Below are 144,179 nucleotides of genomic sequence, written 5' to 3' on the forward strand. Positions count from 1 at the left end.
TCCTCCCCTCCATGTATAGTGGCACAGCTCATTCCTCCCCTCCATGTACACAGGCACAGCCCGTTCTTCCCCTCCATATACAGTGGCACAGCCCGTTCTTCCCCTCCATGTACACTTTCACAGCCCGTTCCTCCCCTCCATGTACAGTGGCACAGCCCGTTCCTCCCCTCCATATACAGTGGCACAGCCCATTCCCCCCCTCCATGTACAGTGGCACAGCCCGTTCGTCCCCTCCATGTACACTGGCACAGCCTGTTCCTCCCCCCCATGTACACTAGCACAGCCCGTTCTTCCCTCCATATACACTGGCACAGCCCGTTCCTCCCCTCCATGTACACTGGCACAGCCCGTTCCTCCCCTCCATGTACACTGGCACAGCCCGTTCCTCCCCTCCATGTACACTGGCACAGCCCGTTCTTCCCCTCCATGTACAGTGGCACAGCCCGTTCTTCCCCTCCATGTACAGTGGCACAGCCCGTTCTTCCCCTCCATGTAAACTGGCAGAGCCCATTCTTCCCCTCTATGTACAGTGGCACAGCCCGTTCTTCCCCTCCATGTACACTGGCACAGCCCGTTCTTCCCCTCCATGTACATTGGCACAGCCCGTTCTTCCCCTCCATGTACACTGGCACAGCCTGTTCCTCCCCCCCATGTACACTAGCACAGCCCGTTCTTCCCTCCATATACACTGGCACAGCCCGTTCCTCCCCTCCATGTACACTGGCACAGCCCGTTCCTCCCCTCCATGTACACTGGCACAGCCCGTTCCTCCCCTCCATGTACACTGGCACAGCACGTTCTTCCCTCCATGTACACTGGCACAGCACGTTCTTCCCTCCATGTACACTGGCACAGCCCGTTCTTCCCCTCCATGTACAGTGGCACCGCCCGTTCTTCCCCTCCATGTACATTGGCACAGCCTGTTCTTCCCCTCCATGTAAACTGGCAGAGCCCGTTCTTCCCCTCCATGTACATTGGCACAGCCCGTTCTTCCCCTCCATGTACATTGGCACAGCCCGTTCTTCCCCTCCATGTACATTGGCACCGCCCGTTCTTCCCCTCCATGTAAACTGGCAGAGCCTGTTCCTCCCCTCCATGTACACTGGCACAGCCCGTTCTTCCCCTCCATGTACACTGGCACAGCCCGTTCTTCCCCTCCATGTACATTGGCACAGCCCGTTCTTCCCCTCCATGTAAACTGGCAGAGCCTGTTCCTCCCCTCCATGTACACTGGCACAGCCCGTTCTTCCCCTCCATGTACAGTGGCACAGCCCGTTCTTCCCCTCCATGTACAGTGGCACAGCCCGTTCTTCCCCTCCATGTACATTGGCACAGCCCGTTATTCCCCCTCCATGTAAACTGGCAGAGCCCATTCTTCCCCTCTATGTACAGTGGCACAGCCCGTTCTTCCCCTCCATGTACAGTGGCACAGCCCGTTCTTCCCCTCCATGTACATTGGCACAGCCTGTTCTTCCCCCTCCATGTAAACTGGCAGAGCCCATTCTTCCCCTCTATGTACAGTGGCACAGCCCGTTCTTCCCCTCCATGTACATTGGCACCGCCCGTTATTCCCCTCCATGTACACTGGCACAGCCCGTTCTTCCCCTCCATGTACATTGGCACAGCCCGTTCTTCCCCTCCATGTACATTGGCACAGCCCGTTCTTCCCCTCCATGTACATTGGCACAGCCTGTTCTTCCCCCTCCATGTAAACTGGCAGAGCCCATTCTTCCCCTCTATGTACAGTGGCACAGCCCGTTCTTCCCCTCCATGTACATTGGCACCGCCCGTTATTCCCCTCCATGTACACTGGCACAGCCCGTTCTTCCCCTCCATGTACATTGGCACAGCCCGTTCTTCCCCTCCATGTACACTGGCACAGCCTGTTCCTCCCCCCCATGTACACTAGCACAGCCCGTTCTTCCCTCCATATACACTGGCACAGCCCGTTCCTCCCCTCCATGTACACTGGCACAGCCCGTTCCTCCCCTCCATGTACACTGGCACAGCCCGTTCTTCCCTCCATGTACACTGGCACAGCACGTTCTTCCCTCCATGTACACTGGCACAGCCCGTTCTTCCCCTCCATGTACAGTGGCACCGCCCGTTCTTCCCCTCCATGTACATTGGCACAGCCTGTTCTTCCCCTCCATGTAAACTGGCAGAGCCCGTTCTTCCCCTCCATGTACACTGGCACAGCCCGTTCTTCCCCTCCATGTACACTGGCACAGCCCGTTCTTCCCCTCCATGTACAGTGGCACAGCCCGTTCTTCCCCTCCATGTACAGTGGCACAGCCCGTTCTTCCCCTCCATGTACATTGGCACAGCCCGTTATTCCCCCTCCATGTAAACTGGCAGAGCCCATTCTTCCCCTCTATGTACAGTGGCACAGCCCGTTCTTCCCCTCCATGTACAGTGGCACAGCCCGTTCTTCCCCTCCATGTACATTGGCACAGCCTGTTCTTCCCCCTCCATGTAAACTGGCAGAGCCCATTCTTCCCCTCTATGTACAGTGGCACAGCCCGTTCTTCCCCTCCATGTACATTGGCACCGCCCGTTATTCCCCTCCATGTACACTGGCACAGCCCGTTCTTCCCCTCCATGTACATTGGCACAGCCCGTTCTTCCCCTCCATGTACATTGACACAGCCCGTTCTTCCCCTCCATGTACATTGGCACAGCCTGTTCTTCCCCCTCCATGTAAACTGGCAGAGCCCATTCTTCCCCTCTATGTACAGTGGCACAGCCCGTTCTTCCCCTCCATGTACATTGGCACCGCCCGTTATTCCCCTCCATGTACACTGGCACAGCCCGTTCTTCCCCTCCATGTACATTGGCACAGCCCGTTCTTCCCCTCCATGTACACTGGCACAGCCTGTTCCTCCCCCCCATGTACACTAGCACAGCCCGTTCTTCCCTCCATATACACTGGCACAGCCCGTTCCTCCCCTCCATGTACACTGGCACAGCCCGTTCCTCCCCTCCATGTACACTGGCACAGCACGTTCTTCCCTCCATGTACACTGGCACAGCACGTTCTTCCCTCCATGTACACTGGCACAGCCCGTTCTTCCCCTCCATGTACAGTGGCACCGCCCGTTCTTCCCCTCCATGTACATTGGCACAGCCTGTTCTTCCCCTCCATGTAAACTGGCAGAGCCCGTTCTTCCCCTCCATGTACATTGGCACAGCCCGTTCTTCCCCTCCATGTACATTGGCACAGCCCGTTCTTCCCCTCCATGTACATTGGCACAGCCCGTTCTTCCCCTCCATGTACATTGGCACCGCCCGTTCTTCCCCTCCATGTAAACTGGCAGAGCCTGTTCCTCCCCTCCATGTACACTGGCACAGCCCGTTCTTCCCCTCCATGTACACTGGCACAGCCCGTTCTTCCCCTCCATGTACAGTGGCACAGCCCGTTCTTCCCCTCCATGTACAGTGGCACAGCCCGTTCTTCCCCTCCATGTACATTGGCACAGCCTGTTATTCCCCCTCCATGTAAACTGGCAGAGCCCATTCTTCCCCTCTATGTACAGTAGCACAGCCCGTTCTTCCCCTCCATGTACAGTGGCACAGCCCGTTCTTCCCCTCCATGTACATTGGCACAGCCTGTTCTTCCCCCTCCATGTAAACTGGCAGAGCCCATTCTTCCCCTCTATGTACAGTGGCACAGCCCGTTCTTCCCCTCCATGTACATTGGCACCGCCCGTTATTCCCCTCCATGTACACTGGCACAGCCCGTTCTTCCCCTCCATGTACATTGGCACAGCCCGTTCTTCCCCTCCATGTACATTGGCACAGCCCGTTCTTCCCCTCCATGTACATTGGCACAGCCCGTTCTTCCCCTCCATGTAAACTGGCAGAGCCTGTTCCTCCCCTCCATGTACACTGGCACAGCCCGTTCTTCCCCTCCATGTACACTGGCACCGCCCGTTCTTCCCCTCCATGTACATTGGCACAGCCCGTTCTTCCCCTCCATGTACACTAGCACAGCCCGTTCTTCCCCGCCATGTACAGTGGCACAGCCCGTTAGTCCCCTCCATGTACACTGGCACAGCCCGTTCCTCCCCTCCATGTACAGTGGCACAGCCCGTTCCTCCCCTCCATGTACAGTGGCACAGCCCGTTCTTTCCCTCCATGTACAGTGGCACAGCCCGTTCTTCCCCTCCATGTACAGTGGCACAGCCTGTTCTTCCCCCTCCATGTAAACTGGCAGAGCCCATTCTTCCCCTCTATGTACAGTGGCAGAGCCCGTTCTTCCCCTCCCTGTACTGTGGCACAGCCCGTTCCTCCCCTCCATGTACACGGGCACAGTTCTTCCTTTCCCAGGGTTTCGCTTTATGCTCCGGACTTTCTCCTGCAGGAATGATGGCGAATGCTTCATCTACAACACGGACCATGGATTCGTACAGATGGATTGTCTCACTCCTCGCTGGTTCATCTGTCTGCAGACCTAAACCTCTGCGGACCCTCCGCTCCTCACGTACGTGTCCTAGCTCCTGTACGCAGAATATTACCATCCAAGATGTCCAATGATGTGGAGCCTTAGTGGGCCATCATATGGATGTTCTGCCTCCCTACATTGTGGTCTCCTATGCTGGAGGCTGTGTGGGCCGTCATGTGGATGTTCTGCCTCCCTACATTGGGGTCTCTTATGATGGAGGCTGTGTGGGCCGTCATGTGGATGTTCTGCCTGCCTACATTGGGGTCTCCTATGATGGAGGCTGTGTGGGCCGTCATGTGGATGTTCTGCCTCCCTACATTGGGGTCTCCTATGCTGGAGGCTTTGTGGGCCGTCATGTGGATATTCTGCCTCACTACATTGCGGTCTTCTATGTTGAAGGCTGTGTGGGCCGCCATGTGGATGTTCTGACTCCCTACATTGGGGTCTTCTATTTTGGAGGCTGTGTGGGCCGTCATGTGGATGTTCTGCCACCCCGAATTGGGGTCTTCTATTTTGGATGCTGTGTGGGCCCTCATGTGGATGTTCTGCCTCACTACATTGGGGTCTTCTATGTTGGAGGCTGTGTGGGCCCTCATGTGGATGTTCTGCCACCCCGAATTGGGGTCTTCTATGTTGGAGGCTGTGTGGGCCCTCATGTGGATGTTCTCCATGTAGCAGTATTTCCCCTTTATGTAAATAGTATATATGGGTTGTATTTCTGTATAGTGATAGAATCTCTGTATCTGCTGTACTCTTCAGTACTTTGCCGGGGTTCTGGTGTCCCCTGTGCCGGGGTTCTGGCGTCTCCAGTGCCGGGGTTCTGGCGTCTCCAGTGCCGGGGTTCTGGCGTCTCCAGTGCCGGGGTTCTGGCGTCTCCAGTGCCGGGGTTCTGGCGTCTCCAGTGCCGGGGTTCTGGCGTCTCCAGTGCCGGGGTTCTGGCGTCTCCAGTGCCGGGGTTCTGGCGTCTCCTGTGCCGGGGTTCTGGCGTCTCCTGTGCCGGGGGTCTGGCGTCTCCAGTGCCGGGGTTCTGGCTGGCGTCTCCAGTGCCGGGGGTCTGGCGTCTCCAGTGCCGGGGGTCTGGCGTCTCCAGTGCCGGGGGTCTGGCGTCTCCAGTGCCGGGGGTCTGGCGTCTCCAGTGCCGGGTGTCTGGCGGCCCCTGTGCCGGGGGTCTGGCGTCTCCAGTGCCGGGGGTCTGGCGTCTCCAGTGCCGGGGGTCTGGCGTCTCCAGTGCCGGGGGTCTGGCGTCTCCAGTGCCGGGGGTCTGGCGGCCCCTGTGCCGGGGTTGTGGGCTGTCTGCCAGTGTTCTCTCTCCTCTAATGCTCCTGTCCCTGCTCTTCTTCTCTCCAGGAGATGCCCGATCCTCACATTTCTCCACGCGTCCCGTGGACGGTTCTGGAAGACGTCGCCTGGATGACTTGTGTGTAAATGCTGCTGTTCTGTAGTTATCGAAGACTCAGGGAATTTTTTAATCAGATTTATATTTCATTAGAGCTGTGAACGCAAAACGGGTTATGTTTAACCAAAGCTAATATATTTTTGTGTATTTGCACAGATGTGATTACATGACGCTCTGTAATATATTATTGCGGTCTCCTCTGTGGACGGCGCCTCTTCTTCTCCATCCTCCAGCTCTGTATAAAAGAAGCTTCTCCATCAGTGCAGAGCGGAGGAGAGGAGGGAGATGAAGCTGCAGTCTCTGTGTGCAGGGGCAGCTGATTGGCTAAGGACACACAGGACAGTGGTGACATCAGAAGTGCTGCTTTTCATTATGGTGGCATCCTCGGACGCATCTACATTTGAAAATTATCGCGCTCTGTGGCTGCGGCCGCCGATTGGCTTGTGGCTGTAAACAAAGCATGGGGCAGGGAGGAAGGAAAGAAGACGGCGCCGCTGGGAGCGGGGACAGGCGAGAAATTGGGTAGGTTTTTTAAATAGTAATTTTTGGAGCACCGCAGAGGAAGACTGGTGCAGCACAATGGGGGCATTACTTTGTGGGGGCCACAAAGAAGGACATTATCAATGTCTGGGGGCCACATGCGAAGGTCATCCTTAATTTATAGAGAGACGTTATTTATCTTTGGAGGCTACATAGCTGTTTCTTCTTTTTTTAATCCATACATAAAGTATAGTGTTTAGTAACGGAGGACCTGGCAGACATCTCTCCAATTTACTATCGTGGAGGTTGGTGTCAGAAAGCTTTTTTTTTTTTTTTGTCCCCCCACAAGATAGACAATTTCTTTACCCTCACTATTGCCCCAGTATTCAATGCACCCAGTGCACTCGGAAGGGCCAGGGTGCTATAAACATTGGCTGTGCAGTATGATGGATGGTCTTTTCAGCACTTTTCAGTGTTGTCATAGTGGGTATGAGTACTAGTCTGACAGTAATCTGGACCTTCCCAGTCCCGTTGTTTTGTTGCATACCACAGTATTGTCAGTAGTCACAAGGGAGTGTTGTCATAGTGGGTATGAGTACTAGTCTGACAGTAATCTGGACCTTCCCAGTCCCCCCGTTGTGTTGGATATAAGGGTAATAGTGAGGGGAGGGTTAGTATTAGCCTTGGGGTGACCTAAAACGAGACTGGCTGACCCCAAATCCCAGTGATAGTCATGGAAAGTCGTCTGTGGGATCCAACATTACTAAGTAAGTGTTAAAGAAATAAAAATAATTTATAAAAAAAAATTCCCCAATACCGACCCTTTCTGATGATGTTATTAAAGAAATGGAGCCCATGTTGCTCCGATGTAGCACACCAAGTACGATATAACAAATAGTGAAAATTGCAGAAAACAGAAAAAACAAAAATCTGAATGAGAAAATCTTCCAGGAGGGTGTCCTGACATCACTGGTTTCTTGTCAGTTGCGACTGTCTTGTCCTGTATAATTTCTATATGATCTTCTCTACTTACCCTCAGTACTCAAGAGTGACACCACTCCTCAACAATTACAGTACCAAGAAGGGAAAGTGGTGAATGATGGAAATCATAGGATGGAGACATTAATGATTTGCAAGTCATGAAAAAAAATCTTCATACATGGTGGTGGCAGCATCCTTCTGTGGGGAGGCTTTTCTTCAGCAGGGGCAGAGAAGTTGGTCAGAGGTGATGGGAAGATGGATGGAGCTAAATACAGGGCAATCCTGGAGGAAAACCCGTGAGAGGCTGTAGAAGACATGAGACTGGGGTGTGGGACAAAGACCCTAAACATCCTTTAGATCTACAATGGAAGGTTTAGATCAGGGCATATTTCTGTGTGTGAGCGGCCGAGTCACAGTCCAGACCCAAATCCCATTGAGAATCTGTGACAAGACGGGAAAATCACTGATCACAGACTTCTCCATCCAAACTCACTGAGTGAGAGCTCATGTGCAAAGAAGAAAAGGAAAATGTCACCTGTAGATGAGCGAAGCTGGAGAGACCGACCCTAAAAGACAGAGAAAGGTGGTCCTACAAAGTACTGACTCATACACAGTCCATAAGGTGCAAATAGTCCTGCTGTATGGAGACAAATAGATACAGTCCTTTCTGGGATGCAGTTGAGTTCATACTGAGGGTGTAGGACCCTCCACCCTTAAGCAGAAAAGGGTGCAACAAAAGTAGAAAAAGAAATAAAAGTCCAGCCTATCTGGCTACTTCAGGCCTACTTGGCCACAAGAGTTTAAACAAAACTTGAACAGTCCCTCTGATCTGACCAAGCCAACATAGTATCTCCAGGTGAGGATGGCATGGACAAGTACTACTTGGGCCCCCAGGACCTTTTACTTTGGAGCCTGATCCTGATGATTTCTGACACCACTCAAGGTACCTTCTGGTGGGAAATGCTACAGAGCCCTGTGGTGGCCCTTCCAGGTACACCAATGTTCCCAAACTCTTGGACACATGAGTGTTAAAGATGGTGTTGGGTCCTGGGGCCGGTGTGGCTGCTACAACTCCTAGGCTTCTAGTCATGTACTCCTCTCCAGAGGCTTTATCCCAGGAAAGAGTGCAACAGCGTTCATAACCTTCCCTTACTCATCCGGAGGGCCACTCCTCTGTTCTTTTCTCCCTGGTGGCTCTGTTAGTCTATTCAGCTGTACTTTCCTTTTCCCAATACTCCACATCTTTTCCTTGTCATATTGGGTTGTCACATGCGGACTGCACGGGGCGCACTGTGTCTCCTTCACCTCCCGGCAGTGCAATAGCATCAGGTGTCTCTCTACCACTCTCTTTCTGCTTCAGCTTCACCCCTCCACTGGAGAGACCTTCCCGCATCTTCTCCTGTGTTCTCACGTCACCTCCCGTTGGCCTTTTCCTTCCTTCGCACCTTCCTCTTGTCCACACCTCCCACAGTGGGCCGGCATTTCTTCACAGGGTATCGTCTTCTCTTGGATACTTTCCCATTGAGTTGGGTAAATTCGGTGCCCTCCAGTCCCATGATGGGCCAGTCTTCCTCTCCGCACTATGACTCAGTAGGCCATATTTGTGCTCATTTTATATTGCCCCATCTTCCTTGTACCTTGTGACACAATCTCATATTTAATCAGATAACAGGGGGTCTTGATCCTGCCGAATATGCCAAGCTTTGGTGTAAGGTTCTATTTGGCTGAGTGTGATTTAGAAACCATTAACACCAGTGAAACACGTGGTGTAGTGACTCCTGCATATTACGTTCAGCATTCCGTACAGCAGACAGTTTACTCAAATAAAAAAGATATATATCAAGATTTTGGGGGAAGGAGTAGCTGTTGTACCTAGACGAGGAAGATCGCTTGGTAATATGGTGTCACCAAGCTTATACTGTACATAGAGAAAAAGTGTGATACAAAGTATGTCATTTATTGCATTGTGTGCACATTATGCAATTTCCAGTACGTGGGATGCACAATCCACAAAGCTAAAAAAAAGAATAGCAGAGCATATATCCAAGATTAACAGCAATAATGCTAAATATTCCCAGAGACGCTTTTTGGATTGCCACTTTGAATACAAAATATCCGAACGGTATGAATTATAAAGATGATACTTTGTTCATATATTGATTTTTTTTTGGGGGGGGGGATTGTATTTATTTTAACATTTAATATAGGTAAAACAATATGGATTATAATGGACTGTATAAATAGTTGCTATGTATATGGAATGTATTGTTTTTATTTCTGGATGGTATTATATGATGGAGTAATTATCCCGTAGTACATATTATTGAGCTCTTATATAAAGAATATATTTTATATATGAGACATTGAGCTTGATTAATTTTATTACCATCTTCAGTGTGGCTCCGGGGTTTTTCCCGGAGTTATATCATAGAATCCAAAATTTCTGGATATATATTTCCCAATTTTTCCGTTTTTACGTCAGTTGATTATTTGATTTGTATTGGTTGTTTTTCTTATATATTTATTTTTTTTTATATATGCAAGTATACAATTGTTTTGCTCTTTTCTTTTGTATTTTTTTCTTTTGTATTTTGTTATTTGACAAACATTTCTCATTGCAGTGAATTTTCTTTGTAGATAATCATGTGTAATCAATTTGTTATTAAATGGCTTCCTATGTGGCAGTCTCATGTGTCTTTAAATGTTTGTCGTACCATGTTGAGGTAGATTAAGTGAACAAGGGCATTTGCCTGAAACGCGTTTGCATTTTACCCTGTCCAGTATGGATTTTAATATAGCTTAAATAAACATTTATATTTTATTTGGAGAATACAGGTTTTCCTTTTCTTTCCAGGTGTAGTGACTATATCTACCCTCACACCACCAGTACTGTGCCCTCGGGGGCCAATGATGTTGTGCGGTTTAGGGGACAAACAAGGTGTTTCTATTTTGTACAATAGCCCCCTTTTTCTTTTTTACCTGTAACACCCAGCAATATTATTTTATATTATATTGTATAGGTGGTGAAACACTAGAAGGTTCCCAGGGAAAGAACAAGCATACCCCTGATAAAGCTCTATGCTGTGAGGGGAAACGCGTCGGGTTGTTTGCTATATATAGAACATCTCGGTAATTTACTATTATTTCCATGAGATCGAAGAGAAGATCACTTGTTATCTAGTGGCCTTCTAGAATTCTTCCCTTGATGAGTTAGATTCCAGACCTATGTGTGATGGTCTATCAATAGGTGTCAGTAGGTACCACTAGTAGAGGAGTAGTCAAACTAGCCGGCGTCAGAAAACGGGAGGACATGACAGTAAACTGGAAGCTGACAGAGACTTGGTCGGGGAACAAGCTGGAGGTCAGGAGCCAGGAGGTCACAAATGAAACACAGGGAGAAAGCAGAGCTGAGGTGAAGGTACAAGCCGGAGGTCAGAAGCCAGGAAGTCATGTATGGCACATAGGGAGGAAATGGAGCCGAGGTCAGGGTACGAGCCAGAGGTCAGAAGCCAGGAAGTCATGTATGGAACATAGGGAGGAAAATGGAGCCGAGGTCAGGGTACGAGCCAGAGGTCAGAAGCCAGAAAGTCATGTATCAACATGGACAATTGTAGGAGCACACTAACTTTCCAAGATAACTGTAGAATAATATAAAAGAGGTGCTATCTGGTGCAGATGAAGGTATATGAGCAAAAGAGGGGAAAGCTACCGCACTTGGATCAGATGCACACCAAAGATAGAAGGTAAAAAACGCCTTTATTATTTACCAATATTAAAAACATTTAAAAGAAGGTGCAAGACATACAAACAACCAGGAGGTGGGGTCAGCTAGCCCTGGGCAAAAAATAATAATAGTGACAGCATTACATGAAAGATAATGGGAGAATGCAAAAAATATCACAATGCTGTACAAAAAGATAAGGTGCCAGTATACAATGCTGAATGACAATCAATAATAGGTCTGGAAAACCAAAAGCAGCAGAGATCACATTGAGTAATAATGTATACAGGTGATCAAAATAAAAGATGGTAAATATGGAAACAGGAGGAACCACAGGTGCATTAATTGCAACAGTATAATACAGAAAAGCACAATAAATAACCTGTATATGCGCAAGAATGAACCTGAAGTAAGAGTTGCAGGATGGAAATGCTGTGGTGAATACGCTGAGCACTCTCCTGAACCAGTGGAAAAAGACACAGTATAAGTGACCAACATGAAGAATCCCAAAGGGATTAACAAAGTATGTATGCTGCAGATAAATCGTGGTGTAGGGGTGAAATACCAGCACAACCAGTGGTTAGGTGGGGGAGGATGGTCAGGAGAACCAGACCGGCAATAGAAAGTCAGGCACAGGTATCCAGTGGCAAGAAGCCCAGGGTAGGCAGGCCGACGCGTGTCGCCGCCTAAGCGGCTTCCTCAAGTCATGTATGGAACATAAGGAGGAAATGGAGCCGAGGTTGGGGTACAAGCCGGAGGTCAGAAGCCAGGAAGTCATGTATGGAATATAGGGAGGAACTGGAGCCGAGGTCATGGTACGAGCCGGAGGTCAGAAGCCAGGAAGTCATGTATGGAACATAAGGAGGAAATGGAGCCGAGGTCAGGGTACAAGCCGGATGTCAGAAGCCAGGAAGTCATGTATGGAACATAGGGAGCAAATGGAGCCATGGTCAGGGTACGAACCAGAGGGTCAGAAGCCAGGAAGTCACGTAAGAGTCAGGCAAACGGGTAGAGAAGTGTAACTTGGGAATAGGGCGCAGGCCAAAATCAGAACAGTTCATTTACAGGAGCCAGAAGCACTAGCGGCAGAACAGGATCTACAACTGGCAGCATTCTGGGTGAGGTTGCTCCCTAATGAAGCAGAGCAATCACCCAGAATGAGGCGCCTGAGAACAGGCCCCTACCAGCACCAACACAAGATCCGAGGCCGGGAAACAACCCGTCCACAAAAGCACAAAACAACAACAAAGGATCAGCTTTGCAAGAGAGCCGAACACAGTAAATCAGAACCATGACACTATGGATACTGATTCATCATATACCCATTTCCATAATTTTTTGTGACATGACCCTCTGTGATCATTTGGACTGGATATGACAAATGACTGGTACATTTAGGGATAGCGTCCAGTATTCTGACCTATTCTGACTGGGACAGTTACACGTGTATTACTGCTGAGGGGCATAGAATCCCCTCTGTTCTGTAAGGTCTTCAGTGGGCGCTGTTCATGGTTCATTTCTTGCTTTTTGTCCACATTTATTATTTATCTTACACATTGGTTTGTATTATGTTATGTCCTTTGAATATGTCTTTTTAATATATACCAATAAACTTACATTTTAGGACTGTTCTATTCCCTGTGATTAGTTATAGAAGATACAATAATTAAAGCAAAAAGACCCCCCTGCTCGTAAGAGCTTACACTCTACAATGGGGAGAGGATGAGGTGACACAAGGTGCAGGGGCTTATTTACAATGATGGTCCAGCCATCTCGAAGAAATGGGGGCTAGATAAAGGCTGCATAAGCCGGTCTTTGTGATGCTATTGGGTACAGTGGAATTTGAGGGAGAATTATGTTCTGAGAAATAGTGGAGGGGATATATATGAATTGACATTGGTTAGGGAGGATGATCGACCATCTTAAAAATATGTGTATTTACGGAGCGTCTGAAGCTGAGTAAAGTTATGGATCGTACTAGTTTCTTGGGGTAGAGCATTCCAGAGGATTGTTGCAGCTCGGAAGAAGTCTTTTAGGCGGGAGTGGGAGGTTTGGATTAGTGTGGATGTTAGTCAAAAGTCGCTTGTGAAACGTAGAGAATGGGTAGGGTGATGGACAGAGAGGAGGGTGGAAATGTAAGGGGGTGACGGAGTGTGGAAAAGACGGGTAGACAGAGATCAGGGTGGAGATATAGGGGGTGAAGCACTGTTGAGAGGACGGGTAGCTGATAGACAGTGATAAGGGATAAGATGTAGGAGGTGCCGCACTGTGGAGAGGACGCGTAGGTGATAGACAGTGATAAGGGATGAGATATAGGGGGTGCCGCACTGTGGAGAGCTTTGTGGGTGAGAACAAGCAATGTGAATCGGATCCTATAATGTATGGGCAGTCAGTGCAATGACTGGCACAGAGCGGAAGTGGAAGAATAATGTTTAGCCAGATAGATGACCCTGGCTGCTGCATTAAGGATGGACTGTAGAGGGGAGAGTCTAGTTAGGGGGAGACCAATTAATAGAGAGTTACAGTAGTCAAGGCGAGAGTGGATCAGGGCCACGGTGAGGGGTTTTTGTTTCCATGGTGAGAAAGGGGCGGATTCTAGAGATGTTCTTGAGGTGCAAGCGGCAGGAGCGGGCAAGAGATTGTATGTGGGAGGTGATGGAGAGATCAGTGTCAAGTATAACACCCAGACAGCGGCCTGCGGCCTAGGAGTTATCATGGTGCCGCACACAGAGAGGGAGATGTCAGGTTTAGGGAGGTTAGAAGATGGAGGGAGAAGAAGAAGTTCAGGTTTGCAAAGGTTAAGTTTCAGATAGCGAACGTATATTGTATAAGAACGTTTGTGATTACAGAGAGGTCCACAAAGAAAATTAGACTGACGCGTTTTCAGCGACTGCATTGCCCTCAGTCATAGCCTGAATGTAAGATACACAAACCCTCATCTGTAAAAGAACAGGAAACTCATTCAAACTGGACTCATAATGGATTGTAAATGGAGGCGTCATATGGCCGTGTTCACACATGTCAGTAAGTCAAAATTGAATTGTTTAAAATGTATGCCATTTGGTCATTTAACAGGGATTAGCGATTTCAGTTTTCGGCCATATTAGTTACATCTTTGTTATAACCTCTGGCCGCCAACCGTTGTTTGATGTTTGATTTTTCTTCCAAAAAGTGACTAATGTTCGAGCAGATTGGATGTCATCTTCATGGTGTCAGGTTCCCTTTAACTCTCCTACCCTATCACAATAAATGACACCACACTCTGGCCTGTACCTAAAGTCCACTGCCTCGGAGTATCTCTGGACTGCGCCTCGTCCTTCACACCAGACATCCAATCTCTCACCACCTCCTGCCGCCTCCAACATAAAAATATTTCCAGAATCCGTCCTTCCCTCAACCCTGAATCTACTAAAATGCTTGTACATGCCCTCCTCCTCTCCCACCTTGACTACTGCAACATCCTCCTCTCTGACCTCCTGCTAATACTCTCCAGTCTGTCCTTATCTCTGCTGCTCGACTAATCGACCTTTCTCCTCGCTACCCCTCCACTTCTCCCCTGTGTAGATCTCCCAATTCCCCAATGGATGTGTACCGCCCCGCGCTCAGCTGCAGCCGAGCCGGTCGGATCCGGGCTCGTTGGTGGGTGGCTCGAGCGCCTCCGGACCCGGGGTCACGTCGCTCTGAAAGGGTGCTGGCACTACTTAGGTGGGTGGTAGGTAGGTGTATGGCCGGAGCCGTGCTTGAGTTTGTGACGCCACCCACGGGATGTGGTGAAGGTGTAGACACCACCGCTGCAGTTACGGGGCACCCGGGGAAGACGGTAGTGCAGCAAGATGTTAACCCCTCCGTGGGCAGGAATGATGGCCCCGGGACCCGTTAGGGAGAGCTGGGCAGTGCGCGGCCAGATGGCACTGTTGTACTCACTGTTATTGACACACACAAGTCTCTGGTAAACAAAGTTGATGGTGGTCGGTGCCCGCAGCCAGCTGCGTCTGGTCCCCCACCCGGTTTGGTGGTCTTTGCCTTTCTCCTGCACCGTGTAATGTATGTGTAGACTGCCTGCGCTTCAGCGACGGGAGTCCGCTCCCCGGCTGTGTATATGTCGGAGGAGCCCGTTTGCTCGCAGACGCTGGCCCGTGGGATCTCTCTGCCTGTGCGGTGGCTTTCTATCCCCCTCGTTGGGCTGTTGTCGTCAGTCGTGACTTGGGTGGGAAAGGACCTATAGTCCAGACCACAATCAGTCAATTAACTCAGTCCAGTGGATTCTGGACCTCGTTTCAGGGTCTGAGTACCCCCCTGTGTGCTCCGGTTTCCAGTCAGTTCCCCGGGTCGGTACCAGTGGGCCACTACCCTGTCCCGGTCCACCACGGTTCCACCGAGCCGTCTTCCCCGCTCCTGGATGCTAGGCCACTGTATGCCGCCTAGCCAAGGTGTGCGGGCTACGACCCTCACACCTGTCAGTCTGTTACAGGCCTGTCACACAGGCCTGTTCTCCTCCACTGCACACTCAAACTGAACTCTCTGGACTGAACTGACTGGAGTTTCTTGCCTCAGGTCCTCTGAACTCCTCGGTGGGCGTGGCCAACCACCTGGCTCCGCCCCCCTGGTGTATCCATCAAGCTCTGAGGGAGGTGACTAGGGTTTATGGTTTGGCTGGTGCGACCTTGTGTGGGACTGGTGTTGTGCGGGGCGCTATCTGTGACTACCTGCTAGTCCAGGGCGTCACATATCCAGTACAAACTACTAACAGTGACCTACAAAGCAGTCCATAATCTGTCTCCTCCATATATCTCTGACATAACCCCCCTATATTTTTCCACACGTATTCTCCAGTCCTCCCAAGACCTCCTTCTCTCCTCCACATTTCTACGTTACTCACTTAATGGCCTCCAAGACTTATCCCAAGTATTCTCCATCCTCTGGAATTCTGTGCACCAAAACACATACGATTATTGGCCACATTTGAAATTTTCAGGCGCGACTTGAAAACCCACCCCTCCTAGAAAGCTACAGCCTGCAATTACCCAGCTGATATTTCACCATCACCAGAGCTGTCACCTCACCGCAGAGCTGCCGCCTCATTCTCACCAGGACTGTTGCCTCACCCATGCCGGAGCTGCCGCCTGAAGCCACTGGAGCTGCCATCTCATTACCCAGAGAGCTACTGCCTCAACATCACCAGAGCTGTCACTCCACCACCACCAGAGCTGCCACCTAACCACCACAAGAACTGTCCCCTCATTACCACTGGAGCTGTCACCTCAACACCACCAGAGCTGCTGCCTCACCCCCACAGGACCTGCCACCTCACCACCACAATAACTGTTCCCTCATTACCACTGGAGCTGTTACCTCAACACCACCAGAGCTGTGTCCTCATCACCATCAGAGCTGTCCCCTCATCACCACCGCAGGTGCCACCTCACCACCACCAGAGCTATCCCCTCATCACCACTTGAGCTGGTGTGATGCCCTGGCGTGGCCAGGTGGTCACAAAAGAACAATTCACCCGACATAACACGATCACACACTAGGTACCCTCTGCCACAAAATCCTAGCCACCCCCCTCAGGGTAGGAAGGACACATCAGTGGGCAGGACCAGGTGGATTGGGAGCGCCCACCTATGGATCTTGAGGATCCGGGGCAGGAACAAGTTAGTCCAAGTTTCTAGTTGGGAGTTGAAGGTGAAGGTCAAGTAGAGAGGAGTCTGTGACAGTGACAGACTGTGGAGGTCAAGGCTGAGCCTAGTGGAGGGTAGCCTGGGTAGTGGCCCTGGTCTACTGGCCAGGTGGCAAGCAGTGGACCGTGTCCAAAGGTGACGGGAGTCCAGTCGGAGGAAATCCAAAGTGGACCAGGACAGGGTTGGAGCCCGCCGTACCGACAGTGGAGATCCGGTCCGAAAACCGTGCATAGGCGGGGTACCTGGACCCTAGTTAGAAGACGGTTGCAAGCCCCTTCTCTAATTCACCAGGCTGGAAGCAAGGTTCCAGACATTGCTCCAGAAGTGTTAGCCCAGATAGAGCGAAACAGCAGCCCACCGCAGGGAATAGGGTATCCGCAAACACCCACTGAGATCTTAAGGGTCAGTTTTCGCAGTCACGTCTCCCAACCAGAACATACCGGGAGCGGACTTCCCCGTTCCATACGGAGTTGTCCAGAAGTGAGGAAAATTACAGAGTGCCAGAGGAAGGGAAATTGGTACACCAGCCGGGTGTGGGACCCGAGTACACCCGGACGCGGCAGCCGGCCACTGACACCTTGGTTTACCAACAGACTCGTGTGCAATTATTCCACAGTGAGTACACCAACATTCCCCGTTCCGGCCCGGCGCGCCGCCTCCGGCCTACATCACTCCCGGTGTCCTGGACATTGAGCCCCGGGACATCCACCCCTACCCACGGATGGGTTAAACAACCAGCTGCCACTCCATCGCCCCCGGGTGCTTCCCAACAGCAGCGGTGGTACTCCATATTACCACACACCGTGGGTGGCGTCACGAAGTATCTACAGCAATCCCCATACATATACGTCCCCTTTTATGAGTGTCCACATGACCCCCGGGTCCGGAAACCCCTTGAGCCACTGCGGATCCGGATCCAAGCAGCCCGTCTGCTACTGACGTGGGGGCGGCACACTGCCACCTCACCACCACAAGAGCTATGCCCTCATCACCACCGGAGCTGTCACCTTACCAGTACCAGAGCTACCAAGTCACCACGACCAGACCTGAGCTGCAGCCTCACCACCACCAGAGCTGTCCCCTCATCACCACTGGAACTCTCACTTCACCACCACCAGAGCTGTCCCCTCACCACCACAAGAGCTATCCCCTCACCACCACCAGGGCTGCCAACTCACCACCACAAGTGTTGTCCACTCATCAGCACCAGAGCTGTCCTCTCACCACCACAAGTGCTGTCCCCTCATCACCACCAGAGTTGTCACCTCACCACAAGAGCTGTCCCCTCATCACTACCAGAGCTGCCCCCTCACTACCACAAGAGCTGTCCCCTCATCACCACCAGAGCTGTCCCCTCACCACCACCAGAGCTGTCCCCTCCCCACCACCAGAGCTGTCCCCTAACCACCACAAGAGCTGTCCCCTCATCACCACCAGAGCTGTCTCCTCACCACCACCAGAGCTGTCCCCTCATCACCACAAGCGCTGTCCCCTCATCATCACAAGAGCTGTCCCCTCATCACCACAAGAGCTGTCCCCTCATCACCTCGAGAGCTGTCCCCTCACCACCACCAGAGCTGTCCCCTCCCCACCACCAGAGCTGTCCCCTAACCACCACAAGAGCTATCCCCTCATCACCACCAGAGCTGTCCCCTCACCACCACCAGAGCTGTCCCCTCATCACCACAAGAGCTGTCCCCTCATCATCACAAGAGCTGTCCCCTCATCACCACAAAAGCTGTCCCCTCATCACCTCGAGAGCTGTCCCCTCATCACCACAAGAGTTGTCCCCTCATCACCACAAGAGCTGTCCCCTCATCACCTCAAGAGCTGTCCCCTCATCACCTTAAGAGCTGTACCCTCATCACCACAAGAGCTGTCCCCTCATCACCACAAGAGCTGTCCCCCTCATCACCACGAGAGCTGTCCCCTCATCACCTCGAGAGCTGTCCCCTCATCACCTTAAGAGCTGTCCCCTCATCACCACAAGAGCTGTCCCCTCATCACCACAAAAGCTGTCCCCTCATCACCACCAGAGCTGCCCCCTCATCACCTCCAGAGCTGTCCCCTCACCACCACCAGAGCTGTCCCCTCATCACCTCCAGAACTGTCCCCTCACCACCACCAGAGCTGTCGCCTCATCACCACAAGAGCTGTCCCCTCATCACCACAAGAGCTGTACCCTCATCACCACAAGAGCTGTCCCCTCATCACCACAAGAGCTGTCCCCCTCATCACCACGAGAGCTGTCCCCTCATCACCTCGAGAACTGTCCCCTCATCACCTTAAGAGCTGTCCCCTCATCACCACAAGAGCTGTCCCCTCATCACTGTGAAGCCCCACCAGTGCTGCAGTGTCGGTGCATTACCTTCAGGGACTCCACTCGGCTGTATCTTGTCACAGGTAGGAGATCTTCTTTTAGGATTGTCGTGACGCCACTCTCAGAATTGCGGTCAGTGGGGACCGCCACTGCAGATTAAGGGATGCCTGGGGCTGATGGTGGGTGCAGTCGGTTGTAATAGCCTCCTGAGAGTGAGTCAAGCCCCAGGGCACTGTGTAGGTGTGTAGAACCACAAGGCGCAGAATAACTCCACACAAGCAGAATGTCTTTCAGGGGTTTTACTCACTGTTGATGGCAGGGTGAGTAACCCGGGCGTAGCTGGGATGAACCAGGCTGGAACCAGGTATCCTTCAGGCTGACTGATGAGGGTGGCTACCGACTCGCCTTCCTTAGCCCTTCTGTGGTTTGTGGTAACCCCGACTTTTAGTCCCTATGGGGTCACCCAGGGAAGTAACTGCTCCCCTCGTTTGTTTGCCGTTTGCTTGTCGCCTGGACCAGATCACTCCAGCTGCTTGCCTCCTGTGAACTATGGGCCCTAACTGTGGCTACGTGGCTGCGGCTTTTGTGGTGTTGTGGCGTGGGCTTTGAGGGCCCCACACCGGCAGGTTTAGCAAGGAAAGGTGGATCTATCCCCGCACCGGGATCTGCCGCCCGTTTGGGCCTGGTACTCCCTGACAGTCTCCTTACTTTCCACTACACTGCTCTCTCTCCAGCTGTGTGTGGTGTTCGGGCAGCACTACCAGGTGACCGTTCTCCCCCGTCGGTAGTCACTGCGCGGACGCTGTTAGACTGCAACAGCTCCAGGGTCTGCTTCTGCTCTTCCTGAGCTGCACGCTAAACTGGCTCACTCGTGGGACCTGCACTGCTGCTCCTGTCTGAGCTCCACTTCCATGCTCCTCACTCCTCCACACTCTGCTTCAGACTGTTTACTCCTCCTTCTCTTTTCCCCTTGTGCCTGCCTACGCCACCTAGCAACCAGGCTCTCTACCACACCCCTTGAGTGGAGATGGAGGCTTCGCCCCCTCCACTCCTCAAGTGGAGGTGAAGGCTTTGCCCCCTCCTGGGATCCCCAGGGGTCCTCCCAAAGGTACATGTATGAGACCTGATCACTATGCGCCTGTGTAGTCACACCTCGGTCAGCCTTCTGGATTACCTGTATTGTACTGTCCCCAGCATGGGTGCAGTACTCAGTGGTGCCTGACCAGGTCAGGGGCGCCACATTCCCCCTTAGTTATCACCAGCACGTCCTCGGGCTGCAAGACAACATTTTAAAATGCATAAAACAGTAAAACATGGTAAAACTTTTAAAACCACCAGGTACCATACATCACCACCCTCCACCCACAAGTCCGTTAACCCACCCAAACCCTTTCAGGAGGCAGGTCACCGGTCCTTTTGGTAACCAGATCTGGGCCATCTACTTCCCCAGACCTTTCCTCCAATCTGCCTCTCCCGTTGGCCGCGCCTTCAGCCACTTCTGGCAGGATGTAGAGGCGGCTTTCATGGTCTGGTGGTTTCAGGGTATACCTGGCCTGGTGGATCCGCGCCTTCAGCCTCTTCTGGCAGGATGTAGAGGCGGCCTCCACAGTTGGTGCTGACCAGGTACCCTCTTTGTGGTGGAGAGCCAGGCCCCATAAACAGGCATGCTCTCTGGTTGCAGGTAAGCCAAGGCCCCATAACGGACGTGCTCCCTGGTTGCAGGCGAGCCAGGCCCCTAAACAGGCTGGCTCTGGTGGTGGTACCTCTGGGGTAACTATGTACACTGCGAGAGTTTGTGGCTATAGCCAGTTCATAGCCTTAAGGTTCATGGGTTTCTCACACTAGTTCATGTGGGCACATTTCTTAAACATTAACATTGCAAACTTTTCAAAACTGTAACTTGCTGTAATTCTTTCTTTACTTTATGCAGATTCCTCCTTACCAGGGCTTGGGCCTGTAGGGCTGCGGCACCTGTTGTTTTCTTCATTTCTCTCATCATCGGAGGTAGTCTCATCAGTGGGTCCTTTATCTTTCCTTTCTTCTTCTGTATCTGTTTCTTTTTCTTGTGGTATGGAAACAACTGGGTTTCTATAGGAATCTCTGGTACATGGCGTAACGTCAAGTGCATACCATCCTCTTTCTCCTTGGTGCATGGTGAATTCCACTGTATCTCCTGTCCGTAGATTCCTTCCTGGATGTCCTCTGGGCAAATGGGCTCTAACGTCTCTTCTATTAACAAAGATGCCTTCCTTCATACCAGGAGCTACTATGAAGCCATATCCACTCTTCAAACTGAAATCCTCTACTACACCACGACAAAGTGGACCTCTAACCTGGGATTTGGCCCTTCTCAGGAACCGTTTCTCTTCCAAGTCTCTGGCCATGACTTCGTCTTTCTGCTCTGGAGACTGCGGTGCAGGGGAAAGCTTGGTTCTGCTACGGCGCCGTGTCCTACGGGCTGGATTCTGCTGGGCTGTTACTTCACTGCCTGCAGGCCCCCAGGTGAGGTTTCTAGGCAACTCTTCCTCTTCATCCCAGCGGGAATACGGCAGCATCTCTGGCTCTGGGCATGGATCCACTGCTGATGGCTCCGGGGTCAGCTCCTCAGCTTCCTGGCCTCCTCTCCCCCTTAGTTCTTCGGAGCACTCCTGTTGTGGCAGCGCCGGGGATGGGTGGTCATCAGCAGGCCCGGGCGGGGGACTCTTTGGCGTGGTTGCTGCAGAAGTCGCCTTGGGGGTGTGCGGAGGGAGCAGATACCGATCCACCATCTCTTGTGGGAACTGGGCCTCTAAGTCAGCCTTCAGCTTCCAGTATGCGGGGTCCTCTCCTATCAGGGACCTCCTAGCAGGGACTTCCTTAGACTGGGGAGCGGTGTCTGCTCTGGCCTTGCAGGCCGGGGTAAACAGAGGTACATTCTTGTCTTGGCGGGCCGCGCCTGACATGGCAGCGGCCTGGTCTTGGCGGGCCGCGCCTGACATGGCGGCGGCCTGGTCTTGGCGGGCCGCGCCTGACATGGCGGCGGCCTGGATCAGCGTCGCTGTCGCAGCTGGAGTCTTAGCGGGCATCGCTACTGTGGCCGGTTCTTGGCGGGCCGGGCAGGGCATCGCTGCGGCGGCCTGAATTGGCGTCGCAGCTGCGATGGGATCTGTGCAGGCTGGGCTGGGCGTCGCTGCAGCGATCGGAGCTTGGCGGGCCGCACCTGGCGTGGCTGCGGCCTGGTTCAGCACCTCGCCTGCGATGTGGATGAGCGTCGCTGCTGCGGTGGGGTCTTGGCGGGCCGGACCTAGCATGGCGGCGGCCTGGGTCAGCGTCACACCTGCGGCGTGGAGAAGGGTCGCTGTGGCAACCGGATCTTTGCGGGCCGAGCAGGGCATCTCTGCGGCGGCCTGGGCTTGGCGGGCCGCACCTGGCGTGGCTGCGGCCTGGTTCAGCGTCGCCGCGCCGGGCGCCTCTTCAGGGACCACGGGCGTGGCAGCAGGGGTCGGGGCACTCGCGCTGACAGGGGCAACACTGGACTCACCCATCGGTGGCACCATCGGGGTCTGAGTCGTCACCGTCCGGTCTGGCACTCGTCGTGCGGTTCCCCTCTCATAGGCCTGAACCGCTGCAGCCATCTCCAGAAGCTCCGTGCGTTCCTCTCTGATCTGCTCCACGACCCGGGTCTCCAGTCGGTCGCAGAACTGGGCAAGCTCCCGATACCACCAGGCAGCGGAGCCTGGTTCTGGGTTTCTGCGTTCAGACGCCATTTCCTCTGCGCCTTCTTCTGCACGATTTCCCAGCAGTGGACTCGTCGCTGCCTCCAGTTGCAGGCTCTTCAGTTTCTGCTCTGCCTCTTCCAACAGCAGGCTTCTGGCTCCCTTTCTGTCCCGACGTCTCTGAACGCCTCCGCTCTCTTCACTGGCGAGGTCAGAACACTGCAGGGGATCTCTGGGTAGCCACACCTCTTCGTGGGCGGTAACTTCTCCCAGCGCGGGCTGCTGTTGTTTTTCAGCGCGCTTTTCATGGTGGCAATATGGCGGCGCTTCCAATTTTCCAAGCGGACCGCCCAGGCACATGGTCACCTGTCTGAACAGGTCTAGTCCTTATCCTGTTCGTGACGCCAGATGTGAAGCCCCACCAGTGCTGCAGTGTCGGTGCATTACCTTCAGGGACTCCACTCGGCTGTATCTTGTCACAGGTAGGAGATCTTCTTTTAGGATTGTCGTGACGCCACTCTCAGAATTGCGGTCAGTGGGGACCGCCACTGCAGATTAAGGGATGCCTGGGGCTGATGGTGGGTGCAGTCGGTTGTAATAGCCTCCTGAGAGTGAGGCAAGCCCCAGGGCCCTGTGTAGGTGTGTAGAACCACAAGGCGCAGAATAACTCCACACAAGCAGAATGTCTTTCAGGGGTTTTACTCACTGTTGATGGCAGGGTGAGTAACCCGGGCGTAGCTGGGATGAACCAGGCTGGAACCAGGTATCCTTCAGGCTGACTGATGAGGGTGGCTACCGACTCGCCTTCCTTAGCCCTTCTGTGGTTTGTGGTAACCCCGACTTTTAGTCCCTATGGGGTCACCCAGGGAAGTAACTGCTCCCCTCGTTTGTTTGCCGTTTGCTTGTCGCCTGGGCCAGATCACTCCAGCTGCTTGCCTCCTGTGAACTATGGGCCCTAACTGTGGCTACGTGGCTGCGGCTTTTGTGGTGTTGTGGCGTGGGCTTTGAGGGCCCCACACCGGCAGGTTTAGCAAGGAAAGGTGGATCTATCCCCGCACCGGGATCTGCCGCCCGTTTGGGCCTGGTACTCCCTGACAGTCTCCTTACTTTCCACTACACTGCTCTCTCTCCAGCTGTGTGTGGTGTTCGGGCAGCACTACCAGGTGACCGTTCTCCCCCGTCGGTAGTCACTGCGCGGACGCTGTTAGACTGCAACAGCTCCAGGGTCTGCTTCTGCTCTTCCTGAGCTGCACGCTAAACTGGCTCACTCGTGGGACCTGCACTGCTGCTCCTGTCTGAGCTCCACTTCCATGCTCCTCACTCCTCCACACTCTGCTTCAGACTGTTTACTCCTCCTTCTCTTTTCCCCTTGTGCCTGCCTACGCCACCTAGCAACCAGGCTCTCTACCACACCCCTTGAGTGGAGATGGAGGCTTCGCCCCCTCCACTCCTCAAGTGGAGGTGAAGGCTTTGCCCCCTCCTGGGATCCCCAGGGGTCCTCCCAAAGGTACATGTGTGAGACCTGATCACTATGCGCCTGTGTAGTCACACCTCGGTCAGCCTTCTGGATTACCTGTATTGTACTGTCCCCAGCATGTGTGCAGTACTCAGTGGTGCCTGACCAGGTCAGGGGCGCCACATCACCACCAGAGCTGTCCCCTCATCACCTCCAGAGCTGTCCCCTCACCACCACCAGAGCTGTCCCCTCATACCCTCCAGAACTGTCCCCTCACCACCACAAGAGCTGTCCCCTCATCACCACAAGAGCTGTCCCCTCATCACCACAAGAGCTGTCCCCTCATCACCACAAGAGCTGTCCCCTCATCACCTCGAGAGCTGTCCCCTCATCACCACAAGAGCTGTCCCCTCATCACCACAAGAGCTGTCCCCTCATCACCTCGAGAGCTGTCTCCTCACCACCACCAGAGCTGTCCCCTCACCACCAGAGCTGTCGCCTCATCACCACAAGAGCTGTCACCTCATCACCTCCGAGCAGCCCGTCTGCTACTGACGTGGGGGCGGCACACTGCCACCTCACCACCACAAGAGCTATGCCCTCATCACCACCGGAGCTGTCACCTTACCAGTACCAGAGCTACCAAGTCACCACGACCAGACCTGAGCTGCAGCCTCACCACCACCAGAGCTGTCCCCTCATCACCACTGGAACTCTCACTTCACCACCACCAGAGCTGTCCCCTCACCACCACAAGAGCTATCCCCTCATCACCACCAGGGCTGCCAACTCACCACCACAAGTGTTGTCCACTCATCAGCACCAGAGCTGTCCTCTCACCACCACAAGTGCTGTCCCCTCATCACCACCAGAGTTGTCACCTCACCACAAGAGCTGTCCCCTTATCACTACCAGAGCTGCCCCCTCACTACCACAAGAGCTGTCCCCTCATCACCACCAGAGCTGTCCCCTCACCACCACCAGAGCTGTCCCCTCCCCACCACCAGAGCTGTCCCCTAACCACCACAAGAGCTGTCCCCTCATCACCACCAGAGCTGTCTCCTCACCACCACCAGAGCTGTCCCCTCATCACCACAAGCGCTGTCCCCTCATCATCACAAGAGCTGTCCCCTCATCACCACAAGAGCTGTCCCCTCATCACCTCGAGAGCTGTCCCCTCACCACCACCAGAGCTGTCCCCTCCCCACCACCAGAGCTGTCCCCTAACCACCACAAGAGCTATCCCCTCATCACCACCAGAGCTGTCCCCTCACCACCACAAGAGCTATCCCCTCATCACCACCAGGGCTGCCAACTCACCACCACAAGTGTTGTCCACTCATCAGCACCAGAGCTGTCCTCTCACCACCACAAGTGCTGTCCCCTCATCACCACCAGAGTTGTCACCTCACCACAAGAGCTGTCCCCTTATCACTACCAGAGCTGCCCCCTCACTACCACAAGAGCTGTCCCCTCATCACCACCAGAGCTGTCCCCTCACCACCACCAGAGCTGTCCCCTCCCCACCACCAGAGCTGTCCCCTAACCACCACAAGAGCTGTCCCCTCATCACCACCAGAGCTGTCTCCTCACCACCACCAGAGCTGTCCCCTCATCACCACAAGCGCTGTCCCCTCATCATCACAAGAGCTGTCCCCTCATCACCACAGAGCTGTCCCCTCATCACCTCGAGAGCTGTCCCCTCACCACCACCAGAGCTGTCCCCTCCCCACCACCAGAGCTGTCCCCTAACCACCACAAGAGCTATCCCCTCATCACCACCAGAGCTATCCCCTCATCACCACCAGAGCTGTCCCCTCACCACCACCAGAGCTGTCCCCTCATCACCACAAGAGCTGTCCCCTCATCATCACAAGAGCTGTCCCCTCATCACCACAAGAGCTGTCCCCTCATCACCTCGAGAGCTGTCCCCTCATCACCACAAGAGTTGTCCCCTCATCACCACAAGAGCTGTCCCCTCATCACCTCAAGAGCTGTCCCCTCATCACCTTAAGAGCTGTACCCTCATCACCACAAGAGCTGTCCCCTCATCACCACAAGAGCTGTCCCCCTCATCACCACGAGAGCTGTCCCCTCATCACCTCGAGAGCTGTCCCCTCATCACCTTAAGAGCTGTCCCCTCATCACCACAAGAGCTGTCCCCTCATCACCACAAAAGCTGTCCCCTCATCACCACCAGAGCTGCCCCCTCATCACCTCCAGAGCTGTCCCCTCACCACCACCAGAGCTGTCCCCTCATCACCTCCAGAACTGCCCCCTCACCACCACCAGAGCTGTCGCCTCATCACCACAAGAGCTGTCCCCTCATCACCACAAGAGCTGTACCCTCATCACCACAAGAGCTGTCCCCTCATCACCACAAGAGCTGTCCCCTCATCACCACAAGAGCTGTCCCCTCATCACCACAAGAGCTGTCCCCTCATCACCTCCAGAGCTGTCCCCTCATCACCACAAGAGCTGTCCCCTCATCACCACCAGAGCTGTCCCCTCATACCCTCCAGAACTGTCCCCTCACCACCACCAGAGCTGTCGCCTCATCACCACAAGAGCTGTCCCCTCATCACCACCAGAGCTGTCGCCTCATCACCACCAGAGCTGTCCCCTCATCACCTCCAGAGCTGTCCCCTCATCACCACAAGAACTGTCCCCTCATCACCACCAGAGCTGTCCCCTCATCACCACAAGAGCTGTCCCCTCATCACCTCCAGAGCTGTCCCCTCATCACCTCCAGAGCTGTCCCCTCATCACCTCCAGAGCTGTCCCTTCATCACCACCAGAGCTGTCCCTTCATCACCTCCAGAGCTGTCCCCTCATCACCTCCAGAGCTGTCCCCTCATCACCTCCAGAGCTGTCCCCTCATCACCTCCAGAGCTGTCCCTTCATCACCTCCAGAGCTGTCCCCTCATCACCTCCAGAGCTGTCCCCTCATCACCTCCAGAGCTGTCCCCTCATCACCACAAGAGCTGTCCCCTCATCACCTCCAGAGCTGTCCCCTCATCACCACAAGAGCTGTCCCCTCATCACCTCCAGAGCTGTCCCCTCATCACCACAAGAGCTGTCCCCACATCATCACTAGAGCTGTCCCCTCATCACCTCCAGAGCTGTCCCCTCATCACCTCCAGAGCTGTCCCCACATCATCACTAGAGCTGTCCCCTCATCACCACAAGAGCTGTCCCCTCATCACCTCCAGAGCTGTCCCCTCATCACCACAAGAGCTGTCCCCACATCATCACTAGAGCTGTCCCCTCATCACCTCCAGAGCTGTCCCCACATCATCACTAGAGCTGTCCCCTCACCACCACCAGAGCTGTCCCCTCTTGAGTCCCTTGAGTACCCCATAAGGACTGATGGAACTCAAAGAAATATAAGTGCAGTTAAAGCTGTCAAAATATTGGCAACCCCGCGCAATTTTTTAAAATGAATTATTTAAATAATTTACGAAACCCTCCCCTCTAATAATGATAGCCCATGCTGGTACAGCAGCGAGACCACGCCATTTTATTTTATTTTTTTAAAATATTTATTTCCTATTCACGTTTGCAGATTAATTGTCCTGCTCTTACCCCCATTGCCATTTTACAGGAACAAAGTTTGGGTCCCCATTGACTTATTTGTGGTTCGGGGTCCAAGATCAAGTTTGGGAGAAGTCGGGAACCGAACCAAACTTTATACTAACGTCCGTCTGAACCTGGAGAACCCAAACTCCTCATCCCTAGGGAAGACGTAAAGAACAGGTGGGAGGAGGTGTGCTGTATCTTACTTATTGGAGCTGGAGGAGGACTGAACCCTCCTGAAATATTATGGTGAACACTGGCATCTAGTGGTGGAATATGTGTACTGCAGCCAGTCCCATTATTTGTAGCCTGTGCTTTATGGACATCTGTTGGACGTTTCGTGGTATTACAGCCTGAATTATCTAAATTCTTCATTGTTTTTCCACCAATGCCAGGCTACATGAGAAAAAATATTCAATATCAGATTTCAGATCAGTGCTGGCTATAAATATAGAAGCGTCAAGAGAAGACGCCGAACCCCAGAGCATAACATTGTCCAGTGGACATCTATAATACTTGTGTCCTTGTATGAGACTGGAAATAGAATAGAGAAGAAGACAGAGGAGAGGAGAAGACAGAGGAGAGGAGAAGACAGAGGAGAGAAGAGAAGAGAAGACAGAGGAGAGAAGAGAAGACAGAGGAGAGAAGAGAAGACAGAGGAGAGGAGAGAAAAGAAGACAGAGGAGAGAAGAAGACAGAGGAGAGGAGAGAAGAGAAGACAGAGGAGAGAAGAAGACAGAGGAGAGAAGAAGACAGAGGAGAGGAGAAGAGAAGACAGAGGAGAGAAGAGAAGACAAGAAGACAGAGGAGAGGAGAAGAGAAGACAGAGGAGAGAAGAGAAGACAGAGGAGAGGAGAAGACAGAGGAGAGGAGAAGAGAAGACAGAGGAGAGGAGAAGAAAAGAGAAGACAGAGGAGAGAAAGAGAAGAGAAGACAGAGGAGAGAAGAAGACAGAGGAGAGGAGAAGACAGAGGAGAGGAGAAGAGAAGACAGAGGAGAGGAGAAGACAGAGGAGAGGAGAGAAGACAGAGGAGAGGAGAGAAGACAGAGGAGAGGAGAGGAGAAGAGAAGACAGAGGAGAGAAGACGACAGAGGAGAGGAGAAGAGAAGACAGAGGAGAGGAGAGAAGAGAAGACAGAGGAGAGAAGAAGACAGAGGAGAGGAGAAGACAGAGGAGAGGAGAAGACAGAGGAGAGGAGAAGAGAAGACAGAGGAGAGAAGAAGACAGAGGAGAGGAGAAGAGAAGACAGAGGAGAGAAGAGAAGACAGAGGAGAAGAGAAGACAGAGGAGAGGAGAAGAGAAGAGAAGACAGAGGAGAGGAGAAGACAGAGGAGACGAGAAGAGAAGACAGAGGAGAGAAGAAGACAGAGGAGAGGAGAAGAGAAGACGCCAAACCCCGGAGCATAATACTGTCCAGTGGCCATCTATAAAACTTGTGTCCTTGTATGAGACTGGAAATACAACAGAGGAGAAGAAGGAGGAGAAGACAGAGGAGAGAAGACAAGTCAGAGGAGAGACGAAAAGACAGAGGAGAAGAAAAGAGAAGACAGAGGAGAGGAGCGTAGAAGACAGAGGAGAGGAGCGTAGAAGACAGAGGAGAGGAGAAGATAGAGGAAAAGACAGAGGAGAAGAGAGGAGAATACAGATGAGAAGACAGAGGAGAGGAGAAGAGAGAGGAGAAGACAGAGGAGAGGAGAAGATAGAGGAAAAGACAGAGGAGAAGAGAGGAGAATCCAGATGAGAAGACAGAGGAGAAGAGAAGACAGAGGAGAGGAGAAGAAAGAGGAACGTAGAAGACAGAGGAGAAGACAGGAGAGCAGAGGAGAGGAGAAGACAGAGGAGAAGACAGAAGAGAGGAGAAGACAGGAGAGGAGAAGACAGAGGAGAGAAGAGAAGACAAAGGAGAAGAGAGGAGAGGAGAAGACAGAGGAGAGGAGAAGAGAGGAGAGGTGAAGACAGAGGATCATAGAAGACAGAGGAGAAGACAGAGGAGGGGAGAGAAGACAGAGGAAAGGACAGAGAAGAGGAAAAGACAGAGGAGAGGAGAAGACAGAGGAGAAGACAGAGAAGAGGAAAAGACAGAGGAGAGGAGAAGACAGAGGAGAGGAGAAGAGAAGACAAAGGAGAGAAGACAGGAGAGGAGAAGACAGAGGAAAAGACAGGTGTCTCGCCTCAGATTTGCCCTCTTGCTCCTGTGCTGCACTCTGCTTCACTCTCCTCTGGACCAGTCAGGTACAGTTGCTGTCCGGGTTCTGAACAATTTGTCTCTTTTTTTACACATTGTGTGTTCATTGCCTTTCTGTCAACAGGTGTTTGCTATTATGTAATTTAGTCTACACTGCACTTTCCCCCAGTTTCTTAACAAGTTACGTGGAACCTTCGATGGCCACTTAGGCTGGAAACACACTTATGCGTGTAAAATCGGTCCGACTTGCCTGAAAAAAACTCGGCTGATTTTAGTTCACGTTAGGTCAGTGTGCAATGCAAGTGCGATGCTTTTTTTTAATTATTTAATGACTAGCAGAGCGTGTGTAATGCGTGTTTGATGCATATGGGATCCCTTTTTTCTATGTCATCTGCCATTCAGCAGAGCTGAATAGTCGCTGACAGCAGATAGAGCCGCACGATCAGAATGAAGTCGGATGAACTTCACCCAACTTCATTGTCATCCCCCGGCTCTGTCTGTGTCGCGTACTGATTAGCGGTCACCCGTGAAGGACTCACCGGTGACCGCTAATCCCCTGAGTGACAGAATTGAGCAGTGCGATTAGCGCTGCCATCACTCAGGTTACCCGTGGCTAGCTGGATCCTCCACCCGTGACCTCAACTCACCTGTGACTTCATCGCTGTCACTCGGGCAACTTACTGTCAAAGTTGGAGGATCCAGCGGTGGCCGCGAGTAACCTCAGTGACAGCTCAGCTGATCGCGATACTCACCTCAGTTGCTGTGTGGATCTGGCAGGAGCAGCTGTGTTCTTCTGCTGCTCCTGTCACCTTCATGTAGCAGAGCTGGAAGCGACGCGGGACCTCTGTGGATTACGCCGGACATGGATGGGTTTTTGGGGCTTAATAAAGTGGTGAAGGAGGGTATTTGTTAGTGTTTATTATTGCAAATAAAGTATTTTTTCACTGTGTGTGTTTATTAACTTTAAATTACAGGTTAATCATTGGGGGTGTCTCATAGACGCCTGCCATGATTAATCTAGGACTTATTGGCAGCTATGGGCTGCTGCCATTAACTCCTTATTACCCCGATTGCCAACGCACCAGGGCAAAACGGGAAGAGCCAGGTAGAGTCCCAGAACTGTCGCATCTATTGTATGCGGCAATTCTGGACGGCTGCTGACTGTTATTGTTAGGGTGGGGGGCTCCCCATAACGTGGGGCTCCCCATCCTGAGAATACCAACCTGCAGCCTTGTGGCTTTACCCTGGCTGATATCAAAATTGGGGGGAACCGCACGCTGGTTTTTTTTTATTATTTTATTTTTTTTTTAACTGTACAGTATAGACCCGCCCACCGGCGGCTGTGATTGGTTGCAGGCAGACAGCTGTCACTCATCGTGGGGGCGTGTCTGACTGCAACCAATCATAGGCACTGGTGGGCGGGGAAAGCAGGGAATACAAGATTGAATAATGAGCGGCCGGCTTTTTCAAAAGAGGAGAAGCCGCCGGAGCAGTGTGAACGCCGTGCAGCACCGCGCCGGTGATCGGGGATCGGTGAGTATGAGAGAGGGGGGGAGAGGGATAGACCGACATGGACAGAGAGAGAGTGACCGACATAGAGAGACCGACCGACCGACGGAAAGAATAGAGACCGAGAGGGAGAGACCGACTGACATTAATCACATGTTTCTCAAAACACTGGAAATGAGTGAGGTCTCACAATGTCGGTCAATCTCTACGATTGACCGACATTGTGAGACCTCACTCATTTCCAGTGTTTTGTGAAACATGTGATTAATGTAGGAGAGGATGGAGAAGAGAAGAGACTAGAGGACAGAGGAGAAGAAAGGAAAGAAAGGTAGAGAGGACAGAAAAGAGGATGGAAGTGAAAATGGAGGAAAATAGAGTAGAGAACAGAATGGAGGAGAAGACAGTGGAGAGTACGAAATAGAAGACATAGCAGAAGACAGAATGGAGGAGAAGACAGAAGAGGAAGGAGGAGACAATGGAGGAGAAAATGAAGCGGAGGACAGAATTGAGGAGAAGACAGAAGAGGAAGGAGGAGACAATGGAGGAGAAAATGAAGTGGAGTACAGAATGGAGGAGAAGACAGAGAAGAGGAAGGAGAAGATTTAGCAGAGGAGAAAATGGAGAAGACAGAGGAGAGCACAGAAAAGAGGACAGAGGAAAAGATGGAGGACAGGACAGAGGAAAAGACGGAGGATAGGATGCAGGAATATATGGGGGACAGGATAGAGGAAAAGATGGAGGAGAGGACAGATGAAGACGGTTGAGAGGATGGAGGAACATATGGAGCAGTAGATGGAGAAGAGAAAAGAGGAGAAAATGAAAGAGAGAGCAGAGGAGAAGATGGAAGAGAGAACAGAGGATAAGACAAAGGAAAGGACAGAATGCAGGAGAAGACAGAATAGAGTACGAAAGTGAATACGTACCAGAGGACAGAATGGAGGAGAAAACAGAAGAGGAGGGAGGAGATAATGGAAGAGAAGGCAAAGTAGAGGACAGAGTGGAGGAGAAGACAGAAAAGATGAAGGAGGATACAATGGAGGAGAATATGGATCAAAGGACAGAATAAAGCAGGAGACAGAGGAGAGGACGGAGAAGATGTACTAGAGTAGAGGACGGAAAAGAGGACAAAGGAAAAGACGGAGTAGAAGACAGTGGAAAAGACAGAGGGGAGAATGCAGGAAAAGATGGAGGAGAGGATGGGGGAAAAGACGGAGCAGGGGATGAAGGAAAAGATAGCAGAGAGGACGGAGGAAAAGATGGCAAAGAGGATGGAGGAAAAGACGGCAGAGAGGACGGAGGAAAAGATAAAGGAGAGAACAGAGGAAAAAATGGAGGTGAGGAAAGAGGAAAAAACGGAGGAGAGGACAGGAGAAGATGGAGGAGATGACACAGGAGAGATTTGAGGAGGAGATGGAGGAGAGGACAGAAGAGAGGCCATAGGACAGGACGGAATGGAGGAGAAGACTGAGAAGAGGATGGAGGAGAGGAAGGAAGAAAAGCTGCAGGAGAGGACAGAGTAAAAGACACATCGGAGAGGATGGAGAAAAAGAGGGCAGATAGGATGGAGAAAAAGACAGAGGAGCGGATGGAGGAAAAGATGGAATAGAGGACAGAGGAAAAAATAGAAGAGAGGACGGAGGAAAAACGGAGGAGAGAACGGAAGAAAAGACGGAGGAGAGGACAAAGGAAAAGATGGAGGAGAGGACAGAGGAAAGGACAGAGGAACAGACAGAGGAGAGGACACAGGAGATGATGCAGGAGAAGTTGGAGGAGCAGAGGACAAGATGGAGGACAGGTGAGAGGAGAGAGCAAATGATGGAAGAGAGAACAGAGGACAAGATAGAGGAGAGGACAGGGGAGAATATGGAATTGAGAAAGAATGGCGGAAAAGACATAGGAGAGGATGGAGGAGATGATGAAGGAGACAATGGAGTAGAGGACAGACTGTAGATGAAGCCAAGGGAAAGGACAGAGTAGAAGATGGAGTAGAGGAGAGAATGGAGGAGAAGAAGATTAGGGAGTGGACAGAGGAGAAGACAGAGTAAAGGATGGATGAGAGAACAAAGGAGAAGAAGGGGAGATGTTGGAGGAGAAGACAAAGCAAAAAGTGGAGAAGAGACCAGAGGAGAGGATAGAGGAAAGAATGGAGGAAAAGATGGAGGAGAGAACAGAAGTAAGAAAGTAGGGGAGAATGGAGGTAAGAACAGAGGAGAGGACAGAGGAAAGGATGAAAGAATAAAGGAGAAGATGGAGGAGAGGGCATAGGTAACAATGGAGGATAAGATGGATGAGAGAATGGAGAAGACGGACGAGAGACCAGTGGAGAGGACAAAGGAGAGGATGGATGAGAGAATGGATAAGACAGAGAACGGAGGAAAAAATGTAAGAGAAAACCGTGGAGAAGATGTAGAGAATGGAGAAGAAGACATAGGATGGAGGAGAAGACGAAGTTCAGGACATAGGAGAAAACGGAAAAGATGGACAAGTGTCATGAGTGTGTCCCGTTCTGGTGAGTCTGGGACCAGGAGGTCGCAACGCCTTATTGTTCTCAGGTCTACAACTAGTATTTGAATGTATCAACTTTCTTTTTAGTGCTGCAGGGGTTAAGGACTCCTTCCTATCTGGCTGTTCTTTGTAGCCTTGATCCCAGGTGCAGCTCTTTTGTCACCACTCCCCTTCGCTATAAAAAAATCATGTGTCTCACCATCTGACGCCGGTTATAGAATCTCATTCTTATGCTGACCACTTTGGAAGGAGCCAGTCTCTGGAAGAAGCTGGAGTCGTGATTACTGTAGCTGTGGTGTTTTGCTGCATTGAAAGATCATAGGGTTTTCCTGTTTAAATCTTTTTTCCTCTGTTTGTCTCCCTTACCTTGTGTAGTATTATTGTAGTGGTGAGACTAGTGTTCTCGCCGGCCTTCTTACTAGCCAGGATCAGGACAAGCAAGGGCCTAGGTACGTGATGGCGACTGGGGGAAGGACCCATATAGGGAAGTTAGGGAGCTTAGGGTACAGACTCGGGTGAGTTGCAGGAGGTGTCCTGTCTCCCCTCTCCCTATCGCTGGGGCCTTCATTTTTACCATTTCCATTCTCCCCCTTATGTTGCACTGCACGCTGAGCATCTGTACGCTCTGGCATGACAATATGGTGCTGAGCACATGCACTCACCACAGCACAACTTCCTTGGTTGACCATGACGAGGCCTGTTCTGAGGAGATCCTGTCTGGTTATACCGCTGTATGGTCTTGGCCGTCGTGCTGCAGCTCAGTTTCAGGGTGCTGGCAATCGTCTTATAGCCTCGGCTATCTTTATGTAGAGCAAAGAAGGGAATTTTGTTACTTACCGTAAATTCCTTTTCTTCTAGCTCTTATTGGGAGACCCAGACGATTGGGTGTATAGCTACTGCCTCCGGAGGCCACACAAAGCATTACACTAAAAAGTGTAAGGCCCCTCCCCTTCTGGCTATACACCCCCAGTGGGATCACTGGCTCACCAGTTTTAGTGCAAAAGCAAGAAGGAGGAAAGCCAATAACTGGTTTAAACAAATTCACTCCGAGTAACATCGGAGAACTGAAAAACCGTTCAACATGAGCAACATGTGTACTCGAAACAACCCAAAAATCCCGAAGGACAACAGGGCGGGTGCTGGGTCTCCCAATAGGAGCTAGAAGAAAAGGAATTTACGGTAAGTAACAAAATTCCCTTCTTCTTCGTCGCTCCATTGGGAGACCCAGACGATTGGGACGTCCAAAAGCTGTCCCTGGGTGGGTAAAGAAATACCTCATGTCAGAGCTGCAAGACAGCCCTCCCCTACGAGGAGGCAACTGCCGCCTGCAGGACTCTTCTACCTAGGCTGGCGTCCGCCGAAGCATAGGTATGCACCTGATAATGTTTGGTGAAAGTGTGCAGACTCGACCAGGTAGCTGCCTGGCACACCTGTTGAGCCGTAGCCTGGTGTCGTAATGCCCAGGATGCACCCACGGCTCTGGTAGAATGGGCCTTCAGCCCTGAAGGAACCGGAAGCCCAGCAGAACGGTAGGCTTCAAGAATTGGTTCTTTGATCCATCGAGCCATGGTGGCCTTAGAAGCCTGCGACCCTTTGCGCTGACCAGCGACAAGGACAAAGAGTGCATCCGAACGGCGCAAGGGCGCCGTGCGGGAAATGTAGATTCTGAGTGCTCTCACCAGATCTAACAAATGTAAATCCTTCTCATAGCGATGAACTGCATGAGGACAAAAGAAGGCAAGGAGATATCCTGATTAAGATGAAAAGAGGATACCACCTTCGGGAGAAACTCCTGAATGGGGCGCAGCACTACCTTGTCCTGGTGGAAGACCAGGAAGGGAGTCTTGGATGACAGCGCTGCCAGCTCGGACACTCTCCGAAGAGATGTGATCGCTACCAGAAAAGCCACGTTCTGGGATAGTCTAGAAAGTGAAACCTCCCTCAGAGGCTCGAAGGGCGGCTTCTGGAGGGCAACTAGTACCCTGTTCAGATCCCATGGATCTAACGGCCGCTTGCACGGGGGAACGATATGGCAAACCCCCTGTAGGAACGTGCGCACCATAGGAAGGCGTGCCAAACGCCTCTGAAAAAAGACGGATAGCGCCGATACCTGACCTTTAAGGGAGCCGAGCGCCAAACCTTTTTCTAACCCAGATAGCAGGAAAGAAAGAAAGGTAGGCAATGCAAATGGCCAGGGAGACACTCCCTGAGCAGAGCACCAGGATAAGAATATCCTCCACGTTCTGTGGTTCTTAGCGGACGTGGGCTTCCTAGCCTGTCTCATGGTGGCAACGACCCCGTGGAATAATCCTGAAGACGCTAGGATCCAGGACTCAATGGCCACACAGTCAGGTTCAGGGCCGCAGAATTCCGATGGAAAAACGGCCCTTGGGACAGTAAGTCTGGTCGGTCTGGTAGTGCCCACGGTTGGCCGACCGTGAGCTGCCACAGATCCGGATACCACGCCCTCCTCGGCCAGTCTTGGGCGACGGGTATGACGCGGCTGCAATCGGATCTGATCTTGCGTAGCACTCTGGGCAAGGGTGCCAGAGGTGGAAACACATAAGGGAGCCGGAACTGCGACCAATCTTGCGCTAGGGCGTCTGCCGCCAGCGCTCTTTGATCGCGAGACCGTGCCATGAAGGTTGGGACCTTGTTGTTGTTGTGCCGGAACGCCATTAGGTCGACGTCCGGCCTTCCCCAGCGGCGACAGATTTCCTGAAACACGTCCGGGTGAAGGGACCATTCCCCTGCGTCCATGCCCTGGCGACTGAGGAAGTCTGCCTCCCAGTTTTCTACGCCGGGGATGTGAACTGCGGATATGGTGGAGGCCGTGGCATCTACCCACATCAGAATCCGCCGGACTTCCTGGAAGGCTTGCCGACTGCGTGTCCCCCCTTGGTGATTGATGTATGCCACCGCTGTGGAGTTGTCCGATTGAATTCGGATCAGCTTTCTTTCCAGCCACTGCTGGAAGGCTAGTAGGGCAAGATACACTGCTCTGATTACCAGAACATTGATCTGAAGGGTGGACTCCTGCTGAGTCCACGGACCCTGAGCCCTGTGGTGGAGAAAAACGCTCCCCACCCTGACAGACTCGCGTCTGTCGTGACCACCGCCCAAGACGGTGGTAGGAAGGATCTTCCCTGTGATAATGAGGTGGGAAGAAGCCACCATTGCAGAGAGTCCTTGCCGTCTGTGAAAGGGATACTGTCCTGTACAGGGATGTTGACTTCCCGTCTCATTGGCGGAGAATGTCCCATTGAAGTGAACGCAGATGAAACTGCGCAAACGGAACCGCCTCCATTGCCGCCACTATCTTCCCGAGGAAGTGCATGAGGCGTCTTAAGAAGTGCGACTGACCTTGAAGGAGAGTCTGCACCCCAGTCTGTAGTGACCGCTGCTTGTCCAGCGGAAGCTTCACTACCGCTGAGAGGGTATGAAACTCCATGCCAAGATACGTTAGTGATTGGATCGTGACAGGTTTGACTTTGAGAAGTTGATGATCCACCCGAACGTCTGGAGAGTCTCCAGCGCAACATTCAGGCTGAGTTGGCATGCCTCTTGAGAGGGTGCCTTGACAAGTATATCGTCCAAGTAAGGGATCACAGAGTGTCCCTGTGAGTGCAAGACTGCTACCACTGCCGTCATGACCTTGGCGAACACCCGTGGGGCTGTCGCCAGCCCGAATGGCAGAGCTACGAACTGAAGCTGATCGTTTCCTATCACGAAATGTAGAAAAACATTGGTGCTCTGTAGCAATCGGCACGTGGAGATAAGCATCCTAGATGTCTATTGATGCTAGGAAATTTCCTTGAGACACTGAGGTAATGACGGAGCGGAGGGTATCATCCGGAACCGCCTGGCCTCCACGTGCTTGTTGAGCAGTTTTAGGTCCAGAACGGAACGGAAAGAGCCATTCTTGTTTGGCACCACAACCAGATTGGAGGAAAACCGTGTCTTGTTCCTGAAGAGGAACCGGGATTACCACTCCTTCTGCCTGCAGAAGAGCATCTGCTCGGTGGGGAGGTGGGGACGTTCTGAAGAATCGAGTCGGAGGACGAGAACAGAACTCTGTCCTGTGCACGTGGGCACACTGTCCCTCACCCACCGGTCTGTGACCTGTGGCAGCTAAATGTCGCCAAAGGCGAGCGAGTCTGCCATCAACCGCGGATGCGGAAAGATGAGAGAGCTGAGAGTCATGAGGAGACCGCCTTGGTAGCGGTTCCTCCGGCTGCCTTCCTTGGGCGGCAGCTGAGCCCCTCTGAGGCTTTTCAGCCCTTTTGGACGAGGACAATTGGGACCTGCCCGAGCCTGGGAAGGACCGAAACCTCGGCTGTCCTTCCAGGACAGCATTAATAGGGTAAGTCGCAATGCAGACATTGCGAGGTTACGGACGCCCCTGCGGCACAGATGTACTTGTGCTCAAGACCAGCTGCGCAAGAACAGCTGAAAAGCTTAGGGTGCCCATACGGCTGTGAATGCCGGAGCAACCGACACGCCGATAGCCTCACAGACAGATTTCAACCAGAGTCCATCTGTCTGTCAATGGCATCTGTAAGTGAAGTCCCATCTCCACTGCAACTATGGCTCTAGCCGCAAGCCTGGAGATTGGAGAATCCACCTTTGGACCCTGGGTCCAACGCCTGACCACGTCAGGGGGAAAGTGATAACGTGTATCCTTAATACGTTTGGAGAAAACGCTTATCTGGGAAGCGTGGTGTTCCTGGACTGCTTCTCTGCAGTCAGCGTGGCCAGAACAATACTCAATATACGTTTGAGCTTGAAATGGGACTTCTCCTGCTGTGAAGCTGACTCCTCCGCTGGGGGAGCTGATGGAGAAAAGATCCAACATTCCATTGATGGACGCTATAGGACCATTCCTTATGGCGTCAACATCCGGTGTATCCGGAGTGAGAGCGGTGTCAGGATCAAAGCCCTGATGAGCTACGTCTACCTCATCATACAGAGAGCCTCCTGGGACCCCCCCGGAGCACCGATTTTTATCCAGATTGCCCATGGCCTGTCCGGACTGCAAGTCTCTATCCCATTGCAACTCCGTCCCTGTCCTTGGACAGGGTTGAGAGGTGGTTATTTTGGCCACGGCAAGTAGAGACCCCGGCTGACCAAGTGCTACAGGGGAGCATTGCACCCAATGGGGAGCAGTGCCGTGGAACAGTATCACATGCAGCAAAAACAGCATCGAAAGCCTGTGTTGCTTATATGCTGCTGCCGACTTATAGAGCCAAGAATGGCGACCGTACAGTGCAATGTATATCATACCAGCATAAAGTACAAATGAACACTGCAGCACATGCAATACAAGCAGCATAGAAAGCCTGCTTTTCTGCTGCTGTAGACTAGCCATCTAGGGGAATATAGCCCAGAATAGCGACCATACAGTGCAATGTATAGCATACAAGCATAAGAACAAATGAACACTGCAACACCTGCAATACAAGCAGCATAGAAAAAAACCTGTGCCTCAGCACCCTTGCTTTTCTGCTGCTGTAGTCTAGCCATTCTATGGCGAATATAGCCAAGACTAGTGACCGTACAGTGCAGTGTATAGCATACAAGCATAAATACACATGGACACTTCAGTACGTGCAATACAAGCAGCATAGAAAGCCTGTGCCTTAGCACCCATGCTTTCCTGCTGCTGATGTGTCGCCATCTAAGAGGGCATATAGCCCGAATAGCGACCTATGCAGTGTACTTAAATACAAATAGACAAAACTGCGGTATTTAGTGTCAGCACCCCAGGTGCCGCTTACCGCCCGCCTATAAGCGGGTGTGTGGTCGCCCTATTCCTGTTGGTTGCCCAGAGTCCGTTCTCTCAGCTCGGGCTGCAGGAATGGCTGCCGGCGTCCTTTTCCAGCTCGTGTGAGTAGGGGCGGGCCGTGGGCGTGCCCCAAGTCAGAGCGGGAAACCGGCGTCCCACAGTGTCTAGTGAGAGGGCTGGAGCATGTAAATAAGGCTCCAGCCCTCGGCGCTGCTGATTGTACAGCGTCTCTCCCCTACCCTGATTGACAGGGTGGGGGCGGGAACGAAGCTGAGCTAGGCCGCAAAAGCCGGGGACTGGATTTATGAGCGCCGCCGCCGTAAAAGCGCGGTCGGCGCTAAGTCCCCGGCGCACTACAAGTCCCAGCTGCGCCGCCGCTCCCGGAGCGTCCGGCGCGGTAGTTCCCCCATACATAAAGTCACTCAGCTAGGCTGCAGTGACTGTAACCCTTTACTGTCCCCGGCGCACTAGCACACCCAGCAAGTCTGGAGTGTGCTGTGCCTGTGTGTACGGGGACACAGAGTACCTGAATGGTGCAGGGCCATGTCCCTGAACGGCACTCCCGCTCCACATCCAGCAGGTTCAATGGGTCTGTGGATGGAGCCCGGCCTCAGGGCTTTGGGGCCGGTAAGATCCCACTTCCTCAGAGCCCCTCAGGGGGATGTGGAAGGAAAACAGCATGTGGGCTCCAGCCTCTGTACCAGCAATAGGTACCTCAACCTTACAAACCACCAGTGGGGTGAGAAGGGAGCATGCTGGGGGCCCCATATGGGCCCTCTTTTCTTCCATCCGATATAGTCAGCAGCTACTGCTGACTAAACAGTGGAGCTATGCGTGGATGTCTGACCTCCTTCGCACAAAGCCGAAAACTGGTGAGCCAGTGATCCCACTGGGGGTGTATAGCCAGAAGGGGAGGGGCCTTACACTTTTTAGTGTAATGCTTTGTGTGGCCTCCGGAGGCAGTAGCTATACACCCAATCGTCTGGGTCTCCCAATGGAGCGACGAAGAAAATTATTTTTTTTAGATCCTCAGAATCCTTAGCCATGAGGAGCCATGTTGAACTCCCAGTGCCCAGCGTGAGAGAGTGTGAGAGAGATAACACCAAATGTAACACACCTGCTCCTTCAGTCACACCGCGCCATATGTAGAACGACACAACAACATATAAAGTGTCTGCGTCTACATATGAAGCTATATTACATAGAAAAAAGAAGAAAATCCCTGCATGGAAGAAAAATAAAAGTTAAATAAATACACGAAAAAATAAAAAAATAGTCTTTATTAAAATATATATTTCCACAATGACATCATAGACATGAACGGATCCATACAAAATAACATTTATGTACCTGAAATGTTCTGCCTGATGCGGCAGTCCAAGATGTCTCCCTGACGGCTGTATTTTGCCGTCCCCCAAGTTGGGAGTCGGCCGTTTTCTGAGTCCACCTGTCAAGCTGACAGCCGGACTAAGAGAAGGTGCACCGCCGGCTCCCAGTGATCAGGTATACTCCTGTCTTTCAGGCATGAGTACAATTGAAGCCCTGACCGATGGCACTTCAGGCTCAGGGAGATATCAGCAGCGTGATGAGGTCACAAAATGATGCTGCGGACGTCACTTGCTAGTGCCGCAGAGTCAGTAGAAATTTAGTGCAGTAAGTGCTCCAATGGAGCTGAGGACACCAAAGATTTATTGTAATTAGAGGAAGGTGGGGGGGATTAAAGTACACAGCATGGGGAGAAAGGGTGGGGGGAATGTATACTGACACAGTATGGGGAGCGAAAGGAAAGGAGTGTATGTGGACACAGCATGGGGATCAACTGGGTGGGGAAGAAATTTGATGACACGTTATTTGGAGCAAGGGGGGAAATTTGAGTTCACAGTATGGGGAGAGAGGGTGAGAGGAATGTATACAGGCACAGTATGGGGAGCAAGGGGGGGGGAGTGTATGTGAACACAGTATGGGGACCAAATGGGTGGGGAAGAACTTTAATTACAGTATTTGGAGCCAGGGGGAAATTTGAGTAACACGGTATGAGGCTCACGGGGGGAATATATATAGAGAAAGTATGAGGAGCAACAGGGGGAGGAAGAAATTTGATGACAGTATTTGGAGTCAGGGGTGGGAAATTCAAGTATACAATATGGGCAGCGAGGGGAGGAAATGTTTATGGACACAGTATGGGGAGCATGGGAAGGAATGTATGCGGACACAGTATGGGGAGCAACTAGGTGGGGAAGAACTGTGATGACACGTTATTTGGCCAAGGAGGAAATTTGAGGTCACAGTATGGGGAGAGAGGCTGTGGGAACTTATGCAGGCACAGTATGGGGAACAAGGAGGGGAGTGTATGGGAACACAGTATGGGGAGCAAATGGGTTGGGAAGAACTTTAATTACAGTATTTGGAGCGATGGGGGAATTTGAGTACACAGTATGGGAAGTAAGGGGGTGATATTGGAGTACATGGTATGGGGATCAAGGGGGGAATAAATATGGACAAAGTATGAGGAGCAACTGGGGGATGAAGACATTTGATAACAGTATTTGGAGTCAGGGGTGGGAGATTCAAGTACACAATATGGGCAGCGATGGGAGGGAATGTTTATGGACACAGTATGTTGAGCGTGGGAGAGAATGTATGCAGACACAGTATGGGGAGCAATTGGGGGGAATAAATTTGATGACATATTATTTGCAGCAAGGGGGGGATTTAGAATACACAGTAAGGGAGAGGGTGTGATAATGTATATGGACACAGTAAAGGGAGTGAGGAGGGGAATGTATATGGACAAAGTAAGGGGAGTGAGGAGGGGAATGTATATGGACAAAGTAAGGGGAGTGAGGAGGGGAATGTATATGGACAAAGTAAGGGGAGTGAGGAGGGGAATGTATATGGACAAAGTAAGGGGAGTGAGGAGGGGAATGTATTTGGACACAGCAACTGGGGAGGATAAAATTGAGAACACAGTATTTGAAGCAAAGATGGATTTGATGACACTGTGTGGGGATCACGAGGGTGGGATGGGTACTGAGGTAGTGAGGAGGAAGTATGGGATGAGAAATATGTGAGAGAGAACAGAAAAGAGAGTTTGTAGTGTGAGGCCACAGCAAGGAGGGCCGAGGAGGGGCAGCATGATAAGTGGGAGATAAGTGGGAGCCCATAGAGACTGGGCAGTATAGTGCGAACACAGTGTAGAGTATAATGTGAGGAGGGGCTCAGTATGAAAGGAGAGGGCAGTGTGGAGGGAATGTACCATTAGATGGACAGTATGTGGGTCATATTTTGTGCAGAGAACACAATGAGGAGCACTTATATATTCAGGGGTACAGCATAGGGCAGATATTTTTATTCAGAAGCATCATACTGACACTGCTATTTTTAATGGCATCATGTCGGGTAGTGCTGCAGAAGACCAGAGAAGATGGAAGTCTGCAGAGACGAGCTTTGGGTGTGAAAAGTCATCATGGCGTCTGGACAACATGAGGAAAATGAAGAGAAAGACTCTGATCAGAGAGAATGTCATCTATAAGGTACCTGGATGTAAATGATTATTTGTGATGCTGACAAATTCTCATCAGTATTGTGGTTCCTGTATGGTCCTCAGTCTGGGGATGACTGATAAGGAGATACTGGGAGTTGTGGTTATCATTGTTAAGGATATACTAGAAGTTATAGGTTCATGCAATACAAATGTGTATGGGACTGACCTGACATATTACAACTGATCTACCATGTACTGCTGGGGGTTATATGTATATATTCCTGTACTGATGAGGGTTTTGGTGCTGTGTTTCTATAATGATGAGGGTTTTGGTGCTGTGTTTCTGTACTGATGAGGGTTTTAATGCTGTCTTTCTGTACTGATGGGAGTTATATGGATCTATTCATTATCCTTAAAGGGGATGTGTGAATGCGGCAGGATGCCATTCCCCGCCATTGTGCGAGGAGAAAGCCTTTTCCTTCTTAGACACTGTCAGAGGTCTGACCCCACAGATACATTCTGGCAATATAAAATACAATCACAACAAGAAGGTGAAGGCCCCTTTAAGATCCTTCAGAAAGTAAAAATAAAAGAAAAACAGTAAATTAGTAAGGGGTGAGTAAGAGAGCGCAAGAGTCTTCTGGTGACGTCTGCTCATATGTACCCCAATATCAGTGCAGGGGGAAAGCAGAAATTATTCTGGGGCCCCCCATCACCCTATAAATAAGGCACTGAGCAGCCATCATCTCTAAGGTCAGGACATATTATCTCATGGGTCGGTCGCCCCGAAAATCCCCTCACCTGTAAAAGAGAAATGATCAATAATATCACATATAATTCACATATACATCATATAACGTATACGTATACATTTATGTGCACTACAGGGCAGACATATAAGACAATGTCTCTTTTCCATAGCAACCAAACACAAAGCAGCTTTCACTTTTCAAGAGTGAAATACTAAATGAAAGCTATGCTGTGATTGGTTGCTATGGGAAATTTAAAAACAAAAAAAAAATTATTAATTTCCCCCATTACATATAGGTCCTACGTGGGAAAATAAATAAGTACACCCCCCATAATGTGTTATAAAGTGACTGCAGGCAGTGCAACACCATATCATGTAGTGACTATACAATCACACAGAACCTGTCACCGCAGGGGATGACGGGAGCACAGAACGTACCGGCCGCCATCATGTGGAGTCCTGCACACAAATCCACTGCCGGGGGGTAGAGCAGTGAAGCGCCCCCAGGTGGGAGTTCAGGAAGGCGCATCTCAGGTGTCTGCTGTCCTGGTTATCAACACTGGGGATGTAAATGTATGAGTGATTAAATATATACCACAACCCCCTCCACATGTGTATATATACACCCCTACCCCATATATCATCCACTCCCCTATATATTATACACACACACACTATATATATATACTGTGAGATAGTGGGGCCATTCATATGTGACGGACGGTACGTATCTCCCAAAATGCATACAGAAACATATTAGAGCCCTGCTTAGCGGTCAGTCCACTATCTCCAGGCCGGGTTATGCAGGTGGCTCATGACCACAGTTCAATTAAAAGGTCTCTGTCAGGGCCTGGGGGGGGCAGAGTCGGCTTTTGTAAGCTGCAGAGCAGGAAACTGAGAGGAGTTCAGACCTGTGTGGAGCGATAACACAGGTCTGTGGGTCCACGTGAAATAGCAGGGCGAGGTATAGTAAGACCTTGTTCTACGGCAACCGCTACCTGTGTGACGTGGTATCCTATGGACTGTGTATAGCCTGGCTGTATCCCGGAGGACGTTTACCTGTTCAGCGTTGGCAATAAACCTGTGTTGATCGGACTTTTTGGGTCGCTGCCTCTTTGTCGTCCTGGGGGACCCCCACCCCGCTACAATACATATGTCGCGGGCGGAGGAGGGGACGCTGCACTCACCCACTGCTCGGGTCCGGCTGCTGCTGCTGCTCGCTCGGTCGGTGGCTCGAGCGGTGGGCCGGATCCCGGGGACTCGAGCGGCGCTCCTCGCCCGTGAGTGAAAAGGGTGGTTTGGTTTAGGGATATTGTCTGTGACGCCACCCACGGTTGTGGTGAGGTTGTGACACCACTGCTGCTCTGGACGGGGATCCCGGGAGCGATAACAGGGAGCAGCTTGGATGTTGTTCTTCCCCTCCGTGGGTAGGGGGGTTGGCTGTCCCGGGGCCCGGTGAGGGAGGGATGGCAGGCGGGTTACGGGGCCTGGTGAGGTGCAGGGTCGTGGGGGCAGCGCTGTGCCGCAAGGCACAATGGTACTCACTCAGCCAATGATGAATGCAAAGTCTCCGGTAAAACAAACGGCTGGATGGACGGGTCCCACAGACGGCTGCGGTGTTTCTTCCCCCGGTAGGTTGGCGGTGACTGCCATTCCCTGCACCTGTGTTATGTTCTCGGTTCTAGTGGCTTCCCACCAGTAACCCGCTCCCCAGCTTGGATGGATGCTGAGGGAGCCCCTTTTGCCCGCAGGCTCTGGCCCTGGGAACTGTAGCCTTCGCGGTGACTGTATTTCCCTTCACGGTTTGAGCGGTTGCCTTCAATCGGGTCTTGACTGCTGGGAAACCCCGGAGGTTCCCTTCGCTAACGGATTTGACCGGTTTTACAGCGACTCCAAGCCTGGTCGGGGTCCGTAGGCCCTGCCGAATGGTGCTGGCTTCTCTTCGCTTCCCGATCCGATACCGGCGGTCCACCGCCCGACCCCGGTCCTTACAGTTCACGTCAATCAGCCTCTCCTGCAGACGGTCACCACTATCTGCCAACCTTGCTGTATGTGCCCGGGCCACGCACCCGGACACCGTCAGTCTGCTCCGCTACCACTTCACTCCTCACTACTCCACTTCCCTAACTGAACTGTCACTTTTCCCGCCTCCAGGCCTGTGAACTCCTCGGTGGGTGGGGCCAACCACATGGCTCCACCCCCTGGTGTAGACATCAGCCCCTGGAGGGAGGCAACAAGGATTTTTGTCTGACTTTGATGTGCCTAACCGGGGTGTGGGGTGTGTTGTTGCAGTACCTGTGACGTCCTGGCTTGTCCAGGGTGCCACACATACATACATATATATATATATATATATATATATATATATATATATATATATATATATATATATATATATATATATATATATATATAAAAGATTCCCCTCCCCATATACACATTACTCACAAAAAGTTTGGGATATTAAGCTTTTGGATGAAATTTAGGTAAAGAGGTCCCTCTTAAGTGATATTTTATCAGGAAAGTCGGGCATTAAGTAGAAGCAGCGATGGTGATCTCCTCATCTCCAAAAATTTATTGAAACAAAAGCCATCAGTGGTGGGTAACATACACCCCCCCCCCTCCACCCTCAAAATGTCAGTATCTCAATTACTTGTCAAGTGGCCTTGAGCATCAATTCCACATGACAGCAACGCCTCCTGCTGGTCACAAGTGGAGTTATTGCCTGCGGAGGCCGGCCTCCCACTCTTCTTGAAGGGCGGCGCTCAGATCATTGAGGTTCTGGGGTACAGAGTTGCAGCCTCTACACGGCGACTCAGCTCATACTGGGATTCAGGTCTGGAGAAAGTGTAGGCCGCTTCATCTGAGGTCCCCCAGTCTCCAGCAGCCGTTCCCTAATGATGTGACCTCGATGGGCTGGAGCATTGTCCTCTATGAAGATGACATTAGGCCGGTGTTGTTCATGCAGAGGCACAATGACTGGAGTAATGATGACATTCCCGTAGTCGTGGCAGTCATTGTACAGTCACATAGTGTAGGGTCATTCTGTACTAACCACACACCGGACCACACTGTAACACCACCACCACCAAAGGCTCGTCTAGTGACAGCAGTGGCTGATGCACAGCGCTCTCCTGGAGGTCTCCAACATCATTAGTGGCCATCATTTCTACTCAACGTCAATCGACTTTCATCCGTGACCGGCACTGAGGCCACCGGTCCCTCGTCGAGAATAGATGACGCCTGTGCCTGGTGGAGTGGTCTGGTACCCTACAGGTCATCTAGAACACAGACCACACTGATGTAAATGGTTTTGAATGGTCTGATGTGACACTTGGGGGCCTCTCACCTTGTGTGGCATTCATCATCCGGTTCTGAAGAGCATTGTTCACAATGAAGTGGTCATCATTGTGTAATGTGGGCAGAGGATGTCCACTTCTCTGCCTTTCTGTGACTCTTCCAGTCTCTCTGTGTCTCTGTACAACCTGCTGGTGACACTCTGTGACAATCTAAGCTCAGTGGCTACTTCCATCTGAGAACATCCTGCTTGAGTCCTCACAATGGCACAGTACTGATGATCTATAGTTAGGGGTCATCTTCTCATAATGTCAAAATGTGAAGAGCACGATGAGGAGGACTGTAAATACTAATTCTAACTGAACCCTGAATTGTATTGGGCGATTCATGGATCACCTGCTGTGAATTTTACCATTAAGCTTCTTGTTACAGAACAGCAAGTTGTGCAAAAAGTCCTGAAACATTGAACAGCTGGATATGATCATCCAAAAGGTTACAGAAGGTCACATTAAAGAAAATTCATCCCCAGGTTTTTTCTCCCCCATCTGAGAGCAGCATAATGTAGACAGAACCCCTGATTCCAGTGATGTGTCACTTACTGAGCTGTTTACTGTCATTTTAATGAAATCAATGTTTTCTCTGCTGCAGATCTAGCAGTTATACAGAGCTCATAAAAATGATGGACTATCTCCAGCATGCCAAGTAGTCCTGTAGTGATAATCTTCTGCTGATTAAACAGTGATTTTATCCAAACTACACTTAGCAGCCCAGTAAGTGACACATAGCTGGAATCAGAGTTCCTGCCCCTATGTTATGCTGCTTTCACATTAGGTGTCAAAAACCTGATGACAGAGATTAGAGTGAATTTTAGGATCTTCTTGAAATTCACCTGAAAGCTAAATATCTCTAACTTTTTGTAAGTAGTGTATATATATTCCCTCCCCATATATCTATGTCAGGACCCTAGCGCAGTTGGTAACAGGCTATTTATGACCCCTACCTTCCATTATACCGAGAACCATTAGTCCAGATCCACTGCCCATTGTGGTCCATGCTGAGTCCAATCCAGTAATTCACATTTTCCCGGTATCGATCAATGACTTTCTGGAAGATTAACAAGATATTAGAAATGTCCATTCCCGAAAACATTGTGCACATCTCAGTGTGATAGTGGTTCTGCTGCTGTTTTCATTTACTGATAATGTATAAAGGTACTGATGATGTTCTAGAGATGTATACATGTACTGATGGTGGTTCTGGTGCTGTTTTCATGTACTGATGATAGTTCTGGTGATGTATATAGGTAGTGATGATAGTTCTGTAGATGTATACATGTACAGATGGTGGTTCTGGTGCTGTTTTTATGTACTGATGATAGTTCTAGTGATGTATATAGGTAGTTATGATAGTTCTGGAGATGTATACATATACTAATGGTGGTTCTGGTGCTGTTTTCACAGGCGGTCAGTGGTTCTGTTGATTTATTCATGTATTGTTTGTGTTTCTAGTGAGACATTCATGTACTTTTGGTGATGTATTCATGTACTGATAAGCATTCTGGTGATGTATGCCTTTTCTGATGGTGATTCTGGTGCTGTACACATGTACTGATGGTGATTCTGGTGTATTCATGTACTGATGGTGATTTTGATACTGTATTTATGTTAATTAACTATTATGTTGTCTAACAAGTTAAGGGTTACAACATCTGTATTTATGTTAGAATAAAACAGAAAATCTGTGTGTGGTAGCCGATTGAATACACCACCACAGTTTTCACTTGATTTAGGTGAAATTTTGCACAGCCGATCTTTAACACCAGACTAAAAATACTGTGAACAATATAATACAACATTCCCCCCCCCTTTGCGAGATTTGACCCCTCGAATTTAGTTTCTAAATAAATAAAATGGGTGTCGGTGTGCTGAATTCAAAACCACAGTTTTTGCTCAAATGGTTGTAAAGAATTAAAGCCATGGTGTCCAAAGAGTTGCTCTTAAAGGGACAGTAACCATATAATCGCTAAGGTGGGGCAACCTGATAAGTCACTCCAAAGTCTGTAATTATAGCAACGGCTGTCAACAACCAGTACAGAAGTATCTGGGCCTCATTTATGTGACTTGCCTCACAGTAACATTGTTCTGCTTGAGTCACGGTGACTATCTGACAGCGGGGAAAAGGGCTCCTAAGTTTTCCCTCAAGCTAGTAGGCCCTATGTTATCCCTAATCTCAGGCATACTCCTGATGGTGGAGAGGCCTGAGTCTCCTTCCTAGCCCTGTTCCTGACCAGTCCTGATCTGAATCCCCCTCCCCCCAGGACAGGAGTGTGATGTAACCCACAGAACAAGACAGACAAGGGAAAAATCGAAACTCTGTCACACAGCACACACACACACAAAAGGTAAAGACAATAAGATTCAGGAGGAAAAACAAGAGCAGGAAGGAAACTACAAAACAACAGGGGTAACCTCCACAACCGCACCAAGCAATGAACACAACTTTCACCAGAGAGTCCAGGACATAACACCTCACAGAATAGACTAACATAGAATAAACTATAGCTGGCATGGGTAGAAGGTTTCAACCAGCATAAATAGGAGGGGAGCCGATGTGATAGGTCTCCCCACAACATGTGAGCAAAGGAGCAAGCAGACCAGCAGAGATTATGTCCTGCTCGCCTGCCTATGAATAAGTGCACAGCAGGTCGACACCCAAGTCTGTCTGTGTTGGTCCCAGATACTAGAGAAACCATTGGGCGGAGTGTCAGAATCTGCAATCTGAAAAGCACGCAACACCGCCATGACAGTCAGTAAAGTTTATGCAAAGCTTTACAGAAGTAACTGAGGCCTCATTTATGAGAATTGCCTCACAGTAAGATCGGTCTGGTTGCCTATAGCCCCTGCAGAAGTAACTGAGGCCTCATTTATAAGAATTGCCCACAGTAAGATCGGTCTGGTTTCCTATAGCCAGTGCAGAAGCAACTGAGGCCTCATTTATGAGAATTGCCTCCCAGTAAGATCATCCTGGTGGCCTATAGCCCCTGCAGAAGTAACTGAGGCCTCATTTATGAGAATTGCCTCACAGTAAGATCGGTCTGGTTTCCTATAGCCTCTGCAGAAGTAACTGAGGCCTCATTTATGAGAATTGCCTCACAGTAAGATCATCCTGGTGGCCTATAGCCCCTGCAGAAGTAACTGGGGCCTCATTTATGAGAATTGCCTCACAGTAAGATCATCCTGGTGGCCTATAGCCCCTGCAGAAGTAACTGAGGCCTCATTTATGAGAATTGCCTCACAGTAAGATGGTTCTGGTTGCCTATAGCCCCTGCAGAAGTAACTGAGGCCTCATTTATGAGAATTGCCTCACAGTAAGATGGTTCTGGTTGCCTATAACTACGACAGAAGTAACTGGGGCCTCATTTATGAGAATGGCCCCAGAGTAAGATCGTTTTAGTTGCCTATAGCAACCAGAGTGCAGCTTTTAGCATTGAAGCTGGTGAGATAAAGTGAAAGTTGAGCTGTGATTGGTTCCTACGGATAACTAGAACAGTCGTACTGTGCGGTAGTTTTCATACCTGAGATCCTTCAGGACACACATTAAAAAAACTAATTTTAAATGCTGAAGATGTCAACTGTGGGGTGAAACTGAAACATTAACGTTAGCAGTATAACCCGCAATTTAACATATTCTTTTACGAGCACGAAAGCGCAGGTATTTTGCTAGTTGATTTAAGCTCTGTAGCCAAATCCTAATAGCGTGTAATGTGCTCACTGTCAGGATTTGGTCTTGCTTGCTGATTGCAGTGGCTATCACATGACCATTTATATGCAGTTTTCATACATACGGTCAAGAGACAACTAACTTCTCTCCCTGCTTCTCTCAATGAAGCAGGGTCTGTAGTTTATCACTGAATGTGTGGTATACCCAGGGTCCGACTCCGTCCTGGCCTCCACCAGGTTCACATAGTGTGCCGTCAGGGAGATGTAGTGTCCCTGTCCACAAACACTTATCCACGTGTTGTCACTAGGAGGTTTGCACAACACTCACTGATTGTCATGATGGAATCAGACGCTGTTCACATTGCAGATCCTGACACTGCACCCTATGGCTTCTCTGGTGCTTCTGAGTTACACAGACAGCTTCGAGCGTCGACCAGCTGTGGGCTCATTAATGGTCAGGCTAGCAAACATTAACCTCTGCTAGCCTTCTGGCTATTTCTGGGATCACATGTTGTTGGAAGCCTATCACATAGGCTCCCTTCTTATTTAAGATGGTGGAATCTGTCCTCTCTCGCCGACTATAGTTTATTGCTGTGTTGGTCTGTGTGCTGTTGTGTCCCAGTACTGCTGGTGATTGTATTACTTTGTGCTTGGAGTTCTTCCATTGTCTTGTTGTTTCCTCCCTGCTCTTATTTTCCTCCTAAGCTCTCCTTGTCTTATAATTCTGAGTGTGTGTGCCGAGGGATAAAGTTCTGGTTTCCCCTCTTTGTCTACTTCTGTTGGCTTAATCACTCTTGCCCGGCCCTCCCCTGGTATGAGATCAGAGCTGGTCAGGAGCAGAGCAAGGAAGGTGGTTCAGACATGCCTACCTTCAGCAGTAATTCTGAGATCAGAGATCTGTATTCACCATGACACATGTCTGGATAAGTGGACCTTCCCAGTAACTGCGTTGGTCAGAGCACGGGTGATGTTGGACACGTCCATGTTTGAGTTGGTGTCAGCACATGGGTAGAAATAGTGGCAGCTGGGGATAGAGTACCAAGAGATGGCTACTGCCAAGAGGTTACAGAAAAACTCAGTCTTCACAAGCCGAAACGTCAACATTTGCAGGATAAGCAGTCTGTCAATGCGGGTGGCTGAGTAGTTCTGCTTTCATTCGAAAGTCTGGGGAAGGGACAAGTGAACACGACACTAGGACAAGGAAGAGGACGTGGTTGCTGATGTTAGTTGTGTATGTGCAACCACAGGTTCAGGGGAGGAGGCATCTGCACCTGCTCCCTGGACACCAGATTTGGAATTAGCCCAATGGAACTGGAAGTGGATTCACCCTCAGACACTAGTTTTCTACCCAGGCGTGCCGACCACCTAGTGTGGAGCTTGGCTGACATGTGCTTGAGCATGCCGGTGGTGCTCAGGTTGCTAGTGCTCCTGCCTCTGCTCAGTTTGATATTGTGGAGACTGCAAATAACTGCTTTTGTCTTCAAACAGACTGGGGAACACCGAACCCAAGGCCTATGATCTGGCCCATGTGGGTGCTCAGGCAACAGTTGACGCCTTCTCTCTCTGGTCAACCCAATGCCTCTTCCTGTCTGTTGCGGTGCTATGGATGACTTCCCCTTTGTGCCACTCTCCTCACTACTATGTGTGCCACCCTGCCAGGTTGGATCAATGGCTTCATCATCCATCACCTCGTCTTCCACTTCCTCAATCTCATCCTTCTCCGGAGTTGCGCTCTTAAGCTGACCTGATGGCAACTGTGTCTCATCATCATCCATCTCTTGAGACCATAAATGCCGATCTTCACTGTTGTCTTCTTCTGAACGTGGCTGCTCAAATATTTGTGAATCGTTGCACACGATCTCCTCCTGTCCTTTTCAAAATGTGCATGGTGAGAGGCCAGAAGGAGCCATAAATGGAAAAGTAAAGAGCTGCTCGGAGTGTCCAAGTGTGGGGTGACTTTCCCTGGGACTTTCCGTGGTGGAAGGAAGGATGATCAGGATGAGGTTTATGTGGTCCAGCCTTTTGGCTACTGAGCCTGCACCATGTGGAAGACAAGGTGGTGCTGGTAAACAGAGTGGAAGCATTATCAGCCATCCAGCCCACAACCTGCTCACATTGGTCTGGCTTCAACAGTGGTGTCCAGTGCCGCCCCTACATATTTGGCTAGGAACCTAGGACGAGATGAGACCAGGCACAGTTTGCCCTGTCACATGGGTACGGCCATGGCCACGGCATGCACCAACGTCAGCACCAATTCCCCATCCTTTAACGCATGACTTGCGCATTTCTAATTAGGTGCATAGCTAAGCAAACTCTTATTGTAGAATATAATGTATTGGAATTATCCCTTTTTTTTTTTTTATTTAAACATTACATTTTTATTAGAACATAAAGGCACTGTTTTATCTTGCATCAGGTAATGTAACACAATCAACCCTGCCTAAATGCCTTTTTTAAACACTCTGTAGCCCTTACTCCATAAACCCTGAAAGCAGTAACACAGAACGATAGCAGCAGTTTTAAAATGATCTCTTTAAAATGGCGTTTTGTTTGGTCTTGCAGTAGGTCATTTAATGCCATCAACCCTGCCTAAATGCCTTTTTAACCCCTTCACAAAATTATGTTTTTTGTCATTGCAACATTTAATTAAAATGCAATAAGAGACAAAACATCGCATCTACCCGAAAATGATAACATTAAAAATGTCAGCTCAAAATGCAAAAAAATAAGCTTTGATGAAAAATGACAACGCCATGGTATTATATATTCTATATAGTATAGAATGAATCTACCACCGGCATCATATGAAGGATCATGTGACTATATCAAGAAGAGAGGAGTGGTCAGAAACCGGCTGCAGCTGAGATCAGCTAGTCAGCAGCAAACCGCACGAACAAACGACATTAACCCCTGCAGTGCCAACAGAAAGCAACTAAAAGTGAACCATCACAGATCTCTCACCGGCAGGAGACACTGGTGCCCGGTATTCAGCCAATCACTGTTTGATTATTGTATGTAATGAGTGAGGTGAGTGCAGGGTGGGGGAGGAGGGGGCTGGAGCTGAAGTCACCTTTATCTCCTGGTCTATGAGCACTGCCAGCGTGGAGCCATGTTCGGTGCAGAAGTCCCGACTGTTGTTCCAAGTATTCGTGGTTTCTGAGAAGTAATAACAGCGACCATTGACCCAAATCCAGGAGTCTTCACACGGGGGAGCAGCAGGGCGGGGGTCCGACACGGCACCGCTGGATAATAAAGCTGCAATCAGAAATACCTGTGAAGGGACAGGATGGGCAGATACAGAGACGGGAACATGGGGAGAGCCGGCGGTCTCTACAGTCACTGAGCTATATTCACTGCCTGGTAAGGATGGCCTAGGGGTTAGTAATATTATCACTGATGATCTAGGGAGGATTAATGGTCACTACATATTGTGCCCTCAGGAGTCCGGCAATTATTAGCCGGGGACGGCCGATGTCATATATCATATCTGGTGAGAAAACATTCACTGGAATTCCCGAGGATGATACCGCTACACCTCCATACAGAACCACACCACCATACAGTGCCACATAACCGCCACACCACCATACAGCGCCACAGCACCATACAGCACCACATACAGCGCCACACCATATACAGCACTACATAACCACCCCACACCTCCATACAGTGCCACAAAACTGCCACACCACCATACAGTGCCACATAACCGCCACACCACCATACAGTGCCACAAAACTGCCACACCACCATACAGCGCCACATAATGCCACACCACCATACAGCACCACATACAGTGCCACACCACATACAGCACTACATAACCACCCCACACCTCCATACAGTGCCACAAAACTGCCACACCACCATACAGTGCCACATAACCGCCACACCACCATACAGTGCCACAAAACTGCCACACCACCATACAGCGCCACATAATGCCACACCACCATACAGCACCACATACAGTGCCACACCACATACAGCACTACATAACCACCCCACACCTCCATACAGAACCACACCACCATACAGTGCCACATAACCGCCACACCACCATACAGTGCCACATAACCGCCACACCACCATACAGTGCCACATAACCGCCACACCACCATACAGCGCCAAATAATGCCACACCACCATACAGTGCCACATAACCGCCACACCACCATACAGCGCCACAGCACCATACAGCACCACATACAGCGCCACACCATATACAGCACTACATAACCACCCCACACCTCCATACAGTGCCACAAAACTGCCACACCACCATACAGTGCCACATAACCGCCACACCACCATACAGTGCCACAAAACTGCCACACCACCATACAGCGCCACATAATGCCACACCACCATACAGCACCACATACAGTGCCACACCACATACAGCACTACATAACCACCCCACACCTCCATACAGAACCACACCACCATACAGTGCCACATAACCGCCACACCACCATACCGTGCCACATAACCGCCACACCACCATACAGCGCCAAATAATGCCACACCACCATACAGTGCCACATAACCGCCACACCACCATACAGCGCCAAATAATGCCACACCACCATACAGTGCCACATAACCGCCACACCACCATACAGCGCCAAATAATGCCACACCACCATACAGTGCCACAAAACTGCCACACCACCATACAGCGCCACATAATGCCACACCACCATACAGCACCACATACAGTGCCACACCACATACAGCACTACATAACCACCCCACACCTCCATACAGAACCACACCACCATACAGTGCCACATAACCGCCACACCACCATACAGTGCCACATAACCGCCACACCACCATACAGTGCCACATAACCGCCACACCACCATACAGCGCCAAATAATGCCACACCACCATACAGCGCCAAATAATGCCACACCACCATACAGTGCCACATAACCGCCACACCACCATACAGTGCCACAGCACCATACAGCACCACATACAGCGCCACACCACATACAGCACTACATAACCACCCCACACCTCCATACAGTGCCACATAACTATCACACCACCATACAGTGCCACATAACTGCCACACCACCATACAGTGCCACATAACCGCCACACCACCATACAGTGCCACATAACCGCCACACCACCATACAGCACCACATAACCGCCACAACACCATACAGCACCACATAACCACCACACCACCATACAGCACCACATAACCGCCACAACACCATACAGCACCACATAACCGCCACACCACCATACAGCACCACATAACCGCCACAACACCATACAGCACCACATAACCGCCACACCACCATACAGCACCACATAACCGCGACAACACCATACAGCACCACATAACCGCCACACCACCATACAGCACCACATAACCGCCACACCACCATACAGCGCCACATAACCGCCACAACACCATACAGCGCCACATAACCGCCACAACACCATACAGCGCCACATAACCGCCACAACACCATACAGCACCACATAACCGCCACACCTGTCATGAGGGTATCATGATGGACAGTGACCAATTTCGGTGTCAGGAGATCGCAGCGCAGGGCTTCATACACACTTGCTCAGGTTTATACTGCGGACTGTGCAGAGTCTCCTTTATCCAGTGCTGCTAGGGGAAAGTAGATCCTCTGGTCTCCAGAAACGCTGGGTGTGAGCAATAGTCAACTGTTCTGTGTTGCTAATTTCCTCTGCTATAAAGACTTCTCTCCCAGCCCAGGTAATCGCTGGTGATAGTTTCTGCTGAGCTTGCCTCTGGAGGGAGCCTGTGAGCTGTGGGCTGCGAAACCATTCAGAGAACATTTGCAGTGTGAAGCTGTGTTTTTGTCCCTTCATTTATCCTTTTGGTTTTTCTCCTCTGGTCCCTTCCTCATTGTTACCTCTTGTTGTTTGGAGTGCTTTATATGATTTCTGTTTATTTTACCCCATGTGTCTAATCCTCTCTGTGTCTTTCTCCTACTAGTATTCCATCTGTCCTGCGCACTATACAGGGCCGAGTCCAGGGAGAGACAGGGATAGGCACGTGATCGGCGATGGGGCGAAAGAACTTGTATAGAGACACCAGCGAGTGCAGCGATCAGCCTCAGGTGAGTTTAGGAAGTGACCCTGCTCCCCTTTCCCTAGCGCAAGGGCCCACCGTTGTATCGTGTACTCACCGGACAGTACAACTATGATGATGGAGACGATCATGATAAAACCAACAATCAGCCACAGAGGGATCCTCACCGATCTCGGATACTGAAAGAGATAGAAACCATTGACACGTCTAGAAGAAGAAATGTCCATCATAGGATATCAGTCACATACAGTACAGACCAAAAGTTTGGACACACCTTCTCATTCAAAGAGTTTTCTTTATTTTCATGACTGAAAATTGTAGAATCACATTGAAGGCATCAACACTATGAATTACCACATGTGGAATGAAATACTTAAAAAAAAGTGTGACACAACTGAAAATATGTCTTATATTCTAGGTTCTTCACAGTCGCCGCCTTTGCTTTGATTACTGCTTCGCACACTCTTGGCATTCTCTTGATGAGCTTCAAGAGGTAGTCACCGGAAATGGGCTTCACTTCACAGGTGCGCTCTGTCAGGGTTAATAAGTGGGATTTCTTGCCTTATAAATGGGGTTGGGACCATCAGTTGTGTTGTGCAGAGTCTGGTGGATACACAGCTGATAGTGCTTCTGAATAGACTGTTAGAATTTGTGTTATGGCAAGAAAAAACCAGCTAAGTAAAAAAAAACTAGTGGCCATCATTACTTTAGGAAATGAAGGTCAGTCAGTCCAAAAAATTGGGAAAACTTTGAAAGTGTCCCCAAGTGCAGTGGCAAAAACCATCAAACACTACAAAGAAACTGTCTCACATGAGGACCGCCCCAGGAAAGGAAGAGCAAGAGTCACCCCTGCTGCGGAGGATAAGTTTCTCCGAGTCACCAGCCTCAGATTATAGACCAGGTCAATGCCACACAGAGTTCTAGCAGCAGACACATCTCTAGAACAACTGTTAAGAGGAGACTTTGTGCAGCAGCCTTCATGGTAAAATAGCTGCTAGGAATCCACTGCTAAGGACAGGCAACAAGCAGAAGAGACTTGTTTGGGCTAAAGAACACAAGGAATGGACATTAGACCAGTGGAAATCTGTGCTTTGGTCTGATGAGTCCAAATTTGAGATCTTTGGATCCAACCACCGTGTCTTTGTAGAAAAGGTGAACGGATGGACTCTACATGGCTGGTTCCCACCGTGAAGCATGGAGGAGGAGGTGTGATGGTGTGGGGGGGGGCTTTGCTGGTGACACTGTTGTGGATTTATTCAAAATTGAAGGCATACAGAACCAGCATGGCTACCACAGCATCTTGCAGCGGCGTGCTATTCCATCCGGTTTGTGTTTAGTTGAACCATCATTTATTCTTCAACAGGACAATGACCCCAAACACACCTCCAGGCTGTGTAAGGGCTATATGACTAAGAAGGAGAGTGATGGGATGCTACGCCAGATGACCTGGCCTCCACAGTCACCAGACCTGAACCCAATCGAGATGGTTTGGGGTGAGCTGGACCGCAGAGTGAAGGCAAAAGGGCCAACAAGTGCTAAGCATCTCTGGGAAGTCCTTCAAGACTGTTGGAAGATCATTTCCGGTGACTACCTCTTGAAGCTCATCAAGAGAATGCCAAGAGTGTGCAAAGCAGTAATCAAAGCAAAAGGCGGCTACTGTGAAGAACCTAGAATATAAGACATATTTTCCGTTGTTTCACACTTTTTTGTTAAGTATTTCATTCCACGGGTGTTAATTCATAGTTTCGATGCCTTCAATGTGAATCTACAATTTTTAGAGTCATGAAAATAAAGAAAACTCTTTGAATGAGAAGGTGTGTCCAAACTTTTAGTCTGTACTGTGTATATATATATATATATATATATATATATATATATATATATATACAGTGCCTACAAGTAGTCTTCAACCCCCTGCAGATTTAGCAGGTTTGATAAGATGCAAACTTCAAACAAGAGCAGGATTTATTAACAGATGCATAAATCTTACAAACCAACAAGTTTTGTTGCTCAGTTAAATTTTAATAAATTTTCAACATAAAAGTGTGGGTCAATTATTATTCAACCCCTAGGTTTAATATTTTGTGGAATAACCCTTGTTTGCAATTACAGCTAATAATCGTCTTTTATAAGACCTGATCAGGCCGGCATAGGTCTCTGGAGTTATCTTGGCCCACTCCTCCATGCAGATCTTCTCCAAGTTATCTAGGTTCTTTGGGTGTCTCATGTGGACTTTAATCTTGAGCTCCTTCCACAAGTTTTCAATTGGGTTAAGGTCAGGAGACTGACTAGGCCACTGCAACACCTTGATTTTTTTCCCTCTTGAACCAGGCCTTGGTTTTCTTGGCTGTGTGCTTTGGGTCGTTGTCTTGTTGGAAGATGAAATTACGACCCATCTTAAGATCTTTGATGGAGGAGCGGAGGTTCTTGGCCAAAATTTCCAGGTAGGCCGTGCTATCCATCTTCCCATGGATGCGGACCAGATGGCCAGGCCCCTTGGCTGAGAAACAGCCCCACAGCATGATGCTGCCACCACCATTCTTGACTGTAGGGATGGTATTCTTGGGGTCGTATGCAGTGCCATCCAGTCTCCAAACGTCACGTGTGTGGTTGGCACCAAAGATCTCGATCTTGGTCTCATCAGACCAGAGAACCTTGAACCAGTCTGTCTCAGAGTCCTCCAAGTGATCATGAGCAAACTGTAGACGAGCCTTGACATGACGCTTTGAAAGTAAAGGTACCTTACGGGCTCGTCTGGAATGGAGACCATTGCGGTGGAGTACGTTACTTATGGTATTGACTGAAACCAATGTCCCCACTGCCATGAGATCTTCCCGGAGCTCCTTCCTTGTTGTCCTTGGGTTAGCCTTGACTCTTCGGACAAGCCTGGCCTCGGCACGGGAGGAAACTTTCAAAGGCTGTCCAGGCCGTGGAAGGCTAACAGTAGTTCCATAAGCCTTCCACTTCCGGATGATGCTCCTAACAGTGGAGACAGGTAGGCCCAACTCCTTGGAAAGGGTTTTGTACCCCTTGCCAGCCTTGTGACCCTCCACGATCTTGTCTCTGATGGCCTTGGAATGCTCCTTTGTCTTTCCCATGTTGACCAAGTATGAGTGCTGTTCACAAGTTTGGGGAGGGTCTTAATTAGTCAGAAAAGGCTGGAAAAAGAGATAATTAATCCAAACATGTGAAGCTCATTGTTCTTTGTGCCTGAAATACTTCTTAATACTTTAGGGGAACCAAACAGAATTCTGGTGGTTTGAGGGGTTGAATAATAAATGACCTCTGAATAAACTTTTCACAATTTAAAAAAAAAAATAAAAAAAGAAATAACATTCTTTTTTGCAGCATTTCACACTTCCCGGCTGATCTACAGTCCAAATGTCACAATGCCAAGTTATTCCGAATGTGTAAACCTGCTAAACCTGCAGGGGGTTGAATACTACTTGTAGGCACTGTATATCAGCACTGGAGCGTTATAAGAGGGGCTGATATCAGTCACATATGTAATGTCTGGGGGTTATATCAGCACTGGAGCGTTATAAGAGGGGCTGATATCAGTCACATATGTAATGTCTGGGGTTATATCAGCACTGGAGCGTTATAAGAGGGGCTGATATCAGTCACATATGTAATGTCTGGGGGTTATATCAGCACTGGAGCGTTATAAGAGGGGCTGATATCAGTCACATATGTAATGTCTGGAGGTTATATCAGCACTGGAGCGTTATAAGAGGGGCTGATATCAGTCACATATGTAATGTCTGGAGGTTATATCAGCACTGGAGCGTTATAAGAGGGGCTGATATCAGTCACATATGTAATGTCTGGAGGTTATATCAGCACTGGAGCATTATAAGAGGGGCTGATATCAGTCACATATGTAATGTCTGGAGGTTATATCAGCACTGGAGCGTTATAAGAGGGGCTGATATCAGTCACATATGTAATGTCTGGGGTTATATCAGCACTGGAGCGTTATAAGAGGGGCTGATATCAGTCACATATGTAATGTCTGGAGTTATATCAGCACTGGAGCATTATAAGAGGGGCTGATATCAGTCACATATGTAATGTCTGGGGTTATATCAGCACTGGAGCATTATAAGAGGGGCTGATATCAGTCACATATGTAATGTCTGGGGTTATATCAGCACTGGAGCGTTATAAGAGGGGCTGATATCAGTCACATATGTAATGTCTGGGGTTATATCAGCACTGGAGCATTATAAGAGGGGCTGATATCAGTCACATATGTAATGTCTGGAGGTTATATCAGCACTGGAGCATTATAAGAGGGGCTGATATCAGTCACATATGTAATGTCTGGGGTTATATCAGCACTGGAGCATTATAAGAGGGGCTGATATCAGTCACATATGTAATGTCTGGGGTTATATCAGCACTGGAGCATTATAATAGGGGCTGATATCAGTCACATGTAATGTCTGGAGGTTATATCAGCACTGGAGCGTTATAAGAGGGGCTGATATCAGTCACATATGTAATGTCTGGGGTTATATCAGCACTGGAGCATTATAAGAGGGGCTGATATCAGTCACATATGTAATGTCTGGGGTTATATCAGCACTGGAGCGTTATAAGAGGGGCTGATATCAGTCACATATGTAATGTCTGGGGTTATATCAGCACTGGAGCGTTATAAGAGGGGCTGATATCAGTCACATATGTAATGTCTGGGGTTATATCAGCACTGGAGAATTATAAGAGGGGCTGATATCAGTCACATATGTAATGTCTGGAGGTTATATCAGCACTGGAGCATTATAAGAGGGGCTGATATCAGTCACATATGTAATGTCTGGGGTTATATCAGCACTGGAGCATTATAAGAGGGGCTGATATCAGTCACATATGTAATGTCTGGGGTTATATCAGCACTGGAGCATTATAAGAGGAGCTGATATCAGTCACATGTAATGTCTGGAGGTTATATCAGCACTGGAGCGTTATAAGAGGGGCTGATATCAGTCACATATGTAATGTCTGGAGGTTATATCAGCACTGGAGCATTATAAGAGGGGCTGATATCAGTCACATATGTAATGTCTGGGGTTATATCAGCACTGGAGCATTATAAGAGGGGCTGATATCAGTCACATATGTAATGTCTGGGGTTATATCAGCACTGGAGCATTATAAGAGGAGCTGATATCAGTCACATGTAATGTCTGGAGGTTATATCAGCACTGGAGCGTTATAAGAGGGGCTGATATCAGTCACATATGTAATGTCTGGGGTTATATCAGCACTGGAGCATTATAAGAGGGGCTGATATCAGTCACATATGTAATGTCTGGAGGTTATATCAGCACTGGAGCGTTATAAGAGGGGCTGATATCAGTCACATATGTAATGTCTGGGGGTTATATCAGCACTGGAGCGTTATAAGAGGGGCTGATATCAGTCACATATGTAATGTCTGGGGTTATATCAGCACTGGAGCGTTATAAGAGGGGCTGATATCAGTCACATATGTAATGTCTGGGGGTTATATCAGCACTGGAGCGTTATAAGAGGGGCTGATATCAGTCACATATGTAATGTCTGGAGGTTATATCAGCACTGGAGCGTTATAAGAGGGGCTGATATCAGTCACATATGTAATGTCTGGAGGTTATATCAGCACTGGAGCGTTATAAGAGGGGCTGATATCAGTCACATATGTAATGTCTGGAGGTTATATCAGCACTGGAGCATTATAAGAGGGGCTGATATCAGTCACATATGTAATGTCTGGAGGTTATATCAGCACTGGAGCGTTATAAGAGGGGCTGATATCAGTCACATATGTAATGTCTGGGGTTATATCAGCACTGGAGCATTATAAGAGGGGCTGATATCAGTCACATATGTAATGTCTGGAGGTTATATCAGCACTGGAGCGTTATAAGAGGGGCTGATATCAGTCACATATGTAATGTCTGGGGTTATATCAGCACTGGAGCGTTATAAGAGGGGCTGATATCAGTCACATATGTAATGTCTGGAGTTATATCAGCACTGGAGCATTATAAGAGGGGCTGATATCAGTCACATATGTAATGTCTGGGGTTATATCAGCACTGGAGCATTATAAGAGGGGCTGATATCAGTCACATATGTAATGTCTGGGGTTATATCAGCACTGGAGCGTTATAAGAGGGGCTGATATCAGTCACATATGTAATGTCTGGGGTTATATCAGCACTGGAGCATTATAAGAGGGGCTGATATCAGTCACATATGTAATGTCTGGAGGTTATATCAGCACTGGAGCATTATAAGAGGGGCTGATATCAGTCACATATGTAATGTCTGGGGTTATATCAGCACTGGAGCATTATAAGAGGGGCTGATATCAGTCACATATGTAATGTCTGGGGTTATATCAGCACTGGAGCATTATAATAGGGGCTGATATCAGTCACATGTAATGTCTGGAGGTTATATCAGCACTGGAGCGTTATAAGAGGGGCTGATATCAGTCACATATGTAATGTCTGGGGTTATATCAGCACTGGAGCATTATAAGAGGGGCTGATATCAGTCACATATGTAATGTCTGGAGGTTATATCAGCACTGGAGCGTTATAAGAGGGGCTGATATCAGTCACATATGTAATGTCTGGGGTTATATCAGCACTGGAGCGTTATAAGAGGGGCTGATATCAGTCACATATGTAATGTCTGGGGTTATATCAGCACTGGAGCGTTATAAGAGGGGCTGATATCAGTCACATATGTAATGTCTGGGGTTATATCAGCACTGGAGAATTATAAGAGGGGCTGATATCAGTCACATATGTAATGTCTGGAGGTTATATCAGCACTGGAGCATTATAAGAGGGGCTGATATCAGTCACATATGTAATGTCTGGGGTTATATCAGCACTGGAGCATTATAAGAGGGGCTGATATCAGTCACATATGTAATGTCTGGGGTTATATCAGCACTGGAGCATTATAAGAGGAGCTGATATCAGTCACATGTAATGTCTGGAGGTTATATCAGCACTGGAGCGTTATAAGAGGGGCTGATATCAGTCACATATGTAATGTCTGGAGGTTATATCAGCACTGGAGCATTATAAGAGGGGCTGATATCAGTCACATATGTAATGTCTGGGGTTATATCAGCACTGGAGCATTATAAGAGGGGCTGATATCAGTCACATATGTAATGTCTGGGGTTATATCAGCACTGGAGCATTATAAGAGGAGCTGATATCAGTCACATGTAATGTCTGGAGGTTATATCAGCACTGGAGCGTTATAAGAGGGGCTGATATCAGTCACATATGTAATGTCTGGGGTTATATCAGCACTGGAGCATTATAAGAGGGGCTGATATCAGTCACATATGTAATGTCTGGAGGTTATATCAGCACTGGAGCGTTATAAGAGGGGCTGATATCAGTCACATATGTAATGTCTGGGGTTATATCAGCACTGGAGCGTTATAAGAGGGGCTGATATCAGTCACATATGTAATGTCTGGGGTTATATCAGCACTGGAGCGTTATAAGAGGGGCTGATATCAGTCACATATGTAATGTCTGGGGTTATATCAGCACTGGAGCATTATAAGAGGGGCTGATATCAGTCACATATGTAATGTCTGGAGGTTATATCAGCACTGGAGCATTATAAGAGGGGCTGATATCAGTCACATGTAATGTCTGGGGTTATATCAGCACTGGAGCGTTATAAGAGGGGCTGATATCAGTCACATATGTAATGTCTGGGGTTATATCAGCACTGGAGCGTTATAAGAGGGGCTGATATCAGTCACATATGTAATGTCTGGGGTTATATCAGCACTGGAGCATTATAAGAGGGGCTGATATCAGTCAAATATGTAATGTCTGGGGTTATATCAGCACTGGAGCATTATAAGAGGGGCTGATATCAGTCACATATGTAATGTCTGGGGTTATATCAGCACTGGAGCGTTATAAGAGGGGCTGATATCAGTCACATATGTAATGTCTGGGGTTATATCAGCACTGGAGCATTATAAGAGGGGCTGATATCAGTCACATATGTAATGTCTGGAGGTTATATCAGCACTGGAGCATTATAAGAGGGGCTGATATCAGTCACATGTAATGTCTGGGGTTATATCAGCACTGGAGCGTTATAAGAGGGGCTGATATCAGTCACATATGTAATGTCTGGGGTTATATCAGCACTGGAGCGTTATAAGAGGGGCTGATATCAGTCACATATGTAATGTCTGGGGTTATATCAGCACTGGAGCATTATAAGAGGGGCTGATATCAGTCAAATATGTAATGTCTGGGGTTATATCAGCACTGGAGCATTATAAGAGGGGCTGATATCAGTCACATATGTAATGTCTGGGGTTATATCAGCACTGGAGCGTTATAAGAGGGGCTGATATCAGTCACATATGTAATGTCTGGGGTTATATCAGCACTGGAGCATTATAAGAGGCGCTGATATCAGTCACATATGTAATGTCTGGGGTTATATCAGCACTGGAGCATTATAAGAGAGGCTGATATCAGTCACATATGTAATGTCTGGGGTTATATCAGCACTGGAGCATTATAAGAGGGGCTGATATCAGTCAAATATGTAATGTCTGGGGTTATATCAGCACTGGAGCATTATAAGAGGGGCTGATATCAGTCACATATGTAATGTCTGGGGTTATATCAGCACTGGAGCGTTATAAGAGGGGCTGATATCAGTCACATATGTAATGTCTGGGGTTATATCAGCACTGGAGCATTATAAGAGGGGCTGATATCAGTCACAAATGTAATGTCTGGAGGTTATATCAGCACTGGAGCGTTATAAGAGGGGCTGATATCAGTCACATATGTAATGTCTGGGGTTATATCAGCACTGGAGCGTTATAAGAGGGACTGATATCAGTCACATATGTAATGTCTGGGGTTATATCAGCACTGGAGCGTTATAAGAGGGGCTGATATCAGTCACATATGTAATGTCTGGGGTTATATCAGCACTGGAGCGTTATAAGAGGGGCTGATATCAGTCACATATGTAATGTCTGGGGTTATATCAGCACTGGAGCATTATAAGAGGGGCTGATATCAGTCACATATGTAATGTCTGGAGGTTATATCAGCACTGGAGCATTATAAGAGGGGCTGATATCAGTCACATATGTAATGTCTGGGGTTATATCAGCACTGGAGCGTTATAAGAGGGGCTGATATCAGTCACATATGTAATGTCTGGGGTTATATCAGCACTGGAGCATTATAAGAGGGGCTGATATCAGTCACATATGTAATGTCTGGAGGTTATATCAGCACTGGAGCGTTATAGGAGGGGCTGATATCAGTCACATATGTAATGTCTGGGGTTATATCAGCACTGGAGCGTTATAAGAGGGGTTGATATCAGTCACATATGTAATGTCTGGGGTTATATCAGCACTGGAGCGTTATAAGAGGGGCTGATATCAGTCACATATGTAATGTCTGGGGTTATATCAGCACTGGAGCATTATAAGAGGGGCTGATATCAGTCACATATGTAATGTCTGGGGTTATATCAGCTCTGGAGCATTATAAGAGGGGATGATATCAGTCACATATGTAATGTCTGGGGTTATATCAGCACTGGAGCATTATAAGAGGGGCTGATATCAGTCACATATGTAATGTCTGGGGTTATATCAGCACTGGAGCGTTATAAGAGGGGCTGATATCAGTCACATATGTAATGTCTGGGGTTATATCAGCACTGGAGCGTTATAAGAGGGGCTGATATCAGTCACATATGTAATGTCTGGGGTTATATCAGCACTGGAGCGTTATAAGAGGGGCTGATATCAGTCACATATGTAATGTCTGGGGTTATATCAGCACTGGAGCATTATAAGAGAGGCTGATATCAGTCACATATGTAATGTCTGGGGTTATATCAGCACTGGAGCATTATAAGAGGGGATGATATCAGTCACATATGTAATGTCTGGGGTTATATCAGCTCTGGAGCATTATAAGAGGGGCTGATATCAGTCACATATGTAATGTCTGGAGTTATATCAGCACTGGAGCGTTATAAGAGGGGCTGATATCAGTCACATATGTAATGTCTGGGGTTATATCAGCACTGGAGCATTATAAGAGGGGTTGATATCAGTCACATATGTAATGTCTGGGGTTATATCAGCACTGGAGCATTATAAGAGGGGCTGATATCAGTCACATATGTAATGTCTGGGGTTATATCAGCACTGGAGCATTATAAGAGGGGCTGATATCAGTCAAATATGTAATGTCTGGGGTTATATCAGCACTGGAGCATTATAAGAGGGGCTGATATCAGTCACATATGTAATGTCTGGGGTTATATCAGCACTGGAGCGTTATAAGAGGGGCTGATATCAGTCACATATGTAATGTCTGGGGTTATATCAGCACTGGAGCGTTATAAGAGGGGCTGATATCAGTCACATATGTAATGTCTGGAGGTTATATCAGCACTGGAGCGTTATAAGAGGAGCTGATATCAGTCACATGTAATGTCTGGGGTTATATCAGCACTGGAGCATTATAAGAGGGGCTGATATCAGTCACATATGTAATGTCTGGGGTTATATCAGCACTGGAGCATTATAAGAGGGGCTGATATCAGTCATATATGTAATGTCTGGGGTTATATCAGCACTGGAGCGTTATAAGAGGGGCTGATATCAGTCACATATGTAATGTCTGGGGTTATATCAGCACTGGAGCGTTATAAGAGGGGATGATATCAGTCACATATGTAATGTCTGGGGTTATATCAGCACTGGAGAAGTATAAGAGGGGCTGATATCAGTCACATATGTAATGTCTGGGGTTATATCAGCACTGGAGCATTATAAGAGGGGCTGATATCAGTCACATGTGTAATGTCTGGGGTTATATCAGCACTGAAGCGTTATAATAGGGGCTGATATCAGTCACATATGTAATGTCTGGGGTTATATCAGCACTGGAGCGTTATAAGAGGGGCTGATATCAGTCACATATGTAATGTCTGGGGTTATATCAGCACTGGAGCGTTATAAGAGGGGCTGATATCAGTCACATATGTAATGTCTGGGGTCATATCAGCACTGGAGCATTATAAGAGGGGCTGATATCAGTCACATATGTAATGTCTGGGATTATATTAGCACTGGAGCATTATAAGAGGGGCTGATATCAGTCAAATATGTAATGTCTGGGGTTATATCAGCACTGGAGCATTATAAGAGGGGCTGATATCAGTCACATATGTAATGTCTGGGGTTATATCAGCACTGGAGCGTTATAAGAGGGGCTGATATCAGTCACATATGTAATGTCTGGGGTTATATCAGCACTGGAGCGTTATAAGAGGGGCTGATATCAGTCACATATGTAATGTCTGGGGTTATATCAGCACTGGAGCGTTATAAGAGGGGCTGATATCAGTCACATATGTAATGTCTGGGGTTATATCAGCACTGGAGCGTTATAAGAGAGGCTGATATCAGTCACATATGTAATGTCTGGGGTTATATCAGCACTGGAGCGTTATAAGAGGGGCTGATATCAGTCACATATGTAATGTCTGGGGTTATATCAGCTCTGGAGCATTATAAGAGGGGCTGATATCAGTCACATGTGTAATGTCTGGGGTTATATCAGCACTGGAGCATTATAAGAGGGGCTGATATCAGTCACATGTGTAATGTCGGGAGGTTATATTAGCACTGGAGCATTATAAGAGGGGCTGATATCAGTCACATGTGTAATGTCTGGAGGTTATATCAGCACTGGAGCGTTATAAGAGGGGCTGATATCAGTCACATATGTAATGTCTGGGGTTATATCAGCACTGGAGCATTATAAGAGGGGCTGATATCAGTCACATATGTAATGTCTGGGGTTATATCAGCACTGGAGCGTTATAAGAGGGGCTGATATCAGTCACATATGTAATGTCTGGAGGTTATATCAGCACTGGAGCATTATAAGAGGGGCTGATATCAGTCACATATGTAATGTCTGGAGGTTATATCAGCACTGGAGCATTATAAGAGGGTCTGATATCAGTCACATGTAATCTCTGGGGTTATATCAGCACTGGAGCATTATAAGAGGGGCTGATATCAGTCACATATGTAATGTCTGGGGTTATATCAGCACTGGAGCGTTATAAGAGGAGCTGATATCAGTCACATATGTAATGTCTGGGTTATATCAGTACTGGAGCATTATAAGGGGGGCTGATATCAGTCACATGTGTAATGTCTGGAGGTTATATCAGCACTGGAGCGTTATAAGAGGGGCTGATATCAGTCACATATGTAATGTCTCGGGTTATATCAGCACTGGAGCGTTATAAGAGGAGCTGATATCAGTCACATGTAATTTCTGGGGTTATATCAGCACTGGAGCATTATAAGAGGGGCTGATATCAGTCACATATGTAATGTCTGGGGTTATATCAGCACTGGAGCATTATAAGAGGGGCTGATATCAGTCACATATGTAATGTCTGGGGTTATATCAGCACTGGAGCGTTATAAGAGGGGCTGATATCAGTCACATATGTAATGTCTGGAGGTTATATCAGCACTGGAGCATTATAAGAGAGGCTGATATCAGTCACATATGTAATGTCTGGGGTTATATCAGCACTGGAGCGTTATAAGAGGGGCTGATATCAGTCAAATATGTAATGTCTGGGGTTATATCAGCACTGGAGCATTATAAGAGGGGCTGATATCAGTCACATATGTAATGTCTGGGGTTATATCAGCACTGGAGCGTTATAAGAGGGGCTGATATCAGTCACATATGTAATGTCTGGGATTATATCAGCACTGGAGCATTATAAGAGGGGCTGATATCAGTCAAATATGTAATGTCTGGGGTTATATCAGCACTGGAGCATTATAAGAGGGGCTGATATCAGTCACATATGTAATGTCTGGGGTTATATCAGCACTGGAGCGTTATAAGAGGGGCTGATATCAGTCACATATGTAATGTCTGGGGTTATATCAGCACTGGAGCGTTATAAGAGGGGCTGATATCAGTCACATATGTAATGTCTGGGGTTATATCAGCACTGGAGCGTTATAAGAGGGGCTGATATCAGTCACATATGTAATGTCTGGGGTTATATCAGCACTGGAGCATTATAAGAGAGGCTGATATCAGTCACATATGTAATGTCTGGGGTTATATGAGCACTGGAGCATTATAAGAGGGGCTGATATCAGTCACATATGTAATGTCTGGGGTTATATCAGCACTGGAGCGTTATAAGAGGGGCTGATATCAGTCACATATGTAATGTCTGGGGTTATATCAGCACTGGAGCATTATAAGAGGGGCTGATATCAGTCACATGTAATGTCTGGGGTTATATCAGCACTGGAGCATTATAAGAGGGGCTGATATCAGTCACATATGTAATGTCTGGGGTTATATCAGCACTGGAGCGTTATAAGAGGGGCTGATATCAGTCACATATGTAATGTCTGGGGTTATATCAGCTCTGGAGCATTATAAGAGGGGCTGATATCAGTCACATGTGTAATGTCTGGGGTTATATCAGCACTGGAGCATTATAAGAGGGGCTGATATCAGTCACATGTGTAATGTCGGGTGGTTATATCAGCACTGGAGCATTATAAGAGGGGCTGATATCAGTCACATGTGTAATGTCTGGAGGTTATATCAGCACTGGAGCGTTATAAGAGGGGATGATATCAGTCACATATGTAATGTCTGGGGTTATATCAGCACTGGAGCATTATAAGAGAGGCTGATATCAGTCACATATGTAATGTCTGGGGTTATATCAGCACTGGAGCATTATAAGAGGGGCTGATATCAGTCACATATGTAATGTCTGGGGTTATATCAGCACTGGAGCGTTATAAGAGGGGCTGATATCAGTCACATATGTAATGTCTGGAGGTTATATCAGCACTGGAGCATTATAAGAGGGGCTGATATCAGTCACATATGTAATGTCTGGGGTTATATCAGCACTGGAGCGTTATAAGAGGGGCTGATATCAGTCACATATGTAATGTCTGGAGGATTTATCAGCACTGGAGCGTTATAAGAGGGGCTGATATCAGTCACATATGTAATGTCTGGTGTTATATCAGCACTGGAGCATTATAAGAGGGGCTGATATCAGTCACATATGTAATGTCTGGGTTATATCAGTACTGGAGCATTATAAGGGGGGCTGATATCAGTCACATGTGTAATGTCTGGAGGTTATATCAGCACTGGAGCGTTATAAGAGGGGCTGATATCAGTCACATATGTAATGTCTGGAGGTTATATCAGCACTGGAGCGTTATAAGAGGGGCTGATATCAGTCACATATGTAATGTCTGGGGTTATATCAGCACTGGAGCATTATAAGAGGGGCTGATATCAGTCACATATGTAATGTCTGGGGTTATATCAGCACTGGAGCGTTATAAGAGGGGATGATATCAGTCACATATGTAATGTCTGGGGTTATATCATCACTGGAGCGTTATAAGAGGGGCTGATATCAGTCACATATGTAATGTCTGGGGATATATCAGCTCTGGAGCGTTATAAGAGGGGCTGATATCAGTCACATATGTAATTTCTGGGGTTATATCAGCACTGGAGCGTTATAAGAGGGGCTGATATCAGTCACATATGTAATGTCTGGGGTTATATCAGCACTGGAGCATTATAAGAGGGGCTGATATCAGTCACATATGTAATGTCTGGAGGTTATATCAGCACTGGAGCATTATAAGAGGGGCTGATATCAGTCACATATGTAATGTCTGGAGGTTATATCAGCACTGGAGCATTATAAGAGGGGCTGATATCAGTCACATGTGTAATGTCTGGAGGTTATATCAGCACTGGAGCGTTATAAGAGGGGCTGATATCAGTCACATATGTAATGTCTGGGGTTATATCAGCACTGGAGCGTTATAAGAGGGGCTGATATCAGTCACATATGTAATGTCTGGAGGTTATATCAGCACTGGAGCATTATAAGAGGAGCTGATATCAGTCACATGTGTAATGTCTGGAGGTTATATCAGCACTGGAGCGTTATAAGAGGGGCTGATATCAGTCACATATGTAATGTGTGGGGTTATATCAGCACTGGAGCATTATAAGAGGGGCTGATATCAGTCACATGTGTAATGTCTGGGGTTATATCAGCACTGGAGCGTTATAAGAGGGGCTGATATCAGTCACACATGTAATGTCTGGGGTTATATCAGCACTGGAGCGTTATAAGAGGGGCTGATATCAGTCACATATGTAATGTCTGGGGTTATATCAGCACTGGAGCGTTATAAGAGGGGCTGATATCAGTCACATATGTAATGTCTGGGGTTATATCAGCACTGGAGCGTTATAAGAGGGGCTGATATCAGTCACATATGTAATGTCTGGAGTTATATCAGCTCTGGAGCGTTATAAGAGGGGCTGATATCAGTCACATATGTAATGTCTGGGGTTATATCAGCACTGGAGCATTATAATAGGGCTCATATCAGTCACATATGTAATGTCTGGGATTATATCAGCACTGGAGCATTATAAGAGGGGCTGATATCAGTCAAATATGTAATGTCTGGGGTTATATCAGCACTGGAGCATTATAAGAGGGGCTGATATCAGTCACATATGTAATGTCTGGGGTTATATCAGCACTGGAGCGTTATAAGAGGGGCTGATATCAGTCACATATGTATTGTCTGGAGGTTATATCAGCACTGGAGCGTTATAAGAGGAGCTGATATCAGTCACATGTAATGTCTGGGGTTATATCAGCACTGGAGCATTATAAGAGGGGCTGATATCAGTCACATATGTAATGTCTGGGGTTATATCAGCACTGGAGCATTATAAGAGGGGCTGATATCAGTCACATATGTAATGTCTGGGGTTATATCAGCACTGGAGCGTTATAAGAGGGGCTGATATCAGTCACATATGTAATGTCTGGGGTTATATCAGCACTGGAGCATTATAAGAGAGGCTGATATCAGTCACATATGTAATGTCTGGGATTATATCAGCACTGGAGCATTATAAGAGGGGCTGATATCAGTCAAATATGTAATGTCTGGGGTTATATCAGCACTGGAGCATTATAAGAGGGGCTGATATCAGTCACATATGTAATGTCTGGGGTTATATCAGCACTGGAGCGTTATAAGAGGGGCTGATATCAGTCACATATGTAATGTCTGGGGTTATATCAGCACTGGAGCGTTATAAGAGGGGCTGATATCAGTCACATATGTAATGTCTGGGGTTATATCAGCACTGGAGCGTTATAAGAGGGGCTGATATCAGTCACATATGTAATGTCTGGGGTTATATCAGCACTGGAGCATTATAAGAGAGGCTGATATCAGTCACATATGTAATGTCTGGGGTTATATCAGCACTGGAGCGTTATAAGAGGGGCTGATATCAGTCACATATGTAATGTCTGGGGTTATATCAGCTCTGGAGCATTATAAGAGGGGCTGATATCAGTCACATGTGTAATGTCTGGGGTTATATCAGCACTGGAGCATTATAAGAGGGGCTGATATCAGTCACATGTGTAATGTCTGGAGGTTATATCAGCACTGGAGCGTTATAAGAGGGGATGATATCAGTCACATATGTAATGTTTGGGGTTATATCAGCACTGGAGCGTTATAAGAGGGGCTGATATCAGTCACATATGTAATGTCTGGGGTTATATCAGCACTGGAGCATTATAAGAGAGGCTGATATCAGTCACATATGTAATGTCTGGGGTTATATCAGCACTGGAGCATTATAAGAGGGGCTGATATCAGTCACATATGTAATGTCTGGGGTTATATCAGCACTGGAGCGTTATAAGAGGGGCTGATATCAGTCACATATGTAATGTCTGGAGGTTATATCAGCACTGGAGCATTATAAGAGGGGCTGATATCAGTCACATATGTAATGTCTGGAGGTTATATCAGCACTGGAGCATTATAAGAGGGTCTGATATCAGTCACATATGTAATGTCTGGGGTTATATCAGCACTGGAGCGTTATAAGAGGAGCTGATATCAGTCACATATGTAATGTCTGGGTTATATCAGTACTGGAGCATTATAAGGGGGGCTGATATCAGTCACATGTGTAATGTCTGGAGGTTATATCAGCACTGGAGCGTTATAAGAGGGGCTGATATCAGTCACATATGTAATGTCTGGAGGTTATATCAGCACTGGAGCGTTATAAGAGGGGCTGATATCAGTCACATATGTAATGTCTGGGGTTATATCAGCACTGGAGCATTATAAGAGGGGCTGATATCAGTCACATATGTAATGTCTGGGGTTATATCAGCACTGGAGCGTTATAAGAGGGGATGATATCAGTCACATATGTAATGTCTGGGGTTATATCATCACTGGAGCGTTATAAGAGGGGCTGATATCAGTCATATATGTAATGTCTGGGGATATATCAGCTCTGGAGCGTTATAAGAGGGGCTGATATCAGTCACATATGTAATTTCTGGGGTTATATCAGCACTGGAGCGTTATAAGAGGGGCTGATATCAGTCACATATGTAATGTCTGGGGTTATATCAGCACTGGAGCATTATAAGAGGGGCTGATATCAGTCACATATGTAATGTCTGGAGGTTATATCAGCACTGGAGCATTATAAGAGGGGCTGATATCAGTCACATATGTAATGTCTGGAGGTTATATCAGCACTGGAGCGTTATAAGAGGGGCTGATATCAGTCACATATGTAATGTCTGGGGTTATATCAGCACTGGAGCATTATAAGAGGAGCTGATATCAGTCACATGTGTAATGTCTGGAGGTTATATCAGCACTGGAGCGTTATAAGAGGGGCTGATATCAGTCACATATGTAATGTCTGGGGTTATATCAGCACTGGAGCATTATAAGAGGGGCTGATATCAGTCACATGTGTAATGTCTGGGGTTATATCAGCACTGGAGCGTTATAAGAGGGGCTGATATCAGTCACACATGTAATGTCTGGGGTTATATCAGCACTGGAGCGTTATAAGAGGGGCTGATATCAGTCACATATGTAATGTCTGGGGTTATATCAGCACTGGAGCGTGATAAGAGGGGCTGATATCAGTCACATATGTAATGTCTGGTGTTATATCAGCTCTGGAGCGTTATAAGAGGGGCTGATATCAGTCACATATGTAATGTCTGGGGTTATATCAGCACTGGAGCATTATAAGAGGGGCTGATATCAGTCACATGTAATGTCTGGGGTTATATCAGCACTGGAGCGTTATAAGAGGGGCTGATATCAGTCACATATGTAATGTCTGGGGTTATATCAGCACTGGAGCGTTATAAGAGGGGCTGATATCAGTCACATATGTAATGTCTGGAGGTTATATCAGCACTGGAGCATTATAAGAGGGGCTGATATCAGTCACATATGTAATGTCTGGGGTTATATCAGCACTGGAGCATTATAAGAGGGGCTGATATCAGTCACATATGTAATGTCTGGGGTTATATCAGCACTGGAGCATTATAAGAGGGGCTGATATCAGTCATATATGTAATGTCTGGAGGTTATATCAGCACTGGAGCATTATAAGAGGGGCTGATATCAGTCACATATGTAACGTCTGGGGTTATATCAGCACTGGAGCGTTATAAGAGGGGATGATATCAGTCACATATATAATGTCTGGAGGTTATATCAGCACTGGAGCATTATAAGAGGGGATGATATCAGTCACATATGTAATGTCTGGGGATATATCAGCACTGGAGCGTTATAAGAGGGGCTGATATCAGTCACATATGTAATGTCTGGGGATATATCAGCCTTGGAGCGTTATAAGAGGGGCTGATATCAGTCACATATGTAATTTCTGGGGTTATATCAGCACTGGAGCGTTATAAGAGGGGCTGATATCAGTCACATATGTAATGTCTAGGGTTATATCAGCACTGGAGCATTATAAGAGGGGCTGATATCAGTCACATATGTAATGTCTGGGGTTATATCAGCACTGGAGCGTTATAAGAGGGGCTGATATCAGTCACATATGTAATGTCTGGGTTATATCAGTACTGGAGCATTATAAGAGGGGCTGATATCAGTCACATATGTAATGTCTGGGTTATATCAGCACTGGAGCATTATAAGAGGGGCTGATATCAGTCACATATGTAATGTCTGGGGATATATCAGCTCTGGAGCGTTATAAGAGGGGCTGATATCAGTCACATATGTAATTTCTGGGGTTATATCAGCACTGGAGCATTGTAAGAGGGGCTGATATCAGTCACATATGTAATGTCTGGAGGTTATATCAGCACTGGAGCATTATAAGAGGGGCTGATATCAGTCACATATGTAATGTCTGGGTTATATCAGCACTGGAGCATTATAAGAGGGGCTGATATCAGTCACATATGTAATGTCTGGGGATATATCAGCTCTGGAGCGTTATAAGAGGGGCTGATATCAGTCACATATGTAATTTCTGGGGTTATATCAGCACTGGAGCATTGTAAGAGGGGCTGATATCAGTCACATATGTAATGTCTGGAGGTTATATCAGCACTGGAGCATTATAACAGGGGCTGATATCAGTCACATATTTAATGTCTGGAGGTTATATCAGCACTGGAGCATTATAAGAGGGGCTGATATCAGTCACATGTGTAATGTCTGGAGGTTATATCAGCACTGGAGCGTTATAAGAGGGGCTGATATCAGTCACATATGTAATGTCTGGGGTTATATCAGCACTGGAGCATTATAAGAGGAGCTGATATCAGTCACATGTGTAATGTCTGGAGGTTATATCAGCACTGGAGCGATATAAGAGGGGCTGATATCAGTCACATATGTAATGTCTGGGGTTATATCAGCACTGGAGCATTATAAGAGGGGCTGATATCAGTCACATGTGTAATGTCTGGGGTTATATCAGCACTGGAGCGTTATAAGAGGGGCTGATATCAGTCACATATGTAATGTCTGGGGTTATATCAGCACTGGAGCGTGATAAGAGGGGCTGATATCAGTCACATATGTAATGTCTGGAGTTATATCAGCTCTGGAGCGTTATAAGAGGGGCTGATATCAGTCACATATGTAATGTCTGGGGTTATATCAGCACTGGAGCATTATAAGAGGGGCTGATATCAGTCACATATGTAATGTCTGGAGGTTATATCAGCACTGGAGCGTTATAAGAGGGGATGATATCAGTCACATGTGTAATGTCTGGAGGTTATATCAGCACTGGAGCGTTATAAGAGGGGCTGATATCAGTCACATATGTAATGTCTGGGGTTATATCAGCACTGGAGCATTATAAGAGGGGCTGATATCAGTCACATGTGTAATGTCTGGGGTTATATCAGCACTGGAGCGTTATAAGAGGGGCTGATATCAGTCACATATGTAATGTCTGGAGGTTATATCAGCACTGGAGCATTATAAGAGGGGCTGATATCAGTCACATATGTAATGTCTGGGGTTATATCAGCACTGGAGCGTTATAAGAGGGGCTGATATCAGTCACATATGTAATGTCTGGGGTTATATCAGCACTGGAGCATTATAATAGGGCTGATATCAGTCACATATGTAATGTCTGGAGGTTATATCAGCACTGGAGCATTATAAGAGGGGCTGATATCAGTCACATATGTAATGTCTGGGGTTATATCAGCACTGGAGCGTTATAAGAGGGGCTGATATCAGTCACATATGTAATGTCTGGGGTTATATCAGCACTGGAGCGTTATAAGAGGGGCTGATATCAGTCACATATGTAATGTCTGGAGGTTATATCAGCACTGGAGCATTATAAGAGGGGCTGATATCAGTCACATATGTAATGTCTGGGGTTATATCAGCACTGGAGCATTATAATAGGGCTGATATCAGTCACATATGTAATGTCTGGAGGTTATATCAGCACTGGAGCATTATAAGAGGGGCTGATATCAGTCACATATGTAACGTCTGGGGTTATATCAGCACTGGAGCGTTATAAGAGGGGATGATATCAGTCACATATGTAATGTCTGGGGTTATATCAGCACTGGAGCATTATAAGAGGGGATGATATCAGTCACATATGTAATGTCTGGAGGTTATATCAGCACTGGAGCGTTATAAGAGGGGCTGATATCAGTCACATATGTAATGTCTGGGGATATATCAGCCTTGGAGCGTTATAAGAGGGGCTGATATCAGTCACATATGTAATTTCTGGGGTTATATCAGCACTGGAGCGTTATAAGAGGGGCTGATATCAGTCACATATGTAATGTCTGGGGTTATATCAGCACTGGAGCATTATAAGAGGGGCTGATATCAGTCACATATGTAATGTCTGGGGTTATATCAGCACTGGAGCGTTATAAGAGGGGCTGATATCAGTCACATATGTAATGTCTGGGTTATATCAGTACTGGAGCATTATAAGGGGGGCTGATATCAGTCACATATGTAATGTCTGGGTTATATCAGCACTGGAGCGTTATAATAGGGGCTGATATCAGTCACATATGTAATGTCTGGGGTTATATCAGCACTGGAGCATTATAATAGGGGCTGATATCAGTCACATATGTAATGTCTGGGGTTATATCAGCACTGGAGCATTATAAGAGGGGATGATATCAGTCACATATGTAATGTCTGGGGTTATATCAGCACTGGAGCGTTATAAGAGGGGCTGATATCAGTCACATATGTAATGTCTGGGGTTATATCAGCACTGGAGCATTATAAGAGGGGCTGATATCAGTCACATATGTAATGTCTGGGGTTATATCAGCACTGGAGCATTATAAGAGGGGCTAATATCAGTTACATGTGTAATATCTGCAGGTTATATCAGCACTGGAGCATTATAAGAGGGGCTGATATCAGTCACATATGTAATGTCTGGGGTTATATCGGCACTGGAGCATTATAAGAGGGGCTGATATCAGTCACATATGTAATGTCTGGGGTTATATCAGCACTGGAGCATTATAAGAGGGGCTGATATCAGTCACATATGTAATGTCTGGGGTTATATCGGCACTGGAGCATTATAAGAGGGGCTGATAGCAGTCACATATGTAATGTCTGGGGTTATATCAGCACTGGAGCGTTATAAGAGGGGATGATATCAGTCACATATGTAATGTCTGGGGTTATATCAGCACTGGAGCGTTATAAGAGGGGCTGATATCAGTCACATGTGTAATGTCTGGGGTTATATCAGCACTGGAGCGTTATAAGAGGGGCTGATATCAGCAATAATCCTGACACTGGAGACCCGCAGCCGCTCTCACCTCAAATCTGCAGCAAAAATCATTGGATTTTTACCAGGAAAACTCGTCTTGTTTTGTTTTCTTTTCAATGTGTAAATATCATTAGTGATTGGGCAAATTTAATGAAATCTCCTTGGGCCACACAGTGTAGCGTGATTCCTCCAGGGGGCGCTTAGACTTATTTCTGGGCACTCACCGTCCTCGAGTTTTCTCAGTTTTTCTGCTCATAAACACTTTTCATGCTCTCGCAGGGGGTCGGCGCGCACGAGGGACCGGTCATGAAGCCGGACTCCGTGAGGCTCGGCATCGTCCTCTTCATGCCGCTTCTATCAAGAAGGTGACAGGAAGGAGAATTCTGCAAGACAAGTGTAGAGAAGACTGAGGAGGCGTCAATAAGGAGAGAAGTGCAGGAGCAGAGCAAGACGAGGAAGAGGACGGAGGAGACGGCGGCGCAAGACAAGGCCCAAGAGGACGGAGGAGACGGCGGCGCAAGACAAGTGTAGAGAAGACTGAGGAGGCAGCAATAAGGAGAGAAGTGCAGGAGCAGAGCAAGACGAGGAAGAGGACGGAGGAGACGGCGGCGCAAGATAAGACCCAAGAGGACGGAGGAGACGACGGCGCAAGACAAGTGTAGAGAAGACTGAGGAGGCTGCAATAAGGAGAGAAGTGCAGGAGCAGAGCAAGACGAGGAAGAGGACGGAGGAGACGGCGGCGCAAGACAAGTGTAGAGAAGACTGAGGAGGCTGCAATAAGGAGAGAAGTGCAGGAGCAGAGCAAGACGAGGAAGAGGACAGAGGAGACGGCAGCGCAAGATAAGACCCAAGAGGACGGAGGAGACAGCGGCGCAAGATAAGACCCAAGAGGACGGAGGAGACGACGGCGCAAGACAAGTGTAGAGAAGACTGAGGAGGCTGCAATAAGGAGAGAAGTGCAGGAGCAGAGCAAGACGAGGAAGAGGACGGAGGAGACGGCGGCGCAAGACAAGTGTAGAGAAGACTGAGGAGGCTGCAATAAGGAGAGAAGTGCAGGAGCAGAGCAAGACGAGGAAGAGGACGGAGGAGACGGCGGCGCAAGATAAGGCCCAAGAGGACGGAGGAGACAGCGGCGCAAGACAAGTGTAGAGAAGACTGAGGAGGCTGCAATAAGGAGAGAAGTGCAGGAGCAGAGCAAGACGAGGAAGAGGACGGAGGAGACGGCGGCGCAAGATAAGGCCCGGGAGGACGGAGGAGACAGCGGCGCAAGACAAGTGTAGAGAAGACTGAGGAGGCGTCAATAAGAAGAGAAGTGCAGGAGCAGAGCAGGACGAGGAAGAGGACGGAGGAGACGGCGGCGCAAGACAAGACCCAAGAGGACGGAGGAGACAGCGGCGCAAGACAAGGCCCAAGAGGACGGAGGAGACAGCGGCGCAAGACAAGGCCCAAGAGGACGGAGGAGACAGCGGCGCAAGACAAGTGTAGAGAAGACTGAGGAGGCGTCAATAAGAAGAGAAGCGCAGGAGCAGAGCAAGACGAGGAAGAGGACGGAGGAGACGGCGACGCAAGACAAGGCCCAAGAGGACGGAGGAGACAGCGGCGCAAGACAAGTGTAGAGAAGACTGAGGAGGCTGCAATAAGGAGAGAAGTGCAGGAGCAGAGCAGGACGAGGAAGAGGACGGAGGAGACGGCGGCGCAAGATAAGACCCAAGAGGACGGAGGAGACAGCGGCGCAAGACAAGTGTAGAGAAGACTGAGGAGGCTGCAATAAGGAGAGAAGTGCAGGAGCAGAGCAAGACGAGGAAGAGGACGGAGGAGACGGCGACGCAAGACAAGGCCCAAGAGGACGGAGGAGACGGCGGCGCAAGACAAGTGTAGAGAAGACTGAGGAGGCAGCAATAAGGAGAGAAGTGCAGGAGCAGAGCAAGACGAGGAAGAGGACGGAGGAGACGGCGGCGCAAGATAAGGTCCGGGAGGACGGAGGAGACGGCTGCGCAAGATAAGGCCCGGGAGGACGGAGGAGACGGCAGCGCAAGATAAGGCCCAAGAGGACGGAGGAGACGGCGGCGCAAGACAAGTGTAGAGAAGACTGAGGAGGCGTCAATAAGGGGAGAAGTGCAGGAGCAGAGCAAGACGAGGAAGAGGACGGAGGAGACGGCGGCGCCAGACAAGGCCCAAGAGAACGGAGGAGACAGCAGCGCAAGACAAGGCCCAAGAGGACGGAGGAGACAGCGGCGCAAGACAAGTGTAGAGAAGACTGAGGAAGCTGCAATAAGAAGAGAAGTGCAGGAGCAGAGCAAGACGAGGAAGAGGACGGAGGAGACGGCGGCGCCAGACAAGGCCCAAGAGGACGGAGGAGACAGCAGCGCAAGACAAGGCCCAAGAGGACGGAGGAGACAGCGGCGCAGGACAAGTGTAGAGAAGACTGAGGAAGCTGCAATAAGAAGAGAAGTGCAGGAGCAGAGCAAGACGAGGAAGAGGACGGAGGAGACGGCAGCGCAAGATAAGGCCCAAGAGGACGGAGGAGACAGCGGCGCAAGACAAGTGTAGAGAAGACTGAGGAGGCAGCAATAAGAAGAGAAGTGCAGGAGCAGAGCAAGACGAGGAAGAGGACGGAGGAGACGGCAGCGCAAGACAAGGCCCAAGAGGACGGAGGAAACAGCGGCGCAAGACAAGTGTAGAGAAGACTGAGGAGGCAGCAATAAGAAGAGAAGTGCAGGAGCAGAGCAAGACAAGGAAGAGGACGGAGGAGACGGCGGCGCAAGACAAGGCCCAAGAGGACGGAGGAGACAGCGGCGCAGGACAAGTGTAGAGAAGACTGAGGAAGCTGCAATAAGAAGAGAAGTGCAGGAGCAGAGCAAGACGAGGAAGAGGACGGAGGAGACGGCAGCGCAAGATAAGGCCCAGAAGGACGGAGGAGACGGCGGCGCCAGACAAGTGTAGAGAAGACTGAGGAGGCAGCAATAAGAAGAGAAGTGCAGGAGCAGAGCAAGACGAGGAAGAGGACGGAGGAGACGGCGGCGCAAGACAAGGCCCAAGAAGACGGAGGAGACAGCGGCGCAAGACAAGTGTAGAGAAGACTGAGGAGGCAGCAATAAGAAGAGAAGTGCAGGAGCAGAGCAAGACGAGGAAGAGGACGGAGGAGACGGCGGCGCCAGACAAGGCCCAAGAGGACGGAGGAGACAGCAGCGCAAGACAAGGCCCAAGAGGACGGAGGAGACAGCGGCGCAAGACAAGTGTAGAGAAGAAGACTGAGGAGGCAGCAATAAGAAGAGAAGTGCAGGAGCAGAGCAAGACGAGGAAGAGGACGGAGGAGACGGCAGCGCAAGATAAGGCCCAAGAGGACGGAGGAGACAGCGGCGCAAGACAAGTGTAGAGAAGACTGAGGAAGCTGCAATAAGAAGAGAAGTGCAGGAGCAGAGCAAGACGAGGAAGAGGACGGAGGAGACGGCAGCGCAAGATAAGGCCCAGAAGGACGGAGGAGACGGCGGCGCCAGACAAGTGTAGAGAAGACTGAGGAGGCAGCAATAAGAAGAGAAGTGCAGGAGCAGAGCAAGACGAGGAAGAGGACGGAGGAGACGGCGGCGCAAGACAAGGCCCAAGAGGACGGAGGAGACAGCGGCGCAAGACAAGTGTAGAGAAGACTGAGGAGGCAGCAATAAGAAGAGAAGTGCAGGAGCAGAGCAAGACGAGGAAGAGGACGGAGGAGACGGCAGCGCAAGATAAGGCCCAAGAGGACGGAGGAGACAGCGGCGCAAGACAAGTGTAGAGAAGACTGAGGAAGCTGCAATAAGAAGAGAAGTGCAGGAGCAGAGCAAGACGAGGAAGAGGACGGAGGAGACGGCAGCGCAAGATAAGGCCCAAGAGGACGGAGGAGACAGCGGCGCCAGACAAGTGTAGAGAAGACTGAGGAAGCTGCAATAAGAAGAGAAGTGCAGGAGCAGAGCAGGATGAGGAAGAGGACGGAGGAGACAGCGGCGCAAGACAAGTGTAGAGAAGACTGAGGAGGCAGCAATAAGAAGAGAAGTGCAGGAGCAGAGCAAGACGAGGAAGAGGACGGAGGAGACGGCGGCGCAAGACAAGGCCCAAGAGGACCGAGGAGACAGCGGCGCAAAACAAGTGTAGAGAAGACTGAGGAGGCAGCAATAAGAAGAGAAGTGCAGGAGCAGAGCAAGACGAGGAAGAGGACGGAGGAGACGGTGGCGCAAGATAAGGTCCAAGAGGATGGAGGAGATGGCGGCGCAAGACAACTGTAGAGAAGACTGAGGAGGCAGCAATAAGAAGAGAAGTGCAGGAGCAGAGCAAGACGAGGAAGAGGACGGAGGAGACGGCGGCGCAAGAAAAGGCCCAAGAGGACGGAGGAAACAGCGGCGCAAGACAAGGCCCAAGAGGACGGAGGAGACGGCGGCGCAAGACAAGTTTAGAGAAGACTGAGGAGGCAGCAATAAGGAGAGAAGTGCAGGAGCAGAGCAGGATGAGGAAGAGGACGGAGGAGACGGCAGCGCAAGATAAGGCCCAAGAGGACGGAGGAGACAGCGGCGCAAGACAAGTGTAGAGAAGACTGAGGAGGCAGCAATAAGAAGAGAAGTGCAGGAGCAGAGCAAGGCGAGGAAGAGGACGGAGGAGACGGCGGCGCAAGACAAGGCCCAAGAGGACGGAGGAGACAGCGGCGCAAGACAAGGCCCAAGAGGACGGAGGAGACAGCGGCGCAAGACAAGTGTAGAGAAGACTGAGGAGGCTGCAATAAGAAGAGAAGTGCAGGAGCAGAGCAAGACGAGGAAGAGGATGGAGGAGACGGCGGCGCAAGACAAGGCCCAAGAGGACGGAGGAGACAGCGGCGCAAGACAAGTGTAGAGAAGACTGAGGAGGCAGCAATAAGAAGAGAAGTGCAGGAGCAGAGCAAGACGAGGAAGAGGACGGAGGAGACGGTAGTGCAAGATAAGGTCCAAGAGGACGGAGGAGACGGCGGCGCAAGACAAGTGTAGAGAAGACTGAGGAGGCAGCAATAAGAAGAGAAGTGCAGGAGCAGAGCAAGACGAGGAAGAGGACGGAGGAGACGGCGGCGCAAGACAAGGCCCAAGAGGACGGAGGAGACAGCGGCGCAAGACAAGTGTAGAGAAGACTGAGGAAGCTGCAATAAGAAGAGAAGTGCAGGAGCAGAGCAGGATGAGGAAGAGGACGGAGGAGACGGCGGAGCAAGAAAAGGCACAAGAGGACGGAGGAGACGGCGGCGCAAGACAAGTTTAGAGAAGACTGAGGAGGCAGCAATAAGGAGAGAAGTGCAGGAGCAGAGCAAGACGAGGAAGAGGATGAAGGAGACGGTGGCGCAAGACAAGGCCCAAGAGGACAGAGGAGACGGTGGCGCAAGATAAGGCCCAAGAGGACGGAGGAGACGGCGGCGCAAGACAAGTGTAGAGAAGACTGAGGAGGCAGCAATAAGAAGAGAAGTGCAGGAGCAGAACAGGATGAGGAAGAGGACGGAGGAGACGGCGGCGTAAGACAAGGCCCAAGAGGACGGAGGAGACGGTGGCGCAAGACAAGTGTAGAGAAGACTGAGGAGGCAGCAATACGGAGAGAAGTGCAGGAGCAGAGCAGGATGAGGAAGAGGACGGAGGAGACGGCAGCGCAAGATAAGGCCCAAGAGGACGGAGGAGACAGCGGCGCAAGACAAGTGTAGAGAAGACTGAGGAGGCAGCAATAAGGAGAGAAGTGCAGGAGCAGAGCAAGACGAGGAAGAGGACGGAGGAGATGGTGGCGCAAGAAAAGGCCCAAGAGGACGGAGGAGACGGTGGCGCAAGACAAGGCCCAAGAGGACGGAGGAGACAGCGGCGCAAGACAAGTGTAGAGAAGACTGAGGAGGCAGCAATAAGGAGAGAAGTGCAGGAGCAGAGCAAGACGAGGAAGAGGACGGAGGAGACGGTAACACAAGAGGAGGAAGAGGAGGGAGGAGACGGTAACGCAAGACAAGGAAGAAGACGGCAGCGCAAGACAAGGCCCAAGAGGACGGAGGAGACGGCTGCGCAAGACGAGAAAGAGGACGGAGGAGACAGCGGCGCAAGACGAGGAAGAGGACGGAGGAGACGGCTGCGCAAGACGAGGAAGAGGACGGAGGAGACGGCGGCGCAAGACGAGGAAGAGGACAGAGGAGACGGCGGCGCAAGACAAGGCCTAAGAGGACGGAGGAGACGGCGGCGCAAGACAAGGCCCAAGAGGACGGAGGAGACAGCGGCGCAAGACAAGTGTAGAGAAGACTGAGGAGGCAGCAATAAGAAGAGAAGTGCAGGAGCAGAGCAAGACGAGGAAGAGGACGGAGGAGACGGTGGTGCAAGATAAGGTCCAAGAGGACGGAGGAGACGGCGGCGCAAGACAAGTGTAGAGAAGACTGAGGAGGCAGCAATAAGAAGAGAAGTGCAGGAGCAGAGCAAGACGAGGAAGAGGACGGAGGAGACGGCGGCGCAAGACAAGGCCCAAGAGGACGGAGGAGACAGCGGCGCAAGACAAGTGTAGAGAAGACTGAGGAAGCTGCAATAAGAAGAGAAGTGCAGGAGCAGAGCAGGATGAGGAAGAGGACGGAGGAGACGGCGGCGCAAGAAAAGGCCCAAGAGGACAGAGGAGACGGCGGCGCAAGACAAGTTTAGAGAAGACTGAGGAGGCAGCAATAAGGAGAGAAGTGCAGGAGCAGAGCAAGACGAGGAAGAGGATGGAGGAGACGGTGGCGCAAGACAAGGCCCAAGAGGACAGAGGAGACGGTGGCGCAAGATAAGGCCCAAGAGGACGGAGGAGACGGCGGCGCAAGACAAGTGTAGAGAAGACTGAGGAGGCAGCAATAAGAAGAGAAGTGCAGGAGCAGAGCAGGATGAGGAAGAGGACGGAGGAGACGGCGGCGTAAGACAAGGCCCAAGAGGACGGAGGAGACGGTGGCGCAAGACAAGTGTAGAGAAGACTGAGGAGGCAGCAATACGGAGAGAAGTGCAGGAGCAGAGCAGGATGAGGAAGAGGACGGAGGAGACGGCAGCGCAAGATAAGGCCCAAGAGGACGGAGGAGACAGCGGCGCAAGACAAGTGTAGAGAAGACTGAGGAGGCAGCAATAAGGAGAGAAGTGCAGGAGCAGAGCAAGACGAGGAAGAGGACGGAGGAGATGGTGGCGCAAGAAAAGGCCCAAGAGGACGGAGGAGACGGTGGCGCAAGACAAGGCCCAAGAGGACGGAGGAGACAGCGGCGCAAGACAAGTGTAGAGAAGACTGAGGAGGCAGCAATAAGGAGAGAAGTGCAGGAGCAGAGCAAGACGAGGAAGAGGACGGAGGAGACGGTAACACAAGAGGAGGAAGAGGAGGGAGGAGACGGTAACGCAAGACAAGGAAGAAGACGGCAGCGCAAGACAAGGCCCAAGAGGACGGAGGAGACGGCTGCGCAAGACGAGAAAGAGGACGGAGGAGACGGCGGCGCAAGACGAGGAAGAGGACGGAGGAGACGGCTGCGCAAGACGAGGAAGAGGACGGAGGAGACGGCGGCGCAAGACGAGGAAGAGGACAGAGGAGACGGCGGCGCAAGACAAGGCCTAAGAGGACGGAGGAGACGGCGGCGCAAGACAAGGCCCAAGAGGACGGAGGAGACAGCGGTGCAAGACAAGGCCCAAGAGGACGGAGGAGACAGCGGCGCAAGACAAGGCCTAAGAGGACGGAGGAGACGGCGGCGCAAGACAAGGCCCAAGAGGACGGAGGAGACAGCGGTGCAAGACAAGGCCCAAGAGGACGGAGGAGACAGCGGCGCAAGACAAGGGGTTTGGAAGAGGAAGACAGAGGCATCAGGAAAAGTAAGACAGAGGAGTCTGGAGGAGGAAGACATAGGCGTCTGGAGGAGAAAAGCAGAGGAATCTGGAAGAGGAAGGCAGAGGGATCTGGAGGAGAACAGAGCAGAGGAGGAGTACAGAGGAGTCTGGAGGAGGAGGACAGAGAAGTCTGAAGAGGACAGAGGAGTCTGAAGGAGGCGTACAGAGGAGGCGTACAGAGGAGTCTGGAGAGGACAGTGGAGTCTGGAGGAGGAGGAGGACTGAAGAGTCTGGAGGAGGAGGAGGAGGAGGACCGAAGAGTCTGGAGGAGGAGGAGGACCGAAGAGTCTGGAGGAGGAGGAGGAGGAGGACCGAAGAGTCTGGAGGAGGAGGAGGACCGAAGAGTCTGGAGGAGGAGGAGGACCGAAGAGTCTGGAGGAGGAGGAGGACAGAAGAGTCTGGAGGAGGAGGAGGACAGAAGAGTCTGGAGGAGGAGGAGGACAGAAGAGTCTGGAGGAGGAGGAGGACCGAAGAGTCTGGAGGAGGAGGAGGACCGAAGAGTCTGGAGGAGGAGGAGGACCGAAGAGTCTGGAGGAGGAGGAGGTCCGAAGAGTCTGGAGGAGGACCGAAGAGTCTGGAGGAGGAGGAGGACAGAAGAGTCTGGAGGAGGAGGAGGACAGAAGAGTCTGGAGGAGGAGGAGGACAGAAGAGTCTGGAGGAGGAGGAGGACAGAAGAATCTGGAGGAGGAGGAGGACAGAAGAGTCTGGAGGAGGAGGAGGACAGAAGAGTCTGGAGGAGGAGGAGGACAGAAGAGTCTGGAGGAGGAGGAGGACAGAAGAGTCTGGAGGAGGAGGAGGAGGACAGAAGAGTCTGGAGGATGAGGAGGACAGAAGAGTCTGGAGGAGGAGGATGACCGAAGAGTCTGGAGGAGGAGGAGGACCGAAGAGTCTGGAGGAGGAGGACGGAGGAGTCTGGAGGAGAAAGACGGAGGAATCTGGAGGAGGAAGACGGAGGTGTGTGGAGGAAGAAGACGGAGGTGTGTGGAGGAAGAAGACGGAGGTGTGTGGAGGAAGAAGATGGAGGTGTGTGGAGGAGGAAGACGGAGGAGTCTGGAGGAGGAAGCCGGAGGAGGAAGATGGAGGATTCTGCAGAAGGAAGACATAGCAGTCTGGAGAAGGAAGACAGAGGCATCTGGAGGAGAAAGACGGAGGAGTCTGGAAGAAGAACCCGAAGAAGGAAGACAGAGGTGTGTGGAGAAAGAAGACAGAGGTGTGTGAAGGAAGAGAGAGGTGTCTGGAGGAGGAAGAGGGAGGAGGAAGATAGGGTGTCTGAAGGAGGAAGACTGAGGAGGAAGACTCAGGCATCTGGGGGTGGAAAACAGAAGAGTCTGGGGGTGGTAAACAGAAGAGTCTGGGGGTGGAAGACTGAAGAGTCTGGAGGTGGAAGACGGAAGAGTCTGGGGGTGGAAGACGGAAGAGTCTGGGGGTGGAAGACGGAAGAGTCTGGGGGTGGAAAACGGAAGAGTCTGGGGGTGGAAGACTGAAGAGTCTGGAGGTGGAAGACGGAAGAGTCTGGGGGTGGAAGACGGAAGAGTCTGGGGGTGGAAAACAGAAGAGTCTGGGGGTGGAAGACTGAAGAGTCTGGAGGTGGAAGACGGAAGAGTCTGGGGGTGGAAGACGGAAGAGTCTGGGGGTGGAAGACGGAAGAGTCTGGGGGTGGAAGACGGAAGAGTCTGGGGGTGGAAGACGGAAGAGTCTGGGGGTGGAAGACGGAAGAGTCTGGGGGTGGAAGACGGAAGAGTCTGGGGGTGGAAGACGGAAGAGTCTGGGGGTGGAAGACGGAAGAGTCTGGGGGTGGAGGACGGAAGAGTCTGGGGGTGGAGGACGGAAGAGTCTGGGGGTGGAGGACGGAAGAGTCTGGGGGTGGAGGACGGAAGAGTCTGGGGGTGGAAGACGGAAGAGTCTGGGGGTGGAGGACGGAAGAGTCTGGGGGTGGAAGACGGAAGAGTCTGGGGGTGGAAGACGGAAGAGTCTGGGGGTGGAAGACGGAAGAGTCTGGGGGTGGAGGACGAAAGAGTCTGGAGAGGACAGAAGAGTCTGGAGGAGGACAGAAGAGTCTGGAGGAGGACAGAAGAGTCTGGAGGAGGACAGAGGTTGCATTCTTGCTGTTATCTAATACAACATCACACAATAATAAGAGCAGTGATATTTCCCGTTACCTGCAGGTGGTCAGATACTTGGGGCGTATCCTCCAGATCACCGGCAGATCTGTTTCTGCTCCGCTGAAATAACAAAGCAGAATTGTGGTTTCATATAACCTTGTGTGTAAATGATCACCACTGTATTATTACTCGTCTTATTGTCACAGTCCTATTATTACCTATATATCGCCTTTTCCATCCTCCATTATTGTTTTATTTATACATATTATTAAGGAGTGACCAATACTGAGGAGACTTTGCAATATATTATATCAGATAAATCCGTTTTTTTCTCTTCTTGGACTGAAATGATCAATTCACAGGTAAAATCTGTCTTCAGTGATTTTCCCATTACTGAGATGACAGTTGGTGCCTATTAAGCTCTATGGAGCGGTGTTGACCAGATCAGCATTTTCTGCAGACTCCCCTCCTCCAGTTAGATAATCCTGAATCCTGATTGGATGAAGCACATCAGGTAATGTGTATTTGTATAATAAGGGGTGTGGCCTCAGGATATTGCATCCTTTATCAGGGTGTACAAAATTATTTGCTGCTTGTTCAGAGGCACCTGGGGCAAGAATTCAGTTCTTCCTTCCTCCCACCCAAAGCGGTTTTATAAGTCGTCATGTGACCCGTCATTTGCACCCTTATAGTCACGTGCCGAGCTGCTCTTACTAATTTTCACAATGGTCGGTGACATACTGAGAGAAGCAGTAAGAAAAGCAAGATGTCACATAACCGTAATTCTGCAAATCACACAGGAATGAACCAGCGGGCAGAGCAGAATCCTGACAGTGAGTATATTACACACTGTTAGGATTGGGCATGCTGAAGGGCTTAATTTATTTATAATTAAAGGGTTTGTCCAGCTAATGTGACTGCAGGCTTCTGAATTCTCACAGCACTGCACACGTTTCGGGTTCCCCCATGCCAGTGATGAGAGTGGATGGTCATGTGAGCACAAGTATGCAATTTGTAGATTTCTGGCCACATTCCAACTAGACCTGCCCGGCTTCATGCAATTCATTTTCATCAAGTGAAACCACAAGAGAAAAGAGAATGTGCACAAAGTGGGATCACCAAAAATTATCATGCAATAACATTTTATTATATCCAAAAGACATACAAAACACATAGATGTACATTAAAAACAATTAAAAATCATCAAGTGACACAGCACAAGTCAAGTTGGCACGTGGCTGTATGTATGAAAATTGCACACTTGTGGTTTCATGGACCTCCCACTCTCACCACTGGCACCAGAGAATCTGGACAGCATGGTTACTAAAGGTGGTGATGAAAGTCTTACGACATCTTTATTGTGTTTATTAATTAGACTCTTCTGAGTGAGTTTCCTGATGTTAAGAAACGCCTGAAAGATCGCCATGAATAAATTGGCCTATGTTGGCGTGACTTTGGAACCCATCGCAGTCCCCCATGTTGGACATGTAGCATTCTTGAAGGTAAAAAAGTTATTGTCAGTATTCTTTCTCCTTTCTGAAAAATAGTGAGATCTATGAAGTCTATTGATGTTTCATTTATAGTTGGGGAGAACACCAAGTACCAATAATTAGATGCAATGTAGGAATGATTGTACACTGTTTTGATAAAAAAGTTTGTACATGACAATGTCTTCACTGTATATAGAGTCGTAGATATTTAGGGCCGCAAAGATCACCATGCATAGACAACACGATGTAGATGCTGCTGCCACTTTATATAACACCACAATCTCTGCAGCTCTTGAATCGGCCACCCCCCTCACGCCTACCAAAACCTGCATAATCAACAGGCAACCTTGGCACACAAGCCAGACCAAAGAACTGAGACGGGCTTCCAGGATTACTGAACACAGATGGAAGAGGTCTCATTCCACCAAGCATTACATCAGATACAAACAGTCCCTCACCACTTTCAAGTCTGCACTCACTGCTGCAAAACAAACCTACTTGTCATCCCTCATATCCTCTCTATCCCACAACCCTAAACAGATATTCAACACTTTCAACTCTCTCCTCCATCCCCTGGCACCAGCTCCCTCTCCTCTCATCTCAGCTGAAGACTTTGCCTCTTTATTCAATAAGAAGATTGACATCAGAGCAAGCTTTGGCCCACAATCACCACAACCTCTCCTCATAACTACCTTGCCCTTTTCCTCCAAATCCACTCTACTCACAAGATCACATTTCACCACCTGTGTACTTCACCAGCTCCCGTCCCACCTAATGTCCATTCTCAGCACAGTCTTCATCCCAACCGTAAGCCATCTCTTCAAACTATCATTAACAACTGGTGCTTTTGTAGTGCCCCAGCGTCAGCAGCCAAGACTGCTCGGATCCGGATCCGCAGTGGCTCAAGGGGTCTCCGGACCCAGGAGGGGTTGCGCGGCCACTCGAAATAAAAGGGGGGTATTTACAGGGGCTTTTGTGTTTAGAATTCGTGATGCCACCCACGGTGTGTGGTAAAGTGGAGTACCACCGCTGCTGATGGGAGCGCCCTGTGGCGATGGGATGACAGCCAGGTGTTTAACCCCTCCGTGGGTAGGGGGGAAATGCCCCGGGGCTCGGTGATGGTAATAAGGGGATGCCGTTGGGGAGGAAAGGGTCACTGCGTACTCACTCAGTCCAATAACGCTGACACCGACAACTTGTAAACCGAAATTCTTAGCACCGCTGCAGCAGGGAGGGAGCACGCCTGGATCCCGTGCCCAATGGTGTTGCTTGTTAGCCTGTGACCTTTCCCTTGGCACCTTCTTTACTGGTTGGCCCCTGTAGTGTGGAACTAGTCGGGTCCCGCTCACCTGTATGGCGAACGGAGTGAGCTTGCTCTCAGGGTTCACGCTTGGGATTTTGTGGACTGTGTATTGGGAAAGTCCTATCCCCCTCGTTGCGCTAGTACCTCAATTTTAGAGCAGGTGGAGAACGAATCTTGAAGACTTTGTCCTCGTTGGGTGAATTACTATGACGCTTGAAGCTACTTCCCGGCCTAGGGTCCACGTACCCCGTCATGCCCTGGCCCCTGCCTGGAGATGGCACAAGGCCACCGGCTGCCCTCCTTGCCACAATTGATTGACACAATCCCCTGCGACCAGGGTTCCAGCTCCTACCAGGCCCAGACCAACGTCTTCCACCTAGTATTAACAAGGAGCCCAGCTCCTGACCTCCTCCAACTGACTTGTGACTTCTCCTCACGAGAGTCACCACACAACTGACTGCTCCTGACACTCCTGACCCTCCCTAACCAACCCCCCAAGTAGGCAGCCCTATTCCCTTCAGGCTACCCATTGGTGTCTGGTGGGTGTGGTGCAGAGTGTTTCTAGGATTTCCATTAGCTTGTTCTTACCAATACCAAAGGCCAGGGACCCGTAACCAAGGAGGATTAGATACCGTGCAGAAGGACAGATTGCACAATATCCTGTGACAACTTGATAGGCCAGGGCATCACATTCCCCCTTGGTTAAACGTAGCTTGTCCCCAAGCTACAGGACACCAGAGGTTTATTATTTTATTTTTTTTTTTTAACTGTAGAAAAGATAGAAAACAAGGTTAACATTTTTAGTTGCAATTTTCATCCCTCGCAGGGGAGGCACCTTTCTTAAACGTTACTAAACATGTTGAAGAGTTCATCGCCCAATGATGGGATGCTCCCGGTTTTAGTGGTAACGGAGGCTCAACCTGCTCCGTTGCAGCCCCTTCCTGCAACAGTCCAGTCCCAATGTCCCGGATCCCAATAACTCGCCACCCAAACAAGCCTGACCCCTGTAAACCTATCTGCGGGTCCGTGACCAGGTTAAGGTCCCGGGTGTGGTCTTAGACGACTCTGGTTGGCACAGGAGGTGCAGCTATATACAATACACAAGTTCGTGTTGGTCACGCCAGTCCTGTGACCATGGTCAATATTTACTTACATATATATATTGTGAGGCAGTGACAGGGGTAATATTTGAAGACCGCTATGTGTCCCCCAGAATGTGTCTGGAAACCCTCTGAGTTTGCTATAGCTATTACTGGGAGTATAGCACAAAGGGTAACAGGGAGACAGATCCCTCCTCCCAGTCCAGGTTTTGTAGCAATCCTCATGTCCGGCATTTTCGTTTAAAATCATGCAGAGCACAGCAGGGTGTGTCTCAGTTGAGAGCCAGGCTTGGTGAAGCTAACACATGCTGTGTGAGCTGGGCTGGCTCTGTGTGGAGTGAACACAGGCCAAGAGTGTGAGCCTAGGAGAACCTTACACAGATCCCTGCGGTTAACGGGGTCCTAAGGTAACAAGACTTTTTGATGCAATGAATTTGTCTATATGCACCGGCGGTGATCCGGAAGAGACTTTGACTGTGGGAAATTGGATCTATTTATGCTGCAACAATAGACTGTTGGTGTGAACACGCTGCTGCCTCACTGCCTCACGTTTTTGCCCAAACAACGCTGCTACCTCACAATATATACAGTTAGGTCCAGAAATATTTGGACAGTGACACAAGTTTTGTTATTTTAGCTGTTTACAAAAACAGGTTCAGAAATACAATTATATATATATAATATGGGCTGAAAGTGCACACTCCCAGCTGCAATATGAGCGTTTTCACATCCAAATCGGAGAAAGGGTTTAGGAATCATAGCTCTGTAATGCATAGCCTCCTCTTTTTCAAGGGACCAAAAGTAATTGGACAAGGGACTCTAAGGGCTGCAATTAACTCTGAAGGCGTCTCCCTCGTTAACCTGTAATCAATTAAGTAGTTAAAAGGTCTGGGGTTGATTACAGGTGAGTGGTTTTGCATTTGGAAGCTGTTGCTGTGACCAGACAACATGCGGTCTAAGGAACTCTCAATTGAGGTGAAGCAGAACATCCTGAGGCTGAAAAAAAAGAAAAAATCCATCAGAGAGATAGCAGACATGCTTGGAGTAGCAAAATCAACAGTCGGGTACATTCTGAGAAAAAAGGAATTGACTGGTGAGCTTGGGAACTCAAAAAGGCCTGGGCGTCCACGGATGACAACAGTGGTGGATGATCGCCGCATACTTTCTTTGGTGAAGAAGAACCCGTTCACAACATCAACTGACGTCCAGAACACTCTCAGTGAAGTAGGAGTATCTGTCTCTAAGTCAACAGTAAAGAGAAGACTCCATGAAAGTAAATACAAAGGGTTCACATCTAGATGCAAACCATTCATCAATTTCAAAAATAGACAGGCCAGAGTTACATTTGCTGAAAAACACCTCATGAAGCCAGCTCAGTTCTGGAAAAGTATTCTATGGACAGATGAGACAAAGATCAACCTGTACCAGAATGATGGGAAGAAAAAAGTTTGGAGAAGAAAGGGAACGGCACATGATCCAAGGCACACCACATCCTCTGTAAAACATGGTGGAGGCAACGTGATGGCATGGGCATGCATGGCTTTCAATGGCACTGGGTCACTTGTGTTTATTGATGACATAACAGCAGACAAGAGTAGCCGGATGAATTCTGAAGTGTACCGGGATATACTTTCAGCCCAGATTCAGCCAAATGCCGCAAAGTTGATCGGACGGCGCTTCATAGTACAGATGGACAATGACCCCAAGCATACAGCCAAAGCTACCCAGGAGTTCATGAGTGCAAAAAAGTGGAACATTCTGCAATGGCCAAGTCAATCACCAGATCTTAACCCAATTGAGCATGCATTTCACTTGCTCAAATCCAGACTTAAGACGGAAAGACCCACAAACAAGCAAGACCTCAAGGCTGTGGCTGTAAAGGCCTGGCAAAGCATTAAGAAGGAGGAAACCCAGCGTTTGGGGATGTCCATGGGTTCCAGACTTAAGGCAGTGATTGCCTCCAAAGGATTCGCAACAAAATATTGAAAATAAAAATATTTTGTTTGGGTTTGGTTTATTTGTCCAATTACTTTTGACCTCCTAAAATGTGGAGTGTTTGTAAAGAAATGTGACAATTCCTACAATTTCTATCAGATATTTTTGTTCAAACCTTCAAATTAAACGTTACAATCTGCACTTGAATTCTGTTGTAGAGGTTTCATTTCACATCCAATGTGGTGGCATGCAGAGCCCAACTCGCCAAAATTGTGTCACTGTCCAAAGACTTCTGGACCTAACTATATATATATATATATAAAACATAACGGAGTCCATATACCGGGTGTACACTCTGTAAAGAATCTAGTGGTTAATCAGGTAACTTCTTTGTTCATTTGCAATTGGTTACTCAAGCATTCATTTGCTAACATTTCTAAATGAAAAACATCAAACTGTGGAAAATAACAACCGAAAACACCGATACCTAACAGTTCTATGGCTTCGTAAAACCACTGTCATTATAACATTTTTAATAGTAGATTGCCGGGTCCCGTAGCCACGCGTCCTTGCGACTACGTGCCACTGACGCCGGCACAAACCCTTCCTCAAACATCACATGCTTGGTTACCTCCAGGGCATACAGCCCCGCTCCCCGCAGTGCCGGGTGTAGGTAACCATTTCCTCGGATTGAAGGTTGCGCTCTGGGTGCCCCCCAAGGGAGGTGCTGTGCCTCGTCCCGTTGGGATACAAACACCCCAGCTGTGAGGCCTGCTTCTCGGATGAAACCCCACCCCTGCTCAGGGTCAAACCGATCCACAAGGCCACGGCACCGTGTCCCCTCAACAAGGGAAGCAGCTCTGCTCACTTGCTCCTTTTCTGCTCTGTTACGAGCGGCAAACTCCCGTCGTCGCCGGTCTCGGGTTGCTAGCTCTGCTTGCAACTGGTACTGGTGTCGTTCCCAGTAGGGGGTGTCAGCGTCCGGCCTCAGCTCCCTAACTGGCTCTGGCTTTAGGTGGACTCTTGCGGCCCCAACAGCCGTCGAGATGCCGCGCGGTAGCGGAACCGGTGCATCTTTAGGTTCCACTTCCATAGTTGTAGACTGAGAAACCGACTGCTCCGCAGTTGGGGTTGCAGGGTCCGGGTGCTCCGCTTCTGAGTACGGGCCCGGTGAGGCGGCCGGGTCTGGTCTGGCCGGGGTCCATATGACCGCTGTCATGACTGGGATGATAGTCGAGACCGGGGTTTCTGTTGCTGGAGACTCATATACAAGCACTGCAGGTTCTGCTGCCGGGATTGCTGTGGGCAGCTTTGCGTCCGCCGAGGATGCGGTAGGTGATGGTGGAATACTCGCCGTGAGCGGAGATGGTCCGGATCCCTCAGCCACAATGGCTGGTTTAGGGTAATTGACAGGGACTGCGTAACCGCTTACCCTCTCTTCTCGTGGGACTACCATCTCACGGGCTCGCACCGCCATCACCAGGCTCCTCATCTCTTCCCTCCAGTGGTTTAGTATGAACAGGAACTGCGACCGCATTCTCCTGCACAGTTGTTCCGTCTCTTCCTCTAGCCAAGTCGCGGTCCTGGTCACAGCACGCTCCGGTGACCAGCTCCGCTCCGCCATATTGCCTCTGCGTCGTCCAGGAACGTTATGGCAGAGTCCTGGCATCCCTGCTTCTCTTCCGCTGTTGTTACATTCTGGCACGCCCCCTCGGTTTTCACTCAGCACGCTTTTGCGCGCTGTGGCCCTCTGGGACCTTCCAGTTTCAGCCTCACACGCAAGACGAAGGGCGGGGCTTAAACTTTGCGCGCTTTCACAGGGAAAATGTGGCGGAATTGGCGGGAAGAGGAATTTTGACTCACGGTTTTTGGCTCTAAGGCGCACGTCACCCAGGTAAGTGGGTCCTGCTCGGATCCTGTTCGTGACGCCAGAAGTTTCGAGGTGTACCGCCCCAGCGTCAGCAGTCAAGACGGCTGACGCTGAATGTTGATCGTAACCAGATCAAGCAATGACAAAATCTATGGATGGTTGGCTGCTGGGTGTCATCAGAAAGAAAGGGGTCTATATCGGTCACTAATTTCTTTGAGTGTTGTTTTTGCATGTCAGAAATGTTTATTTCTACATTTTGTGCGGTTATATTGGTTTACCTGGTGAAAATAAACAGTGAGATGGGAATAGATTTGGTTTTTATTAAGTTGCCTAATAATTCTGCACAGTAATAGTCACCTGCACAAACAGATCCTCCTAAGAAGCCAAATCTAAAAACCCCTCCAACTGCCAAAAATATTAAGCTTTGTATTTATGAGTCTTTTGGGTTGATTTGAGAACATAGTTGTTGATCAATAATAAAAAAATCCTCTAAAATTCAACTTGCCTAATAATTCTGCACACGGTGTAGTTACCCTTTTGCTCGTGGATGGGGCCGTGCAGAGCAGCATTTACTGTGGCCACTGCTGAAGTCATATTTGCAAACAGTAAAGAAGTGAGAAGAAAGGAGCAGAGACCACCTTAAGGCCGCTTTACACACTGCGATATCGGTCCCGATATCGCTAGCGTGGGTACCCGCCCCCATCGGTTGTGCGACACGGGCAAATCGCTGCCCGTGGCGCACAACAGCGCGCCGACCCGTCACACTACTTATCTGCCCTGCGACGTCGCTGTGCCCGGCAAACCGCCTCCTTTCTAAGGGTGCGGTTCGTTCAGCGTCACAGCGACGTCACAGCAGCGTCACGAAACCACCACCCAATAGAAGCGGAGGGGCGGAGATGAGCGGGACAAACATCCCACCCACCTTCTTCCTTCCGCATTGCGGGCGGGATGCAGGTAAGGAGAGGTTCCTCGTTCCTGCGGTGTCACACGGAGCGATGTGTGCTGCCGCAGGAACAACGAACTACATCGTTACTGCAGCAGCAACGATATTTGAGAATGGACCCCCATGTCACCGATGAGTGATTTTGCAAGTTTTTGCAACGATGCAAAATCGCTCATAGGTGTCACATGCAACGGCATCGCTAAAGCGACCGGATGTGCGTCACAAATTCCATGACCTTAACGAGATCGCTTGAGCGATGTCGCAGCGTGTAAAGCGGCCTTAAGTATACAGGTATTACAGTGATCACCATTGACATACACTATACACTATATACAGAGCACCTGTGTAAGTATACAGGTAATACAGTGATCACCATTGACATTGTACACAGGAGTTCTGTATATATTATTTAGTGTAAGTATACAGATATTACAGTGATCACCATTGACATACACAGGAGCTCTGTATGTAGTGTATAGTCTATATAATAGTCACTATACATATACCTAACCATTAATGTAGGGAGGCACTCTGAATACAACATGCATGTATACCAACTCACACTCCGGCTCATTTTTTTTTTGTTTTTTCTCTAGTGTCTTGTACTCAGTACAAAGAGGTTGTGGCCCCCTTTCAAATGAGCTGAGCAATTCATCCATTGCATCCCATGGCTGTGTGCCAATAGTCGGGATCCAGCCACTCTCTGCCCTTATTCAGATTGATCTATGGTGAGGTTTTAATATTAGAGTGTAGGTACTGTCCCGATTTGGGTACACCTTGTCGCGGTGGGATGGCTTTACGCTTTTTTGATCAAAAATAGTGTTTACTAAGTACCCTATGTTTATTTATATGCACTATGCTTTTATTTAGTTACACAAGGGTATATGTTCATATTATTCTTATTTTGGGCTTTCTTAGCTCTGTATATAGTGTAAGTATACAGGTAATACAGTGATCACCATTGACATTATACACAGGAATTCTGTATATATTATAGTGTAAGTATACAGGTATTGCAGTGATCACCGTTGACATTATACACAGGAGCTCTGTATATAGCGTATAGTGTAAGTATGCAGATAATACAGTGATCACCATTGACATACACAGGAGCTCTGTATATATTATTTAGGGTATAACTATACAGATATTACAGTGATCACCATTGACATTATACACAGGAGCTCTGCATATAGTGTATAGTCTATATAATAGTCACTATACATATACCTTACTATTAATGTAGGGAAGCCCTTTGAATACAATCAAACAACTACTCCAAAGGAGAAAACTAGTGCCAACAACCCAATTAATAAACACAATTTTATTAGGAAATTACAATATGAATATTAAAACTATTAAAAAAGCAAGGAGTCCATATGCAAGGCCATATAACCTAAACATTGGAATGAAATGGTATAATACATTGCCATCAATTATAGATTATTTTTGATATATGATATAATGTATAAAAATCTTGTGCATAGATAGAAAGGAGGGCAGAATTATGGATATAGTATACTGCATAAAAGACTACATGCAAAGGTCCAATATATAATAGTTCAATGCCTGTGCTAAAAAAAATATTGCATAACTGTGCGCACGCTGCGTTTTTTGCCGCGGTTTTGCTGCATGTTTTTGCTGCAGAAAATGTTCATAACCTCGCTGCAGTCCTTCCACAGCAAAACCTATGGTAAAAAAAATGCTGTGCGCACACTGCGTTTTTTCCCTTACAGGTTTTGCTGCATGTTTTCTGCAGCAAAAAGAATGTGCAAGTCACTTCTTTCCACAGGTATCTGCGGTTTTTGCCATAGATAATGGTAAAAAAACGCAGGAAACAACTCGCGGAAAATTTGCGGCAACACCGCGGCAAAACCGCATGCGGAGAGGAGATTGTCCACAATGAGAATAACAAATGATCTTATCTGTAATATTTTTTGATTACCTGCACATCGTCAGGCAGGTGGGAGTCGTCATCCAGATCAGACATAGATGAAGACTTTATTCTTCCGCCCGGCTGGAGGAAACAAAATAAATGTTTTGTATTATTATTATGTATCACCATAGACTTATTATTACTAGGGATGAGTGAAACCGAACTGTAAAATTTGGGGTTTGTACCGAATGCCTTGTGTCTGGTGCTGAATCCTGAATACGGACCTTTTACTGTACATCCGGTTCCTGTTTGTGAATAAAGCTTGCTGGAAGGCCGCAGAGCAGACTTGGGCTCCGCTCTATGTTTGATAACCAGCGCGGGTAAAGCAGCAGCTGAAGGCTGCAACCCTCAGCGGTCAGCTGGTTACCAAAAATAGAGGAGACCCCATCATTTTAAAAAAATGAAATGCAGTTCCTCCTGCTTTTGATAACCAGCCACGGTAAAACTGACAGCTTGGGACTGGTATTATCAGGGTGGGAAGGGCCATGGTTATTGGCCCTTCCCAGTCTAAAAATAGCAGCCCGCAGCCGCCAAAGAAGGGAAGTATCCATAAGTAGCGTCAATTCTGGCGCTTTACCTGGCTCATCGCACCAAGGCAATCGGGGTAATATATGGGGTTGATGTCAGCTGACCATTGCCCTATTTTCCCTGGCGTTGGAATACCGGGAGGCGCCCCCGGATCTATTGTTTTGTTGTGGACTCCTTGCAGACTTTAAGGATTTATATTTGTTTGGTGATTTATCTTTGTGGTTCCAATAAAGCCCTTTGTATTGTTCCTTGGCCTGGCGTCCCTCACTGCTCTGTCGCATACCCCCTCACATCCGCTAATTAAGGATTCACTCTCTGAGCCCAGTTTGTTTTGTCATTATTCGGCCGCCTCGGCTCTTTTTGGGTTTTGTTAGACGCTTTGTTGTACTGGCCTGATGACGGGACCTCCGTGTTCTCTCACTTTGTAACATTACATAGTTTATTTCTGTTATCCATTAATAAGGATCATATCTACAGGATTATTCTGATCCTCCCACAGAGATCAGTCTTTCTATACAGGACACTCTATACTGTACAGCGGCCGGTGAGCACAGTGACTCAGCAATAAACCTCCGTCCACCCTAATGATCAGCCATGGTGGACGTGCAGAGGCTTCGTGTTCCTTCTCAATGGCACCTTACAATACATTTCCACCTTTTACTCTCGTGTCCGCACATTACACCCCGTCTCCAGGTCTGGATTTCACCCTCTGTCACTCACCTTGCTTGGATCTGCCCAGTAGTTTTCTCGCTGTTCTTCTCCGTTGTGTAAAGATTGCAGACTTTCAGTTGAGTCTTCTGGCCGCAGGCCGGACCCCACCATCCAGAGACCCTTGTCCTCCATGACGGTCGCTGCTGTAGACAGAGAAGTTGCAGCAAATAATGAACTGAATAGCTATGATGCAACATATGACGGGCGGAGGAGGAGGGCATGAAATATGAAGCTTCCTGGACTTGCTTTTTCTTTCTTTTTTTTTTTCTTTGGAAAGGGATTTTCCATTTTTACCTAAAAACATTGTTACTTTGCCAACTTGTTGGTGCATTTAGAGGAAGCAGCAAATATATTCAATTTTAGCCTTAAAGGGCTATTCCTATAAACAAAGTTAAATAATATCCAAAGTAGAAAGAAGTCCAACCGCAAACAGCTTCAGTGCCAGGGGTACTTTATTGAAAAACGAGGTTCTTCATAAAAGCGGCGAGATGGGACCTGGATGCGGGATCCATTACCTGTCCTCAGGTGAGGGATCCCGCATCCAGGTCCCATCTCGCCGCTTTTATGAAGAACCTCGTTTTTCAATAAAGTACCCCTGGCACTGAAGCTGTTTGCGGTTGGACTTCTTTCTCCTTTGGATATTATTGGACTTTCTCCTTATCTTCTGACCAGCACACTTAGGCGGGCTTTGCATGTTGCGACATCGCAGGCCGATGCTGCGATGTCGCACGCGATAGTGCCCGCCCCCGTCGCAGGTATGATATCGTGTGATAGCTGGGGTAGCGAAAACTATCGCTATGCCAGCTTCACACGCACTCACCTGCCCTGCGACCGTCGCTCTGGCCGGCGACCCGCCTCCTTCCTAAGGGGGCGGGTCGTGCGGCGTCACAGCGACGTCACACAGCAGGCGGCCAATAGCAGCGGAGGGGCGGAGATGAGCAGGATGTAAACATCCTGCCCAGCTCCTTCCTTCCGCATATCCTACAGAAGCCGCGGTGACGCCGGTAGGAGATGTTCCTCGCTCCTGCAGCTTCACACACAGCGATGTGTGCTGCCGCAGGAACGAGGAACAACATCGGACTGTCGCATCAGCATAATTATGGATTACGCCGACGCTGCACCGATGATACGATTACGACGATTTTGCGCTCGTTAATCGTATCATCAAGCCTTTACACACTACGATGTCGCCTGCGATGCCGGAAGTACGTCACTTTCAATTTGACCCCACCGACATCGCACCTGCGATATCGTAGTGTGCAAAGCCCGCCTTAGAACGGACTTTCTCTGAGCCTGGAGCTGACTTCCAGACACGTGGGTCAACTGCACAAGGTAACTCAGGTGGATTGAGTGGTGCAGGACTTTGTTCTATTGCATGTGCTATAAACAAAGTAAATTTTAAAGTTCATTGCAATCAATAGATCTTGGAATAATAATGATTTCTGCAATTGGACATTATATAAAATGCTCTTGTGTGGAGATAATCTTATATATATGTCGCGGGCGGCGGGGTGCGCTCACTAACGCTCAGGTCCGGCGCCTCTGCTGGGTGCTGCCCGGTGGCTCGAGCGGTGGGCCGGATCCGGGGACTCGAGCAGCGCTCCTCCCCCGTGAGTGAAAAGGGGGTGGTTTCTGGTATTTTGGGATTTGTTAGTTCGTGACAGCACCCACGGGTCGTGGTGATAGTGGGCACCACCGCTGCTTAGTGACGGGGATCCCGGGAGTGATGGCAGGGAGCAGCTGAGATGTAGATTCCCCCTCCGTGGGTAGGGGGTTGGTGATCCCGGGGCCCGGTGATGATATGGGGAGGCAGGGTAGCTGGGGAGCAGGGTCGCAGGGACAGCGCAGCGCGGTGCCGGATGGCACTGTTGTACTCACTCAGATACAAAAGCACAAAAGTCATCGGTAAACCAAACGGCTGGATGGACGGGTCCCGCAGCTGACTGCTGCGTCTGTGTTCTCCCCGGACAGGTGGTGGTGGCTGTCTTTCCCTGCACCCTGAAACTGTTTTGACTATGATGGTTTTCCAACGGTAGTCCACTCCCTGGTGTAAAGCCCTAGGGAGCTCTCGTTGCCCGCAGGCGCTGGCCCTTTGGATCTCTAGCCCTTGGTGGTGGCTCTTTATCCTGACGGGTTGGGCGGTTGCCTTCTGACGGGACTTGGTAGTTAGGGAACCCTGAGGGTTCCGGTCACACTCGGATTTGACCTTTGCCGGCGGCTCCTAGCCTGGTCGAGGTCCGATGGCCCTGCCTGTGTGCTGGTTACAGGATCTGTTCCCCGGTACGGTACCGGCGGGCCCACCACCCGTCTCCAGTCCTTCGGTTCCACGGATCTGCTCCCACTCCTGCAGACGGCCACCACCGTCTGCCGACCTTGCTCACTGTGCCTGGGCTCCGTCCCAGACACCAGCAGCTTCTCCCCTTCACTCCACTTCCTTCACTTCCCTAAACTCAACTCCAACTCACTGCTTTTTCCCCACCTTCAGGACTGTGAACTCCTCGGTGGGTGGGGCCAACCGCCTGGCTCCACCCCACCTGGTGTGGACATCAGCCCCTGAATGGGGCAACAAGGATTTTAGTTTGACTGATGGACCTGTCTGGGGGTGTGTGAGGTGTTGTGTCTGTGACTACCTGGCTAGTCCAGGGCATCACATTCCCCCTTGGTGAAATACAGACCGTCCGCGGGCTGCCCGTCCATCACCGGTTTTATTTTCTGAAAAGATATAAATTAACAGGTAAACATTTAAACATAAGCATTATTTATCTTCCCTGATGGGAGGCAAGTGGCTTAAACGTTACTAAACGGAAACTATAAAAACACTTTTATTATTAACGGACGGTTCACGGTCTTCCGCTCTCCCACCTAAGCAACCAAGCAACCTACACCTTGATGCTGCCCCTAAGAAACGGGCAGCACCCCTTTACCCCAGTCCAGGTCCAGGTCACCCGAGCGGGAACAGGCACGGTGTCTCGCACCCGGCTTCATCTCAGGGGACCCCACGTCCAGGGGGACCCCTGACCCCCGGAGGATGGTCACCGGTCCTGGTGGTGACCGGACCCCAGCCTGCTCTGCTGCGGGTCCTTCCTCCAACCTGCCTCTCCGGAGGCGGCAACGGAAAACAGTCCACCACACTATTTACAAGCCCACAAGTTCGTGGGTGGCCTGCAAGTTCTCGGCCATGTTCATGAGTAGTTCCTCATGCGGTAAAGGGGCTAACGGTTTGATTAGACAGGGACTACTCCAGTCCCAACGGGGACGGCTTTTCTTCAACCAACGGACGGCAATCAGGTGAAGTACTCTGTTAATCATTCAACTTAACACAACGGTGCTGAGGGTCCCAACGGGGGACAACTGAAGTACAACGGAGGGCCGCTGCCTTTACTTGAGGTCGCACTCATCAAGGACCTCCTCCACTTCCACTTCCGGACAGCACGGTGGGGGAGGGGGCTGGGGCCGCATCTGCCCACCGCAGCCTTCCCTCTGCTTCACATCAAGGGCGTACCAGCCCCTCTACCCGCAATGTCGGGTGTAAGTCACCAGGTCGCCTGGCAGCAGATCACGTCCGGGATAGCTCGTTGGCAGGTGGCCGTTCACATCCCGGCGGGCCACAAATATCTCGGCCTCCAGGCCCGGCTCATAGATGAACCCGTACCCCCGCCTGGGGTCGAATCGCCTGACCTGGCCCTCGTAGATTGGGCCCAGCACCCGGAAAGTGGCATGCCGTAAATTGTCCTTCTCCCGTATGGTACGGGCCACCACGTCGGCTTTCTCTCGCTCCCTGGCGGCTATCTCCTGGCCCAACGGGTTCGGCGGCTTGTCCCAGTACGGGGCGTTGGCGTACCCCTGCGCTCGGGTTGGGCCCCGCTGGATTGCCCCCACGCCAGCTACAACCAGCGCACTCTTTGGGGGGTCCAGCGGTGACGTGACCCGGGGTGCTGCCCTGCAGCGACGACCCGGCACAGCCTCAGCCGAGGCAGGTGGTTCTGAGACAGATGGCCTTACCAGCTGGGCTTCGGACCCGCAGCTTCCGGTTCTTTCATGGCCGGGTGGACTGCCGGAGCCGGGTCATCCGTGGATGCGGCCACTTCCGGGGCTGACGGCTTCGCTTCACGGGCGGGCACCTCCACAGGGACCTTCCATGGCAGTGGAATCGGTGCGGGCCGTCTCCGAGTAACGCCTACAGGCCAGTCCTCGAGGGCGGATGGGTTGGCTTCCACTACCGATGTTGGTGGTAGCGGACCGAGTGGAGGGGCAACAGCAACCGGTACGGATGGCGGGGGAGGCAGGAGGGTGAGCGGACGCAGACCGGGCCCCTCAGCCGCAGTGACCAGTCCTTTTCGGACACAGGGGCGTGGGTCGCTTACCCGCTCCTCCAACACAGCCTCCACCTCGCGTCTCCGCACGGCCGCTGCCAGTTCCTCCATTTCGGCCACCCAGCGCTCCATCAAGAACCGGACCTGAGTTTGCAAGCAGAAGCACATTTGTGCGGTCCAGGCTTCAACCCACGCCGCCATTCCTGGTGTGGGCTCTGGGATCTCGGCATCACCAGACGGGACAGACATGTTGCTCGCAAGCTTCCAGGAACCGGATATGCTGCAGAGTCCTGGCGTTCCCGCTTTTTATGCCCTCGGCTACATTAGGCAGGCATTCACCCGCCCCCCCTTGGTTCTTTCTAGCACTTCCTCCTTCAGGGGGCGGGGCTTTACTTTCGCGCCTTCCCTGCTCGGGGAAGATGCTCGAGCGGGAAAATCTTCGCGCCCAAGATGGCGGAACTTCAAATTTTTCGGCCGGACGCCGCCGGCGGGGACTGCAAGGCGCACTTCTACTGGTAAGTAGATTGGTTCGTGGTCACCAAGTTTTGTCGCAGGCGGAGGGGCGCGCTCGCTAACGCTCGGGTCCGGCGCCTCTGCTGGGTGCTGCTCGGTGGCTCGAGTGGTGGGCCGGATCCGGGGACTCGAGCAGCGCTCCTCGCCCGTGAGTGAAAAGGGGGTGGTTTCTGGTATTTTGGGATTTGTGACGCCACCCACGGGTCGTGGTGATAGTGGGCACCACCGCTGCTTAGTGACGGGGATCCCGGGAGTGATGGCAGGGAGCAGCTGAGATGTAGATTCCCCCTCTGTGGGTAGGGGTTGGTGATCCCGGGGCCCGGTGATGATACGGGGAGGCAGGGTAGCTGCGGTGCAGGGTCGCAGGGACAGCGCGGCGCGGTGCCGGATGGCACTGTTGTACTCACTCAGATACAAAAGCACAAAAGTCATCGGTAAACCAAACGGCTGGATGTACGGGTCCCGCAGCTGGCTGCTGCGTTTGTGTTCTCCCCGGACAGGTGATGGCGGCTGTCTTTCCCTGCACCCTGAAACTGTTTTGACTATGATGGTTTTCCAACGGTAGTCCACTCCCTGGTTTAAAGCCCTAGGGAGCTCTCGTTGCCTGCAGGCGCTGGCCCTTTGGATCTCTAGCCCTTGGCGGTAGCTCTTTATCCTGACGGGTTGGGCGGTTGCCTTCTGACGGGACTTGGTAGTTAGGGAACCCTGAGGGTTCCGGTCACACTCGGATTTGACCTTTGCCGGCGGCTCCTAGCCTGGTCAGGGTCCGATGGCCCTGCCTGTGTGCTGGTTACAGGATCTGTTCCCCGGTACGGTACCGGCAGGCCCACCGCCCGTCTCCAGTCCTTCGGTTCCACAGATCTGCTCCCACTCCTGCAGACGGCCACCACCGTCTGCCGACCTTGCTCACTGTGCCTGGGCTCCGTCCCAGACACCAGCAGCTTCTCCCCTTCACTCCACTTCCTTCACTTCCCTAAACTCAACTCCAACTCACTGCTTTTTCCCCACCTTCAGGACTGTGAACTCCTCGGTGGGTGGGGCCAACTGCCTGGCTCCACCCCTCCTGGTGTGGACATCAGCCCCTGAAGGGGGCAACAAGGATTTTAGTTTGACTGATGGACCTGTCTGTGGGGGGGGGGTGAGGTGTTGTGTCTGTGACTACCTGTCTAGTCCAGGGCGTCACATATACACTACTCACAAAAAGTTCAGGGTATTTGGCTTCCAGGTAAAATTTAGGAAAAACCTACAAAGTTCCCTCTGCAGTGAGATTTTATCAGGACAGTCGGCATTAATGCAGAAACATGTAATGGTGATCTCCTTATCTCAAATTATTTATTACAGTAAACTCCAACACCAGTGCTGGGAACACCCCCCCAAAAAATGTCAGTGTCTCAATAACTTGTCCTGTGGCCTTGATCATCAATTCCAGTTGACAGCTGCGCCTCCTGCTGGTCACCAGTGGAGTTACTGTCTGCGGAGGCCGGCGTCCTACTCTTCTCAGATCATTGAGGTTCTGGGGAACAGAGTAACGGCCTCTAAACAGCGACTCAGCTAATACCATAGGTGTCTATGGGATTCAGGTCTGGAGAAAGTGCGGCCGCTCTATTTAAAGTCCCCCAGTCTCCAGAAGCTCTATTATGATGTGACCTCGATGAGCTGGAGCATTGTCCTCCATGAAGATGACATTAGGTCGGTGTTGTTCATGCAGAGGCACAATGACTGGATTAATGATGATATTCCAGTAGTCGGGGCTGTCACTGCACTTATTCACACAGTGTAGGGTCGTTCAGTACTGACCAGACACACCGGCCCACACTTTAACACCACCACTACCAAAGGCACCTCTAGTGACAGCAGTGGCTGATGCATAGACCTTTCCTTGATGTCTCTCACTTCCCTGTGGAGTTGTGTGCCATTTATCATTCATGTCAAAAGGGCATGACTCACAATGAAGTAGTCATAAGTTTGGGACGTGGTCAAAGAATTTTCACTTCTCTGCCTTTCTGTGACTCTTCCAGTCTCTCTGTATCTCTGTATAACCTGCTGGTGACACTCTGTGACGCTCTAAGCTCAGTGGCCACTTCTCTGCCTTTCTGTGACTCTTCCAGTCTCTCTGTATCTCTGTACAACCTGCTTGTGACATTCTGTGACGCTCTAAGCTCAGTGGCCACTTCTCTGCCTTTCTGTGACTCTTCCAGTCTCTCTGTATCTCTGTAGAACCTGCTGGTGACACTCTGTGACGCTCTAAGTTCAGTGGCCACTTCTCTGCCTTTCTGTGACTCTTCCAGTCTCTCTGTATCTCTGTAGAACCTGCTGGTGACACTCTGTGATGCTCTAAGCTCAGTGGCCATTTTTCTGTTTTTCTGTGAATCTTCCAGTCTCTCTGTATCTCTGTACAACCTATTGGTGACACTCTGTGACGCTCTAAGCTCAGTGGCCACTTCTCTACCTTTCTGTGACTCTTCCAGTCTCTCTGTATCTCTATACAGTCTGCTGGTGACACTCTGTGACGCTCTAAGCTCAGTGGCCACTTCTCTACCTTTCTGTGACTCTTCCAGTCTCTCTGTGTCTCTGTATAACCTGCTGGTGACACTCTGTGACGCTCTAAGTTCAGTGGCCACTTCTCTACCTTTCTGTGACTCTTCCAGTCTCTCTGTATCTCTGTACAACCTGTTTGTGACATTCTGTGACGCTCTAAGCTCAGTGGCCACTTCTCTGCCTTTCTGTGACTCTTCCAGTCTCTCTGTATCTCTGTAGAACCTGCTGGTGACACTCTGTGACGCTCTAAGTTCAGTGGCCACTTCTCTGCCTTTCTGTGACTCTTCCAGTCTCTCTGTATCTCTGTAGAACCTGCTGGTGACACTCTGTGATGCTCTAAGCTCAGTGGCCATTTTTCTGTCTTTCTGTGAATCTTCCAGTCTCTCTGTATCTCTGTACAACCTATTGGTGACACTCTGTGACGCTCTAAGCTCAGTGGCCACTTCTCTACCTTTCTGTGACTCTTCCAGTCTCTCTGTGTCTCTGTATAACCTGCTGGTGACACTCTGTGACGCTCTAAGTTCAGTGGCCACTTCTCTACCTTTCTGTGACTCTTCCAGTCTCTCTGTATCTCTGTACAACCTGCTGGTGACACTCTGTGACGCTCTAAGTTCAGTGGCCACTTCTCTACCTTTCTGTGACTCTTCCAGTCTCTCTGTGTCTCTGTATAACCTGCTGGTGACACTCTGTGACGCTCTAAGCTCAGTGGCCATTTTTCTGCCTTTCTGTGACTCTTCCAGTCTCTCTGTCTCTCTGTACAACCTGCTGGCGATACTCTGTAACACTCTAAGCTCAGTGAAGATTGCCAAAAATGTCATTAGTTTCTTAGTCAAGTTCAGTGAGACACTGAAGAGGTAGAGAATATATAAGCTTATTCATCAAATACCTTAAAAAATTAGCACAGAAAGAAGGGGAAAATAGTTTATTAACCTTTCCTTATTCCTACACTATTGGGGTGTAATCCTGCCTGCCAATGGAGTACATCCTTACTTAACCGATGCCCCTATTCTTCGGCGGCTCTCCCTTTTCCTTACCCTTACTTTCCCTCTTCAATTGTGGTTAGAGGGCCTCATAGAAAGCCTATAATAAAGGCAACCAAATCACTTAATGTCTCAAAGCATCCAGTTAATTAGTTCCAATATAAATGTACCAATAGGTAAGTACAGAATTAAATCACACAAAATAGGAGTTTTGTGTCTCAAAAATTCAATAACAATTTGTGTAAAATTCCACTAAACTGTCCCTCAATCCTCAAGCACGTTTTTCGCCATCGGGCCCCGGGGCCATCACCCCTACCCACGGAGGGGTTAACACCTTGCTGTGCAACATGTTCCCCGGGTGCCCCATACAACAGCAGCGGTGGTGTCCACCTTCACCGCAACCCGTGGGTGGCGTCACGAACTTAACCAAAACCACGGCTCCGGCTGTAAACCTAAACCCCCCTTCAAAGCGCCAGCCCCCTTCAGAGCAAAGTGACCCTGGGTCCGGAGGCGCTCGAGCCACCAACAAACGAGCCCGGATCCGAGCGGCTCGGCTGCAGCTGAGCGCAGGGCGGTACATGAGCAATAGGATTTAGAAATAGATTAGCACTTATCTGTTATTTCTCACTGTAAGGTGCCTTGAGACATTCAATAGATTCAAATCAACAGGATCTCAGGATCTTGACGCGTTTCTCTCCATCCCATTAATGGACAGAGTTCATCAGGAGATTTTACAATATGGCATAATAGCCTCCTTAGGTGCTGTAGCCTCCAGGGATCAGAGTGGTATCACACTCACATCGTATCTGCTCACAGACAGTGCTCCGGATGCGCATGCGCAGTAGTAATCTCTTTGTTTCTTGTGCCAATGTAAGACAGGAGATGTGCCGGATGATAAGGTGCCTCAGTGATAGTGACAGGCTAACGTGCGTACAGAAAAAGGCCTGATTCAGGTGACAAGGGGCGCCTGAAAGGAGAAAAAAGAGAAAATTGATAATATAAGTCTATGTACTGAAGTTGTAAGACATGTACATAGGCAATTCCCCTTTCTCTGGAATATTATACTATATCCAATCTATTTCTATGACTAATTATTTTTTAATCACAAACACTATGATCCCTAGGTGCATTATCAAGCCAGAGATCTAGAAATCGCTGCTACTAATCTCATACCCTGCGCATGCGCAGCACGTCAGAAATATCCCCATTGTTACTCAGTCACTATTTGCTACTCACGTCATTCAGTTCACTTTTATGCACCCCCCAATTTCCTTTTGAATTAACATTGGTTTCTCTGAAGGTCACTTTGTGGAGCCTGGGGAGAAATCTGCGTCCACACAGCAGATTCATTTTCTGCGACTGGTCACACAGTCTTCACCCATGGAATAGGTTCTATGGATGTACAGTGCCTACAAGTAGTATTCAACCCCCTGCAGATTTAGCAGGTTTACACATTCGGAATAACTTGGCATTGTGACATTTGGACTGTAGATCAGCCTGGAAGTGTGAAATGCAGCAAAAAAGAATGTTATTTCTTTTTTTATTTTTATTTTTTTTAAATTGTGAAAAGTTTATTCAGAGGGTCATTTCTTATTCAACCCCTCAATCCACCAGAATTCTGTTTGGTTCCCCTAAAGTATTAAGAAGTATTTCAGGCACAAAGAACAATGAGCTTCACATGTTTGGATTAATTATCTCTTTTTCCAGCCTTTTCTGACTAATTAAGACCCTCCCCAAACTTGTGAACAGCACTCATACTTGGTCAACATGGGAAAGACAAAGGAGCATTCCAAGGCCATCAGAGACAAGATCGTGGAGGGTCACAAGGCTGGCAAGGGGTACAAAACCCTTTCCAAGGAGTTGGGCCTACCTGTCTCCACTGTTGGGAGCATCATCCGGAAGTGGAAGGCTTATGGAACTACTGTTAGCCTTCCACGGTCTGGACAGCCTTTGAAAGTTTCTACCCGTGCCGAGGCCAGTCTTGTCCGAAGAGTCAAGGCTAACCCAAGGACAACAAGGAAGGAGCTCCGGGAAGATCTCATGGCAGTGGGGACATTGGTTTCAGTCAATACCATAAGTAACGTACTCCACCGCAATGGTCTCCGTTCCAGATGAGCCCGTAAGGTACCTTTACTTTCAAAGCGTCATGTCAAGGCTCGTCTACAGTTTGCTCATGATCACTTGGAGGACTCTGAGACAGACTGGTTCAAGGTTCTCTGGTCTGATGAGACCAAGATCGAGATCTTTGGTGCCAACCACACACGTGACGTTTGGAGACTGGATGGCACTGCATACGACCCCAAGAATACCATCCCTACAGTCAAGCATGGTGGTGGCAGCATCATGCTGTGGGGCTGTTTCTCAGCCAAGGGGCCTGGCCATCTGGTCCGCATCCATGGGAAGATGGATAGCACGGCCTACCTGGAGATTTTGGCCAAGAACCTCCGCTCCTCCATCAAGGATCTTAAGATGGGTCGTCATTTCATCTTCCAACAAGACAACGACCCAAAGCACACAGCCAAGAAAACCAAGGCCTGGTTCAAGAGGGAAAAAAATCAAGGTGTTGCAGTGGCCTAGTCAGTCTCCTGACCTTAACCCAATTGAAAACTTGTGGAAGGAGCTCAAGATTAACCCCTTCACGACCATGGACGGATCTTTCCGTCATGGATCGTGTCCCGGTAAGCCCCGCCCCCTGCCGCGGTCAGGCGGCGTGGATCGGCACACATATCAGCTGTTTTCAACAGCTGACATGTGTGCCTACATGTTCCGAGTGGAATCGCATTCCACCCGGAACATTAACCCCTTAGATCTCGCTGCCAAAGTCTGGCAGCGAGATCTACATGCGCGCGGCCATCTTTTTTACTTACCGCCGCCCCCTCCGGACGTCACGTGAGTGATCACGTGACGTTCGGTGGTTGCCATCGTAGCACAGGGTCATGTGATGACGCCTGGTGCTACGAAGTTTCACTTTCATTCTTCCTCGGCACGGAGCAGAGGAAGAAAGAAAGTGACTGAATCTGCTGATTACAGCGGTATAGCTGTGATCAGCAGATAGCGATCAGAGATCGGATTGCTGATTGCTATAGCCCCCTAGGGGGACTAGTAAAATAAAATAAAAAAAGTAAAAAAAAAGTTTTAAAAAATTAAAAAAAAAAACAAAAAACCTAAAAGTTCAAATCACCCCCCTTTCCCCCCATTGAAAATTAAAGGGTTAAAAAATAAATAAATATACACATATTTGGTATCGCCGCGTTCAGAAATGCCCGATCTATCAAAATATAAAATCAATTAATCTGATTGGTAAACGGCGTAGTGGCAAAAAAATTCCAAACGCCAAAATTACGTTTTTTGGTCGCCGCAAGTTTTACGCAAAATGCAATAACAGGCGATCAAAATGTAGCATCTGCGCAAAAATGCTACCATTAGAAACATCAGCTCGAGACGCAAAAAATAAGCCGTCACTGAGCCATAGATCCCAAAAAATAAGAACGCTACGTGTTTCGGAAAATGGCGCAAAACGTGCGCCACTTTTATTGGACAAACTTGTGAATTTTTTTTAACCCCTTAGATACAAGTAAACCTATACATGTTTGGTGTCTACAAACTCGCACCGACCTCAGGTATCATACCCACACATCAGTTTTACCATATAGTGAACACCGTGAATAAAACATCCCAAAAACTATTGTGCCATCACACTTTTTTTGCAATTTTTCCACACTTGGAATTTTTTTGCTGCTTTCCAGTACACCATATGGTAAAACTTATGATTTCATTTAAAAGTACAACTTGTCCCGCAAAAAACAAGCCCTCATATGGCAAGATTGACGGAAAAATAAAAAAGTTACGGCTCTCGGAAGAAGGGGAGCAAAAAACAAAAACGCAAAAACGGAAAGTGCCCCGGGGCTGAAGGGGTTAAAGTCCACATGAATACCTAAAGAACCTAGATAACTTGGAGAAGATCTGCATGGAGGAGTGGGCCAAGATAACTCCAGAGACCTGTGCCGGCCTGATCAGGTCTTATACCGGGCGGCACGGTGGCTCAGTGGTTAGCACTGCAGTCTTGCAGCGCTGGGGTCCTGGGTTCAAATCCCACCAAGGACACTATCTGCAAGGAGTTTGTATGTTCTCCCCGTGTTTGCGTGGGTTTCCTCCGGGTACTCCGGTTTCCTCCCACACTCCAAAGACATACAGATAGGGACTTTAGATTGTGAGCCCCAATGGGGACAGTGTTCCTGATGTATGTAAAGCGCTGTGGAATTAATAGCGCTATATAAATGAATAAAATTATTATTATTATTAATTATTATTATAAAAGACGATTATTAGCTGTAATTGCAAACAAGGGTTATTCCACAAAATATTAAACCTAGGGGTTGAATAATAATTGACCCACACTTTTATATTGAAAATTTATTAAAATTTAACTGAGCAACAAAACTTGTTGGTTTGTAAGATTTATGCATCTGTTAATAAATCCTGCTCTTGTTTGAAGTTTGCAGGCTCTAACTTATTTGCATCTTATCAAGCCTGCTAAATCTGCAGGGGGTTGAAGACTACTTGTAGGCACTGTATTTAAAATTGATTATACTTCAATTCGTTATATATGGATAATAATACCATATATTTTGTCTATTTACTCAGATATTGATGTTATGCCATATACAGTAGCTGTGGAAAATAAGAGAACCACAAAAAAATCTTTTGTCTTTAGGACGATTGGGTCCTTGATTTCTCTATACAAGTGCAAAAGGTATACACCGTGTGCAGAATTATTAGGCAAATGAGTGTTTTGATCACATGATACTTGTTATACATGTCGTCCTACTCCAAGCTGTATAGGCTGAGAGCCAACTACCAATTAAGTAAATCAGGTGATGTGCCTCTCTGTAATGAGGAGGGGTGCGGTGTAATGACACAACACCCTATATAAGGGGGGCTTAATTATTAGGCAACTTCCTTTCATTTGGCAAAATGGGTCAGAAGAGAGATTGGACGGGCTCTGAAAAGTCCAAAATTATGAGATGTCTTGCAGAGGGATGCAGCAGACTTGAAATTGCCAAACTTTTGAAGCGCGATCAACGAACAATCAAGCGTTTCATGGCAAATAGCCAACAGGGTCGCAAGAAGCGTGCTGGGCAAAAAAACGCACAAAATAACTGCCCATGAATTGAGGAAAATCAGGCATGAAGCTGCCAAGATGCCATTTGCCACCAGTTTGGCCATATTTCAGAGCTGCAACGTTACTGGAGTATCAAAAAGCACAAGGTATGCCATACTCAGGGACAGGCCAAGGTAAGGAAGGCTGAAAACCACCACCTCTGAACAAGAAACAGAAGATAAAACCTCAAGACTGGGCCAAGAAACATCTGAAGACTGATTCTTCAAAGGTTTTATGGACTAATGAAATGAGAGTGACTCTTGATGGGCAGATGGATGCGCCAGAGGCTGGATCAGTAAAGGGCAGAGAGCTCCACTCCGACTCAGACGCCAGCAAGGTGGAGGTGGGTACCTTTTCGGGTTGAGGATGGAGTGAAGCTCAGCTCCCAGACCTACTGCCAGTTTCTGGAAGACAACTTCTTCAAGCAGTGGTACAGGAAGAAGTCGGTATCGTTCAAGAAAAACATGATTTTCATGCATGACAATGCCCCATCTCATGCATCCAACTACTCCACAGCGTGGCTGGCCAGTAAAGGTCTAAAAGATGACAAAATAATGACATGGCCCCCTTGTTCACCTGATCTGAACCCCATAGAGAACCTGTGGTCCCTCATAAAATGTTTCATAGTTTCATAGTTTTTAAGGTTGAAGGGAGACTCTAAGTCCATCTAGTTCAACCCGTAGCCTAACATGTTGATCCAGAGGAAGGCAAAAAAACCCCAATGTGTCAAACAGCTCCAATGGGGAAAAAATTTCCTTCCTGACTCCACATCCGTCAATCAGACTAGTTCCCTGGATCAATACCCTGTCATAAAATCTAATATACATAACTGGTAATATTATATTTTTCAAGAAAGGCATCCAGGCTCTTCTTAAATGTTAGTAGTGAATCACTCATTACAACATCATGCGGCAGAGAGTTCCATAGTCTCACTGCTCGTACAGTAAAGAATCCTCGTCTGTGATTATGATTAAACCTTCTTTCCTTAAGACGTAGCGGATGCCCCCGTGTTCCAGTCGCAGGCCTAGGTGTAAAGAGATCTTTGGAAAGGTCTCTGTACTGTCCCCTCATATGTTTATACATTGTGATTAGATCCCCCCTAAGCCTTTGTTTTTCCAAACTAAATAACCCCAAGTTTAATAACCTGTCTTGGTATTGCAGCCCCCCCATTCCTCTAATAATCTGGGTCGCTATTCTATCTACCTGTAAGATTATGCTATTATAACCTTCTATACTTTTGCTATCAAGAAAAGCCTCCATTCCTCTCTTAATTCCCAGACCTACTGCCAGTTTCTGGAAGACAACTTCTTCAAGCAGTGGTACAGGAAGAAGTCAGTATCGTTCAAGAAAAACATGATTTTCATGCATGACAATGCCCCATCACATGCATCCAACTACTCCACAGCGTGGCTGGCCAGTAAAGGTCTAAAAGAGGAAAAAATAATGACATGGCCCCCTTGTTCACCTGATCTGAACCCCATAGAGAACCTGTGGTCCCTCATAAAATGTGAGATCTACAGGGAGGGAAAACAGTCCACCTCTGGGAGCAGTGTCTGGAGGCTGTGGTGGCTGCTGCACGCAATGTTGAGCGTAAACAGATCAAGCAATGACAGAATCTATGGATGGTCGGTTGCTGACTGTCAGCATAAAGAAAGGGGGCTATATTGGTCACTAATTTTTGGGGTTTGGTTTTTGCATGTGTGAACGTTGCTTACCGCAACCCGGGGGTTTTACTCGCTTGCAGCGGTGCAGGGTAGCTTAGGCATACACAGGCAACACAGTCTCTCTCAAAAATGCAGCAGTTTATTAGTAACCAACATAAACTGCCCTTCCAAAACACAATGAAGCCTCTCCTGGCTTAAAGGAAAATATAACATCCACATACCCTGGGCTTCCAGTCCAATTAAGTGTCCATAGTGGATTCTCCACACTCTGTCTCCAGCCAGCGAACACAAGTCACTGTGGTTGCTTCCTGCAGCCTCCAGCCCTCTCCAGCCAGGCTGCAGTCTTTTTCCCCAGTCATCACCGGGACTGATTTCCAGGAGTCTCTCTTCAGTCTTCACACAGACTGAGATCTCCAGCACACATCCTCCATGTGCAGCACTCTCAGGCTTCTCTCCAGCACACATCCTCCATGTGCAGCACTCTCAGGCTTCTCTCCAGCACACATCCTCCATGTGCAGCACTCTCAGGCTTCCCCCTGTTTCTAAAACTAACAGTCTCTTAAAACCCAACCGGATACACCCACAGGTGGAGGTATGTGATTCTCCAGCTCTGTCCATCACACTGGTCACAGTTTAAAGGGAACCTAACCCTTAATTACAACCCAAGTTCTGTGGAACTACAAGTCCCACAGTCACACCTTCCGTTCAATATCACAGGGGGATCCTTCTCCACTGCGACCATCCACAACATTGGTGGGCGCTACCTCACATATCCCCCCCCTCTGTTCAAACTTGTAGGGTTGAACATTTGATAACCCACAGGGGCCCTGAGACAGGGCATTAGTGTTACCTTGCCCTACAAGTTGAGAGGGCCCTCTCTGATAAATTTGAGCTTTAGCTCCTGACAGAAAGTCGGTCATTGCCACCAGACTCGTCTCAGTCAACCTCCTTGTCAGGTACGCCCCCCGGTCAGACCTATCTCTCCATGACTGTCTCCAACGGCTAGTGTAGTAGCGAAAGTCTCTTCCAGTCGAAACTACTGTCTGGTCCGACTCTGAGCTATCTAATCCACTAGAAGGGCTACTGTCTGGGCACCTCAGCACTGAGCGGATAGACGATCTGCTATATCTAGACCGTCTGCATTCTCTTTTTGCAGATATACTATGGCTTGTTCTGCCATGGCGTCTTCGGTTGTCATCGCTCTTTTGGTGTGTTCTTTCAAGACCATCCTTCGCTGTAGATACATCACTCCCTTCATCCATTCCTTTGGAGTTTAGAGTAGAGGACTTGGACCATTCAGAGTCTATGCTATAGCCCAAAGTGTAGTTAGGTCTTCCATGACCTTGGTTCCTTTCATTATAGGACCTACTTTCTGTGCCAACTGAAGCAACACCTTTATCAGGTGGGCAACCCTTCTCCTGGCCCCAGCCTGAAAGCGGTCTCCACCTCATACCCACTTGATGGAGTTGTTCTGCAATATTCTGCCTTTTTAGGTTCAACTGCCTTAGTTCTTCCAGGTAACCCAGGCGGTACTCTGGGAGGACTCGTACATTTCCAACACACTCCTTTGTTCCCACAATGACACATGGAACCATACCGACTTCACAGAGTATCTTGGCTTCATTATGAATATTAATTCTTACTCTCGTCACACCGGACTTGTCAACCATCTCCTGCATGACTCTTCCATCTCTTCCAATCAGCTTCTTAACCAGTTCTCTGGGCACTTGTGTGACCTCCTCCACAAACTCCAACAACTTCCGAGCTGTCTTGACTGCTCCTGCAGTTTTCCCATAGATTCGGAATGTTCCACTGGTTTTTTCCAATTCAATAGCTGTAATACCTGGAACCTTCCTGGCTTGCTGAATGTTACTTCTCAGTGCTCTTATTGCAAGCCCAATTAATGGTTTCTTCACAACCACCACTTCCTGAAACGCTGAGGTGAGCCGCTTCATATGCTCCAATCGTCTGGTGTCTTCTTCCATCTTTGTAGAGATGAGCCACTTCGTGCGAAGACACTGTAGGTGCATGCCACTCAGGATAGCCACCCGCTTCTTTGTGACATCACTTACAGAGCACACCACCAACCGACAAGACTCTGGGGCAAAGTACACTTTATAGGCTCCTACGGCCGTCTTGAATTTTTCATGTACCGCCTCACTGGCACAGGCTTTTCTCAAGTCTGCAGGGACTTCTACCATGCACGTAAAGACTGGCCGAATTTCTTTACCTGTAAGGCCATCGGACTGTTCCTTGGGTCTTCCATATCCATCCTCTTTTCTTATCACAGGCTCCACCTTTGGAGTTGCATTCTCCTCAGGTTTTTCCATAGCCTCAGAGCCTTTGAATTTTTCCTCATCTTTGGCCTCAAGATTCTCAATCTTCTGTACCAAGTCCATCTTTATGGCCTCCATCTTGGTCTTACCAATAAGTTCAGTTAAGCTCTCAGCTGCTGATGGGACTTCTGGGCTAAATTTCCCTCCTTTAAGGGTTCTCTCAATTTCTGCAGCTTCAGCCATCTCTTGGGACTCTGCAGCATCTCCCTCAATTACCTCTTGATTCTCTGCAACTTCAGAGGCTTTCTTGCACTCCATACCTTCAACCTCAGATTCTCTGGGGTCTACAACAGCTTTTGTGCCGTTTGCACTATTATTCACCCCAGCACTGGGTGGATCACTGGTCTGCTCACCATGACCTTTGTGGAATTTTCCTCCACCAACAGCCTCCAGGATTTCTTCTCCTATAGTGTTTTCACTCAACAGACCATCAGCTTCACACCAGGAAATCATAGGGGACATCACCAATACTGTTTTGGTCGGCTCCTTTTTTGCACTTTCACCCTGCTGATTTCTGTCGTTACAGTGTGTCTGTTCAGTTTCTGACTCTTTCTTTTTCAGGATTTCACTGTCTGACTCTACATTAGCGGTTGCTACTATCAACGTGCCTTCCTCAACCTTCTCTCCCCACTCAGACGATATACATTGCACTACCCCTCGGCGCTTATTACGTCTTCGGCGTCGAGAGGAGATTTTATCTTTCTCAACTGTCTGTACCTCACTGTACTCAGTCGTCAGGTTACTAGAGTCAGTGTCACTCCCCCTGGTGTCCTGGACTAACAAGCCCCCACTTAACCAAGTGTTGAACCCCCATGCTGAAACAAGAAAACAAACAGGAGGGGCGCTCCAATGGGTAATACCCGGTGGTCTAAAGAGGGGGGGGGGTTAGAGAACCACTAACCTTTCCAGGTTGTACCGTCCGTACAACCAGGATCTCCAGCCTGTGGTGTATCACTGCTCACCAAACAGGGCCCCGCAATTCTGGGTTGGCCTGGAACCTCCAGTCACTGGTCTCTCGCCACTGCAGCACGGAACCCTGCAGACCCGCAGATTCACCGCCAGCAGCTGGAGTACGCTGTCCCTGTTCATGGACCCACCGATCAACCGCCAGCTGCTTGAGTGCGCCAACACGATTTTCGTGGACCCGCCGATCCACTGCAGACAGCTTCGAAAATTGTTTTCGTGGACCCGCCAATCCACAGGCAACACTTCCTTGCAGTGTGTAGTTGTCGCGGGCGGGGAGGAGGGTGTCAGCACACCGCGCTCACCCCTTCTGCTCGGGTCCGGCAGCTGCTCCTGGTGGCTCGAGCTGTGGGCCGGATCCCGGGGTTTCTCGAGCGACACTCCTCGCCCGTGAGTGAAATGGGGGTGTTTGTTGGGTGTGGGGATTGTTATAGTTCGTGACGCCACCCACGGTTGTGGTGATTGCACCACCGCTGCTCAGTATGGGGGTCCCGGGGATGGTGATGCGGAGCAGCCAGGTGTTGTGTTGCCCCTCCGTGGGTAGGGGTTGGTGAACCCGGGGCCCAGTGAAGAGATGTAAAGTGTAGGGCCTGGTGGGCGCAGGGACGCGGGGGCAGCGCTGTGCCTTGCGGCACTGTGGTACTCACTCAGCCTGAGACGTGGACACAGTTTGTACGGTAAACCAACGGCTGGTAGGACGGTCCCACAGACGGCTGCACCTGCACTCCCGGTAGGTGACGGTGATATCTCTCTTCTCCACTCCTGTCCCAGTATGGCGCTGCTGCCAGCTCCGGCGCACGGGTTGAGCCCCGCGGGACATCCAGCACGTTACCCACTGTCAGGAAGGTGGGTAGCGTATCCCGCGGTGTCATGGCCTTGGGCGCTGCCTTGCAGCAACAACCCGGCGCCACCTCAGCCGAGGTGTGGGGGATGGGCACAGGGGCTTTCCGCTGCTGGGCCTTCGGCTCGGAGCGGGTCGTCGGCTCCGGCTCGGGGAGTTTTTCAAGGGATGCCTCCGGTTCTACTTTCGGCGTCTTCCACGGTAACACCTCCGGTGTGCCGCGGGCTCCGGTTGCAGGTCGGCCCGCCTGGGCGGGGACGCTGGGTACTGCTACCGGTTGCGGTGGTAGCAGGCCTAGTGGCGGGGTCACGGCCTCCGGGACGGGTGGCGAGGGAGGCAACGGGGGGAGAGGGCTTGGACCGGGCCCCACAGCCGCGATGACCGGCCCTGCAAGGGCATCGGGACGTGGGTCACTCACCCTCCCTTTCTCCGCCTCCTCCTCGCGTCTCCGCACGGTGGCTACAACGTCCGCCATGTTGGCCTCCCACTCCTCCATGAGGAGCTGCATATTCACCTGCAGCCGTTGGTAGAGCTGCGCGGTCCGGATCTCCACCCACGCCGCGGTTCCAGGCGCGGGGGGTACGGTGTCACGGGACGGCATCCACATGGTGGCTTTTCTGTTTGCTTCCAGGAACGGTATTCTCGCAAGGTCCTGGCGTCCCTGCTTTTATAGCCGCAGCTACATGCGTCCAGCCGCCATCGCGTCCCCCTTAGCTCTTTCCGGCCCCTCCTCTCTCGGGGCGGGGTTTTGGCCTTCGCGCCTCTACTGCTCGAGAAGACGCTCGAGCGGGAACTTCTCGCGCCAAAGATGGCGGCTTCTGAAATTTTTCTGCCGGATGCCTCCGGCGGTAACAAGGCGCACCTCTACCTGACGGCAGAGCGGTAAGATCCTGTTCGTGACGCCAAGTTGTCGCGGGCGGGGAGGAGGGTGTCAGCACACCGCGCTCACCCCTTCTGCTCGGGTCCGGCAGCTGCTCCTGGTGGCTCGAGCTGTGGGCCGGATCCCGGGGTTTCTCGAGCGACACTCCTCGCCCGTGAGTGAAAGGGGGGTGTTTGTTGGGTGTGGGGATTGTTATAGTTCGTGACGCCACCCACGGTTGTGGTGATTGCACCACCGCTGCTCAGTATGGGGGTCCCGGGGATGGTGATGCGGAGCAGCCAGGTGTTGTGTTGCCCCTCCGTGGGTAGGGGTTGGTGATCCCGGGGCCCGGTGATGAGATGTAAAGTGTAGGGCCCGGTGGGCGCAGGGACGCGGGGGCAGCGCTGTGCCTTGCGGCACTGTGGTACTCACTCAGCCTGACACACGGACACAGTTTGTACGGTAAACCAACGGCTGGTAGGACGGTCCCACAGACGGCTGCACCTGCACTCCCGGTAGGTGACGGTGATGTCTCTCTTCCTTGCACCTATGCTGACTGATGGTAGCGGTGGATTCCCTCCGGTTACCCGCTCCCCGACTGCAATCTGGGCCGGAGGAGCTCTACACTTTGCCCGCAGGCGCTGGCCCTGGGGAAACTGGTGCCCTGGCGGTGGCGGTGTCTCCCCGGTAATGGTCGGGCTGTTGCCGTCAATCGGGACTTGGTTGTTGGGGGATCTACGTCCCCTTCACTGACGGATTTGGCAAATTTGGCGACTCCTAGCCTTGCCGGGGTCCGAGAGGCCCCTGCCCTGGTGCTGACTGTCCTTCGGAACACTGCTCCAGACCACCGGGCACACAGCCAACGGGGTCCTTCCAGGAACTTCCAAACGGTCCCCCTCCAGACAGTCACCGCCGTTGCTGACCTTGCTGTTCTGGCCCTCACAAAGCTGGACCCTTCAGGCTTTCTTTCTCTTCTGTCACTTTTCTTACTTTCCTCCTTTACTACTTTCACTTTCACTTTCTTAGCTCCTCTCCTCCCTGAGCTGAACTCTGTTGTTTACTCCTTCCACTTCCTCCTCCTGGACTCAACTGCCTGGTTTCTTCCTACCTCCAGAGCTGTGAGCTCCTTGGTGGGCGGAGCCAACCGCCTGGCCCACCCCCTGGTGTGCATCATCAGACTCCTGGAGGAAGGCAACAAGGATTTCTGGCTAGCTGTGATGTGCCTACCTGGAGTGTGGGGTGTGGTGGTGTGTGACCTGTGTCCCCTGGCTTGCCCAGGGCGACACATTCCCCCTTAGCAAAATGACGACCGTCCGCGGGCTGCCGTCCTACACCGATTTTATTTTTTCTGTAAAAAGGGGATAACAGGGTTAAGCAAAACATAAATAACATTTTTAATCACTCTTCCCAAGACGGGAGGCACATTTACTTTAACGTTGCAACGGTATACGGTCACGGTTTCCGCTCTCTCCCACCCAAGCAACCTGGCCCTGATGCTGCCCCTAAAGCCCAGGCAGCACCCCTTGACCCACAGTCCAGCACAAGTCACCCGAGCGGGATCTGTCCTTCCCCTCCAGAGGGTGGCCACCGGTTCCTTTGGTGGCTGGGCCCTGGCCTGCTCTGCTCAGGGCCCCCCCTCCAACCTGCCTCTCCGGAGACGGTATAGCGGAAACGGTAACGGTACCCAACATATTTACAAGCCACTTAACGTTTGTGGTGCCCTGCAAGTTCACGGGCTTGTCCATGGATAGTTCCCATGCCAAACAAACTTTAAACGGTCCCCACGGGGACAACGGTGCCGGCTCCTGCCGGTTGCAAATCAACACACAAATCAGGTGAAGTACTCGGTATCATTTTCATTTTCCTTATCATTTGCAGAACTTTTTAAACTTTTTTCAAACAACAACTTCAGTGATGGTCCCAACGGGGACGGTGCAACGGGCATCCGCTGCCCTACTCCGGTCCTTTTGCTGCTTCATCCGAGGGAGGGTATGCAGAGCTCACCTTGCTCTCCGGGCTGCCCTTCAACTTTACATCTAGGGCAAACCACCCCCTCTCTCCGCAGTGCCGGGTGTAACGCACCATGTCCCCCGGTATAAGATTGCGGCCAGGATGCTCCTCGGGCAGATGGGCATTCACGTCCCGCCGGGCCACAAACACCTCGGCCTCCAGGCCCGGTTCGTATATGAATCCGTAGCCCCGGCGGACATCAAATCGCCTCACCTGCCCCTCGTAGAACGGGCCCCGGACACGGAAGGTCGCTTGCCGCAGGTTTTCTTTTTCCCGAATGGCTCGGGCCACCAGCTCGGCTTTCCTTCTCTCCCTCTCCGCGATCTCCAGGCCCAGCTTTGTCGGCTCCCTGTCCCAGTATGGCGCTGCTGCCAGCTCCGGCGCACGGGTTGAGCCCCGCGGGACATCCAGCACGTTACCCACTGTCAGGAAGGTGGGTAGCGTATCCCGCGGTGTCATGGCCTTGGGCGCTGCCTTGCAGCAACAACCCGACGCCACCTCAGCCGAGGTGTGGGGGATGGGCACAGGGGCTTTCCGCTGCTGGGCCTTCGGCTCGGAGCGGGTCGTCGGCTCCGGCTCGGGGAGTTTTTCAAGGGATGCCTCCGGTTCTACTTTCGGCGTCTTCCACGGTAACACCTCCGGTGTGCCGCGGGCTCCGGTTGCAGGTCGGCCCGCCTGGGCGGGGACGCTGGGTACTGCTACCGGTTGCGGTGGTAGCAGGCCTAGTGGCGGGGTCACGGCCTCCGGGACGGGTGGCGAGGGAGGCAACGGGGGGAGAGGGCTTGGACCGGGCCCCACAGCCGCGATGACCGGCCCTGCAAGGGCATCGGGACGTGGGTCACTCACCCTCCCTTTCTCCGCCTCCTCCTCGCGTCTCCGCACGGTGGCTACAACGTCCGCCATGTCGGCCTCCCACTCCTCCATGAGGAGCTGCATATTCACCTGCAGCCGTTGGTAGAGCTGCGCGGTCCGGATCTCCACCCACGCCGCGGTTCCAGGCGCGGGGGGTACGGTGTCACGGGACGGCATCCACATGGTGGCTTTTCTGTTTGCTTCCAAGAACGGTATTCTCGCAAGGTCCTGGCGTCCCTGCTTTTATAGCCGCAGCTACATGCGTCCAGCCGCCATCGCGTCCCCCTTAGCTCTTTCCGGCCCCTCCTCTCTCGGGGCGGGGTTTTGGCCTTCGCGCCTCTACTGCTCGAGAAGACGCTCGAGCGGGAACTTCTCGCGCCAAAGATGGCGGCTTCTGAAATTTTTCTGCCGGATGCCTCCGGCGGTAACAAGGCGCACCTCTACCTGACGGCAGAGCGGTAAGATCCTGTTCGTGACGCCAAGTTGTCGCGGGCGGGGAGGAGGGTGTCAGCACACCGCGCTCACCCCTTCTGCTCGGGTCCGGCAGCTGCTCCTGATGGCTCGAGCTGTGGGCCGGATCCCGGGGTTTCTCGAGCGACACTCCTCGCCCGTGAGTGAAAGGGGGGTGTTTGTTGGGTGTGGGGATTGTTATAGTTCGTGTCGCCACCCACGGTTGTGGTGATTGCACCACCGCTGCTCAGTATGGGGGTCCCGGGGATGGTGATGCGGAGCAGCCAGGTGTTGTGTTGCCCCTCCGTGGGTAGGGGTTGGTGATCCCGGGGCCCGGTGATGAGATGTAAAGTGTAGGGCCCGGTGGGCGCAGGGACGCGGGGGCAGCGCTGTGCCTTGCGGCACTGTGGTACTCACTCAGCCTGACACACGGACACAGTTTGTACGGTAAACCAACGGCTGGTAGGACGGTCCCACAGACGGCTGCACCTGCACTCCCGGTAGGTGACGGTGATGTCTCTCTTCCTTGCACCTATGCTGACTGATGGTAGCGGTGGATTCCCTCCGGTTACCCGCTCCCCGACTGCAATCTGGGCTGGAGGAGCTCTACACTTTGCCCGCAGGCGCTGGCCCTGGGGAAACTGGTGCCCTGGCGGTGGCGGTGTCTCCCCGGTAATGGTCGGGCTGTTGCCGTCAATCGGGACTTGGTTGTTGGGGGATCTACGTCCCCTTCACTGACGGATTTGGCAAATTTGGCGACTCCTAGCCTTGCCGGGGTCCGAGAGGCCCCTGCCCTGGTGCTGACTGTCCTTCGGAACACTGCTCCAGACCACCGGGCACACAGCCAACGGGGTCCTTCCAGGAACTTCCAAACGGTCCCCCTCCAGACAGTCACCGCCGTTGCTGACCTTGCTGTTCTGGCCCTCACAAAGCTGGACCCTTCAGGCTTTCTTTCTCTTCTGTCACTTTTCTTACTTTCCTCCTTTACTACTTTCACTTTCACTTTCTTAGCTCCTCTCCTCCCTGAGCTGAACTCTGTTGTTTACTCCTTCCACTTCCTCCTCCTGGACTCAACTGCCTGGTTTCTTCCTGCCTCCAGAGCTGTGAGCTCCTTGGTGGGCGGAGCCAACCGCCTGGCCCACCCCCTGGTGTGCATCATCAGACTCCTGGAGGAAGGCAACAAGGATTTCTGGCTAGCTGTGATGTGCCTACCTGGAGTGTGGGGTGTGGTGGTGTGTGACCTGTGTCCCCTGGCTTGCCCAGGGCGACACATAGACAGCAGAAAAAAAAAAAAAACAACCTTCGTGGACCCGGCTGATCCACAGGAACAACACCTCTGCAGTTGCTAGACGTGCTGCCTGGATTGCTGCCCGCATTCTCCACCATATGTGAACGTTGCTTACCGCAACCCGAGGATTTTACTCGCTTGCAGCGGTGCAGGGTAGCTTAGGCATACACAGGCAACACAGTCTCTCTCAAAAATGCAGCAGTTTATTAGTAACCAACATAAACTGCCTTTCCAAAACACAATGAAGCCTCTCCTGGCTTAAAGGAAAACAACATCCACATACCGTGGGCTTCCAGTCCAATTAAGTGTCCATAGTGGATTCTCCACACTCTGGCTCCAGCCAGCGAACACAAATCACTGTGGTTGCTTCCTGCAGCCTCCAGCCCTCTCCAGCCAGGCTGCAGTATTTTCCCCAGTCATCACCGGGACTGATTTCCAGGAGTCTCTCTTCAGTCTTCACACAGACTGAGATCTCCAGCACACATCCTCCATGTGCAGCACTCTCAGGCTTCTCTCCAGCACACATCCTCCATGTGCAGCACTCTCAGGCTTCTCTCCAGCACACATCCTCCATGTGCAGCACTCTCAGGCTTCCCCCTGTTTCTAAAACTAACAGTCTCTTAAAACCCAACCGGATACACCCACAGGTGGAGGTATGTGATTCTCCAGCTCTGTCCATCACACTGGTCACAGTTTAAAGGGAACCTAACCCTTAATTACAACCCAAGTTCTGTGGAACTACAAGTCCCACAGTCACACCTTCAGTTCAATATCACAGGGGGATCCTTCTCCACTGCGACCATCCACAACATTGGTGGTCGCTACCTCACACATGTCAAAAATGTTTATTTCTAAATTTCTGGGAATAGATTTGTTTTTTATTAAGTTGCCTAATAATTCTGCACAGTAATAGTTGCCTGCACAAACAGATCCTCCTAAGATAGCCAAATCTAAAAAACCCTCCAACTGCCAAAAATATTAAGCTTTGATATTTATGAGTCTTTTGGGTTGATTGAGAACATAGTTGTTGATCAATAATAAAAAAATCTTCTAAACTGGTGGCAAATGGCATCTTGGCCGCTTCACGCTTGATTTTCCTCATTTCATGGGCAGTTATTTTGCGCCTTTTTTGCCCAGCACTCTTCTTGCGACCCTGTTGGCTATTTGCCATGAAACGCTTGATTGTTCGGTGATCACGCTTCAAAAGTTTGGCAATTTCCAGACTGCTGCGTCCCTCTGCAAGACATCTCACAATATGGACTTTTCAGAGCCCGTCACATCTCTCTTCTGACCCATTTTGCCAAAGGACAGGAAGTTGCCTAATATTTAAGCCCCCCTTATATAGGGTGTTGTGTCATTACACCGCACCCCTCCTCATTACAGAGAGGCACATCCCCTGATCTACATAATTGGTAGTTGGCTCTCAGCCTATACAGCTTGGAGTAGGACGACATGTATAACAAGTGTCATGTGATCACAATACTCATCTGCCTACACGGTGTATAAAGGGTCTCACCTGCGCCCCTCACCCATCCTCCTGGTGTGGTGTGCAAGAAAGAAGGGCACAAGACAGAATCCTAATCTGATTGCAGGCAGTTTCCCGTAATTGGGTATGGATATGTCGCATGCATGACACCAGCCACAGTGTTTTTTCCCTTTTTTGTTTTAGTATTTTCCTCCCTTTCTTCCAAGGGCCATAACCTTTTATTTTTCATCAGTATAGCCATATGAGGATTTGTTTTTTGTGGGATGAGTTGTACTTATGATGACACCATTCATCCTGCACCACATTGTACTGGAAAATGGGGGGGGGAATCCATGTGCAATGAAATTACAAAAAAAAAAAAGAAACAAAAAACAAATCAATTGTACAATTGTTTTTGTGTTTTTTTATTTACCATGTTCACCATTTGTTAAAACTGACCTGGCATTATGATTCCTCGGGACGCTACGAGTTCACAGCCACCAAACATGTAGAGTTTTACTTTTATCTATGGGGTAAAAAAAAAAAAATCAGAAATTTGTCCCAAAAAAGAATTGCGCTTTTATCACCATTTTCCCAGACCCGTAGCACTCTCATTTTTCGGGATCTGGGGCTCAGTGACAGGTTATTTTTTTGCGTCTTGAGCTGAGATTTTTTATTATACCATGTTTGGGCAGATGTGATGTTTTAATCGCCTGTTATTGCATTTTAAGAAATGTTGCGGCAACCAAAAAACATAATTTTGGCATTTGGAATTTTTTTCTCGTGCACAGACCAGATCACCGTAATTGATTTTATGTTTCGGACATAAACAATGTGGCAATGAAAAATGTGTTTGTTTTTATTATTATTGTCTTATTTTCAATGGGACAAAAGGGGGGGATTTGAAGTTATGTTTTTTTTTATATTTTGAAAAACTTTTTTTTTTACAATTTTTATTGATTTTATCAGTTTATGCCTGCAGTGTCCGACCGTTCCAGCATCGACTTCATCAGCATCCCTCTGTACAGCAGAAATGCTGCTCTCCTGTGAGTGCTGCGCTCTGCCAGCGTTCCCAGGAAGTGAGTCATCAGCTGACCTCATGCTACCATGGCAACACAGTGGCGCCCAGTGATTGTGTCAAAGGGCCGCCAATGGCAGAGGGGAATGTCGCAATCATCGCTGGAGCGCATCAGATCGCACTGTCAGAGTTTGACAGCGTGATCTAACTGGCTAGCATGCACGGGTGGATCTCTGATCAGGTCAGCTGACATGTGCGGGGAATAATGTGGGCTTGCCATATAAGCCCACATTAAAGGGACAGACACGACCAAGGACGTATAGGTATGTCCTTGGTCATGAAGGGGTTAATCCTTAAGATGATGCCATTAATAGTAACAATGTTGGGACTTTTAGGCTGTGAGGATTGTTGGTGTGGAAGAATGGGCCAAATCACACCAGAGCAATGCAGGCAACTAGTGTCTCCATACAGGATGTGAGGAGTGCGGAAGAATGTGCCAAAATACACCAGAGCAATGCACGCGACTAGTGTCTCCATACAGGATGTGAGGAGTGTGTGCGGAAGAATGGGCCAAAATCCACCTGAGCAATGCAGGCGACTAGTGTCTCCATACAGGATGTGAGGAGTGTGTGCGGAAGAATGGGCCAAAATCCACCTGAGCAATGCAGGGGACTAGTGTCTCCATACAGGATGTGAGGAGTGTGTGTGTGGAAGAATGGGCCAAAATCCACCTGAGCAATGCAGGCGACTAGTGTCTCCATACAGGATGTGAGGAGTGTGTGCGGAAGAATGAGCCAAAATCCGCCTGAGCAATGCAGGCGACTAGTGTCTCCATACAGGATGTGAGGAGTGTGTGCGGAAGAATAGGCCAAAATCCACCTGAGCAATGCAGGTGACTAGTGTCTCCATACATGAGGAGTGTGTGCGGAAGAATGGGCCAAAATCCACCTGAGCAATGCAGGCGACTAGTGTCTCCATACAGGATGTGAGGAGTGTGTGCAGAAGAATGGGCCAAAATCCACCTGAGCAATGCAGGCGACTAGTGTCTCCATACAGGATGTGAGGAGTGTGTGCGGAAGAATGGGCCAAAATCCACCTGAGCAATGCAGGCGACTAGTGTCTCCATACAGGATGTGAGGAGTGTGTGCGGAAGAATGGCCAAAATCCACCTGAGCAATGCATGTGACTAGTGTCTCCATACAGGATGTCAGGAGTGTGTGTGGAAGAATGGTCAAAATCCACCTGAGCAATGCAGGTAACCAGTGTCTCCATACAGGATGTGAGGAGTGTGTGCGGAAGAATGGCCAAAATCCACCTGAGCAATGCATGTGACTAGTGTCTCCATACAGGATGTGAGGAGTTAGTGTGCGGAAGAATGGACCAAAATCCACCTGAGCAATGCAGGTGACTAGTGTCTCCATACAGGATGTGAGGAGTGTGTGCGGAAGAATGGGCCAAAATCCACCTGAGCAATGCAGGGGACTAGTGTCTCCATACAGGGTGTGAGGAGTGTGTGCGGAAGAATGGGCCAAAATCCACCTGAGCAATGCAGGTGACTAGTGTCTCCATACAGGATGTGAGGAGTGTGTGCGGAAGAATGGGCCAAAATCCACCTGAGCAATGCTGGCGACTAGTGTCTCCATACAGGATGTGAGGAGTGTGTGCGGAAGAATGGACAAAATCCACCTGAGCAATGCAGGCGACTAGTGTCTCCATACAGGATGTGAGGAGTGTGTGCGGAAGAAGAGGCCAAAATCCACCTGAGCAATGCAGGCGACTAGTGTCTCCATACAGGATGTGAGGAGTGTGTGCGGAAGAATGGGCCAAAATCCACCTGAGCAATGCAGGGACCAGTGTCTCCATACAGGATGTGAGGAGTGTGTGTGGAAGAATGGGCCAAAATCCACCTGAGCAATGCAGGCGGCCAGTGTCCCCATACAGGATGTGAGGAGTGTGTGCGGAAGAATGGGACAAAATCCACCTGAGCAATGCAGGTGACTAGTGTCTCCATACAGGATGTGAGGAGTGTGTGTGGAAGAATGGACCAAAATCCACCTGAGCAATGCAGGGACTAGTGTCTCCATACAGGATGTGAGGAGTGTGTGTGGAAGAATGGGCCAAAATCCACCTGAGCAATGCAGGCGGCCAGTGTCTCCATACAGGATGTGAGGAGTGTGTGCGGAAGAATGGGCCAAAATCCACCTGAGCAATGCAGGGGACTAGTGTCTCCATACAGGATGTGAGGAGTGTGTGTGTGGAAAAATCGGCCAAAATCCACCTGAGCAATGCAGGCGACTAGTGTCTCCATACAGGATGTGAGGAGTGTGTGCGGAAGAATGAGCCAAAATCCGCCTGAGCAATGCAGGCGACTAGTGTCTCCATACAGGATGTGAGGAGTGTGTGCGGAAGAATAGGCCAAAATCCACCTGAGCAATGCAGGTGACTAGTGTCTCCATACATGAGGAGTGTGTGCGGAAGAATGGGCCAAAATCCACCTGAGCAATGCAGGCGACTAGTGTCTCCATACAGGATGTGAGGAGTGTGTGCAGAAGAATGGGCCAAAATCCACCTGAGCAATGCAGGCGACTAGTGTCTCCATACAGGATGTGAGGAGTGTGTGCGGAAGAATGGGCCAAAATCCACCTGAGCAATGCAGGCGACTAGTGTCTCCATACAGGATGTGAGGAGTGTGTGCGGAAGAATGGCCAAAATCCACCTGAGCAATGCATGTGACTAGTGTCTCCATACAGGATGTCAGGAGTGTGTGTGGAAGAATGGTCAAAATCCACCTGAGCAATGCAGGTGACCAGTGTCTCCATACAGGATGTGAGGAGTGTGTGCGGAAGAATGGCCAAAATCCACCTGAGCAATGCATGTGACTAGTGTCTCCATACAGGATGTGAGGAGTTAGTGTGCGGAAGAATGGACCAAAATCCACCTGAGCAATGCAGGTGACTAGTGTCTCCATACAGGATGTGAGGAGTGTGTGCGGAAGAATGGGCCAAAATCCACCTGAGCAATGCAGGGGACTAGTGTCTCCATACAGGGTGTGAGGAGTGTGTGCGGAAGAATGGGCCAAAATCCACCTGAGCAATGCAGGTGACTAGTGTCTCCATACAGGATGTGAGGAGTGTGTGCGGAAGAATGGGCCAAAATCCACCTGAGCAATGCTGGCGACTAGTGTCTCCATACAGGATGTGAGGAGTGTGTGCGGAAGAATGGACAAAATCCACCTGAGCAATGCAGGCGACTAGTGTCTCCATACAGGATGTGAGGAGTGTGTGCGGAAGAATGGGCCAAAATCCACCAGAGCAATGCAGGCGACTAGTGTCTCCATACAGGATGTGAGGAGTGTGTGCGGAAGAAGAGGCCAAAATCCACCTGAGCAATGCAGGCGACTAGTGTCTCCATACAGGATGTGAGGAGTGTGTGCGGAAGAATGGGCCAAAATCCACCTGAGAAATGCAGGGACCAGTGTCTCCATACAGGATGTGAGGAGTGTGTGTGGAAGAATGGGCCAAAATCCACCTGAGCAATGCAGGCGGCCAGTGTCCCCATACAGGATGTGAGGAGTGTGTGCGGAAGAATGGGACAAAATCCACCTGAGCAATGCAGGTGACTAGTGTCTCCATACAGGATGTGAGGAGTGTGTGTGGAAGAATGGACCAAAATCCACCTGAGCAATGCAGGGACTAGTGTCTCCATACAGGATGTGAGGAGTGTGTGTGGAAGAATGGGCCAAAATCCACCTGAGCAATGCAGGCGGCCAGTGTCTCCATACAGGATGTGAGGAGTGTGTGCGGAAGAAGAGGCCAAAATCCACCTGAGCAAAGCAGGCGACTAGTGTCTCCATACAGGATGTGAGGAGTGTGTGTGGAAGAATGGGCCAAAATCCACCTGAGCAATGCAGGCGACTAGTGTCTCCATACAGGATGTGAGGAGTGTGTGTGCGGAAGAATTGGCCAAAATCCACCTGAGCAATGCAGGCGACTAGTGTCTCCATACAGGATGTGAGGAGTGTGTGCGGAAGAATGGCCAAAATCCACCTGAGCAATGCATGTGACTAGTGTCTCCATACAGGATGTGAGGAGTTAGTGTGCGGAAGAATGGGCCAAAATCCACCTGAGCAATGCAGGCGACTAGTGTGTCCATACAGGATGTGAGGATAGTAGAAAGAGAAATCACCAGCACTTGAATCCAGGCAAATTTCTTAAAATGAAAAAATTCTTTATTTTCTTGTCATTAAAAATCCATATAATGGTGGTTATGCCCTGTTTCAGAGAGGACGCGTTTCGAACGTCTAGTTCTTATTCAATCTCTACACCAACTAGTCAACGGATTGTTTAAAAAGGGGGCTAAACCCAACCACATAATCAATGGTAACAAGGAGCATGGTGTCTGCAAAGAAATTAACTCTATAAGGTAAACTCGTTTACATTTCAATGTATGAATTTGAGAAATCTCCATATATATACATAACAAGTTTAATAGGCAAACATTATTTCATTCCTTTTGTTCAAACCCTGGGGAAATCTTGTACCCATTAAAAAAATCCATTTTATTTCTCTTTGAAAAAGTATATCCCTTAGATTTCCGCCTCTCTTGGGTAATTTAATTTTCTCAATGGCATTAACTTTCATGCCATTGAGATTGCCCGCATGTGCGTCCCGAAAATGTTGGGACGCACCTGACAATTTTCTGGTAGTGGCATTGTTCACATCGTAGATGTGCTCCGATATTCTTTTTTTAAGGGATCTACAAGTACTGCCTATATATTGTAGTTGGCAGATCGTACAAGATATCAGGTAAACTACATGATCTGAGCTGCAGTTTATTAGGGACATAATTTCATAGGTTTTTTTATCCGTATAGGAGGTGAAATTTTTTGTATTGGACATGTATCTACAAAGACCACAAGCTTTATGTCCACATTTATAAGAGCCTGTGGTAGACAACCAACTGCCAGTATTTTTTTCTTTTTCATTGGAAAAGCCGCATCTATTAGTATGGTCACTAGGTGACAATATAGATCCTAAAGTACTATTTCTTTTTGAAACAAATATTACCCCCTCCTTCAGGATATCATGAAGAATATCATCAGTGGATAGAATCGGTAAGTATTTTTTGATAATTTTTATTACTTCATGATAATTTTTGCTATACATCGTGGAAAAAACCACTTGTGATTCCTTCTGGGGGTTAGTTTTGTTCATTTCCAAATATTGTGATCTACTTTTGGTATTAGCTTTAAATTTAGCTTTTTCAAGGTTTTTAGAACTATATCCTCTAGCTAAAAATCTTTTTTCTATGATGTTACATTCCGACTCAAAGCTAATTTCAGTGGTACAACACCTCTTGGCACGGATATATTCTCCAGTAGGGATGTTATTTATGACATGTTTAGGGTGGCAACTCCCCGCATGTAAAAGGGAGTTCCCTGAAATGGGCTTTCTATACAGACTACAATTTATTTCTCCATTAGTACTATTTCCATAGAGTTGTATATCTAAAAAATTAATTTTTGATGAATCTTGGAAAAACGTAAAGGAAAGATTGTGGGCATTGTTATTGATGTAAGATACAAAATCTTCAATCTTTTGGTTGGGATTTTGCCACACAATGAGTATATCGTCTATATACCTTAAATAAAGTGCTATATCCGATGAAAAAGGATTGCATTGGTTAAATATAAACTGTTCCTCCCACCAGAACATAAATAAACCTGCTAGCGAGGGAGAGAACCGTGCGCCCATAGAACATCCCTGCAATTGTAAATATCCGTTGCCAAGAAAGGTGAAGTAATTATTCTTTAGTAAAAAAGTAGTTACTTCCAGTAAAAAATTCTGAAGTTCAAAAGAATAATTAGAGTATTTTTCCAGTAGATCTTTTAAGGCTAAAATAGCAAGTGAATGCGGAATAGAAGTGTACAACGATTGTACATCGCATGTTAGCCAACTATAGTTACTAAGCCATTTTATTTGTGAGATTATATTCAATACGTGTTTACTATCTAACACATATCCAGGGGACATTTTTGGGAGAAATTGTAGATGGTTGTCTAACCATTCTGACAAATGTTCGGTGATTGAATTTATACCTGAAACAATAGGTCTCATTTTTGGGGGGAATGTGTTTTTGTGTGATTTTGGTAGAGCATGTAGGAGTGGTATTAAGGAGGAAGGAGGATTGAGAAATTCTTTTTGTTTCTCACTAATTAGACCAAGATGACAACCATTCTCAAGAATTCTCTCCAAAGATTTTTTAATACCGGCAGAAGGATCGTACTCGACTCTCCTGTAGGTATTGCAATCTTGTAGCATTTTTAATACCTCTTTCTCATATAATCCCGTATCTAACACTACCACTGCCCCCCCCTTGTCAGAATTTTTAATAATGATGTTGGTGTTGTTACGTAAAGAAGAAACCGCATCTTTCTCTGATTTAGATAAGTTGTGGGCTATAGCTTTTTGTTGTTTGGAAAGAGCGGTCAATTCTTTTTCCACTACGTTCTGGAAATCTGACATCTGCTCACATCTTGAAGCAATAGGGTAAAAAGACGGATTGGGAACATTCATTTGAGAAACCGCACAATATGCATTGCCAGTAGTGTTATTATCGCTTGACAAATCATACAAGTTTTGCAAAGACATTTGTTCTTGAAAAGATACAGGGGAAAAATATGTGTTTTCTGATGTATCAGAAGCAACAGGAACATTTTCATTATGAAAAAAGTGTTTTTTGACCGTTAATTTTCGAACAAATTTGTTGACATCTAATATTGTTTTAAAAAGGTCAAATTTTTTGTTGGGAACAAAATTCAGACCCTTTTTTAACACACTTATTTCACTGTTGCTTAAGATACATGCTGACATATTTATAACAGAATAACTGTTAACAACATTTATTTCTTCCTCCCCCTCGTGTAATGGCCATGTTGGTACGCATTGTTTTCTATGTTTTCGACCACCCCTCCTTGTTTTTTTCGGTTTTTTTGGAAAAAAGGTTGACTTTTCAAGTTTTTTGAAACATTGAGGGAGGTAGATGGAGTATCATGATTGGTATCCGATGTGTCGGTATTATAGTCCGTAGTATCAACGTCTGTGGTTTCAGGATCTGTGGATGAAAAATTAACGCGGCTGGAAGTATTGTGTTTTTTGTTATTTTTTAATATAGACTTAGGACCAGTCCGAGAAAATTTTCTGAAGTTATGCCAGTTATAGATTTTGTTGTCCTCATAATCTCTTAAGTCTCGGACAAATTTCTTTTCTTTAAATGTGGCAATTGTATCTTCTAAGGTCGTGATTTTGGCATTTATCTGGTCTCTCATATTTTTATATACTTCCAAGTTGTTGTATTGGACAAGAGAGATTTCTATTTCTTTAATTTTTGTTTCCAAATTTGATATTTTATTTTGTTCTTCCTCCACAATCAATTGAATAAGTTTTTTAGAACAATCCGATAGAATTATGTCCCATTTTCCAACAAAATCTTGATTGAACTCCACTGTGGGTCTTTTGTTTAGGCGGAGTCCCCTGGGGATCATGCTTCTGTCGAGATAAGCTTGTAAAGTCTTACTGTCCCACCAGGTGCGAATTCTCGCCATCATAATTTTTTCCAATTCCCACATGAGTTGATTTAGTTCAGCATGCGTTTCTGCAGGAGTGTCATGTTTGTTTAAAGAAAAAATCTTAGCAGCTCTCTCCATTCTAATTTGGTCAGACATAGAGAAATTTCCATGATTTTGTATGTCATCAACATTATTGATCTGGTTTTCCATTTTTTTGTTAGGAACAGTAAGTCATATAACACATCATATATAGGAGAACTAATCTTCTTTGTTATATTGCAGTCCAAGTATGGAAATATGTGTGACTTACTTGAAGTTCCTGGTTAGAACAATCAGGGAGCACGGATGGAGTGGTTCACGGTAGGAAGTAAAAGAGATTTTCCGGCTCACCTAATCTGGAAACAGCCCAGAAGCCATGGATGGTGCACGGAGAAGAAAGGAGTAGCCAGTCCTTGTAGCAATAGTAGAAAGAGAAATCACCAGCACTTGAATCCAGGCAAATTTCTTAAAATGAAAAAATTCTTTATTTTCTTGTCATTAAAAATCCATATAATGGTGGTTATGCCCTGTTTCAGAGAGGACGCGTTTCGAACGTCTAGTTCTTATTCAATCTCTACACCAACTAGTCAACGGATTGTTTAAAAAGGGGGCTAAACCCAACCACATAATCAATGGTAACAAGGATGTGAGGAGTGTGTGCGGAAGAATGGGCCAAAATCCACCTGAGCAATGCAAGCGACTAGTGTCTCCATACAGGATGTGAGGAGTGTGTGTGCGGAAGAATGGGCCAAAATCCACCTGAGCAATGCAGGCGACCAGTGTCTCCATACAGGATGTGAGGAGTGTGTGCAGAAGAATGGGCCAAAATCCACCTGAGCAATGCAGGCGACCAGTGTCTCCATACAGGATGTGAGGAGTGTGTGCAGAAGAATACTAGAGTATGATCTCCAGCACTTCAAAGAAGGTTAAAAAATATTTATTGAGGTTCTATTAAAAAAGATCCATCGATCATGAAAACAGTGAGGGGGGACACATTAAGAGAAATCCAACATGTTTCAGCTAGTAGAGCCTTATTCAAGGATTGCCTAGGCAATCCTTGAATAAGGCTCTACTAGCTGAAACATGTTGGATTTCTCTTAATGTGTCCCCCCTCACTGTTTTCATGATCGATGGATCTTTTTTAATAAAACCTCAATAAATATTTTTTAACCTTCTTTGAAGTGCTGGAGATCATACTCTAGTTTCCTTGTCTGTGTTCTGCCTGAGGCCAGGGCAGCTCCGTGCACCAACACCGATCCTGACCTGGACTTTAGGAAGGGTGAGCTGAACTACTTTTTCTATTTTCTGTCAGTGTGCAGAAGAATGGGCCAAAATCCACCTGAGCAATGCAGGGGACTAGTGTCTCCATACAGGATGTGAGGAGTGTGTGCGGAAGAATGGCCCAAAATTCACCTGAGCAATGCAGGCGACTAGTGTCTCCATACAGGATGTGAGGAGTGTGTGTGCGGAAGAATGGCCCAAAATTCACCTGAGCAATGCAGGTGACTAGTGTCTCCATACAGGATGTGAGGAGTGTGTGTGCGGAAGAATGGCCCAAAATTCACCTGAGCAATGCAGGTGACTAGTGTCTCCATACAGGATGTGAGGAGTGTGTGCGGAAGAATAGACCAAAATCCACCTGAGCAATGCAGGCGACTAGTGTCTCCATACAGGATGTGAGGACTGTGTGCGGAAGAATGGGCCAAAATTCACCTGAGCAATGCAGGCGACTAGTGTCTCCATACAGGATGTGAGGAGTATGTGTGCGGAAGAATGGGCCAAAATCCACCTGAGCAATGCAGGCGACTAGTGTCTCCATACAGGATGTGAGGAGTGTGTGCGGAAGAATGGCCAAAATCCACCTGAGCAATGCAGGTGACTAGTGTCTCCATACAGGATGTGAGGAGTGTGTGCGGAAGAATGAGCCAAAATCCACCTGAGCAATGCAGGCGACTAGTGTCTCCATACAGGATGTGAGGAGTATGTGTGCGGAAGAATGGGCCAAAATCCACCTGAGCAATGCAGGCGACTAGTGTCTCCATACAGGATGTGAGGAGTATGTGTGCGGAAGAATGGGCCAAAATCCACCTGAGCAATGCAGGCGACTAGTGTCTCCATACAGGATGTGAGGAGTGTGTGCGGAAGAATGGGCCAAAATCCACCTGAGCAATGCAAGCGACTAGTGTCTCCATACAGGATGTGAGGAGTGTGTGTGCGGAAGAATGGGCCAAAATCCACCTGAGCAATGCAGGCGACCAGTGTCTCCATACAGGATGTGAGGAGTGTGTGCAGAAGAATGGGCCAAAATCCACCTGAGCAATGCAGGCGACCAGTGTCTCCATACAGGATGTGAGGAGTGTGTGCAGAAGAATGGGCCAAAATCCACCTGAGCAATGCAGGTGACTAGTGTCTCCATACAGGATGTGAGGAGTGTGTGCGGAAGAATGGCCCAAAATTCACCTGAGCAATGCAGGCGACTAGTGTCTCCATACAGGATGTGAGGAGTGTGTGTGCGGAAGAATGGCCCAAAATTCACCTGAGCAATGCAGGTGACTAGTGTCTCCATACAGGATGTGAGGAGTGTGTGTGCGGAAGAATGGCCCAAAATTCACCTGAGCAATGCAGGTGACTAGTGTCTCCATACAGGATGTGAGGAGTGTGTGCGGAAGAATAGACCAAAATCCACCTGAGCAATGCAGGCGACTAGTGTCTCCATACAGGATGTGAGGACTGTGTGCGGAAGAATGGGCCAAAATTCACCTGAGCAATGCAGGCGACTAGTGTCTCCATACAGGATGTGAGGAGTATGTGTGCGGAAGAATGGGCCAAAATCCACCTGAGCAATGCAGGCGACTAGTGTCTCCATACAGGATGTGAGGAGTGTGTGCAGAAGAATGGCCCAAAATCCACCTGAGCAATGCAGGCGACTAGTGTCTCCATACAGGATGTGAGGAGTGTGTGCGGAAGAATGGGCCAAAATCCACCTGAGCAATGCAGGTGACTAGTGTCTCCATACAGGATGTGAGGAGTGTGTGCGGAAGAATGAGCCAAAATCCACCTGAGCAATGCAGGCGACTAGTGTCTCCATACAGGATGTGAGGAGTATGTGTGCGGAAGAATGGGCCAAAATCCACCTGAGCAATGCAGGCGACTAGTGTCTCCATACAGGATGTGAGGAGTATGTGTGCGGAAGAATGGGCCAAAATCCACCTGAGCAATGCAGGCGACTAGTGTCTCCATACAGGATGTGAGGAGTGTGTGCGGAAGAATGGGCCAAAATCCACCTGAGCAATGCAAGCGACTAGTGTCTCCATACAGGATGTGAGGAGTGTGTGTGCGGAAGAATGGGCCAAAATCCACCTGAGCAATGCAGGCGACCAGTGTCTCCATACAGGATGTGAGGAGTGTGTGCAGAAGAATGGGCCAAAATCCACCTGAGCAATGCAGGCGACCAGTGTCTCCATACAGGATGTGAGGAGTGTGTGCAGAAGAATGGGCCAAAATCCACCTGAGCAATGCAGGTGACTAGTGTCTCCATACAGGATGTGAGGAGTGTGTGCGGAAGAATGGCCCAAAATTCACCTGAGCAATGCAGGCGACTAGTGTCTCCATACAGGATGTGAGGAGTGTGTGTGCGGAAGAATGGCCCAAAATTCACCTGAGCAATGCAGGTGACTAGTGTCTCCATACAGGATGTGAGGAGTGTGTGTGCGGAAGAATGGCCCAAAATTCACCTGAGCAATGCAGGTGACTAGTGTCTCCATACAGGATGTGAGGAGTGTGTGCGGAAGAATAGACCAAAATCCACCTGAGCAATGCAGGCGACTAGTGTCTCCATACAGGATGTGAGGACTGTGTGCGGAAGAATGGGCCAAAATTCACCTGAGCAATGCAGGCGACTAGTGTCTCCATACAGGATGTGAGGAGTATGTGTGCGGAAGAATGGGCCAAAATCCACCTGAGCAATGCAGGCGACTAGTGTCTCCATACAGGATGTGAGGAGTGTGTGCAGAAGAATGGCCCAAAATCCACCTGAGCAATGCAGGCGACTAGTGTCTCCATACAGGATGTGAGGAGTGTGTGCGGAAGAATGGGCCAAAATCCACCTGAGCAATGCAGGTGACTAGTGTCTCCATACAGGATGTGAGGAGTGTGTGCGGAAGAATGGGCCAAAATCCACCTGAGCAATGCAGGGGACTAGTGTCTCCATACAGGATGTGAGGAGTGTGTGCAGAAGAATGGCCCAAAATCCACCTGAGCAATGCAGGTAACTATTGTCTCCATACAGGATGTGAGGAGTGTGTGCGGAAGAATGGGCCAAAATCCACCTGAGCAATGCAGGGACTAGTGTCTCCATACAGGATGTGAGGAGTGTGTGCGGAAGAATGGCCCAAAATCCACCTGAGCAATGCAGGCGACTAGTGTCTCCATACAGGATGTGAGGAGTGTGTGCGGAAGAATGGGCCAAAATCCACCTGAGCAATGCAGGCGACTAGTGTCTCCATACAGGATGTGAGGAGTGTGTGCAGAAGAATGGGCCAAAATCCACCTGAGCAATGCAGGCGACCAGTGTCTCCATACAAGATGTGAGGAGTGTGCGGAAGAATGGGCCAAAATCCACCTGAGCAATGCAGGCGACTAGTGTCTCCATACAGGATGTGAGGAGTGTGTGCGGAAGAATGGGCCAAAATCCACCTGAGCAATGCAGGCGACTAGTGTCTCCATACAGGATGTGAGGAGTGTGTGCGGAAGAATGGGCCAAAATCCACCTGAGCAATGCAGGTGACTAGTGTCTCCATACAGGATGTGAGGAGTGTGTGCGGAAGAATAGGCCAAAATCTATCTGAGCAATGCAGGGGACTAGTGTCTCCATACAGGATGTGAGGAGTGTGTGCGGAAGAATGGGCCAAAATCCACCTGAGCAATGCAGGGGACTAGTGTCTCCATACAAGATGTGAGGAGTGTGTGCAGAAGAATGGGCCAAAATCCACGTGAGCAATGCAGGTGACTAGTGTCTCCATACAGGATGTGAGGAGTGTGTGAGGAAGAATGGGCCAAAATCCACCTGAGCAATGCAGGTGACTAGTGTCTCCATACAGGATGTGAGGAGTGTGTGCGGGAGAATGGGCCAAAATCCACCTGAGCAATGCAGGCGATTAGTGTCTCCATACAGGATGTGAGGAGTGTGTGCGGAAGAATGGGCCAAAATCCACCTGAGCAATGCAGGGGACTAGTGTCTCCATACAAGATGTGAGGAGTGTGTGCAGAAGAATGGGCCAAAATCCACGTGAGCAATGCAGGCGACTAGTGTCTCTATACAGGATGTGAGGAGTGTGTGCGGAAGAATGGGCCAAAATCCACCTGAGCAATGCAGGTGACTAGTGTCTCCATACAGGATGTGAGGAGTGTGTGCGGAAGAATGGGCCAAAATCCACCTGAGCAATGCAGGGGACTAGTGTCTCCATACAGGATGTGAGGAGTGTGTGCGGAAGAATGGGCCAAAATCCACCTGAGCAATGCAGGGGACTAGTGTCTCCATACAAGATGTGAGGAGTGTGTGCGGAAGAATGGGCCAAAATTCACCTGAGCAATGCAGGGACTAGTGTCTCCATACAGGATGTGAGGAGTGTGTGCGGAAGAATGGGACAAAATCCACCTGAGCAATGCAGGGACTAGTGTCTCCATACAGGATGTGAGGAGTGTGTGCGGAAGAATGGCCCAAAATCCACCTGAGCAATGCAGGTGACTAGTGTCTCCATACAGGATGTGAGGAGTGTGTGGAAGAATGGGCCAAAATCCACCTGAGCAATGCAGGCGACTAGTGTCTCCATACAGGATGTGAGGAGTGTGTGCGGAAGAATGGCCCAAAATCCACCTGAGCAATGCAGGTGACTAGTGTCTCCATACAGGATGTGAGGAGTGTGTGCGGAAGAATAGGCCAAAATCTATCTGAGCAATGCAGGGGACTAGTGTCTCCATACAGGATGTGAGGAGTGTGTGCGGAAGAATGGGCCAAAATCCACCTGAGCAATGCAGGGGACTAGTGTCTCCATACAAGATGTGAGGAGTGTGTGCAGAAGAATGGGCCAAAATCCACGTGAGCAATGCAGGTGACTAGTGTCTCCATACAGGATGTGAGGAGTGTGTGCGGAAGAATGGGCCAAAATTCACCTGAGCAATGCAGGGACTAGTGTCTCCATACAGGATGTGAGGAGTGTGTGCGGAAGAATGGCCCAAAATCCACCTGAGCAATGCAGGTGACTAGTGTCTCCATACAGGATGTGAGGAGTGTGTGCGGAAGAATGGCCCAAAATCCACCTGAGCAATGCAGGTGACTAGTGTCTCCATACAGGATGTGAGGAGTGTGTGCGGAAGAATGGGCCAAAATCCACCTGAGCAATGCAGGTGACTAGTGTCTCCATACAGGATGTGAGTAGTGTGTGCGGAAGAATAGGCCAAAATCTATCTGAGCAATGCAGGGGACTAGTGTCTCCATACAGGATGTGAGGAGTGTGTGCGGAAGAATGGGCCAAAATCCACCTGAGCAATGCAGGGGACTAGTGTCTCCATACAAGATGTGAGGAGTGTGTGCAGAAGAATGGGCCAAAATCCACGTGAGCAATGCAGGTGACTAGTGTCTCCATACAGGATGTGAGGAGTGTGTGCGGAAGAATGGGCCAAAATCCACCTGAGCAATGCAGGCGACTAGTGTCTCTATACAGGATGTGAGGAGTGTGTGCGGAAGAATGGGCCAAAATCCACCTGAGCAATGCAGGTGACTAGTGTCTCCATACAGGATGTGAGGAGTGTGTGCGGAAGAATGGGCCAAAATCCACCTGAGCAATGCAGGGGACTAGTGTCTCCATACAGGATGTGAGGAGTGTGTGCGGAAGAATGGGCCAAAATCCACCTGAGCAATGCAGGGGACTAGTGTCTCCATACAAGATGTGAGGAGTGTGTGCGGAAGAATGGGCCAAAATTCACCTGAGCAATGCAGGGACTAGTGTCTCCATACAGGATGTGAGGAGTGTGTGCGGAAGAATGGCCCAAAATCCACCTGAGCAATGCAGGTGACTAGTGTCTCCATACAGGATGTGAGGAGTGTGTGCGGAAGAATGGGCCAAAATCCACCTGAGCAATGCAGGTGACTAGTGTCTCCATACAGGATGTGAGGAGTGTGTGCGGAAGAATGGCCCAAAATCCACCTGAGCAATGCAGGTGACTAGTGTCTCCATACAGGATGTGAGGAGTGTGTGCAGAAGAATAGGCCAAAATCCATCTGAGCAATGCAGGGGACTAGTGTCTCCATGCAGGATGTGAGGAGTGTGTGTGTGGAAGAATGGGCCAAAATCCACCTGAGCAATGCAGGCGACTAGTGTCTCCATACAGGATGTGAGGAGTGTGTGCGGAAGAATGGGCCAAAATCCACCTGAGCAATGCAGGGGACTAGTGTCTCCATACAAGATGTGAGGAGTGTGTGCAGAAGAATGGGCCAAAATCCACGTGAGCAATGCAGGTGACTAGTGTCTCCATACAGGATGTGAGGAGTGTGTGCGGAAGAATGGGCCAAAATCCACCTGAGCAATGCAGGTGACTAGTGTCTCCATACAGGATGTGAGGAGTGTGTGCGGAAGAATGGGCCAAAATCCACCTGAGCAATGCAGGGGACTAGTGTCTCCATACAGGATGTGACGAGTGTGTGCGGAAGAATGGGCCAAAATCCACCTGAGCAATGCAGGGGACTAGTGTCTCCATACAGGATGTGAGGAGTGTGTGCAGAAGAATGGGCCAAAATCCACCTGAGCAATGCAGGCGACTAGTGTCTCCATACAGGATGTGAGGAGTGTGTGCGGAAGAATGGGCCAAAATCCACCTGAGCAATGCAGGGGACCAGTGTCTCCATACAGGATGTGAGGAGTGTGTACGGAAGAATGGGCCAAAATACACCTGAGCAATGCAGGTGACCAGTGTCTCCATACAGGATGTGAGGAGTGTGTGCAGAAGAATGGGCCAAAATCCACCTGAGCAATGCAGGGACCAGTGTCTCCATACAGGATGTGAGGAGTGTGTGCGGAAGACTGGGCCAAATCCACCTGAGCAATGCAGGCGACTAGTGTCTCCATACAGGATTTGAGGAGTGTGTGCGGAAGAATGGGCCAAAATCCACCTGAGCAATGCAGGCGAC

General features: G+C 49.4%; 1 protein-coding gene across 1 annotated transcript; it reads right to left on the reverse strand.

Moving 5' to 3' along the window:
* Positions 1 to 41,015: 41,015 nt before the first annotated feature.
* Positions 41,016 to 101,290, reverse strand: LOC142295789 (early activation antigen CD69-like). Its single transcript, XM_075338881.1, has 9 exons — positions 101,147 to 101,290; positions 99,908 to 99,979; positions 89,379 to 89,441; positions 79,615 to 79,773; positions 57,178 to 57,259; positions 54,057 to 54,241; positions 48,268 to 48,371; positions 44,409 to 44,529; positions 41,016 to 44,020 (listed from the first exon to the last, which is right to left on the reverse strand). The coding sequence occupies exons 5-8, from the start codon at positions 57,209 to 57,211 to the stop codon at positions 44,418 to 44,420; spliced, it is 435 nt and encodes a 144-aa protein (XP_075194996.1). The 5' UTR covers positions 57,212 to 57,259; positions 79,615 to 79,773; positions 89,379 to 89,441; positions 99,908 to 99,979; positions 101,147 to 101,290; the 3' UTR covers positions 41,016 to 44,020; positions 44,409 to 44,417.
* Positions 101,291 to 144,179: the final 42,889 nt, after the last annotated feature.

Source organism: Anomaloglossus baeobatrachus, chromosome 3 (assembly GCF_048569485.1).
Source record: "Anomaloglossus baeobatrachus isolate aAnoBae1 chromosome 3, aAnoBae1.hap1, whole genome shotgun sequence".
In the NCBI taxonomy this organism is placed as follows: Eukaryota; Metazoa; Chordata; class Amphibia; order Anura; family Aromobatidae; genus Anomaloglossus; species Anomaloglossus baeobatrachus.

Excerpts from the sequence above, each read along its gene's own strand:
- LOC142295789 (XM_075338881.1), bottom strand. The coding sequence starts at position 57,211 with ATGATCGTCTCCATCATCATAGTTGTACTGTCCG. Across the intron at positions 54,242-57,177 it reads CATCATAGTTGTACTGTCCG|CTTTATTATCCAGCGGTGCC; the intron begins GTGAGTACACGA and ends TTCTGATTGCAG. Across the intron at positions 48,372-54,056 it reads TCATAGACCAGGAGATAAAG|AAAGTCATTGATCGATACCG; the intron begins GTGACTTCAGCT and ends TTAATCTTCCAG.